General features: G+C 38.5%; 1 protein-coding gene and 1 long non-coding RNA gene across 2 annotated transcripts; one reads left to right on the plus strand and one right to left on the minus strand.

Annotated features, from left to right (window-relative positions):
- Window positions 1-2,107: 2,107 nt before the first annotated feature.
- Window positions 2,108-94,633, minus strand: LOC123870676 (atrial natriuretic peptide-converting enzyme). The gene is made up of 17 exons (XM_045914046.1): window positions 94,576-94,633; window positions 83,388-83,479; window positions 62,944-63,031; window positions 55,677-55,884; window positions 52,386-53,057; window positions 43,964-44,104; window positions 38,588-38,782; window positions 32,007-32,139; window positions 26,855-27,007; window positions 26,481-26,699; window positions 26,047-26,188; window positions 25,409-25,608; window positions 7,491-7,671; window positions 6,630-6,783; window positions 6,120-6,243; window positions 5,731-5,879; window positions 2,108-3,187 (listed from the first exon to the last, which is right to left on the minus strand). Exons 2-17 carry the CDS (start codon window positions 83,401-83,403, stop codon window positions 2,987-2,989), a joined length of 2,976 nt encoding a protein of 991 aa, XP_045770002.1. The 5' UTR covers window positions 83,404-83,479; window positions 94,576-94,633; the 3' UTR covers window positions 2,108-2,986.
- On the plus strand, window positions 78,839-99,193 carry LOC123870685. The gene is made up of 3 exons (XR_006797121.1): window positions 78,839-78,902; window positions 81,085-81,089; window positions 99,116-99,193. It is a non-coding gene; the product is annotated as an uncharacterized LOC123870685 (long non-coding RNA).
- The last annotated feature ends 44,986 nt before the right edge of the window (window positions 99,194-144,179 follow it).

Genomic DNA, 144,179 nt, shown 5'->3' on the forward strand with positions numbered 1-144,179 from the left:
CATCAAATAAAGGACCATCATTCACAACTTTTGTTAATAATGGGATGCAACTTGATAGATTGCCCGGTCAAATGTGCTCAATATACTCATACCATTCTAGTAATTTATGGCTGCGACAATGTAACAGCTTCAAGCAGTTCTTGCGCGACCATTCACTCATGACCACTGTCTGGCGACGTTTTTGACGTTAAGGTGTGGTCGTGGTCCGTCGGAATAGACACTTACCACGCGATCATCACGGGTGACATGTAAAAATATTTAGCCATTTCAGTTATTAGTAAATGCCTTTTTCTTTATACAATATAGAAATATTTATCGTTAGTAGAAGTTTTCTTTATTGTCACTAGTAGAATACAATTTATTGTCACTATGATATTACTAATTTATATTAGGTAATATAATTTATTGTCGTCATTTTCATATATTTTATTGTCACTAGTAGTTTTATTGTCGTAATCAATATTAATTTACTCGTATTTTTTATTGTCTCTATGCATTTCGGAATGCAACTTGCATCACAAGTATTTTCTAAAGGTATCCTTTCCAATCGCTCGCATACAGACGTAACCACTTGGGAACTAGGGGAGAGTGTGGATGAAAGAGCCAGTTTTGAATAGTGTAAAAAAAAACACACTTTTACTATATTATTTTCAAATGAAACTAGGTTTTCTTATAATCACTTTAATTGGCAATGTTATAAAATAAAAATAAAGAGGATAACAACGCTGATAATCTCTTATATAAATAGTTTAAAAAAAAAAGGAAATCGGCTCTTTCATAGCAGCAGGTCAATGAAAGAGCCACCATGTGTTATGAAAGAGCCGATACCTACTTTTGAGGTACTAAACGGTTTTTTATCAATTAAAATTATGTTAAGTATTTAAAATCAGATTAATACTAAGCTTACTTTAGTATTTCTATGAAAATCACAATTTTTAAACAGTCTCAGTAATAATTAAACATTGTCTTAATCAACAATTAAAACTTTTGAACTTTGTCTTAGTCAAAAATTAAATAATTAATAAAAATTTGTCTAAAAACATAAAATAGAGCCCTTTTTCGTATTCTTACTCTATAACTTATAAAATAAAAACAATATAAAAACAATTTAAAATTAAAAACATTTTTGGCAGAAGAAATTAATCACCCCTTTGAGGCCACACAATAACGCTAACGCTGTTCTATTTATGGACTGATTTCCAGCAAGCACTTCTTTTACAGCCTCTTCTATTGCAGCAGTTGTGGGCCTTACCCGTTTTTTAGCTGTTGACGCTTGCGAAGACATATCTTTTTATTCTGAAACATATATCATATAATAATGAAATAACTAAAATTAAAAATTTTGGACACCCCCGACCTCTATAAATATGACTGGTAGAGAATGCCATTAGGCATTAAGTCCGCCTTTTGTTTTTTTTTGTATTTTGTGCAATGAAGATTAAATAAATAAATAAATAAATTATAGCTAAGAACAATCCCTATCACATCAGTTATCAAACAAAAAAAAGAACCATCAGAATTAGTCCATTGGTTTAGGATCTACGTGGCCATAGACACACACACACACACACACACAGAGACAGACACACAGACACACACGTCAAACTTATAACATCCCTCTTTTTTCGTCGGGGGTTAATTAAAACTAAACGATGCAGATGTATTGAATGAGCCAGTTTTCGTGTCATGAAAGAGGCGGCTCTTTCAAAGCATAAATAACTGGCTCTTTCAAAACACGACGCTTTTAAAAATATAACTTCAAAAAAAAGGCACTATACCAGAACGCTGATCTGATATTATTTATGCAAAACAAGGGCAAATATATAGACGCCAATACTGTATATCAGTTTTGTCAACTTATGCAATACCCTTTTTGAAAAAAAAGATGAAAGAAACACAAAGAAACTTACTTTTTGGCTTCCGAATTTTCGTAACAGTCCTGTGAGGCCATTTGCTGTCGTAGAACTGTCAAATGTTTGTGGGTAACAGCTATCCAGTGTTGCCATTTAAGGAGTAAAATTAAACTTTGGTAGAATATCGATAAGTAATGGAAAATCACATCGGCTCTTTCAAAACCTGGCTCTTTCATGCACACTCTCCCCTACTCGTTAATTGACACATTTTACCATTTTACAGTTAAATATATGGAAGTTTCACGTTTCTTTAATTGAACTGTTTTTAGCTATTTATGTTTATTAAGTAGACTTCAAACAACTAGGGCCCTCGTTCACTTTTTCTAATGAGTCTTATAAAAAATATATAAATTTACTAACATATAAACGCAGGCGAAAAAATAAGTGCTTAACACATAGATAACTACTAAGTTCTTATCAAAATATTCAATAGAATAGAGCTCAATTTGGCATTCACAAAACTACATAATGACATAATACTAAAAGAGTGAAAAACTATCTAAAATCAAATAAATACCAGCGGGCTCTGATAATTTCCTTCTCTAAAGCCAGGACTAAAGCAGAAAATCGTTTTTTCCAATCATTCGATTTCCACCGACTTTTCCCTGGATTAACTCAATCAACACGGGTGGTTTTTGCGTCCGAATCCTCCAGTTAGGGGATGAATGTGTATCAAAATATAGCGAAGCGGGCCCCAGTGTTTTCTCCCCTAACTTACTAATGCGAGTGGTTACGTGAGTATTTGACCGTCCTACTGTTAAAACGCACGTAGCGCGGCACGCACGCGTTCCTACGACTAAGCATCGGCATCGTTTAAAGTGCAATCTGGCGTGTAATCCACGGCATGTAGCGTGGCACGTACGTGCACACGGCTGGCAGACGCGGGTTGCACTTCGTTGCGGCACATGAACGATGTGCTAGTTACCAGTGTCCAGCTGTCTTCAATTTGACACGAAATATATAGCATGTAGAATGGCATGTACGCGTAGGACACGCCGGCTACGCGCGGGCTACACGTCGTTGCCCGAAGTGCGTTGCGGCACATGGATGATGTGTTAGTAGTCAGTCCAGCCTCAGTCGGCGTCGGACTTGGCGTCTTCGTCGTTGTAGAGCGCGATCTGGTGTTCAATCCACGGCACGTAGCGCGGCACGTACGCGTACACGCCGGGCAGGCGCGGGTGCGCACACTTGATGCCCCACGATACGATGCCGCCCACGTACCAGCGCGACGAGTCGTCTGGATCTTTGCAGAGAAGAGGCCCGCCCGAGTCGCCCTAGAAAATAATTCACACACTTTTTGAGCGAGGAGCTAATACCCGGTATGCGTTGTAATATAATTGGCACGCCACGTAATATTGTAAATACAAATCTTACTAACTATATCAAAAACTTTATTGGAAGTCAAGTGAAAACTTTTCAGCGGAGTGGAAGCTTTTGATTCCTTGTATTAAGTACCTACCTAACTAAGTATCAATCCTTATCAATTTTCACTTGGTGGCATAACATCCTTGGCCTATGTCAACATGTTACTCAAAGTTCGCAGCAACACAATAACATTATTTATTTGTAAGTATTCGATACCAACTCAATACGTTTCCTTCCATGAATTTAAAAATAAAACGCTGCAAAAACTCGTACAATTCATCGAAATTACTATTGTATTGTGTAAAACTGTATATATCGAGCATTATTAGAGCCATGGAAGTTATTGCCTTCAACGGAAACTAGCAATATACGAGAACTCTCAAGCCTCGGCAAATACCTACTTAATCTTAAAATACAATTTTTCATCCCCCTGTTTGTTGGACGGACTTTTATTGTGTTTGAGATAGAGCGTACATCAGCGCGGGGCAGATTAAACCAGGAGTATTGAATTAAATTAATTATACATTACGAATATAGAAGGCCTTCTTCAAACAAAAATCGTGTTCTATGAAACTTTAAAAATTAAGTGTTAAGATACTGGACATTAATTAGTGACTCTGTGAGAGCTATTTGTGGAGTTTCTCTACGTGATCGAATCAAAAACGAGGGGATCCGTAGGCGAACCGGAGTAACTAAAATAGCACATAGTTTGAAAAACCGATAGATGTTAAACTGCAAGAGTTGCAAGAGGCATACAATTTTTAATACTAAAAATATTCGGTCGTATCAGGCACACTGAAGAAATTCTAATGTCAACATAGGCCAGTTGATACTAAAATGACCTCTGCCCACGCATTTTTACGGCGTGCCTGATGCTGTTGACGTCATTTGTATTTTTAACCCCCGACCCAAAAAGAGGGGTGTTATAAGTTTGACGTGTGTATCTGTTTATCTGCGTATCTGTCTGTGGCATCGTAGCGCCTAAACGAATGAACCGATTTTAATTTACTTTTTTTTGTTTGAAAGGTGGCTTGATCGAGAGTGTTCTTAGCTATAATCCAAAAAAATTGGTTGACCCGTTTAAAAGTTATCAGCTATTTTCTAGTTTTCTTGTAGAAAAGAAGGTTAGATAACCCTTAGGTTCATAATATTCAAGTGTCAATTGACAAATGTCAAGCTGTCAAGATGGACGTTGCCTAGATATACATAATTATTTATTTGAAAATGATTTGTCGGGGGTGTTGAAAATTTTTAATTTACACTTGTTAGTCTTAACAAATGGTCGCTACAGACTTTAGCGTTTCTTGCGTTTCGTGTGAGTTTTCCGACCATATTATATTATAAATGCGGTCACCATACTTACTAAAAATTCGTGTGCCAGTAGCAAGATACGATCGCTTTGGAGAAAACGTCAATCAACACTAAGATGATTTCTGCCCAAGCATTTTAATGGCGTACCTGATGCTGCTGACGACATTCGCACTTTTAGTCCTGAAAAATGTTATCTACAGACTAATGTTTTTTGAGCTTCATACTAGTTTTTCGTCCATGTGCGATCACCATAAAGTAAAGGAATAAAGTAATAATCCTTGTGTAGAAAATAAAATACGGACGAAGCGCTTTCTCAATATTTAAAGGGACCAGTGGTTTAACAATAGGTTCGCTGAGTTGGCAGAATGTTTCGAGAGGACCTCAATCCCTAGGGATTTTAATTTCAGTTACTAGTAGACCTGCCCCGGTTTTGCCCGGGTGGGCTTACCTATTTCGTAGATAATTGTGACAGTAATTATAACCATACTGTATTGAATTGCACTGAGAAATGTAGGTAAGTACTAAGTACCTACCTACCTACTATGTTTTTTACTAAACTTAAACCTGTTACTATTATGGAAGGATTGAAAATGTATGTAGGTATTATTTTATGTTGTAACAAGTGTAAATTAAAAATTTATAACACCCCCGACAAGTGAAGGTTACAGTAACTAGAAAAGAGCTGATAACTTTCAAACTGCTGAACCGATTTTCTTGGATTATAGCTAAGAACACTCTCGATCAAGCCACCTTTCAAACAAAAAAAAAACTAAATTAAAATCGGTTCATTAGTTTAGGAGCTACGATGCCACAGACAGATACACATACACACGTCAAACTTATAATACCCCTCTTTTTGGGTCGGGGGTTAAAAAGGAAAGATATTATTATAAAACTCCAGTTATACAAAGTTCATACAGTAATGATTGTACCTACTTTAAAAGTGACGACAAATTAGTGCGCTTGTGTGCGTGACACATACAAGTAGCTGCGCAGACTACTTACATAGAAACATTCGCGCGTATTTTAAGCACCTTTCGACAACTTCAAACACTGGTTGCAGAGGCCATGATTCAGCATTGGAGCTTATACTAATCATGAGACAGACAGATAGTGGGTGTAGGGAGGAGGAAGGTCTCACCTGACAAGCGTCTTTGCCGCCTTCAGGGTAGCCCGCACAGAGCATGCCTTCGGTGACATTGAGCTCGCGATGCTCGAGCCACTGGTTGCAGAGGTCACGGTTCAACACTGGCACTTCTACCTCATTCACCGCTGGTTCGTATTCTGACACTACAAAATATACATGTTAGTAAAGTTATCAGCTCCGTACGGACAAGGATTTCCTCACAGAATGAGAAGGATTTAGGTATGGTTTACTATGCTGGTCAAGTGCGAATTGGCAGACTTTACTACGCCTTTGAGAATCTTATGGAAAACTCTCAGGCATGCCGGTTTTCTCACGATGTTTTCCTTTGCCGTTAAATCAAGTGATATATTTTAATTTCTAAGCACAAAGAGAGGGTCACATACTGTCCTTGTCGTCTCGCTTGCCCCAGCCGATGACGGTGCAGATGGTGCCGGGCGCCAGCGCGCGCTCTGCGGGCGGCAGGCAAACTGGTGACAGCTGCTCGTGGTAGCGGACGCGGACTGCCAGCTGACCAGATAAAATATTGTAAATTCAACCTATAATGCCATCTTTACAACAGATCTTAAGGATCTTTTTGAATAACCGGTGCAGCAGCACGCTTGAAAGAATGAAAAGCATACCGCGCCGTCTTCACTTTGGCACATGTTTGCAGAAAATTATGCAAAGCCGAAAGATTTGCAACTTCCATTACTAACGCATCATTAAAGCCTGTCATTTTGATGCATCCAGCTCAATAAAATACGGGGTGGCTACTAGACATAAATGCAAAGACGCGGTAAACCAAATGCGATGTCTTACTATTGCTGCATCAACCAATCAGTAACGGGAAGGTAAAGGGCCTTAGTGTCGATTTTTGGTGTCGCGTACGATGTTAATTTTACTTGGTGACTTACTTGAAACAGTGCGATGTCGTTGTCGTGTGCGACGCCAACATTGTACAGTGGATGTGGCACCACTCGCCGCACCTTCACCTTCTGCCCGTAGTAGGCGTGCGAGCGACGTCGCGTGATGCCCAGCTGGATCGTCCAGCCGTTCACGTCTGAATGACTGAGGATACAGAAACCAATTAGCATGTTTTACTACACAATGAATGGGGTACCTAAACCACTTTCTAAGAATCTTGTGCACGTACACTATCCAATTATTTTTTAAGGACTCAGGTACCGTCAATTTGTAGCAAATTGTAGCACAAAATTTCCTGCCACATGCGTTTTTAAGCTTTACTTTTACCCGGGCATTATATATATTATGCTCATCACATTAGTAAAGTTTGATAGTTCTGTTCCTCTTCTTGCAGATATCTCTTATTTGGGTTTATTCAGGTTCATGGATACCCTGTATTATTTCAACCGTCTGGGATCCATTGTGATCGCCACCACTGTTATAGTTCATTGTCAAAACTTGTGGTCGCCAGAGACAGTGCAGCACTTTTTTGACTGGAACTAAAGTAGCTTCCTTTCAATAATCAATATCAATGATATCAATTAATTTAAAAATTCCTTGCGACTTGGTACTATCAAACACTAGCACTTCTCCTTTCAGCAAAGGTTGCCTGGTAGAGATTGCTCCAAGCAATAAGGCCGCCTTTGCACACAATTGTTTTTTCTGTTTTCTTCTTTCTGTGTTGTGATCCTTTACATGTGTGTTTGTGTGCAATAAAGTGTTCTATCTAATATCTATCTATCTAGCTTCCTCAGGGTGTACGATGTGTTTCCTTAGGTGGATGCTATATCTTTAAATTAATTTAGACTTACTTCCCCACGCAATGCGAGGCTGTGAGCACCCACTGGTCGGCGACGAGCACGCCCGCGCAGTAGAACACCTCCTCAGGGCCGCCGAGGATCGCTGCGAGGAACGGCCAGTCCCCGGGCGAGGCCTCCACCCCACCTACAATACGCTTGTTCGCGCCACCGATGGTACGCCGCTTGCCACATTCTGAAAATAATATCTCCAATTTACTTTGGAACTTTATAATTTCTAAATCACTGGTCTGGTCTGGTGGGAGGCTTCGGTCGTGGCTATTTACCTTCCTACCGGCAAAGTCGTGCCACCAAGTGATGTAGCGTTCCAGCATGATGCTGTGTAGACACCAAAGGGGTATATGGGTCTAATAAAAACTGCCATACTCCTTCCAGATTAGCCCGCTTCTATCTTAGATTGCATCATCACTTACCGCCTATTAAAAAAGATTTTGAATTACGAAAGTTTTTATCTAGTTCTTTGCGGTGATGCGTGAATTTTAATATACATACTTTACATAGATAAGATTTTTTCATTTAATAAAAAATCGTACTAAAATATTTAAGAAGTTAATCCATTTTATTCCTACATTCACAGTAACACTCGTTTACAAGAGGTACATTAGGCATTCGACAGTCAGACGACTTGAAACTTGAAAGGCTTTTACCAATGCCCGAAACAAAAAACATGGCTGACTCATTATGAGACGAAAAAATAATTGTTCGTTAAGTGAACTTCGCCAAAAGTATTCCACTCAAAGCCGGTCGCTAAAGCATAAATTAATCCTTGCGCTCTTAATCCGAGAGGTAGTGGATAGTAATTATTATTTTTTCTCTCGTCTGGCTTTACAAAGATTTGCCAATGTCAAGTTTGTAGTTATTTACAAGTTAGGGAAACTATATAAGTATGGACTTAGCCTGTGCCGACGCTCGTCGACACACGCACGGCGCCCCTTTAGAGCGCTTCCGAGTCAGTTTCACCACCAAAAAACACCAGTGAAACACAAAAACCGGCCACTTCTAACAAAAAAAACACTCCAAAAAGGCACAACACGCGCGGCAGCAAACGCTAACACAGACGAAGTCGGATAGTAATTATATAATGTTGATGGTGTGATTAAAGTTCGTACAAAATTACTTACCACGCGGCATTGTAACTCTATAAGGGGCAACTGTTATGTTAAAAGTACGTTTCACCTTTAAAATAAATCATATTTTTGACATGATATTTGACACATAAAGTAAAAATGGCGCGTGAGAAGTCGTTTTTAGGGTTCTATACCTCAAAAGGAAAAACGGAACCCTCATAGGATCACTTTGTTGTCTGTCTGTCTGTCTGTCCGTCCGTCCGTCCGTCCGTCCATCCGTCAGTAGCATGAGTAAGAGGCACTAGCTGTTCACATACATGAACTCGTAAACCTGATGATTACTTTAATTAAACAAATAAATAAAAAAGTCTCTTTAAATTTTTCCACCCGCTCTCGGCCTAACTAATCCTTGATCCTCCGCGGTTGAGTCAGCACATTGTTGCGAGGGCGAAAATTAAAATCATGCCGTAATAAGTTCTTTGTTCGTCTCACCTTGACGTGGCGGCCGGCGGGAACCAAATTGAAATTTAATCTAACCCCTTTTCTGGGTACAGTAAACAAAATATTGTATAATCCGATGGTACAAATTGAGTGGAGTAGCGGAAATACGATGTCCAAAATAATAAACTGAAAGGAAAAGTGTAAATTAAAAATATATAACACCCCCGACAAGTGAAGGTTACAGTAACTAGAAAAGAGCTCATAACTTTCAAACGGCTGAACCGATTTTCTTGGATTATAGCTAAGAACACTCTCGATCAAGCCACCTTTCAAACAAAAAAAAACCTAAAATAAAATCGGTTCATTACTTTAGGAGCCACGATGCCACAGACAGATACACAGATACACACGTCAAACTTATAACACCCCTCTTTTTGGGTCGGGGGTTAAAAAGTACGGCGGGTCACCTGCTTGCCATTCAATCTGCTCCAATCATTGTGACATTCTCAATTAATATTGTCATTAGATGAAGCCCGCGACTTCGTCCGCGTGGATTTAGTTTTTTAATTTGCAGTGCCAGAGGAACCGCCAATACGTAGATGGCCCTTAAGGTCCGCCTCCGCCCCTTGAATAACCCTATGTTGTAATCTAAGCAGTGCTTCGTTTTGGGCTTAAAGAATTTAATTAGTGCTTACTTCTACAACCTTCTAATCATCTATCTAAAGTCTATCATTCTGTTCTTGTTCCTATCATACATTCAATGGTTCTTATTTACTGTTATACCTGTGACGTCACCTGATGATGAAACATGAATTTATTCTTTCAACAGAAATTAACTTTGAACTGGGTAAGCCTGTTGCTTCCCATAAATAATTATGAAAGAAACATTACGTTGTTGCGGGCTGGAATAATGAAAGAAACTCATTACTTGCACCTGACGCGCATTACTGGGTATAATTAAAGTTTTACTCCCCGCGGCTGCCCGGGGCTGCAATAATTAAGAACAACTGATTGCGACGCACAAATCTCCCCCCCCCCCCCCCCCTCTTTTTTGTATTCCGTATCTCCAAAGAAAAAGGAACCCTTATACACCCTTATACACTTCGTTATCTGCCTTCCGTGAAGACCAGGGGAATCAAAACCTATCTAGGGTACTTCCCGTTACCTAGAAACATGTGGCAGGTATCAATGCCTTATAGCACAAGTAAAGGAAATAATCCGAACAATGTGAATTTGTGGTGGCGGTTTTTGTGCAGAGTTCACACACCTCATTAGGGTCTGCACTCTGCATACATAGTCGAAAGCCCACGGACTCGTATGAAACGATTTGCTTCCTCGTTTCTAATACGCACTACTAGAATACCTATGAAAGGCTTCCGTACCTCCCGCTAGCTATGATAGGTATTGGTACCTTTAAACGAAGAGTGAACAGGAGCAAAAAATCATTATGAAGAACTTCGAAAAGTTAGAAGTTGGTCCTCGGACCCCTCCAACTAGGAGGTCGGCGTGTACGTAGCAAATAATGTGATTAAAAAAAACCGGCCAAGTGTGAGTCAGAATCGCGCACTGAGGGTTCCGTACTCGGGTATTTTTTCCTACATTTTGCACGATATGCTATCAACAATTATTATACATAAAAATAAATAAAAATCTGTTTTAGGATGTACAGGTAAAGCCCTTTCATATCATACCCCACTTGGTTATATTCATCTTATTTTGAAAATTGAAACACATTTTTTTTTTAAATGATGTAACCACAAATTCACGGTTTTCATTTATTCTTGTACTTGTGCTATAAGACCTACCTACCTAACAAATTTCATGATTCTAGGTCAACAGGAAGTACCCTATAGGTTTCCTGACAGACAGACAGACAGACAGACAGACAGCAAAGTGATCCTAAAAGGGTTCCGTTTTTCCTTTTGAGGTACGGAACCCTAAAAAAATGACTAGGCGGCAGGTACAGCTCGGCATTGTGCCCTTGATCTAAACAAGCAAACGTTGAGTCAGCAAAATATCCACCTAACGCGATATGACAGTCCCTAGAGGTGGCGGCTTTCACCAGATTATTTTATTTAAGCCTAATTGTTTTTCAAGTTACCTTTCTATACCTAAACATTGTTTATTTGCTTGTGGTAAGATTATGAAAATTGCTGCTATTTGGGTTCCGTATCTCCGAAGAAAAAAAAGGAACTTTTATAGGATCACTTCGCCTTCGTTGTCTATCTGTCTGTCTGTCGTATCTGTCAAGTCGTATGTGGAGCCTCGATAGCTCAACGGTTGAGGAGCGGACTGAATTCCGAAAGGTCGGCGGTTCAAATCCCACCCGTTGCACTATTGTCGTACCCACTCCTGGCACAAGCTTTACGCTTAATTGGAGGGGAAAGGGGAGTATTAGTCATGATATTAGCATGGCTAATATTCTTTAAAAAAAAAAAAGACTTACACTTTAATAGTTAAAGTTTAAGGGCACAAGTAAAGGGAAATATCTGAAAACCATGAATTTGCAGTTAGGTACACCACAATTTATATAGGTATTGATTCCCTTGATGGGTCTTGACAAATAGACGGACAGATGACGAAGTAATCCTATAAGGGTTTTTTCTTTCTCTGGAAATATGGAACATTAAAAATACTAATAAGTAAGTATAAAATTTTACGGCTATACTCACGTATTTAGTCGATGTAAGCACGACTAGTTTCGAACCCATCAAAATGTTGGAAAATTACCCGAGTACGGAACCCTCAGTGCGCGAGTCTGACTCGCAGTTGGCCGGTTTTTCATCGCTCAGCTCGCTGCGCGTCACGGTTGGTTCGAAACTAGTCGGGTTTACATCGACTAAATACGTGAGTATAGCCTTAACAATTTATAGTAGTCATAGTCATAGTCATAGTCATGTAAAAGATTTCATGACAGGAAACGTGTGTTCCCACCACTAAACAAGTAGAGACAGTACTAGATCTATTGTGATTAAAGTTTAATTAAAGTTATAAATATTAATTAGTGGTTAAGTTGGAAATGTTGATATTAATTGCCGCGTCGCCCGGTCGACCACCTGAGTCAGATAATCCGTTTAATTACGTCGCTTACAACCGCATAGCTCCCAACATAGATATAGCTACTAGTTTACCTGGTAACTAGAATAAACATCGCGGATAAATATTATCTTAAGGCTGATATCGCCGGTTAGTAAACAAGTAATATTTTGCTACTTTTCAGGTGAGCTAGTTACGTTGGGGCGGCTGCAGGGGTGCGAAAGGAAACAGCAGTTCCTTATCCTAATTTTATTTCTAGAGATTTACATATTATAACCAACTACAGTAACTATTAACATAATAATATGAGCCTCAATAGCTCAACGGTTGAGGAGCGGACTGAATTCCGAAAGGTCGGCGGTTCAAACCCCGCCCGTTGCACTATTGTCGTACCTACTCCTAACACAGCTTTGCGCTTAGTTGGAGGGGAAAGGGGAATATTAGTCATGATTAGCATGGCTAATAATCTTTAAAAAAAAACTTAATTACTCCGCCAATTTGTGGCGGAGGCTTCTAAAGCTAATAATTCTCCGGATCTGTATCCGTGCTCTGTCCTCACGCATGGTGATCGCGCATTCTGGTGTCATTTTCCGCGGCGAACGCTAACCAGGCACGTCTGGCGTTGCGGCCTGACTATGCCTGCGTAACAAGTTGAAAAAGTTTTTATTTTGGCAAACTTTTAGTAAATAGGCAGCTTTTAGAAGCTGGCAAACTAAAAACCGGGAAAAATGATCTTTGATGACGTACCTAATCAGGTAATTATGGACAACTTTGATAGCTTATTACGTCTCGAATACGCGACACAATGGAACATTTTGTCTCATACTATACTTGGTTGTATTAGTGTAGCGGACACTGACGAGTCAGCATTTTGAAGTAACGTCGTGCGAGGCGTAGTTGCCCTAAGACCCCGTATCTGATTGTAACTTCCCAAATTGTTATTTGAATTGTGCTGAATTGTATACTTATTATTGTTCACTTTTCTTTGATTTCCTTCCTACCCTGGTAGAGAACACGGCGCTATCTAGCCTCTAGTACGGTTGGCAAAGACGTCTATAGGACACCACCACTCCGTACAATTAGCAACCTATTGATTAATACAATATCATGTTTTATGCGTGGCCGCTATTTTGGAGAAAAGAATCTCCAAAGCCCTTTTATTGCCATCGGAACCAGTACCAATGACTCTTCCAGTGTATTTATATCCACATAGATAAACAAAACTCAACAACGTTTACGAGTAAATACCTATCGATTGGATAATCGCGTCCACGTGCAGTCAATTCTATTATTCAATTTAAGGTGGCCTGGATAAAAACAATGTAATACTTACTACTGTGTGTTAATGGCCCTACATTGCCATGCACATAGTTTAAGCCATGATAGCCTAATGGTTAAAATGTCGGCTTCCTATTCGGGAGGTTAGGGATTCCATCCCGGGTACGTACTTATCGCAGTTTTTTTTAATTTATAGACTAGCGCTTGGTTGCAACCAGACTAGCTAGTGGCAAGTGATGATGCAGCCTAAGACAGAGTGCGCTTGTTTAGAAGATGCATATTCACTCTTGACTTAAATGTACCCATAGTAAAAGTGGACGGGAAAACTTGATTGGAGACCGCGTATAAGCAAGCGTAGTGTGGGACGCCCTCCAGCACATTGGACCGACGATATAAAGAGGTATGGTGGGAAGTGGCTGGATGAGGAAGGCTGAGGACCGTAGTGGCGCTCTTTAGGGAAGAAATTCAAATTAGAAAACGAAGATGCAAATTGCTTCGTACGTGTCAGTGAAATTCTGACAACGTATTCGAAAAGTTAGCTACGAAATGGGTCAGCTGATGACCTGTGAAAAGATAACAGACAAACACAACGGTTGGATAGATCTCAATATCTACAAAATAGGTATATTAATGTGTACATATACCTACCTGATTATTATCTTTCTTTTATTAAATTAAAAACAATTGAACAAATGCGAGTCGGACTCACACACGAAGGGTTCCGTGCCATCGAACAAGATTATAACACTATGTACCTACTTTTCTTTCATTTGCACGATGGCCATTTTGAAAAATTTATTTGTTGTTATAGTGACAATAGAAAATTTCAACTCTCTGCTTATTACATTTCATGAGATACAGCCTGCTGACAGACGGACGAACGAAAAGATTGACGGACAGCGGAGATTTCATAATAGGGTCCCGTTGGCGCAGGTTGGTTGAAGGGTAGGGTGGTTACGGAACCCTAAAAAAAGCTTAATAAAATTTTGCTCCTCTTGTTTATTTCGTCGACAAAGCTTTGTCATATAAAGTGTGTAAACATTGCCGTTATTTGTATTCGCCCAATCTTCCGAGTACCGTTTATGAATATTTAGATGTATTATTGCTTATAGCCCTCATGTTTCACTTCCTGACTTGATCTGGCTTCGCAAGGGTGCTCTTACTACAATATGATAACATTCTCAGACAGTTTTTTGCCTACTAAACATGCCTCAAGTAATATCGACCTGCTATTCGGGCAGTCAGGGATTCGATTCCGGGTATACACCTCTAACTTTGTAAAGATATGTGCGTTTAAAGCAATTTTAAACATCATTGCTTTAACGGTGAAGGAAAACATCGGAAGGAAACCTGTACACGTGAGAGTTCACCATAATATTCTCAAAGGTGGGTGGAGCCCATTCACACTTAGCTAACGTGTACTTAAGGTTGAAATCTATAGGACGCACTTTGATTTTGCTTAGACTTAAGTTTCAATTAAAACTAGACAGATTTATGCCAGCGGTATAACGCTGTCTCCTTTTAACAGTGTCTTAAGTCTAAGCAAAGTCAAAGTGACTACTATATATTTCAACGTTAGTATGGCTAAGCCCATCTCATTCTGAAAGCAGAATACGTGCTCAGGTAGTGAGCTCACGACATTTCATGATGACGATGATGAAACATGGGCGTAGCGCCTACTACTTCTAAGTTAGTAAAATAAAATTAATTAATAAACCCTCAAAACTTTATTAATAAGCGGACGTAATTACATTCTGACTGAGCTTTCTCGTCGAAAAATGTTACAAAGTTTGCCAATAAGTTAAATTCGGATAATACCGAGGTACGGGAGTTATGGCATCTACAGACTTGCCAACTTACCTACAACTCCTGGCCGAATCATATAACCTATGCGCGTTTAGTTTCAAGGATCTATAAACGATTTATAATTGTTAGGGATCTGTCTGTCTGTCTGTTTGTCTGTCTGTCCGTCTGTCTATCTGTCGTGTCTGTCAAAAAAACCTATTGGATACTTCTCGTTGACCTAGAATTATGAAATTTGGCAGATAGGTAGCTCTTATAGCGCAAGTAAAAGAGTAAATCCAAAAACCGTGAATTTGTCAACCGTGAAAATCATAGAAAAAAATTAAAACGTGATTTATTTTTCAAAGTAATATAACTATACCAAGTGGGTATCATACGAAAGGCCTTTATTTGTACATTCTAAAACAGATTTTATTTATTTTTAAGCATAATAGTTTTTGATTTATCGTGCAAAATGTCGAAAAAAATACCCGAGTACGGAACCCTCGGTGCGCGAATCTGACTCGCACTTGGCCGGTTTTTGTTTTATCTTGTACGATACCTCCTTCTCTTCTCTTCTTTTGTACGGAATCCTTCGTGTGCGAGTCCGACTCGCACTTGGCCGGTTTTTTCTATCGATGCTGGTGAAAAAACCGATAAAGTGAGTCATCCATTGATTTAAGCTAGAAGCAAACACATGAAATTCCATGCTCGCAGGCCGTGGTGGGCGTGACCTGCATGAATAAGTGCTCACTGTTTGCGACGGTGCGTTTACAGGCATGTCTGAATGAACTCACTCGGATCGGGGTCCCGGCTTAAAATCAGCGTTGTATGCTTTTGTGCATGTGTAAAAATACGGTATACAGCGTTATACTGAGCTGGAATCTTTTTTCGGGTTGTGCCGCACATGACACAGTTTATTCCGTTGCTTCTTCTGCTTGAAGTATTCTGGCTTTAATGCTCAAGGATGAAGTGCCACGACAACCCACCCTTGTGTATAAATTAGTGATGACGTGTAGCACAACATCTTACAAAAAAAAAAACGTTTTTTCTTTCTTTCCTACAAAATGTATAGTACGCAACAGGTTGAAATGGCAATCGGGGAGGGAACGCCCCGCAATCCCCGCCCGCCCCTGTGAGGGCGAGTGCGGGTGGCGGGCGGGTGTGCGGGGCGTCCCCCACCTCATACCCCGATAGTCATCTCAACACCAGCCCAGGTCCCTGGTCGACTCAAAACAATACTACTAGTTACATTGCTTGTTTAGTCGACTCGATATAGCAAGCCAACTTGCAGTTAAGTCTGTGAAAGCTTTAAATGAAGGGAGGCCGAGGTGTGTGAGGTAAATAGCGGAGAGGGAGGGGGCAGGTTAAACCTTGCATAATTTATCCGGTAATTGAAACGGCAAAATCTAATTAAGTTAGTCCTCAACTTTCTTGTAGAGTTGAATTAAAAACTATAAATTATTTTTTTCCATTTACACTTTCTATAGTTTTTATTCGCAGTTGGATCGAAGTTTCAGAAATAGTAATTTTGATTGTGTGATTTAGACCAAAACAAGATAGTAAGTGATAACAGTAAAGATTCAGCAGCCATCATTCAGTTTTTCTCCTGTAAAATTTTATTTCGTGCAATTAGCCACCTCCGCTATTATAATACAAGTTATTTTAATGGAATTTATATTAAGAGTTTTAAAGGCAAGTCTAAAATAATTCAAATATCCATGACATGCCTTCCGTGCATGCGAAGAGCTGTAAAATTAGATTAAAATACTAATGAAATTCTATGACAGGCCTCCAGCATTTAATATTGTTAATTTTCGCTCAAAATGCTCATTCCTTGTAGATTGATTTTCGCTTGTTAGATAATTTAAAATATGGAACATTCTTTGTGTACCTAACTACGACCTATCTAAAGTGTGAATGCATGCAGGCTAACATAAAATTATCGAAATCAAATTTTATTAATATTATTTAATTATTATAATATATTCTAACCCCCTTATAGGAATGGAGTTTCCGAAAACCGTTCCTTATTAAGTCAAAATTTCAAGTTTCTAACCCCAGTAGTTTAGGCTGCGCGTAGATTAATTAGTCAGAACAAGTATGGAAGACACATCTTTTATATTTATTTTATTTATTTTTTTCCAACAAATTACACGCGTAGAGGTAATTTCAAAGGCATAATGTCAACGAACTCTCCCATTTTTATAGGTTAAGAAAAATATCACGGTGAAAGTAATCCCTTAAACAAATACCCTTGGCTTGGAGCTTTGAATAAATTCATACCTACGAGCACCCTTCACGTTTGATGTTCCCGACAAGGTAAAGAAATTAATGGATAAAACTTTTTTTTCTAAGTAGATACATAAATTTTCAGGGCTAGTGTGTAGGTGTGTCTGTGTACTATATGAATTGGAGGTACTACGTCATCGCCTGATTCTCGGACGCAAGATCCTAGGACAGCCAGACCTTACTTTCTGAAAAACACACTGTAGTGTAAGTGAGTAGTAACAACGTTCAATGGCATACTCTAATAGTACTCTATCCCACACACTTTGTTTCTCAGAAAATAAGTAGGTAACGTATGGTAGCACTGAATCTTGGACCATTAATATTACCTTACTGACACAGAAGGATCAAACAATACGCAAAGACGTTTATATAAATAGCGACTCTGGTGCTGACGTAATAAAGTGGACTTCAGCTCGTCCTGTTATTTATTGTATAATCGAATTAAAATGTCTTCTTCTCTTTTCTTCTTTCTCTTGCACTTATCCCATTTCATTTTAAATCCAACTTAAATATTTCAATTAAAATTATATTTAATAGAACTTATTCAAAAGTATATCGCTTGAAAACAATTGGCCGGGAAAAGAATTAAGTAGGTATATACCAGCTCAGGTGGTTATTCTAAGTAACTGCTACTTATTTATTTAGATAGATACCTATTCATTCAGAACTTCTTAAAGTTTAGCTTTTTTGATGTGAGATACGAGTATACCTACCTACTATGTACCAAACCCATGACCCAACAGAAAAATAAAAGTAAGTATGTATCTACTTAGGTAAGTACCTAATAGAACAAAACTTAAGATTTTTTTTTAGCTAATTTAGTCCAATCGAATTTTACATTTATATTAAAATAATATTTTTTTTCAATTGAAATATAAGTAGGTACAATTTTTTTTCGCAAAAAATTCCTACACTAAAATGCCCTAAGTAATTAGACATTCCACTCAAACTTACGGCTTCTCTTAAGTAAGGGTCCATAAATATTGGGGGATGATGCAGCTAAACAAAAAGGGACTTTGCGTTCTGGAGTACAGAGTTCAGTTTTGCTTGTCGCGATGTTTCCATTACCTGTATTTATGGAGGAGTGATTTGATTTGATCGTCGCATCGGTCATGTGAGATCGTAATTTTTACGAGCGCAAATAAAATGTGACACAAAAATGTATAACACTTTTTATAGGAATTCCGCTTTGTAAATCATCATCATCATCATCATCATGATAAAACAGTGGGCTATGCCATGTCATCCCTTCATTCAGCTTCACCTACACTGAAGCTTCTGGCTTCGAGCTTTACAAAACAAGACAGGGTAAGATAGTCAAGACTGCGTGAAGTCGGTGTGCTCAGATTTCGTTCTGGGCTACATTTGACTCTTATGCATTACTAGATGACAGACAGACAAACATAATCGCACTTATATACGAAAATTTATATTTGGAGACATTTTTCATCCCTAACTTCATACCTACATTTCCCAATGTTGTTTAGGAATTGTATAGAATGCTAAAGCAATGTTATTGTTATCTAGGAATTCTATAGAATACCTAGGTAATAATAACGGATTATACAAATTGACTGTGACATATTTAATATGCTTGCGCATCCTTACTCTATAACAATAGACAATGGCGCCGATTCTGTTTCTAAACTAAATTTAGAGTATCTGTATTTTTTTCCTTTTAATAGTATTGATAAAGAAGTGCGAAAGATGAATTTTACATTTCAAGACAAGACTCTAAAATTTTAGTGCATACCTACTACAAATTTAAACAACAGGCTTGCGACTGGCAGCTATAGTCACAAGGTTCGATATCTATAAATTAAATTTAAAACTGTAAAACTGTCAAACGGTGTCCTTTTCATATTAGATTAGTAGGAAAAGGATGTGAATATTTTAAAATTTAGTTGTTCTCAGAATCAGTACCAATATCTAAACCCAAACAGATGCTAGTGTGGTGTACAGCAATATAATCGACAAATCCCCAACTCGGTGGAGGATTAGTGATGTATAGGAGGCTTTAGCGCGTAAGATGTGCGCTGCAGCCCGCGATAACAATGCGAGCTCTCGCCGACCTCAGGTGGACAATAAAAGATTACCTCACAATGCTTACGCCATAATTCTCCTCAGTGTACTGAGCCTTCGCTGTGAGTCCTTCACTGGCCACGACACAGATCGGATACGACTTTAACACCGATTAGTTTGGAAAACGATCACATAAAATGAAATTTTACAAGAAAATGCATTAAAAAGTGTTCAATACATATTGTGTACTTACTCAATTAAAAGATTCTATATTTAGAATGAGTGAGTTAAAACGTAAAACAAATCAGTTTAATGATAATTTCCAACAACAGCCCCCTATGTATATACGTACTATCAACGCACTAATATTTATTATTATTTAAAAAAAACATTTATTCAAAATAGGTACTATTGTGGACCTTTTGTTTGTCCGATTAGTTAGATTCGAAAGATGATATAGGAGTGATAACTAATTACGTGAACTTGAAACTAAAGCTACGAGGGTTCCAAACGCGCTCAATTATGTGAAGAGCCCACAACAAACACAGCCGTTTTCACCAGTTTTCACCAAAAAGAGAGTTAAAACAAAAAATATCGGAGTGTTCAAAAGTCCTCAATCGTAACAAGTAGGTATATAGCGCCGTCTTTAGAGTTTGGCAATTTATACCCTGTCAAAACCTAACCCTCGCGGGAATTTTAATAAAACCGTACATTAATCACGGTTAAATAGAAAACATTATGAGATGCTACTAGGTACCTACGGCACCTACGGTACAGGAATATTTTCCATACCTATTTGGCAAAATAGAGATGCGTTATTTCCTATTAAGATTCAATTCCGGATACGCACCTTTAACTTTTCAGAATATTGACATAATATGACGTAGATATGTCACAGATGTCCACCGAGTAGCTTGGATTTGGATCAGAGATCGGGTTAGTGCGTAAGCAATATCCGAATTCAGTCCGAGTTTTTTATATCCGTCACACTTCTCATTCTGAGAGAAGACAGTTGTGATGGTTATAATGACGAAGATAAGATACAAGTGTAAATTAAAAATTTATAACACCCCCGACAAGTGAAGGTTACAGTAACTAGAAAAGACCGAAAAAACCTGATAACTTTCAAACGGCTGAACTGATTTTCTTGGACTATTCCGCGCCTACGATCCAAAGTATCTGAGTTTTCCAAAACATCATTTTCAAATAAATAATTATGTATTTAGGCAACGTCCATCTTGACAGCTTGACATTTGTCAATCGACATTATATTATGAACCTAACGGTTATCTAACCTTCTTTTCTACTAGAAAACTAGAAAAGAGCTGATAACTCTTAAACGGCTGAACCATTTTTTTTGGATTATAGCTAAGAACACTCTCGATCAAGCCACCTTTCAAACAAAAAAAAGTACGTTAAAATCGGTTCATTCGTTTAGGCGCTACGATGCCACAGACAGATACACAGATACACAGATACACAGACACATAGATACATAGATACACAGATACACATGTCAAACTTATAACTCCCCTCTTTTTGGGTCGGGGGTTAAAAAGGTATGGCTCAAATAGATACCTTCTGATTTTAAAACTTATAAAAATAATGTGTAAGATATACTACCTCTAGACTTCGCCAAAACTCGGAAACTTCTACCAAGTATCCGCAACTTTGCTGGGTGTAAATTACTCGGGAGTTGTTAGGAACTTGTTAACAAGTTTTTTTGAAATGGCTACCTTAATTAGCAAGTTTTACGCCGCGAAATCTGGCCAATTTATTTGAATCTACTTAGGTATTCGTTCATTTCGTAAGTATATCTTATACGAAATGAAGGCACTAAGAGGTTCTTTTGCGGTAAGTAGGCCTCTACCGTTCGCCTCTTTTGTTTTCAGAGACTGCACAGCAACTAAATAGCATGATAGATAACCTACATCAAGCTAGTGTCAAAGTTGGATTAGAAATGAACCTCGACAAAACAAAAGTAATGACTAATTACCATAAATCACCCATTTTAGTCAATAACGTACCTCTCGAGTTTGTAGAATCTACCTGGGCAAACAGATCTCTTTTAACAATGAAAGAAATATAGAAGAAGTAGAGCGTAGAACAGCGATAACCTGGAATAAATACTGGGCTCATAAAGAACTATTCAAATCACAACTCCCATTGCCAGCCAAAAAAATAGTTATGGATTCTGAAATACTACCTTGCCTCACCTACGGTTGCCAAACTTGGACGTTTGATCACAAAACAAGAAACAAAATCCAGACTACCCAGAGAAAAATCGAAAGAAGCTATCTAGGCATAAAATTAAAAGATAAAGTAAAAAATGTGGTCATCCGCAAGAAAACAAAAGTCACCGACGCCTTAACTTTCGCACTACAAAGAAAATGGAAATGGGCAAGTCACGTGGCTAGATACGCCGACGACAGATGGACCACAAGGTCAGTTACATGGTCGGGACCAAGAGGCACTAGAGCGAGAGGCAGGCCATATGCCAGATGGGTAGACGAAATAGTCGCGACAGCGGGTCGAAGCTGGCTAGCCGCAGCTACGGACAGAGAGAGGTGGAATTCCTTGGAGGAGGCTTTTACCCAAAGGGGGTCCATACAATATAAGAACCCAGACACACACTACCAATGTTAATAATTTGTACTAACAAACTAACCATAATTTTAATTTGTAATATAATTACTAACTCACTAATCAATACTATTCTTAAGTTTATTATTATGGTATCAAAAAAAAAAGAAACTTGTATTTAATTTATTATTATTTTTTGTATGGAATTAAATAAAGCTTCGTTATTATTATTATTATTAGGCCTCTACCGCAATGCTTAAAAATTGAGATAAATACCTTATCAATTTTGATTTATAATAGATGAAAATTGTATTATTTATTTAATTGAAGTGGAAATCTCCTTGAAGCTAAGGTCAAACACAACCTACCATAAAAATAGTAGGTATAAACAGTCAGTCCTGAATTCTTATAATACTCTGGGATTGTATATTATACGGATGCACGTAGTCCGAATGCCGTGTAGAAATCATAAAGGAAAACCTTAATTAATATGTTTAATTAATTATGGTTTAATAAATTATTATTATTAATCCCCCTTCTATCTTATATATGCATCGTCACTTATCACCAAGTGAAATCACAGTCAAAGCTAACTTATGATCAAATAAAAAAAATAAGCTTAAATATATTATATCAATACTAACTAGTATATACTAGTATTATACTAGTTTATAACACGAATCTACGCGACTTCATCCGTGTAGACTTTACAAATTTGAAACCCCTATTTTAGCCATTTAAGGACAGAATTTTCAAAATCCTTTCTTAGCGGAGTTCTACGTCATTATAGTCATAATCAAAGGTCATAATCCGCTTGTCAAATCGGCCCGATTCGTTCAGTAGTTTGAGCTGTGCGTTCAGTCAGTCAGTCAGTCAGTCAATCAATAACTCTATTGAGATGATTTAGCTATGTCATATGATGAACTGTGATGGAAAACCTCTAGTTTTTGTCTAGAAAATTCCATTTCCCACCAGTTCTGCTATCATAATTGAGTTCAAGCATAGGTATACTGTAATATGAGAAGCTGATGTAAATTAACATATAAATAGGAAGCTTGTATCGCGAAGACGCGACGGTGGCAACATACACTTAGTTCAGGTTATATTAAATCATCTCTCCCGAACAAATAACCAATTTACTGTGAAAATTACATGGGAACTCTGTTACACAATTAGTTTTCTATACATTCTCGATGGCACTTAGATATGGGGGCAGTGATCTTTGGGCTCTTTATTAAAACAATCTAAATAAATATAGGTACCTAAATGGGCCTCAAAAAAAACTCAGAGTCACCTAACGGGTGATGGAGAGAGGTATGCTTGGAGTTTTTCTACGTGATCATATTAGGGATGTCTGTAAGAGAACCAGGGTTGCAAAGCTGAAGTGCCAATGGTCAGGGCAAATAGTTCAAAAAACCATAAACATTAGGTCCCAAGGTGCTAGAATAGCGACCTCGTACCGGAGAGCGAAACATTGAAAGATTACATTTATTTATTGTCTAAATTTTTTATGAAAGAAAAACATAGATTTCAACTGTATCCATTTTCCTTTATAATATAGACAAGGAATAATGCTGGATCGTCAAAATTGCCACGAAAGCTTGCTCTCATTACATACAATGTGGCTACGGCTCTAATGATAGGTATGTAATATCGGCATAGCTAAGTGCGCTATATCCCGCCTCAGTGGCTCGCTAACGCGGCGTAAGGAATGGTCTGCTAGCTTCCAATAGCAAATACCTACCGCATATTATAATCACTTGGGATTACAATACAGGTACAAACATATTACAGGCAGGCGCCCTGTACTGTTATTCTAGATTGCAAGCTACCATTAGCAGCATGGAAAAGCTGCATAACTTTTTTCTCTCATTTATTTACAACTAACTAATAGCTAACATCCGCGTGGATTCAGATATTGGAAATCCCGTGGAAACTCTTTGATTTTCCGGGATAAAAAGTAGCCTATATCACTCTTCAGGCCTTTAACTATATTCATCAGAAAATCACGTCGATCCGTTGCTCCGTTGCAACGTGATTGAAGGACAAAGCAACAAACAAACAGACGAACGCACGTTTCTACAGGCACGAAACGTTTTGCGTCTTCATTCCTCATACGCATGGCTAAGGTTTGGAATACTCTTCCGCGATCAGTGTTTCCTACCAATTACAATCCGGGTATCTTTAAAACAAGAGTGAATAGGCACCTTCTAGGTAAACGTGTCCCATCTTAGACCACATCATCACTTTCCATCAGGTGTGATTGTGGTCAAGCGCTTACCTATAGTGAATAAAAAAAAAAAGACACTCGCATTTATAATAAAGTGTAGTGATTTTCATAATAATCAATTATCAAAAAAAATTAATGAAACGATAGATATAAGAATAAAGCATTGTATTTAAATAGACTGAGACCTCGTTTTGTTTAGTCAGTTGAACATAATACATACACAGAGTTAAAAGTACAATTTCACGACTCATTTTACAAAAAATGTTATACACGCGGATGCTTGAAAAATCTCATCAGCCCTTTAAATAACTCTGCAAAACCCCCGCCCACAAAGAATGCGCACAATTTCAAACAAAACCGCATGTAAACAAACCGCTCTGCCTAGGTCGGTACTTGTACCTTCATAGCGGGTACATTCCCACGGGATTGGACGGGGAATGGGGATTGTAATAAAAAAGTACGGGCGGTCGTTGACCTGTCAACTTTTTGGAGTTGAAGTTTTTTCACCATATTATTATGATACAAAATACTCGTAAGTACGGTGTATTACAATAATAATGAATATCATAATATCCAATGTACATAATTATCAAAAAGTATTTAAAAATATATATGTATAAATTCAAAATATCGGAAGGTTTAACATGACGTCATAATGTTCCATGTTACATAAAAGTTAAAATGAATACCTACTGACTAAAGAATAATTTTATTCAAGTAATAATCTAAATCAGAGGAATTAATTATTATTTTTAAAATTATGAGGAACTAGATGATGCCCGTGACTTCGTCCGCGTGGATTAAGTTTTTTTTTTAAATCTTTGGAAACTCTGTTATCCGGGATAAAAAGTGGCCTATGCCAATTTCCGGGACGCAAGCTACCTCTATACCAAAATTTATATAAATCGGTTTAACGGACAAGTCTTTGAGAACCCCGTGAGATCTTCGGTTTTCCGGGGGAAAAGTAGCCTATTACCGTCCCCGCCATTTGAGATTTACTCTTATTTTCATCAAAATCGGTTAAACTGTTGGGCTGTGAAAAACTAGCAGACAGACAGACAGACAGACACAGTTTTGCATTTATAATATTAGTATGGATTTGGTCTGCCCATACAAAAAGAAACTTTACGAGACACACTGTGTAGGATAGGTAGGTACTCTATTATAGTCTGTGCACTTACCATAGTCGTTGCACACGAGGTGGACGCGCGAGGAGTCGTGGCGGCAGTCCTTGAGCTCGCGCAGTAGCCCGCCCTCGCTGCGCACGAAGGCGCGGTAGGACTGCGCCACGCCGTGCACGCGCTGCGCGTGCGGCGACCCCGCGTGCGTGCGACCCGCGCGCGCACCCGCGCCGCCCAGTGCGGCGCTGCGGTTCACCCAGCTGAATACAAGTTATTACAATCAGATCTATATTTGTAGAACTAAGTCAATCAACAAAGGAGGTTAAGCGCAAGAGAATTTAGGGTATTATTATCTCAGAGATTGTGCTCGAATTATACAAACTTTTTCCTATTAAGCATTTACAACCTATCGAAATAGAATCTACTATAATTGTTCATTGAAGTTCCAGCCACAAAAAAGTAGCCAAGCTGCCGAAGGATGTCATCCTTCGGGTAAGTACCTGCTGGCACGATGATGTCTGCGTGGATTTAGGTTTTCCCAAAAACCAGCGGATAGACAGATAGACACACTTTCGCATTTATAATATTAGTTTTAATCTACAGGTAAACTAGCTGCGACTTAGGCTACAAGCAACATCATTTTCTATCAGATCAAACAGCACAGTCTCTACAGTACAGAAGAAACATTGCAAACTCACGAGTATCCAAGCATGGAGCAGAGCTTGATAGCGGTGGAGTCATCTAGCGTGCTGATGCAGGCGGGGAACCAGGACTGGTTGCCGGCTCTGTACACCTGCAACTCCCCGCGACCCACGTCACCGTTGGCTTCACTCAACCGTACTGTGAACAAATTGAACTAGTTCAGTTAAGTTTTAATGAACTTGTGCCAAAAATATTAACACCGAATTAAGTTGGTGGCGATCATAATGGATTCAAGGAGATTGTAGGGATACAGGGAATCCCAGGAACTGCATAGCCCAAAATAAGAAAGAAGAAGAAACCAAAATTAATTGTCTGGCAACAGGCTGAGTGTACAGGAGCTCCCCCCCCCCCCACCCCTCTTTGCCTCTATTCTTTCTTTCTTCTTTAGTCTTTATTTCCGAAGAAGTAAAGAAGTACAAGATTGACTCACAGCAGTTCCTCTCGTCCTGTCCCCAAGGGCAGTCGATCTTGCCGTCACAGAGGTGCGCTTGCGAGATGCAGCGCTGGTTCCCGCAGTGGACGTCCCCGCTCCTCTTGCAGACCCTGCAGTTGAGCTCGTCGGAGCGGTCGGCGCAGTCCACGTGCCCGTCGCAGCGCCAGTCGTGGGGGATGCATCTGTTCATATCGCATTGGAAGCCAGTCGGACAAACTGTGGGGAGAAGTACAGACAATCAGTCAATTAATCAATCAATCAATCGTGCTTGCATCCACTGCTGGGCATAGGCCTCGCTAAGAGCGCCTTATAACTATACTTATAACTTTACTATCTATTTGCATTTCTACATTAGAAAATCCAAGTGGTACCTGGTTTAGCAGCTCTGAACCGTGCCTCTTTCACCTCTCGGTTGCCGAGGCACACGTCCGTGTCGGTGGACTCGGGGAAGATGTCACACTGCAGGTAGTCTGGCATGGCCAGACCAAACACCTCCAGGAAGAAGCCGCAGCGACGCATTGTCTCTGTTTGGAAGACATTTTATGTGAGAAATAAGGAACAGATACAAAAGGACCGTCATTTATGTCGGGGTTCTACAACCTGTTTTTAGATAGGCCAGCCCTTGCCTAGCACGTTCACTGCGTAAAAAATAACAGTGACTTTCAGCTGGTGCGGTGGCAGTCCAAAAAAGCCCCCACTTGACTTTCTTAATGTGCGTGGCAGGCCCTTTCGACCCGACAGCTCTGAGAGGTATTAAAGCTCTATTATCTTCGCCAACCCATAAAGTATATATATTTTTTTAATAGTTTTGAAATCGTGATGAATCATTTGACTTTACATTGACCTGGTGCCTGGATTCTCTAAACAGAAAATGAGAAATTAGCAATCGAAAATGTCAGGTCGATAAGGCCTGATCCCGCACCCAACTGTAATTTTTATAGTGATGGGATAGTGAAAGAAAATAAAATATCGAGTCATTAATTATATTTAATCTTATAAGCACTAAGCCAAACGTAGTAGATAATAAAAACAAAACAAAAATCTTTTTATATTACGTATTTAACGGGTTCTTACCACGATATTATTCGTAACCAAGTTATCATGGTGCTTGTAACAGGACCAAAACCATGAATATCGCTGTGAAAACCCGCTAAATAATTATATTATATTAATAAACAGTTACCTAATTGTAAAAATAATTGCAAAGTAACAAAACAAGTACAATAGTTATTTGTTCAACAAGATAGCAAAATTCATTTTTGCTTCGAGTGCCTAGTTTGAACCCCGAGCGGGCGAAGGATTCTATAATAGAATCACGAGCGTAGCAAGTGATTCTAAGTTAGAATCCTGAGTGTAGCGAGGGGTCCAAAGGCACAAGAAACAAAAAAATTTGCTATCGTGTGATACATATAACTTTTCACCTCAATAGCGAAAAAATACAAGATGTAAGGAAAATAATTATTTATTGAAACACTTGTAGTGATTCAAAAAAATCGAATCACGGAATTGTATTAAACAATTACGAACGACATCTACCGGTCGCGTAATACATTACTAGGACAAAGAATTTCTGACATTGACAGACTTCAACGTCAACACTGATTAACATTCAGTGCCATCTGTCGGAGAATAGTTTACATAGACTAATCAAACAATGACAGTTTTTCTAGAACATTCTTTAAAATAAAACTACTCATACAAATTAGCGACCTCTAACGACAGATAGCTTTCCATTTAAAAATAACTGTCAAGACTATTTAATTAATCATATACGCTAGCGACATCTGTCGATCAATAGTCTTTCATTCTGGAAACTTCCCCGACAAACTAATAACATTTCCTGTAGCCAGAACACTCGAGAATACACCTTATTTCCGCTAAATTTAATATAAATAAGCAATCCTCCTAGTTCAGGGACATTCCTGATTTCTATTACCTGCAATCACGACGCAGGAGTGAAGTGAAAGTAATAAATAAGTGTAGTGAATTCTGTGTAACCCTGGATTAAGGTTGGTAACTGTGATGTTATTAAATTATAAGTTTAGGCTAATTGTTTTGTACTCGTTTAACCTAACCCTTGCGATAGGATATTTACTAACAGAATCTGTAAACTCGTTCCATCACTTTTATATTATACGACCTGCACTTGGCTCAGACGACCCAAGGCTCATCTAAAGTTATGGAACGAGAGTTTGAGCAAATCATTTAAGATTGCCTCTCTCGATTCCAGGGTTCCTTCTACCAGGAAGCTCTAACAGTTACACTGAAGCTCTGCTATTAACCTGACTGCTACCCCACCGGCGAAGTGTCTACCAACTTCGTACCGTCTACCCAAGCCACGCTGCACACTGCTGTCGAGTAGCCTACGCACAAGCACTGAGCCGCCGCACCGCAGCGCCGCCCGAGCATCGTCGATTGTCCGACGCGTCTGCGAGACCTCTGCGAGCCCGTGTCTGCCCCCGGCGTCTGACCAAGGCCAGTTGTCTTCCTTCGGACAGTCAGCGTATCTTCATGCGTATGCGATTCTCAATTAACTACCCTGTGATTGTAGCGCGTTACCTACGGCCGCTCCCGACTGAGTTATCTATTATGTTTATTTAGTTCCACAATAAGACACAACCTATTTGTAAGATTGTTTGACTATAATTATAAGTATCAATCCGTCTTCGCGTTTTACTAAATTCCTACCTGTCGCACGAAGCGCGACACACTAAGAAATTTTTACATTCTTGTAAGTATATTACGTGTTTATATGATAAAACCAGTTTCTGAGTACCGTGTATTCACACCTTTAGCAAATTTCCAATCGTTAAATAATTCACAGGCTTTCAAGTATTTTTCACGTGACTTTTCCGGAAGAAAGTTTAATTCAGCGTTAGACACTGATTCCTTTAATAACTGATGGTGTTAAATTATCACTAGAATCACTCATATTATTATTATTTCTGAAATCAGGGTAATCATTTTTTTTTCTTTTGGGGAAAATTTCTTCATCACTTTCACTTTCGTCGTCGATAGTATTTTGATGTTTATAATTTGCTCGGATAATTTTATTTTCCAAAATTGTTTTGCTGGTGGATGGCTTCTTGGTTTGTTCTTGTTTTTGGAATATTTTTCTGTAAGTATATAATTTTAGGCTCTTTATAATCGTCTATATCGTTATCACTATTGCTGATTTCTAGCGATATTTTTTTTCACTATGCGCCATTTTAATAATCTGAACTTGCACAACACTAGTAGCGGCTCAACGCGTACGCATCTGCACAGTGCGGCAACAGGTCGCTACCGGTCACCCACCGAAACAGGCCCGCCCCCGCACTGAGGTAACTTTTTTAAAGTCCTGTGCGGCGGAGGTCGAAAAAGACCTGCCGCGTAAGTAAACTGCCTATATTACTACATTTCTTGTCACAATTCGAAAACTATATTTGTCTCTGTCGTGCTCGTAAAAATGCCCATAAAACGTGTCCCGCACAGGCGAGAAAGACCTGTTTTTTCCGTCCGCACAGTGATTTGGCACAGCACCAGGCCGATTGTGGGTGATTCGCAGTGAACGTGCTAGACAGGCGAACAGGCCTTGGGAACTATCAGTAGTGGCCTGCCGTCGCCAGTCCGATCCATTGCGAGCCGGTAAGCTTGAAACCGCGGCGCAAGCAGCTCATCGTGGCATGTACGGGCGCGTAGTTACTCGTTCACAGGCCACGCCAGGCCTACACACGCCATGGGAATCGACTACGGGAGTACATGGGAATCATGGGACGCCTACACACGGGCTACAACAGATTCCGACAAATAACTTCTTACTTAGACTGACTTATAAATAGACAGGGTCTCACCAGTCACCAACTGTGATGTGTCAAATAGGCTCGCACTGAGATATGAACAGTGAGCACAAGAACAACGCAGCTACTGAGTCGAAGATCTCCAGCAAATGATATTCACCTTGGCACAGACTCTTGCAGGGCCGCACCATGTGCCCCAGAGGCCCGCACTTGGGCACGAACAGCGAGCACAGGAACAGCGCGGTCAGCTCGTAGCAGCGCACGTCCAGCACTGCGTCGTAGATCTCCAGCAAATGATATTCACCTTGGCACAGACTCTTGCAGGGCCGCACCATGTGCCCCAGAGGCCCGCACTTGGGCACGAACAGCGAGCACAGGAACAGCGCGGTCAGCTCGTAGCAGCGCACGTCCACCACTGCGTCGTAGATCTCCAGCAAATGATATTCACCTTGGCACAGACTCTTGCAGGGCCGCACCATGTGCCCCAGAGGCCCGCACTTGGGCACGAACAGCGAGCACAGGAACAGCGCGGTCAGCTCTTAGCAGCGCACGTCCACCACTGCGTCGTAGATCTCCAGCAAATGATATTCACCTTGGCACAGACTCTTGCAGGGCCGCACCATGTGCCCCAGAGGCCCGCACTTGGGCACGAACAGCGAGCACAGGAACAGCGCGGTCAGCTCGTAGCAGCGCACGTCCACCACTGCGTCGTAGATCTCCAGCAAATGATATTCACCTTGGCACAGACTCTTGCAGGGCCGCACCATGTGCCCCAGAGGCCCGCACTTGGGCACGAACAGCGAGCACAGGAACAGCGCGGTCAGCTCGTAGCAGCGCACGTCCACCACTGCATCGTAGATCTCCAGCAAATGATATTCACCTTGGCACAGACTCTTGCAGGGCCGCACCATGTGCCCCAGAGGCCCGCACTTGGGCACGAACAGCGAGCACAGGAACAGCGCGGTCAGCTCGTAGCAGCGCACGTCCACCACTGCGTCGTAGATCTCCAGCAAATGATATTCACCTTGGCACAGACTCTTGCAGGGCCGCACCATGTGCCCCAGAGGCCCGCACTTGGGCACGAACAGCGAGCACAGGAACAGCGCGGTCAGCTCGTAGCAGCGCACGTCCACCACTGCGTCGTAGATCTCCAGCAAATGATATTCACCTTGGCACAGACTCTTGCAGGGCCGCACCATGTGCCCCAGAGGCCCGCACTTGGGCACGAACAGCGAGCACAGGAACAGCGCGGTCAGCTCGTAGCAGCGCACGTCCACCACTGCGTCGTAGATCTCCAGCAAATGATATTCACCTTGGCACAGACTCTTGCAGGGCCGCACCATGTGCCCCAGAGGCCCGCACTTGGGCACGAACAGCGAGCACAGGAACAGCGCGGTCAGCTCGTAGCAGCGGACGTCCACCACTGCGTCGTAGATCTCCAGCAAATGATATTCACCTTGGCACAGACTCTTGCAGGGCCGCACCATGTGCCCCAGAGGCCCGCACTTGGGCACGAACAGCGAGCACAGGAACAGCGCGGTCAGCTCGTAGCAGCGGACGTCCACCACTGCGTCGTAGATCTCCAGCAAATGATATTCACCTTGGCACAGACTCTTGCAGGGCCGCACCATGTGCCCCAGAGGCCCGCACTTGGGCACGAACAGCGAGCACAGGAACAGCGCGGTCAGCTCGTAGCAGCGCACGTCCACCACTGCGTCGTAGATCTCCAGCAAATGATATTCACCTTGGCACAGACTCTTGCAGGGCCGCACCATGTGCCCCAGAGGCCCGCACTTGGGCACGAACAGCGAGCACAGGAACAGCGCGGTCAGCTCGTAGCAGCGCACGTCCACCACTGCGTCGTAGATCTCCAGGTCCTGACCAACAGAACTACCATCTTTACCGCAAAAATAACAATAAGTATAGAAATGATAAAGGTATGTAAGTTTATCTTAGGGGGCAGTATGTTAAACAAAGTTGAATTATGAATCATACCAGAAAAGTTACCCAGTAAAGTTGAAATTGTTTCAAACTATTTAATATTACCATGTACCGTTACTCAAAATAGTGGCAAAACACAAAACTCGTGAAACATCCCCGGAAAAGGTCTATACTTAAAATTTGAAACTTCATAACATCCGTTTCAAACCATGTACGAGTATGATGTGTCGATACAATGACAGGCGATCAATAAAGGTGACCCAAAATACCTTGCAGTTTAACCTGAAATTCATAAATCGTGACCTCACCGTGGCAGGTGTAATCACTATCCATATTATTAATGCGAAGAATGTCATTTTGTTTGTTAGTTTGTATCTTTGCCGTTCAAACACGTCGCAATGAAGAAACTGATCGATGTGGTTTTTTGCATGGGTAATGGTTTTAAGTCGTTAGCTTACCAACATACATATGTATATCGTCAGTATATAGTTGGTATCTTTCAGGGATAATATCTGGAACGAGAAAATTCGCAGAAGGACGAAAGCGACCGACATTGCTCAAAGGATTAGCAAGCTGAAATGAAAATGGGCAGGTCATGTCTGCCATAGAACCGACGACGGCCGATGGGGCTGATAGGCGCAATGTAGGACGATCAAAGACCTGGAGAGTGACATACACTACTTTTTATTGCGAAAAATCAAAGAGTTTCAATGGAGTTTTTAACCTAAATGCATCGCGGACTCAGTCGCGGGCACCAGCTAGTTTGATGACATCAGGTACTAATTTTAATCAAAATTATTTACGGAAACCCCATCGATGAGAGGTCGAAAAGCCAAGGATTAAGCTTTAAATAAATTTAATAGAATGAAAACGCGCCAAGCAACTTTTTCAACATGGATACAACTCTAGTTGAGTTGAATGAAGTAAAAAGAATACTTAAAATTTGCAAAACTATGCACAAAGGATTTCAGAGCAAATTTTAAAAAGAAACAGTTTAATTTTTAAACTTTTCAACTAAAAAACTTTGTGTTTTTAGATGAAAAGTTAAAAAGTTAAATTGCCGTAGTAATTGTGATAAACTGCAGAGATCAGGAGTTTATCCGTCCGTCCTGTCGGTTGACAGTTCTATTAGGATAATCCCAGTAGTAGATTGTAAAATGCCAAGTCTGAACTATTTCCTGAAATCATCCCAAAATGGTCAGTTGAATTTGAATACTCACGTAGTCACTTGTTAGACTGTCTGAAAAGAGGAGTGTAATGTTTTTAGGCTTCATGTAATATGTATGTGTGTAATATGTATGTGAGTTTCTTTATTCTACCTGTTCTTCTAAATGATTGAAGCTTGAACGGATTTGGGTATAATATATGGGGTACCGTTAGAATCTTTACATCATCCTAAATAACACTGGTTATAAATTTTTCAAAACAAATTGATTGTAGCGGATTGCGCCATTTTTCAACTGTGATTTTTTTTTACTTTTTAATGCTTTTCAGTTCATTTTTGGCGAGGCAGTCGTGTTTTAATAACTATGCTACACAACTTTAAAACTCTTATTATTTCTTTTTAAAATGACTGACACACAGACACACGACCAGACGAACAGACAGACAGAAGGAATGGAAAAAACTATAAGAGTTCCTTATTAGTACGGGACACTATAAATCATAAATCCACGTGGACAGTGGAAAATATCTAATAATAGCCACCCGTGCGAATGCAATAAAATAACACAAAAAGCTTTTAGACACTAAACAAATAATATGAAGAGAGAAGTATAATTTGCCTTGTGAACTCAACTCTCCATAACTTCATAAACATGTTTCACTTTAAACATTCGGAAAATGTTGGGAAATCGTACTCTTAGGGCGCGTTTATTTAATACAAACTTTTTCACGGTATAGCTACTTAGCGGTCGCCGATGGGCGTGTCTACGGTCCGCGCTGTAAAAGCTAAATAAGCTCTATTTATTTAGCAACTTCATTTTTTTAAATATATTTTTTTAATTAAATTTTTAATATATGTATAATTATGTTATCGAGAACAAAATAATCGTAGAACCACATGTTTAACACTGCGTCGCACATTCTGGTGGGTTCCCAACAAGTCACACCAAAACGAGTAACAGTGTGACTTGTTGGGGAATTTTTCGAAAATGTTCTCCCAACGAGTCACACCCACAGCTACAGTATGATTCGTTTACTATCACCCATCATTACAACGAAGAAACTTTACACGTATATTTTAGCTAATATACTTAATAATATACTACAATTTACAATAAAATAAATAATAATATCAAAAGCAAAAGCAAATAACACATTAACATTCTTCACATCACTGTGTAGGAAAATAATAACTTCACCATATGAAAACGATTTAAAATTAGCAATCATACGTACGTTTTACGGTACGCGCGTTTTTGGCTGGAAAAAACTCGTTTCACATAAACGCGCCCTTAGGTTTTTTGAAGCGTTTAATATGTAACACGTGTAGTGTTATTTACTAAGCGATCCGTTTAGCGTGTGTGCACTTTATAAAACGTGCTTTTAACGTACAATGTTAGCAGCCTGCCGGTAGGGGAAACATTGTTGAGAGAGAATTTTGTCACCAACGGCAAGAGTGCAGTAGAGTAAGGAAACTTTAGGTATTGATCTTGAATCGACATCTATCAAAAAAATTAGGGTAAAGGCAGAGTGAACTAGGGAACTCTTTGCTTGACCACAATCACACCTGATGGAAAATGATGATGTGGCCTAAGATGGGACGCGTTTACCTAGGAGATGCCTAATCACTCTTGTTTTAAAGATTATTTGATCCTAAATCGACGATATGTCAAATATTAGGCTATGGTGACGTAAAATCAAAGAAAAATAGAGCTACTTTAGGGCTACCCACGTCAAATGTACTAGAATTCGACGCCTACCCACTGGCAGGCATCAAATTCTAGACATAGGCATAGAGATAGTATAAGTGCTAGGCTTGGATGAATTAATCACTAGGACTGACATGAAATCAAAGATACGTACAGTACATTTGTGGACTGCTGGTGTGGTTTATTGAGAGTGGAGACATGTGTAAGTGTATCCAGGTAGGGCACACATAATGACATATGGAACGGAACAAATTAAAAGTCACATAGCGCAATATGGAGCAAGCTATGCTGGGTATCACTCTCAGGGGTAAAATTTGGAACGAGGTAATTCCCAGATGAACGGAAGCGATCGACATAACTTAATGAATTAGCAAGCTGAAAAGCAATGGGCAGGTCATCACTTACCACCAGGTGAGATTACAGTCGAGGACTAACTTTCATCTGAATTAATATAAAATATCTGTCGTAGAATCGACAGCCGCTGGAGCAAACTGAAGTGGTAACTGTTAAGTAACTTCCAACTTTGTCCGCTACTATCTCCACTTACCACCAGGTGAAACCACAGTCCATGGCTAACTTGTAATGGAATAAATAAAAGCGAAGGTTTAGGTGAGTTTAGAGTTTCGAGCAACAATCCTAATATTCAATACTTTTGCAATTATTATGGAAATGAGACGGGCTCGAATTCTTAGACAGGTTTTACAAATAGCTTGATTTGTTTGCGAGGGGGCGACCTTGCAGCGTCTTATTCGGCACGGTAGATATTACTTACTTCGCAGTGAAGGCAATTTGTTTTGCTACAGTGACTGGGTACCTATTACTTGGAATAGTTGGAATGTAAGGAAATGGTCGGCTTTGCAGTCAGCAGGCCACAAGGTAGAGTAATTGCAAAAATTTTAATGCTTATGTATTGCTTTACAAAGTGTATTTATTACCTACATTTTGTTTTTAAAAATAAAAGAAAAATTACTGAGTCTTGCCGGTGGTAAACTTTGTGGTATTATTAGCGAGGTCCCGGGTTCGATACCCAATAGGGGTGTGGAATTTTATAATTTCTAAATCTCTGGTCTGGTCTGATGGGAGGTTTCGGCCGTGGCTAGTTACACCCTACCGGCAAAGCCGTGCCGCCAAGCGATTTAGCGTTCCGGTACGACGCCGTGTAGAAACCAAAGGGGTGTGTATGGGTTTATTAAAAACTGCCGTGCCCCTTGCAGGTTAGCCCGCTTCCATGTTAGACTGCATCATATCACTTACCACCAGGTGAGATTGCAGTCAAGGGCCAACGTATCTGAATAAAAAAAGCCTATTTCCAGCGGTGTACACATACAGGCTGCTAAATTGAATTGGAAGCAAAAAAATGTAGAGAAGAAAATATTCTCTACTGTTTCTACAACACTATGCAACCATAGAATTTTCCCAAGGTCGTATAACATTAACCCATAATACCTACCTACTATCTATCGTTACATCGGACAGACAATACGACGGGCCTAATGGGGCATAAGACAACATTTCGGTGATTTCAACATCGCCCGCGACATGGCGGCCGGTAATTACGCTCGGCTGAATCAATCACTGTCACTTTGTCGGCGCATTGTCGGCGTGCTGTCGGCGTGTGCCCGACACAAAGGCCGCGTCTTGCCTGTCGCGGCAACAAAGGGTTGTATATTGGCATCCGACGTAAGGAAATTAATTCCTGTAATGAACACGCGGGGATGAATTGCGTTGCAGATAGTGAGGTAACTTAGGAGGATGTATACTGCGCGACAGGTTGAGATGGCAACCGGGGTGGGGACGCCCCGCCTTATACCCAGATTGCCATCTCAACCTGTCTACCTACTATAGTTAATATTCTATCCAGATAGCAATTTAACTGATTTGTCAACATTTGTGTTTTTTTTTATTGTGATACAAGTTAGCCCTTGACTGCGATCTCACCTGATGGTAAGTGATGATGTAGTCTAAGATGGAAGTGGGCAAACTTGGAAGGAGTAAAGGGGTTTCATTAAACCCGTAAGTACCCCTGATAGATTTCTACGCGGTATCGCACCGGAACGTTAAATCGCTTGGCGGTACGACTTTGCTGGTAGGGTGGTCACTCGCCTCCCATCAGACCAGACCAGAGAAAAATTTGAAACTAAATTTCCAAATTGCCCCCGCTGAAAATCGAACCCGGGACTCCCACTCATAAGACCACAACGCTCATCACTGCACTGTACCAGGAAGGTCGTCGCTTATTTAGTTTTTACCCTAAAGAACGCATAATATTATCTCTAACTTTTCAGAGTATGTGCGTTTTAAGCAATTAAATATCATTAGCTCTAACCGTGAAGGAAAACATCGTGCCCAAACCTGTATATCTGAGAGTTCATACTAAAACCATCATAATCCAAACTTCATAGTCAATCATCGTTCCTCCCTGTGTTGGGAACAATACGCAGCAAAACTTTCAGCTTTTATAAAATAACGAAGGTCTGGTACGCGCTGCCTCTCTCTATTATCACGCCTGGCCAGTTTCAGATTCCGAATCAGTGTCAGTTAGCAAAATTTAATGGACAGATAATTAATTGACGGCCAGATCGGTGACTTGAAGGGCTTCTCAATTAGTGTGTATCGCGGCTTGGTGGACGGGGCGCCTAATCCCTCTGCGCCGCGGCGGGGCACGGACCCCTAGCTTCGTGTTGCGCACTTGCTTGTCTACTGGAAGTATCTACAGGTTTCTTCCATTCCGAGCAAGATGAGTCGACACATCTCTATTATGTTTAGCTTTCTATTTTTCTATACATATAAGAAGTATACCTATGCAGAAGTTTAAGTCCTAAATAGTTTAGAAAGAAGTGGTTTTCGATTACCTCCCTGGCGCATGTTGAGTGCTGTGGTCTTATAAGTGGAAGATCCCGGGTTCGATTCCAAGCAGGGGCAATTTGGGAATTTATATTTTCTAAATTGTCTGAGTTCTGGTCTGGTGGGAGACTTCGGTCGTGACTAGTTACCATTCCACCGACAAAGCCGTGCCGCCAAGCGATTTAGCGGTACGATACCGTTAGAAACCGATCAGGGGTATACTACCATACGTCTTCTAAGTTAGCCCGCTTACTTACCCTCATCACTTCCCATCAGGTGAGATCGTTGACAATGGCTAACTTGTATCAGAAAAAGTTTCTTAGTAGTTACGCATCTCTGTGTCCGAATTAGTTGGGGAAGACGGTGAAGTTGCAGGAGCCACGGTGTTGGTGGCAGAACTTGACGATGACGGACGCATACATGCCCGGTATCATAAAAGACGAGCAATTTAAGAAATTTGTCATATCGAAGTCTTAAATATAGAAAATACATACCATCTTGGGAAACGATAGCCTCTACAAATTATAAGAAAAATAGAACAGAGTCCCAAAAAAAGTGAAGTCCCTCAAGCTACTCGACACTGGCAAAGTGCATTGTGCTGGTCTGGCACTACAAAAAGCCGCCAAACAAGAAAAGAAAAAAAAAGATATAGTGGGTTGTTTCTCACCAGTTGTGCGTCCCTCTGTCCGAAGTGGCCGATGTAGTTGGGGAAGACGGTGAAGTTGTAGGAGACGCGGTGCTGGTGGCAGAACTTGACGATGACGGGCAGGCACACGCCGGGCGCAGGGTTACGCGCGCCGGGCGGCTCGGTCGGCGCCGGCCACGTCACTATGGACGACCGGTTCACCACTTGCGATACGTACTGGACAGGACAAAAACATACTTAAGCGGTGGTCCACATCTGGGTGCAATAGCATAGCATAGTGACACAGGGTTGGAAGACCCGCAATAGGACCCAACAAATTGCTGAAAGGCCGGCAACGCATTGGCGGTTCCTCTTGTACTGCAAATGTTCATGGGCGGTGATAATCACTTAACATCAGGTGACCCATCTGCTCATTTGCTCGCTATTTCTTTTTAAAAAAAGTTGAAGATATGATATTAAACGAGTCGCAGCGAGTCGTTGGTTTCTAGCAGCGAGGCGCAAGTCTGTGACATGTGGAAGTCCTTACAAGAGACCCAAGTCCAGCTGTGGACGCCTATCAGTTAATAATGACGATGATGACGATTACATAAAAACCTACCCAAAATATACCTATTAATATAATTCTTCGTACTAAGTAGAAACAACAAGGTAAATTCAATATTAATACGCGTCGACTAATCGGTCCATTAGTGAGGAGTTCCATAAAAGGAGTCCACAATAGGCGCCATTAGCGACTAACTAAACAATTAAGCCTTTTCCCACACGTGCCGGCGAATAACGAATATGAAATGGACAGGAATAAAATTCATTATCATCTACCCATCGCCAGCTCACTACTGCCCCCAACGTCCCAAAAAGAAAGCCGACGAGACGCGACAAATTAACTATAACTAGCCTATCCCCCCTTTGTGATCATAATTATATGTAACAAGTGTAAATTAAAATTTATTTAACACCCCCGACAAGTGAAGGTTACAGTAACTAGAAAAGAGCTGATAACTTTCAAACGGCTGAACAGATTTTCTTAACCACCTTACAAACAAAACAAACTAGATTAGAATCGGTTCATTAGTTTAGGAGCTACGATGCCACAGGCAGATACACACGTCAAACTTATAACACCCCTCTTTTTGGGTCGGGGGTTAAAAAGTGACTTCCGCGTCCCAATAACTAACGTAAGCGCGACTAAAATAGACACAACCTCCAAGGCCCGGCCAGTAGGTAGTGTGGCAAGTAGGCGCTCGGGAAAATTAACTTTTTCACGTCACTACATTCCCCTACGAGATTACCTCCGAAATGCCTGGACCGGTGATTAAAGTGCGGGCCTTTGTTCGATAAACTATTATATAGTACGCGACAGGTCGAGATGGCAATCAGGGTGGGGACGCACACCCACACAGCCCCCGTGCTAGCAAAGTGCGGGTTAGCGTGGGTGACGTGCGGATGTACAGCGCGTCCCCCTGCCTCACACCCCGTTTGCCATCTCGACCTGTCGTGTACTATACTTAGGTTACCAAAAAACTCATATTTTACGTCGGTGAGCATATATTCAAAAAAAAATAATTGTACCTACCTGCCTATATTCTGTTGTGGTTTGTATGTGTTTTTTCTGTACTAATTTTGTGGTATACCATAAAAATATATTCTTTAATTCATTCATATTCATTTTGAGAGTGAGTGGTAACTAGTCCCCATATCTAAAGATCCAAGTCATTCAAATAGCAGCCCTATAACTAGGTATATACTATCACATACAACAATCAATTTCTAACTGGCCAGCAAATAAAAGGTTTATGTTCGTCACACCCTGCGATCGTTAAGTAAAACTACCTAAGGGGTCTCGCAAACTTGGGGATTTGATTATTACTATCCGATTTTATTTTTTTTAAAACGACTAAGCACTCAATTTGTTCATTGATTGTCCAAGCAACACTTACTTAGGGTTTGAACCGTACTACCGAACTTCGATTAAAAAAAAATTTTAGTTTGACAGGGGGACTCGTAAGATTTTTTTAACCCCCATCCCAAAAAGAGGGATGTTATGACTTTGACATGTGTATCTGTGTATCTGTCTGTGGCATCGTAGCTCCTAAACTAATGAACCGAATTTAATTTAGTTTTTTATTTGAAAGGTGGCTTGATCGAGAGTCTTCTTAGCTATAATCCAAGAAAATAGGTTTAGCCGTTTGAAAGTTATTAGGTCTTTTCTAGTTTTCTTATAGAGGTTTTTGTGTCGGGGGTTTTTTAAATTTTAAATGTGACAAATTGTACTTTTAATATGAAAGCTTATATACCCAGGACTGAGAATACAACAACGCTCCTTCCCAACAAACAAACCGCAGCGAGACTCGCAAGCGTGTCTAATTTCCAGTCGAAACGTTTGAGAGCTTAACAAAACATCTGAAATTACCGCGCGTCGCTCGCTTTGTAAAAGTTGTCGCGACAACAACGACAACACAACAATGAGTGAAACACCGCAATTATCAAGTACTCACTTTGTTTTAAGCCAAATGAATTTGTACATCTTTTCAGAAAAAAATTAAAAATTAATATTATTTTCATAAAGCTCGCGAATTCATTCTAAACCAATGATATTATACCATAGACATGTTACGTTCACTTTAACTAGCTCTGATGCCCGCGACTTCGTCCGCGTGTGAGAACTCTTTTATTTTCCGAGATAAAATGTAGCTAAGTCACTCCTAGATCCAATCCAGCACAAAATCACTTCGATCCATTAAGTTGTAATATGGTTGAAGTACAAACCAACAAATAACCGCACTTTCACATCACACTAATATTATAAAGGCGAAAGTTTGTGTATATGTGTGTGTGTATGTTTGTTACTCATTCACACAAAAACTACTTAACAGGTTTGGCTGAAATTTGAAATGGAGATAGATAATATCCTGGATTAGCACATAGGCTACGTTTTACCCGGAAAATCAAATAGTTCCTACGGGATTTCGAAAAACCTATATCCACGCGGGCGAAGTTGCGGGCATCGGCTAGGTTATAATATTGGTAGTGATGTCGTATAAAATTCGTGTTCAGTAAGACAGAAAATAAAAAACGCATGCGATTAGAAGAAATACCGCTCTACAAATGTGACTCAAGTGTCGTAGTTTTAAAATTAGAGGGCTCTCTCCGTCACTCGTTTCCACTCGTTTCATACAATCGTAGTTCCAATTTCATTTGAATATTAAGCAACCTAAGTCCATGAAATTTTGCAGATATATTCTAGAAACTAATATCTATGTCTGTGGTTTTCCAGATTTCTGTTAAAATATTCGATTTCAAAGTTACGCGGTCTTAAAATTTTCATACAAATCTTGGAGCCCCTGTAATTTTAAAACTACATATTTTTAGAAAAATCTAAAACACCACAGACACAGATATTAGTTTCTAGAATATGTCTGCAAAATTTCATGGACTTTGGTTGCTTAATATTCAAATGAAATTGGAACTACGATTGTATGAAACGAGTGGAAACGAGTGACGGAGAGAGCCCTGTTAATTAATACGCATGTAACGTAAGTACTATTTCTTTTTTACACGACGTATATCATTGGTCTATACCTTCTTTCTTAAGGTACCTAAATGAATGTTAACTAAAAAGAATCCATCAGAATCTAATTTATTCATGATTAATAGCTCAGATATTAAATCTAAGGCATTTACCTTTAGATCAAAGAAAATAATTAACTTGCCAGTTTTTAATATTACTTTTACAGATTTTATTATACTGCATAGCGAACAGCGATAACAGGTTCTATAAACAGTTGTGCTAAATTTTTTATTCATATCTCTAATAGTTTCTTTTTAAAATGTTTGAGATATACAGACAGGCGGACTAGACGAAAGTATGAAGGCGGAATCAATTAAATTTTCGGACGCGGCGGGCGGACGCGGCTGGCGGACGCGGCTGGCGGACGCGGCTGACGGACGCGGCTGACGGACGCGGCTGACCGCCGTGACGTATCTGGATAATAAAATTAACCCTGAATTGTGTAAACTATAGGACGTAAGTCACGGACGTTGCCTTGAACGTTCGGACGTACGATAGACATCTCGCAAACCGCGTCCCAAACGACTGTGCACACCTGTCTGTCGCGGCTATTAGCTGATGCTTACGGACGCGTCCCGTAGTTTGTTTCGTGCTTTACTAGCGCTGGACGATAGAGCAGGGGATAAAGGTGTCACAATAATATTATAAAGGCGAAAGTTTGTTTCTATGTTTGTATGTATGTGGGCATGTGTGTATGTTACTCTTTCATACAAAACGCGCTGCATCTTAAGCTGCATCGTCACTTGCTAGCAGATCTAATTGCAGCCAAGCGGTAGTCTATAAATTAAAAAAAAGTCGATGGTCTTTTATTGAAAAACAAACTGTCCCAACTTTATTTCCATTACAATCGTATTCAGGAGTGGGAAAAGTTCTAAAATTCTTTGTACAGTATTATTTAGAGGCGCGCCGAAGTAATTGTTTGAAACAGCTTTCTGAAATTAAAAAGGCATTGTTCCCACTTCCCAGTCGCTGCGGTGGAGCAGTGTCCTTAGCATGAGGTTGCACATTCGACAACGTTAATAGATTTCTAGTACTAAAACACGAAGTACCGATTTCACCAATGTCGAGTGACGTTTAATCGAGGAGTTTTGTGTTGAAAAAAACTCTCTTACATTGGCCCTTAACCGATAGTGTGCTCCAAATAAATGTACTTAGTTTGGTAGGTACCTACTTATTTGTTTGAATATTAAACAAGTAAGTTTTAAAAACAAACATAATGTCTAGGTATCTGTATTGTTCTAGATTTCTTTAAAAATGTTCAGTTTTAAAACAAAGTTCTGCTTGATGTAAATGTTTATGAATAATTTCTAATATTCAAAACAAAGCACTCATTTTAATTTGGCGGTACGTTGATTCGATACTCGAAATATGTTAGCGTTTTTGAGATGTGCAAACTCGTACTAAGTACATTAAGTGAATGCTGGACAAATTGTTGGTCGGACGAATATTTCTGCGGCTTCTTTAGGTACGTTTTTGTACGATTTACTTTTGTTCTTTTATAAATGTACTTTTTTTTTAACAGTCGCCTTTGAATACGCAATGGTTTAGCCATCACAAGGCACTAAATGTGCTGAGCTCGTAGAAGCTCGGGTTGTAGAAAAAGAGAGTGGATTGTGGTCAAACAACTCCTTAGACCACTCCCCATTAAAAAGGCGATAGAAAAAGCTAAAGCAGGTTACTTCTCTTCGGTACTCCAGAGTTTCCAACGAACTAGTTAGTTTGGGATTACCAGGTTTGTTCTTTGCTATCACCAATGCCGCTTGTGCTGGCCTCTCATAGCTGGACAACTCGGAGTGACTTCAGGAGAAGATGCAGAGTATACAGCGTACCTGCACGGCGGGGTTGGCACGGAAGTACGCGAAGAGCGCGCCGGTGATGGCCAACAGCGCCACTGCGTTGAGCGCCAGCTGCATCAGGCGGAACTTGTGCGCCGAGCCGTCTGTGCTGGCGCCGCGCATGTCTCGGAGCATCTGCCGAACAACACACAATTATTTATTTTATACTTATAAAATGACCCATCCTGATCTATCAACGCACAACGTAAAAGGCTGCAGTTAGTTTGAAATTTTGATAGTAGGTTCCTTTTATAAGGAAACACCTACTAAAAAGGCGTTTTTAGAAATTCTACCCCTAAAGAGGTTAAATAGGGGCGAAAATTTGTTCGAAAGTCCGTCATTTTTCATATTATACGTATGAAAATTGGTAAAATATGTTTAAAATAAATAGGCATCTTTTGGGTTAACGTGTCCAATCTTAGGCCACATCATCACTTTCCGTCAGGTGTGATCGTGGTCAAGCTCTTGCCTGGTAAAAAAAAAAGTAATACCTAATGCATTCTGAACCAGTGCGTGGTGAGTCCCAGGCATAGCGTAAGACTAATATTAGTTACAGCATAAAATATAACAAAATTTTCAATTTAATTTGAATTTTGAGTACTCATCCAAGGTTTGTAACTATTTCGCTAAAAAGAGAGTGGTGCGTTTATAACTTTACAAAATAAATTCATGGGAGGATGACGTCGAATTTTATGATCATTTATTACCGCCAAAAGCCCTCATTGCCATAAATTCAATTTTATGACCTCAAAGTATTTGCTTTATAGGTAAAACCGATATTATCTAATAGTAGGGAATTTATTTAAACGTGAATTTCTATACCTACATACTTGGACCTACATATTAATATTATTGGTATTAATGGATAATAGGCCCTTATCTAAAGAGAATTCCTCATCTTGGAAAGAAGTTATAATTTAAGTTTTTTACAGAATTTCGATTTATTTTAATGTTTTTTCTTTTCTAAACCATTCCCCCAGAATTCTTTATCCTTTACAAATGTCAGCCCAAAGATATTTAGGTAGGTATATTATTTTAAACCTCTTTGTGTCAGCCACAATAATAGTAATTACGTTTTAGTGCTAACCACCCCAGGGAGCTCGATTTCAGACTAGACTAGACTTAATTTCAGATATGTGATCTACATGTTGGCATTCATTAGAATCTAGTCAATTCAGCAGCTGCAGCCCAAGCACGACATGATATTATGTCACATAATCTTTTTTTTTCTTCTTCAACAAATCGTTGTCGCACTATTTGGAACCGGGCATTAAAATTGGCATTTTATACTCTGCCAGACACCCTTAACTTTGAAATTTCAAGGGTTTCTGGCAGGGGGTTGCCAGCTGCCACGACAGTAAGTGTCTGGCAATGCATGACGTGATTTCTAATGCTAATTCTATTCCGAAGATAAAATAGGAAAAAATTAGACTTTACAATTAAACGTAAATTTTTAAATTAAAAACAATTTTTTACACCTTTATTACCTATTATCTCCCAAAGCCACCATGATCCAAACTTCATAGTCGCTGATCGTTCCTCCTCTCTATATTGGGGACAATGCGCAGAGAAACATTCAGCTTTTATAAAGTAACGAAAGTCTGGCACGTGCTAGCTCTTAGTCCATGGGTTTTTCATTCCATACAATACAGTATTTGTTGAGTCTTAGTTTTCATGTTTTCAGTTAGTTTTCAGTTTTATATTCCACCCTAACTATGGGATATTTAAAATTCTGTGCGTGCCAACTTTATACCGCTGAGGCTTCGTTCGAGTGTTTCTACAAAGAAAAACAATTAAACTCCGAAACTACTGTACTACAAGACCAACACAAATTCTCTTTCAGCACAAAATAAATACTTTTAAAACTGTTCTCAGCTGTTTATAGCTCGTTGTGTGTATTTAGCCTAAAACAACAGTGTACGTGCACGGCGGGGAGATTTCGTCTGAGCCACCGCACGGCACGGTTTTCGGTCACGACACACGACACACAACACACGACACACTTGCACACGACATGACGTTCGTACATTTTCCCACGATTAACGATTCCGGCAGCACTTGCGTCTTGTAGTCCGAGTAAACGAGTATGCAAACACATGGGTGCCCGGTGCAACCGCCTGTTGTGCCAGATCCTTTTTTCTACGCACATGCAAACTGTGGAATCAACTCCATTCGACGGTGATCCCACTACATTACAACGCGAGGTTGTTCAAGAGGCGGACCAACAGATTTCTTAAGGCCGGCAACGCATTGGCGGTTCCTCTTGTGCTGCAAATATTCGTGGACGGCGGTAATCACTTAACATCAGGTGACCCGCCTTCTCATTTGCTCACTATTTTTAAAATATTAAATACGGTATTTGCAGCATATAGTCTACTCTTTCGCATGCTCATCATGTGTCCCGAATTTAGCGCTGCCAACTTTTTGCATGCAAGTAATACTAAAGGTTTTTAAGGTTTCGTAATTGGTTATCACTATTACATCATTAGCTTACAAATCTAACAATTTACAATCTAAAATGTATAATGGTATCTATTTGAATAAATGATATAACTTTGTTTTTGAGTAATGAATTCATCAACTTCTAAGAAAAAGATAGAAAGTGACGTTCATTGTCTGTAAGTTCATTCTTATTTGATCTGTACAGCCACTATAATATCGTCACCTTAACAAACTCGTAACAACATAGCGGGACCGAAGACATAGCCAAAAAGTCGTCCGAGAAACGTGCATCGTGCTGTGTGGTATCTTTGAATGAGTAAACGAGCCATAGAAACACTCGTAGGTACTTGTATATGTTGCTCGCAGTTGGCACGGCATTTACCGTGCCGTGTGGTGGATCGTGCAAAACCGCCCTAAGCGGTCCGCAATCTTCCTCAGCGTAAACAGTCATTTTACCTTGTCGTTTCCTTGGTATACAACTCTTATCACCTGAATCATAAGGTCGATTTTGCAAAGGAAATGCTAAACCTATGTTTGGTTTAGCGGTACGCAGAACGTTGATTAGACGCGGTCTGAGTAGAAATGAGGTCGACCAGAATGAATAAGAATTGAATTCTTTAGTAAAACTTTTTTTTTAGTTGATTATAGACTGGATCGACGGGTTTGTCGTGATTGAAAGTAACTTTTTTCAAGGATAAGTAATAATTTTTTACGATATTGGTTTTATTTTTCAGCGAAAATATATATTCAGTGCTTAGCTACTTTAGTTACCAAATCTAAATTATTATAGTCTCGAAAAATATTTAATGATATTTTTGTCAGTGGCCATACAATCTTTTCAGGGTTCCGTAACCGAAGGGTGCCAAGTGCCTATTACTAGGATTTCACTGTCCGTCCGTCCGTCTGTCTGTCAGTGGGCTGTATCTCGTGGACCGTAACAGATAGATAGTGGAAATTTTCACAGAATGCGTATTTCTTTTGCCGCTATGGCAAACAAATAATAAAAGATTCAAAATGGCTGCCACGAAATTTAAAATAAATTAAAAAGTGTTATTTCTTTTACGATGGTACGGAACTTTTTGTGTGCGAGTCCGATCCCCACTTGACCGATCTTTTTAAGTATAACTTCTTTAGGTGCACCTCCCGCTATAATATACTTAGAATAGGTATGCATGGAGAGTGACGAGAGACCGGAACACGTACTGTTTAAATGCAGTGGTGTATGTGGCCAACGAGAAGCTTACATTGGCTCCCCAGCAACACTTTCTGAAGTCCTCGCGGACCTGGGTGGGCGGTGGCTGGCTTATATTCTGAAGTAAGGTCGGCTGCCTGATGTTATCTGGTAGAGATTGCACCAGTGGTCTCACACAATATTACGTGTGAATGCGAAAAAGAAGCCAGGACAAAAGAAAAAGAAGAGTTGCAGCCATATAGACGTCAGGCGAGTTTTGCGTCATTTTGCGTCATCATTCTTCATACGCATGGCTAAGGTTTGGAATACTCTTCCGCGATCTATGTTTCCATTACAATCCGGGTTTTAATAGGCATCTTCTAGGTAAACGCGTCCCATCTTAGGCCACATCATCACTTTCCACTTTCCATCAGGCGTGATTGTGGTCAAGCGCTTGCCTTAGTGAATTTAAAAAAATGGTTTTAGTTCAAAGTCAATCATCCACACAAGGTTAGAACACACAAATAATACTGACACTATCTGATAAAGTACCTACGGAACGTGGAATGGTGGATGATTGTGGGCTGGAAAATGAATTGCCAAAGAGCAATTTTGTCATTGTGTACGCCTGCAGGAATTTAATGGCAAAGTTTAACATTTGCGGTATTTATTACTTAAGTTACAGGGGCGATCATTTTGATGCATTGCTTAAAACCAAAAAAAAAAAACATAGGACCGTGTGGCATCCCGTATACGCTTGTATTGTAACATACTTCACTATAATAATATTATTTTAAAATTAGAGAATTGGTTTTTAGTGATCAACAGTGTGATATAGTTACTAAGCCCCTAAAAAAGGGAAGATTAAAATATTTTTAATAGATATTGCAAACATTAAATTTATAATCATGAAAATATTCCCTTTGTTAAGTCGTTTGAGAGCTTTTTACGGTTAGTAATCTTGAAAAGAGCAAAGGTTTCCCGGCGACAGGTGATAGCTTCAAAGCAACTGCAGTGAAGCAGCGTGGAACGATCGACCGATGTTCTTTGTGTAGGTAGATACGAACTAAGTACTGTCTATTTACGTAATATAAATGAGATACAAGAGTTTTCATCTTTATCGAAACTACTATCATAAAACTGTAATATTTTTATTTTCTACTTCAGTACATATTTCATGAAAACCGCCAAGCCAATAATTGAAATGAATCTTACGTAGTCAGAAAGGGCAAACTCTTATTGAGGGTCCTGTACCTCAAAAGGAAAAACAGAACTTTTATAGGATCACTTTGTTGTCTGTCTGTCTGTCCGTCTGTCTATCTGTCGGTCTGTCCATCTGTCTGTCGTGGTTGTCAAGAAAACCTATAGGTCCCGTTGACCTACAATCATAAAATTTGGCAGGTAGGTAGGTCTTAGAACTTAAGTAAGGGGAAATATCCTAAAACCGTGAATTTGTGGTTATTTTCAATTTTAAAAGTAAGAGAACTATACCAAGGGGGGTATTACATGAAAAAACTTTACCTGAAGATTCAAAAACTGATTTTTATTTATTTTAATGCATAATAGTTTTTGATTTATTGTGCAAAATGTAGTAAAAAATACCCAAATACAGAATCCTCGGTGTGCGAGTCTGACTCTCACTTGGTTGGTTTTTTATAAGTATAAAAACCGATTGAATAGAATTCAAGATATAGTTTTAATCAGTACTCATGTTATAAATGCAGAATTGTGTTTATTTACTATTTGTTTGTTTTTTAATCAAAAGAGCAAGGAAATGATTTTATATTTGTGTGGTTATAATTAAATCGTGCGTATAATTATAGTAACCTGGTGACAAAGACTGCTTTTGTCCCAGAAAGTTAAAAAGTACCCACGAGATTTTAAAAACCTAAATCCATGTGAACGAATTCATGAGCATCCGCTATGCGAATATAAAATTCCGAAGCAGTCAATGAAAAGATATCAATATTTTTAATGTTTAAATATCTCTGAAACAATCCAGCATCTATTAAGAATGTCGTAAGCATCGTAAGACGCTCCTGCTAAGTCATCCCATTTCAATAAGGTCAGGCCTTTGAAGGCTAATTGAATGCTTTTCCTTTTAGTAAGTTTCTTAAAGCTGAAAGATAATAATTGCTGCTTGAAATGTTGCTTCTGATCTTTAGAAAATACTTGATTTTACGATAAGAGAAAATGTTATTAACAACAAAATTAATGTACAAAAATAATTGTTTTCAATACTTTTATTTTATTTATGTAAGCATTTTATTGTCAAGTTCTATATGTCGCCTGTAATAATGTAATAGCAATGTTTTTAAGCTACAGGCACAATTCAAACTTAATTTTTTGTGATGTAATGTTTAAATAACCAATATTATTTACGTATTGGTATAAGTATTTTCGTTTGTACAAATATTTTTTCCACTGTATACCAATATTTTTAATACTTTTATGTATACAATGAAATTGTTACCAATATTCTGTAACAGTATTCCAGATATCAAAATAAAAGCTATTATTCTCGTGGCACGTGTCGAAAGTGTTATTTTTATTCACAATATTTACTTTACCAAATGACATCTGGCGTTTCGGCCTTTTAATAATAAAATTGAAACCGACTATGAAGTCCATTAAAACATCCGATAAATCCACATTTTCAATTTCGTTCTGTTTGAAATCGCGGCTTGCGATCAAATTAAGTGCAATTCACAGGAAGCGCTTTCGAGTGTAAAATAAAATGTTTTGATTGGTTTAAATAATGAGAGGAAGCGATAAGTGATTGTCTATGCGTGTGTTTAAGTAATTGTTTAAGCGTGTGCTTACAGCATCCACTTAAATGATTAGACTAAAACCAGCTACTTGAATGATTCTTCTTCATTATAAAGCCAGCGATTAATATTTATCTATCTCACATTGTGTAGACTACATCTATATCTATATACGTCGATATACGACTACGTCTATATTTATATTACATGCCTACAGTAATTGTGTGATTTTAAAGGACTTGGTGAATATATATGTAAATAAAAATCTATTGTCACATGTAAATTTCACCTGTGTGAAGCCAAAGCGTGTCACCAGTTTATAATAAAAATGTCATTGATAGCATCAAATCATGATGTGTATAAATATCATATATATCATATCTTTAATTAATAAGTAAAAGTAGGTCTACAGCAATTACTAATTTTTATCTTCTCTCATAATTTGATATTTCATAGTTACCCTTTTAAAACCACAAGTAGACTGAATATTATGTTGAATCTAGAATATAATATTATCCATGTATCAATTTTATACGAATAATATTTTTTCACTTGTGACTTAGGCCATGCATCATGCCTACCACGTTTAGCCCAGCGTGGCGCTAAATATCGCACTATATTTTAATTGCGCTGCGCTGTGCTGCGTGTGACAGTAAATTTTACGGCGGATTTCAGGAGCACTTTGCTCTCACTGCAAATGGTTGTTCGGTAAATGTTTCTGTAAATGTTTTTCCTAATATTATTATACGCTATACCAACAGACAAGAACCAACCCAAGAGACAGGAACAGAAATCAGGGTCGACAGCAAAGGTATTGGGAAGACAAGATGAATCTGACATCTAGTCCATTCTGGATAAAGGTAAGTATTGGCTAGAGTTGGCGCAGGCTACGAGGCACTAAGAGTTGAGAGATTTTCTATGTTACAAATTGATGTACTAAACCATTGTGGATTATGCAATAAAAGCTCATTCATTTATTATACGCTACTAGTGACCACTGGCGGCTATCTTCAGTGAAAATATGAATCCATTTTATTCCACGTTCCGTCGGAATTTCAAAAAATTCTACCTACCTGATTCTTTGTCTACATCCTGAAAAAAGGGAACCTCTGTACAAAATTTCAGCTTTCTGTGTCCAAGATTTTGAGTTGGGTAGGTGTTAATGCCCTAGTAACTTAAGTAATTTTTTATATTTTGTTGTTTGTGTTGTTATTTTCAATTTTAGTTTTCTTTTTTTCTTTTCTTTTCAATCAACACATATAGTTGGCATCATTTAATAATTCGAGTGGTATATGTATTGCGGAAGGATGCAGCTCATTCATGCATACCTACAAGTTGATAGATATGCGATCACTTTTATTCCATTTTCCAGATATCCAGTTCCACCGGCGGCGCACGTGTATTGGGAAACTGGAAAACCAGTTCTGCATATAAAAGTTTTATGAATCGCCGGACGCATTAAAAGTTTTTCTCGGAAATTATTAGGTTCTGAGCGAAATCATGAGTAGCATTGAAGTTTAATATCCCAACTATATCATATTTTAATTTGTTTTTGTGTTTCTTTAATGTGTTATTGTCTCTTTTTAGGGTCCCATATCCGAAGAGTGCTGACGGGGTCCAGCTGTCACTAAGCCTCTAGTTAAAGAGTAGAAATTTTCACAGAGTATCCTATTTCTATTGCCGCTATAACAACAAAGAATAAAAACCCAAGATGGTGAATTTGGCCACCATGCAAAATATCTTGTACGATAGTATGCGAGGGTACGCATTGTATGCGAGCCTGACTTTTCAAGACATTTCTTGACTTCATAAGTGGTTCGATGAGTAGAAAAACATCGAAAAAATCTCTTTGGGGGGTTATACATCATAAATTGTTCATGTACATCATCGTTGCTGTAAATTACTAATTGTAAATAAAATATAAATACTTAAAACCTGCGGACTTTCATATTTTTAACTCGATGTGAAATGTAATTATAAAACGTGCTTTTGCATAAATTTACCTCGCGCATATCATATTATATAAAGGACTTACCCTATGATGTAGTGACATGTTGCTTCCATTTTGAAACCTCACAATGGTCTGCAAGGACGCTGGCGTAGACATACTTTTAGTTATGGACGAGTTTCCTGACTCTTTCTCCTGCTGCTCTTTCAGTAGCAACCCTCGAGCTATCTTAGCATTCAGACTTTTGTTCACATGCTGATGGGGTAGCAATGGAGCTTCCATTGTCTTTGTGGTATACGACGGGGAGGATGTTTGGCTAAAGGAGTCTGAAGACACGTTGGAGTCTTGTCTAACACTGATGTTTGATCCCGAACTAGGGGATCGTTTCATTTGGTTATTTTGCGGTAATGGAGTTGGAGAGAATGGAGACGTTGCTGTGTCAGGTACTTTTTGTGTGGGACGTCTTGAAACGGGTGGTTGGGGATTTCTGTTACAGTCTAATTTTGAGGGAGCTATATTTGGAATTGGGTTATGTGTTAAGGGTGGCGGGATGTGTTTCTTTTTATTGCCGTTTGGATCTGTCGTCACCGGAGTAGGAAGTGGTCTTGGGGGAGTTGGTGGGGGAACTCTTCGCGGTGGTTGTGGTGAGGAGCGGCGTGGAGGTGCCGGCGGGGGAACTGGTAGTGGTGTCACCACTGGTGCTGTTCTTTGAGGTACTGGCGGCGGCTGTGGTGGCGTTTGAATTTGTGGTGGAGGGAGCTGCAACAATGAAAAGAAAATGTTAATTACAAGTACATTTTAAAGTAGTTTAGAAAAGGCCCTCTAAATACGAAAATATTTTATTAAATCCAAAATTTTTATATTTATAAACAAATTACTATGCCATAAATAAATTGAAACAATGTTGTGAAGTCATCAAATTTCAAAAGTAAACATAGGTATATGTTCATCCATCACGCAGGTATAAATAAACGAAACATCCAGGTTAAATTGAAAAACGATCCCCTTGTTAGTAGGTACAATTATCGTGTGCACGATGCCTATAAAATATGGGTTGATGTTGGTTAAATCGGCTTAATAATTTCATACCGTAATAAAATATTCAATTAGTTTGATAAAAGGAAAATAATATTTGAGTTTCCAAATTTCAATAAAACGTACTTCAGAAAACAATTTGGGAATTTAATATACACGTCGGTTATATTGATTACACCCTCGAGACGACGGGAGTTAAACAAACATTGTTGTGCAAACAATTGGGCCTATTCTTTATAATTACGCCCATGGCGGCTCATCGATCCATCAAACTTTTACGTCTTAAGAACTCTATACCTTGCGAAGAGCTTGTCAAATATTTATTACTTAAAGCTAGAGTTTCCTTTCGAAGCGTTGCCGCTGTATAGTGGCCGCAAAGTATAGATTGCTATCAAAAAGGCATTATCTATAGAAACAAGACGGCATGGTGTCTTGGAGAGTGGGATTTGGTACTGTAACGTCAGATGACAACTTGGACCAAATAACACCTGGATGGAGTGAAAAGTGAATGCGTTTTTATTATTTTGTATGAAAAATATGTAACTTGAATTTTATCACTCGAAAATGGGTACCGAGTAATGTGCACAGCGGTCAAAGCCATGATAGGTATTAGTTAGGTATTTAACCTAGGCAGGTCATGAAAAATTCGGTATTCATCTATTTGAATAGTACAATCCAATCAATCCATCAGCCTGTATGCATCCACTGCTGGATATAGGCCTTTCCAAGAGCGCGCCACCAAAGTCGGTCCTCCGCCTTCCTCATCCACCCGCTCCCCGCCACCTTCTTCAGGTCATCGGTCCAGCGGGATGAAGGTCGTCCCACACTGCGCTTACTGAGCAACTTGAACAGTAAGCAGTGCTTTTATGCTTCTATGACCTGCATGTCATAGCAGAATCGCTTTTGTAGGAAACCCTTGATTACAAGTAATCTTCCAAAATATTCGCTACATTTTAAAAAACCCGGGTGGGTCTGGAGAAATGGTGAAGCAAATACGCCATTGCTTACAAAAGCTTGTACTTTTTTTGGCTCACATAATTCAACAGACCTCGTTATTATCTTTTAGAATAACAAAATTTCTACAGCGCCTGTTACTTTAAAACCATGTTAAAATAATTATAAACATTGCTATTTTATTCCTACAGGTAGCAAAAGAGATTCCAATTTAGTGCTTGGTGTTCCAATAGCAATTTTACTTTCTGAAAGTGGTAAAAATACTGTAGTTTCATTTATCTAACAAAATAGATAATAAGCCATACTAGCCATATAGGTGTGAAAGTGTTTGTCTATCTATATTCTGTCTGCTAGCTTTTCACAGCCCATCATTATAATTGATTTTAACGTTTGATACAAAGATAGCTTGGACCCCAGGAACGGATATTATTCTGAATAACGAGTTCCCGCGGGAATTTAAAGAAACCTTAATCCACGTGGACAAAATCGCGGGCATCATCTGTGTAAATTATAATCGAAAAGCTTGTATATATTTTTAAAATTTGACAACAACTAGAATATATTTTCTTATTACGTTAATGGACTAGTAAGGTAAAAAAATCTTTGACTTAACAGTTCACTCATTCTTAACTCAATTCATGTCTGTAACGAGATAGGAAAACACAATACAAAGAAATTCAAAGGGCTCGGGTTATAAAGCTAAGGAATAGAAAAAAGGGATTTGTTTGTCTAACTTAATTCTTCAAATTGAATCGAGATAATACCGAGAAATTCTATAGAAATTCAACTCATAGAAATGTAAAAATATTATGTTATTTATTCCATTGTTTGTTCTTTGATACATCATCATAAAATATTTCTATTGATGATATTATACAACTTTTTCTTAAAACTACTGATAAGGTACTTCGTAACTCCCATACTTGTTAAACTTATACAATCAGCACAGCTTACGATACTTAGGGAACTTATAACAAAACTTTGAGGCTTTGACGTTACTGGCAGACGTCAAATGTGACCTACATTTCACGCTAGTTAGCCTAGCGTTGAAACGATTATTTTTCTTTGATTTCACCTCACTTATACCAGAGTTCACGACAATTATTAGGGAACTAGAAAAAAAATGTCGAAGCATCAACGTCACTGGCAGGAGTCAAATGTTACCAATATTTGACGCTAGGCAGACAATGAAACGACTATTTTTCTTTGATTTTACGTCACCCATACCTTAATATTTGACATATCGTCGATTTAGAATCGAGCTGAGAATTTCCTCACTCTAGTTCATTCTGCCATCAGCAATAAAATTATTGAAAAAACCTTGAGTCCAAGTACAAGTTTGACGTTCTAATTCATATATGGCGGCAATATTTTCTGCTGATCCTTTACCTTATTAATAATTGTCCTGGGTGGAGCGAACCTCGACGGAGGGCAGTAGGGCAGCGCGTCTGAGGGGCAGTACACGAAGCCTGAAGTCCGTGGTTGGGCGGGCGCACAGGCTGCTGTGGAATGTCTTCGGGGGGTTCCCGCACTGGGTCGAAGCAGTTCCATGAGCTTCTCACCCGGAGTCACTGCCAGGCTACCGGCACGTCCATACCTGCAACATTTATATGCCTTAGTTGCTATCCCTAGGGTTTGATGTAAATTCTCCGTTCTACTGGGTTTTGCTTATTTTACAACGGTATGGACTCTAATTCGCTAGACCAAAAATCATAAGGTGATGGGTAGATAAAGAAGGTGGACATCACACTAAGAAAATTAAGAAAGAACATTAGGACAGATCACATCCGTTAAGAAAGGATTTTTGAAAATTCAGCTCCTAAGGGGGTGAAACAGGGGTTTGAAATTTGTGTTGTCCACACGGATGAAGTCGCAGGCATAAGCTAGTCAAAATATAATAATAAACAAATTCGGTTTAAGTACCGGTAACACGCTAAGATGACATAGGAGAAAATATAATTAACGATCCCATTTCCAAGAGCACATTGTTTTGGTAATTAAAAGGTACAATACAAGCAACCTTCGTTCAGGTCCCATCAAGCCCTTATAGAAGGGCTCACCATTAGATGCCTTTCACTGTTGACAGCTAATTATTGCCGTTGATTGCTTGCTTACATTTACCTTAACTATCGCCTCGTTAGTCTAGTGGTTAGCATGTTTGACTGCAAATGATGAGCCCTTGGGTTTAATTCCCAGGTAAGGTCAAAATGGGTATCGGGTTTTTCTGTTAAGAAATTCTCAGTCCAAGTTCGGAGTTAGGAAGTTAGCAGTGTTTCCTCTCTGTGCCTTGGAGAGCATGTAAAGTCGTCAGTACGCCTGATGTCTGTCCAGTCGTGTTAGATTTCCGCCCCACCGGGCTATGAGAGTGAGGGAATAATGAGTGTACCTGTCCTTGTGCACACACTTGTGCATTATAATATCTCCCGCATAGTTGACTAGTTTCCGTGAAAATTATCCATTTTAAAACATTTTTATTAAGATTTTTCTCTAAGTCTCCGTTACCTAATTAATTATAGACTAAGTTTCGAATCACGACTATCAATAAACAAAATTATATTAAGGGATAAGATACACTCAATTAAGAGATGTAACATCGAGTAACATTATTATAGTCTCTATTGAATAAATCTAGGCTTGGTCTTAATCAAGTTATTTCTACCAATAATAAATGAATGTGTATAAGAAATCTATGTGTGTATCATTTGAATTTGTCTTCATCATTTATTATCAAAGAGGCCCAAGGAGATGCGAGGAAGGAACAAAATTGATTAATAAAGTGTCAGTGTGTACCACTCCGTCACCCCTCACCCCTCGTGTGACGAGCGAACAAAACACGAATAAAGATAAAATCTTAATTTGTCAAGTGTCATTTCTAACCACCATAAAAGAAGCAATCTACATATTATAATTGTTACTCACATTTTTTGTAATTATTTTACTACTAGCCGATGCCCGCGACTTCGCCCGCGTGGATTTAGGTTTTTTGAAATCCCGTGGGAACTCTTTGATTTTCCGGGATAAAAATTGCCTATGTGCTAATCCAGGATATTATCTATCTCCATTCCAAATTTCAGCCAAATCCGTCCAGTAGTTTTTGCGTGAAGGAGTAACAAACATACACACACACACACACACACACACACACACACACACACACACACATACAAACTTTCACCTTTATAATATTAGTGTGATTGAATGATGCCTGCTAAGCTACCACTCAAAATTAATATTATTATTGTTTTTTATACTCAATAAAGCATCCTGCCCAAATAAAATAGCAAATTGTGAATGTAAAAACTGCTCTTAAATTAATACAGACACTTAAATAGCGGTTCCAAAAAATATTACAGTATTAATTATTATAAATTATCATAAATTCACCTCTAACGATTGCGTGGGATTGACCCACAATATAATATCTTTCTGCTATAATACATACAAAAGAACAAATGATAAAATTCAGGGTAAATATTTCCTTAATTTTAAAAATCTCATTTGCACGTAGAGCAAGCTAATAAGATAAGATCGTCCTTTATAATCATAAAAGCACCTTTGTGAAAAATTAATTAGAGAGCGTGCAAAGCATTTTATTTTGCGAAAAAAAGCTACATTTTCAGGGTTCCATACCTCAATAAGAAAAACGGAACCCTTATAGGATCACTTTGTTGTCTGTCTGTCCGTCTGTCGTGTCTGTCATAAAACTTGTAGGGTACTACCCGTTGACCTAGAATCATGAAATTTGGTGAGTATGTAGGTCTTATAGTACTAGTAAACTAGTGTTTTGCTCGGTGCGCGAGCTGCTAAAGCAGCTCTCGTGACGTGGTTAGGTTGATAAGTATTAAAACGAATTTATTTATTAAGATACGCAATTCACTCCGCAATACTTATAAAACGACACCTATATCAATTTTTTTCTTAAAAAGTGCACGCCCGCCATCTTGGATTTCAAAATAAATGTCGTTATCAAAATCAGCACCCTGGAAAACTCTGAAAACGACATCCATATCATTTTTTGTAAAAACGGGGTAGTTGAGGTTAATAAAGTAGGGTGCGTGGGTGCGCGGACCACTAAAGTGGTCCGCGAGCATGCAGAGTTTGTTCCACCGAGTAGACCTTCGGACCCTGATCATCTTTTGCCAAGAAACCACTCTTCCATCTTTTATAGCCTCCGAGATAGACACCGACGAAATTTGTACGGCGGCCATCTTGTTTTTCCAAAATTTTCCACTTTTTCTATTAATCGTTTACTACATTCTTCAAAGATTGCGAGTTTCAACGAAATCGGTTGGAAAACAAAAGAGTTGCAAAAATCATATAGGCCGCCATCTTGTTTTTCTGAAATGTCATAATTTTTCCCTACTCATATCGCGCACCATAACATATCTCCCCTACATTATCGTATCGTTATCCGTCTCTTTCTAGGAGAATGAGACATTCAATATTCGCCATACAAAATGTATGTAAAAATAAATTCCGCCATTTTGAATTTTTTTTCTATTTATCGAGTAGACCTTCGGACCCTGATCATCTCTTGCCAAGAAACCACACTTCCATCTTTTATACCCTCCGAGCTGGACACCGGCGAAATTTGTATGGCGGCCATCTTTTCTTCGCCATTTTGAATTTTTTTTCAGCTTTTTGGCAATTGGATGACGTCATGAATGACATTTGCTCGAGCACCCCCCACCTATCTTCAATACCTTAAGCGGGCCCTCCACCCGTCTCCGAAACCCTCAATCATCAGCTCTCTCCATAATTTTGGCTTACTAAGTTTTTGTTCTCTATACGATACCATCAGTGAAAAAAAAATTTTTCATACAAAATTTTACAGGAGTTTCTTAGTTGGAAATCTCGAAAATCTCCCCAAAAGTGGCAACACCGATTGCATATCTCCATACTGCCAGCCGAGATACACAATCCATTCATACATATTGGCTTTCCAAAATGTTGCCAACTGCCTCAAAAACGTGATCAAAATTTCGAAAAATTAAAAAAAATACAAAATGGCTGCCAACTCGTTTCACAGAAAGATTTTACACGGTTTCATAATTTTCCTATTAACTACAGGATATACCGCTCCCGATGACGTTTCAATCTCTCCTCTCCCTCGCACCCACGCGAAAGGGGATACCGTGAAAAAGACCGTGTCGAAAATCACTTTTTCTTTGATAAATTCCAGTGTTGCCAGTCTCCGGCAACAAAAATACCCAAATGTCATTTGTACGAGCAAAACACGTAATCGCTCATACTCGGATTTTGCGAAAAGTCCGTATTTCGATTTTTTACAATTTCCCGAAAATCTTGAAATTTCCCTAAAAATGGGGTAATTTTTTTCCTCCAATCTATACCTCAAGCCTATACGTACAATCGCTTCATAGAAACCGAATCGCTCCGATGTTGCCAACTTTGAGATATTTGAGTTTTAAAATTGCGTTTTTTCGTACCTCGAACAAAACGGCCGCCATGACAGCCGCCATCTTGAATTTTTAAAAACCACTCCCGTTCTGTCAAAATTAAGGATAATCGTGGGCGAAACACGAAGAAATAATTATCCTCGACTACCCCGTTTCGGATCTGTGGCGCCGCGGTTCGGGGTCGAAAAATCAAAATTTTGAAAACGCTACGGCTCGGCCGCCATCTTGATTTTCAGATTTTTTCTACATTTTTCATTAATCGTTTCCTACTTTCTTCAAAGTTTGCAAAATTCAACGAAATCGGTTGGAAAACAATGGAGCTGCAAAAATCACGTCGGCCGCCATCTTGTTTTTCTGAAATGTCATAATTTTTCCCCAGAGGGTTCCCGAAACCGAACACAACTCCCCCACATCACTATATCATTTTCCGTCTCCTTCTAGGAGAACAATTATGTCAATGAGTGAGTGAGTCAGTGAGTGGTAATCGAGCTATATATAGTATAATGGAAAAATCTGAAAACGGTGAATTAGTGGTTACATCACACAAAAAAAATTAAAATGAGTTCATGAACAAATAATTATTTTCAATTTCCAACGTTATCTAACTATACGAAGTGGGGTATCATATGAAAAGGCTTATCTGTGTATTCCAAAACAGATATTTATTTATTTTTATGCATAATTGTTTTTGATTTATCGTGCAAAATGTCGGAAAAAATACCGAGAACCCTCGGTGCGTAAGCCTGACTCGCACTTGGCTGGTTTTTTTATGACAAGTAAACCATGATTGCGATTTGACCTATTGGTATTGGATTTGGTAGCAAGAGGCGATGCGACTAGAAGTGGGCTGATATATAGTACTAGTGAATGGTTAGAATATGACATTCTAACAATTTTTTCACAGATTCTGACCTTGGTAAGCTGCTAGAATGGCTTTGCACAAGAAAATACCACGTTGGTAGACCCTCACTAGATGGGTAGGTGATATCAAATGAGTCGCAGCGAGTCACTGGATCTAGGTGGCGTGTAGAAATCTAAGCTAATAATATGTCTAGCAATGGGCATGTATCGGGTTACAACGATAATACGGACTTCCTTTTTAAAGACAATACTCGTCTTTAAATAGAAACGATACAAAAAATAAATATTTTTTATTCAATCAAACTTTTACAAGTATCTTTGAATCGTTAAATGCATCTACCACTGGTTCGGAATGCCTTTTCTACCACGAAGAATCAACAAGAAACTCGGTGGTTGCTCTTTTCAAAGATTTGATATAATATTGCCCATTATGCCATGTATAAGAGTAGGTAATTGAAGTCCCGCGCATTGCTGGAGCGAGCTGCAGGTCAAATCCAGACTCTTTTATCATTTACATAATCTTCAATTATACAATAAGCTTATCTCAGAAGCATTATAATTTTACTAGATTTTTTAAACTTATGTAAAGGCAAGTTCAAAATTTATTTTATTATTATTAAAGATTATTCTCATTCCCACAAATAACTTTGGACCTTCCTGAGGCAGAGCGTAGGAGTCGCAAGTCTATTATGGTGTCTAGTTCTCAGACATCGTATTTATAGCTGGAGTAGTAGGTACTTGAGAAGTAATACCTGATTAAACACCTGTATAAATGTGAAGATTTAAACTTTATGGCAACAGCACTATAAAAGCACTAATTTGTCACATAACGGGGTAATTTGCGATGATTAATTAGCAAACTAGCGTGCGAAATGTTGTTAAGATATTAAGTTTCAAGCAACTGTAAGTTAACGGTGCATATTGCTGCTGTGTTTTATGATACGATAAACTATGGAGCAGCCTTAACTACGTCTAGCATCATCATCATCAACGCATCATTAGCCCACTACCTAAGCATGCGTCTCCTCTCAGATTGAGAAAGGTTTAAGTCATAGTCCACCATGGGAGTCTAAGGCAAATTAGCAGACTAAACACACCTTTGAGAACATTATGGACAATTCTCAAGCATGCAGGTTTCCATACGATATTTTCCTTCACCGTTAAAGCTAGTGATACTCGTATTTCAGCTCTTGAAAACAATATAAAAATACTCTTCACGTATGAAACTGATTCTGACTCTGAGGATATTAATCCTCTTTACGTCTTAGCCAAAGATATGTTATTGTTACATAATCGTCACAAATAAGGAGATGTAATAAAAAAACCGGCCAAGTGCGAGTCAGACTTGCGCACTGGGGGTTCCGTGCTCGGGTATTTTTTCTAACATTTTGCACGATAAATCAAAAACTATTATATTCGCATAAAAATAAATAAAAATCTGTTTTAGAATGTACAGCTAAAGCCCTTTCATATGATACCCCACTTGGTATAGTTATCTTACTTTGCAAATTGAAACACATTTTTTTACATGATATTATAACCACAAATTCGCGCTTTTCAGATCTATTCCTGTATTTTGTACTATAAGACCTACCTACCTACCTGCCAAATTTCATAATTCTACGTCAACGGGAAGTATCCTTTAGGTTTCTTGACAGACACGGTGGACAGACAACAAAGTGATCCTATAAGGGTTCCGTTTTTCCTTTTGAAGTACGGAACCCTAAAAAACTCTCTATCGCTATAAAAATCGCTCTCACTGCTTGCGATCTGGGATTCCATACTTATATTATGATCCGACTGCGGAAACGCCCAAAATAATACTGCAAAGCTGTGCGCAGGAAAAACCACAGAATTTTATCTGTGGAAAAAGTCTATGGAATTGAAGATCAAGAGATCCAAAATTTGTTATGACAATATAATCAATAGCAGCACTAGCCTTGAGGTATCTCTTTGTTCCCGGTACAATATTCCCGTAGAACAGATTATTGGCCCGTTTGTTTGTCTAACGACTATTATTGCCTCAAGTATCTATGATTGACGATAGCAATATTTGGAAAGCCACAAATAGTTACAAATACTTCTATTGTAGGTATTAGTTTTTAGTTAGATCTGAGCAATTTTAGAAAATACAATGATACAATTTTAAATAGCCGGGAAAAATGAGTTTTTAAGTTGGGTCGACATTAGTAGGATAATGCGTACAAAATAAGTTCTCACGCGCCATTTTAACTTTGTGTCATCTGTCATGTCTAAAGTACGGGCAGACGGACAAACGGACATATGGACAGACGGACCGACGGACTATAAAGTGATCCTATAACGCTTCCTCTTTTTCTTTTGAGGTATGGAACCCTAAAAAAAGAATATTTTCTCACCGGCCTCTGACTGAATCTGCGTCGTCATCGCCGACGGCTTCTGGTTGTAGATGCATCCCGCTTTGCGCCCAAGTCACTGTGAGCCAGTCTGTAACAATAATAATGGGTTCATTTTAATTCCTCTGGTTTGTTTACCTTTTAAGTAAACCAGAACCAGTTTACTTACAAGGTAAACACTCGTTTATCTTTTAAGTAAACTTTTCTTGATGAAAAGCGTAAGAAGCGAGCTTATAGCGAGAATAAGCGAGAATATACGTATCGTACGGTCGTATAAGCGGCTTATACGACCTTATTACCGCGTACCGATAATGAACTCATGATAGGAGTGAAAAGCCTCAATCCAGAAGGTCTAAAGCGCCTGGCACATCGCGTCACTTACGCTTTTCTCCGAGAAGGTTTCTTCGATTTATTTATCTTTCAAGTAGGTAAGTAAGTAAAGTAAGGAAAAATAAAGTGAATATGACATCTATTCTGTTGTTTATGTTTTGGCGTCCATCAAGAAATGCTAGTAAAAAGAGTAATACAAATTATATTGTTGGTGATTCTGCTCTACACCATCTCTTAACTTGTACCTACGTGAGCGGTGTCTGTGTGCTCGACCGTAGCAATAGGATAATTTCCTAATTTTTTAGGGTTCCGTACCTCAAAAGGAAAAACGGAACCCTTACAGGATCACTTTGCTGTCTATCTGTCTGTCTGTCCGTCCGTCGTGTCTATCAAGAAAACCTAAATAGGGTACTTTTCGTTGACCTAGAATCATGAAATTCGGCAGGTAGGTAGGTCTTATAGCACAAGTAAAGGAATAAATCCGAAAACTGTGAATTTGTGGTTACATCATTAAAAAAAATTAAAATGTGTTTAAATTTTCAAAGTAAGATACTCGTAACTATACCAAGTGGGGTATCATATGAAAAGCTTTGCCTATATATTTTTAAACAGATTTTTATTTATTTTTTAGCGTAATAGTTTTTGATTTCGCGTGCAAAATGTCGAAAATAATACCAGAGTACGGAACCCTCGGTGCGCGAGTCCGACTCGCACTTGGCCGATTTTTTTCTAAGGTAATTGATAAAATAAAAGAGTGCAAGTATGGTAATAAGTTATAATTTTCAAAATAAAGTATGTAATTCCAAAATAGTAAATTGGTTAAATTGGTGGGGAAAGTTTGTGAATCAATTATAAGCTACACCTGGAATCTGACAGTTGGTGACTCTAAAAATGTCCCGCTATTAAAAGTTTAGATAGCATCGGAGTTTCCAACTCAACTTGTGAACGCTCGCATCTCATTTTGTGATATAAAGAGAATATTATAATGAGAATCCTACAAATATTATAAACGCGAAAGTTTGTATGTATGGATGGAAGTATGTCTAGTCTGGTGGGAGGCTTCGGCCGTGGCTTGCTATTATCCTACCGGTAGGTACGATGCCACGTAGATACTGAAGGGTACAGCTTTAATGAATCTTCCATACCACTTCCAAGTTAACCCGCTTTCATCTTAAGCTGCATCATCACTTACCACCAGGTGAGATGGTAGTCAAGGGCTAACAGAATAAAACGCTTAGTAGTGCTCGAATCTTCATGCAAAATGTAGCTACTTATATTAAAACTCATCGCTATTTATGACTAGTGCTCTAACCTTTGTGGGTCCCATAGGGATTTGCATCCTTACTAGAAGCAAGATCGATTCACATGGTAAAAATAGATCGTGAGAAAATACCTTTTCCTTGAGAATACCTACCATTAATCTCAATCAGTGAATGCAGGTGAAAACAACTCTAAGTTAAGGAAGGTATTTTTAGGACAATTTCCTTGAGCTATAAAGATTTGTGTGTTTTACTAGGTTACTTATATTAACCTGTTGTACGGTCGGTCTCAGAATTCGAGTAGCAATTCCGCGAAACGATTGCATTCAGTTGCTAAACAACTTACGGCCTTTGACTATACCCTGCATAAACTTACCTAGTGGCAACCAACCACCAGCTAGACGCCAGCCTCCTATGCAGGTAGTCGAGGGTTCGATCCCATTTCGTCGGTCCTTAAGCTATTAAATATCACTTGCTTTAACGGAGAGGAAACCTGCATGCCCGAGAGTTCTCCATAATGGTCTCAAAATTATGTGAAGTCTTCTCATCCGCACCAGCGTAGTGGACGGTGGCCAAACCCATTCTCATTCTGAGAGCAAACCCGTACTCAGTAGTGAACCGACGATGATGATGATATATTGGTTGCCTCTTTCTCTACAAAATCTAAAAAGAAATCTGTAGGACATCTAAAGTGACCGACATATCCCAAAGAATTAACAAGCTAAAGGGGCAGCAAGGAGACCCTGTCTGCCGTAGCCTACAAAATACTTATCCGACGGAATGTCATATCTACAACCCTTCATAATAATTACATGTTTAAACGACCATATACCTGATGTAATTCAAAATGAAGTTCGTTAAATAATGGGGCTTGATCCTCATAAATAACCCATAGTAGGTACACGGGGCCTCGATCACCGCCGGGATATAATGCGGTGAACTAAAACGTTTCAACCTGCTAAATGTAGCGGATGGGGCAATTTAGACGATATCGCGATATCACGACGACATTAAATAGGATATTACTCTCATATCACTAGTGATTTAGGCGCATAATTTCCACGTGCGAGAAATTGTCATAGTCCTTCCTGCAGTAAATTAACTATAAGCTGTAAAGTCCGTTGGAAAAGCAATTTATAAAGTACTAGCCGATGCCCGCGACTTCGCCCGCGTGAATTTAGGTTTTTTGAAATTTCGTGGGAACTCTTTGATTTTCCGGGATAAAAAGTAGCCTATGTGCTAATCCAGGATATTATCTATCTCCATTCTGAATTTCAGCCAAATCCGTCCAGTGGTTTTTGTGTGAAGGAGTAACAAACATACACACACACACACACACACACACACACATACACACACACACATACAAACTTTCGCCTTTATAATATTAGTGTGATATAATGTGACTCAATAGCTCAACGGTTATAGGAGTGGACTGAGATCCGAAAGGTCAGCGGTTCAAACCCCATCCGTTGCACTATTGTCGTACCTACTCCTAGCACAAGCTTTACGCTTAGTTGGAGGAGTAAGGGGAATATTAGTCATGATTAAAACGGCTAATATTCTTTTAAAAAATTAATAATAATATGATTAGCTTATGCCCTCGACTTGGTGCGCGTGGACTACTATTTCAGACCCCTATTTCACTATTGCACTTAAAGACCTGAGGGTGAGATAGGCTGGAAAATCAAAGAGTTCTCACGGGATATTTAAAAACCTAAATCCACGCGAACAAAGTCGCGGGCATCAGCTATATAATAATAAGTAGTTTGAAAAGCAAGACTCTTTATCCTTTGGAAACCCCAATCCGTCTGTGACTTGCAATAGGTAAGCATCGCTAGGCACTCCTAGATAACACGTATCCATTAATATTCTTTGGGTCCATTAGGGTGAACTAGTATTTGGTCATAAGAATATGGATTATATTTTAGAACTTATACGTTCAAATCTGTTCAGGCATATATATCTATGGTAGTAAGAAATTTACTACATACATGAATCCTGAAAACATCATACTCCTTTTTTTACAGTCGTGTAACTAATTTAAAATTCCTCCCTTGTCGTAATTTCAGTTTTACGACTACCTTCGTCCAACATGCTGACGCCAATAAAAACTTTGGCACTATTGTTACAAAGTTGCAAAGACAAATTGCGAAATTAATAAAATTAAGAGGATCGTCTAGTTGTAAATTTTCAAACAAAAAGCGATAACGTTTTTCTCCTCGTAAATGTTCCAATCTTCATAATTTTTAAAAAATGTTGTGGATGTGGTGCAGAAATATGCTCGCACGTTTTAATTTAAAAAAAAATATATATATATATATTGCTTACGTTAAAAGTGACTAGGGTTTAAATATCCTTATTTTTGAAGCAAGAAATATTAAAATTAAAATATTAAAAGGATGCAACGTATGAGCCTAGATTAAGATGTACTGAATATAAATAATGAGACCAAAATTGTCTAATTTTTTATACGTTTGGGGTGAAAAACGTTATCACCCGAAACAATACGGCAACGAAACGGCATTCCGAACCGGTGGTTAAAGTTTATTTGAATAAAAATCTATTCCATTCTATTCTATTCTAATATTTCAAGAATAAAATGTAGGCAAATGCTTACCGGACTATGAAAAATATTTGCAAAAATTGACAACTAGACTATCCTCTTAATATCGGGACTGTCCGTCAAGCGGGCGAGCGTGGTCCCCGTCGACCCTTGTCAAACAGCATAGGTCCGCCGTGAGAGTTTTGCATAATTTAATCATATCCGACGTGAATACGCAAAAAGATTGTAAATAACCCGGACTAACCCTTTTCCCTTGAACATTTCTTACGACTCTCATATTATTCCAGTCGCATTCCGGCCCAGTGATTTAATCCATACATTTCTCTACATAGTCCTACTAATATTATAAACGCGAAAGTTTGTAATCTATGGATGGATGTATAGATGTTTTTTACTCTAACACGCAAAAACTACTGGACGGATTTAGATGAAATTTGGAATGTAAATAGATTATATCCTGGATTAACATATAGGCTACTTTTTATCCCGGAAAATCAATGAGTTCCCAAGGGATTTTTAAAAACGTATCAACATCATACAATAAAGTCGCGTACCATTCGTCTGTCTACGCGCTTACATCTTTTAAAGTACCTACACAACAAATTTTAACGCGATTTTCATTAATATGAAGAGTGATTCAAAAGAAAAATACGACGTAAGTATAGTTTTATTAATTTATAGCCTAGCACTTGGCTGCAATCATACTTGATGGCAAGTGATGATGGAGTAGTCTAAGATGGAGCGATTATGTATATGCAGGGCATACAGCATTTAGCTGAGTTGGAATCTTTTTTTCTGGTTTTGCTACATATGACACACCTAACCAAAGATATAGGTAGATATAGGTAGGATAACCAAACCTGTAGGTATAACTAGTAGGCACAACGTTAAAAAGCAAAAGTTTTTTTCCTTTCTTTCTTTAAAATCAAACAATCTGCACTGATTCCTACTTTTGATAAGTGATTTGATTTTGACTTTATACCTGCGCGGCAAGTGGAATAATATGAAACGGAAGGTATTCGATGTAAATACGCAAAAAGATTGCAAATAGCCCGAACTAACCCTTCACCCTACATATTTCTCTCTGAACTAAGTTTTGCTGATCTCGTTGTGAATATTGAACAGGTTTCAGTGAAATGTTACGTTTGAATATCTACTCGTATACCTATCTACTTATTGAAGTATGAAATTTTATTTATCAGAAAAGGTAATGGGTAAAACATTATTTATTTACATTTTGAAAATCTTTTCCGCGTTCCACGTATTTGGGCTCTCTGTTAAAAATGAAGAATTATATATTTCGAGATTTTAGGGGAATTCCGTCCCTTCAACAATTTTCAAAAAAATCTGCCTTGGCGCGTCCGTTTGTAGATAACAAATAAATAGACGAAGAATAATATTGCTCTAATATTACTTTCTATATAGATAGACTAAATTTTACTTTGACTGAAATATAATATTTGTAGATAACGGCGTCTGCTACTGAAACAAAAGAATGTGCCTAATTCATTTTTGTCTAAACCAGATGGTTCTAAACGAAGATAAGACAATATGCGAAGATTCGCATTATTGCCTTTCTAATGAAACCAGTTTTTGGCAATCGGTTGGATGGTCTCAAGGCTTATAGGACATCCGACATAACTAGGCAGAAATGTTTTATGTGTTTTATATATAGAAAAGAAGATAATATTTTAATGTCCAACCGTTTAGAGAGAGAAGTTTGAAAGCAGTGTTTATTTCATGACAATGTAGTATCTCGCGATCTCCGCAGCTGCCTTCCCCAGAGATTTCGTTGGAACTTTTCCAAATATGGTTTTGATATGCGGAAAATTGTTAAAAATGCCCGAAAATACCGATTAAAATATCTTAAATACATCTATATTTTTATCAAATCGTAGACATGACTTGGCCGATACTTTCCTTAACATTTTTCTCATCGGCGCACTACTGAGCATAGGTCTTTTCTCAAAAAGAAAAGGCTATGGCATAAACTCTTCTCATTCTCTGACTCCGTGTGGATTGGCAGAATTCACACACCTTTGAGAACATTATGGAGGTCAAACAACAGGCGTGCTGGTTTCCTTACCATGATTTCGGTAACCATTATAAAGCAAATGATATTTAATAGCTTTAAACGCACATAACTCCGAAAACTTCGAGGTGCGTGCCCGGCATCAAACCTCAGGCCCCCTGAATAGGAAACCGACGTGCGACGTCTTAACCTTTATCGTTTATAATAAATAGCTAGGTTTATTTTTTACTTTTAGCAAATCAATTAATCAATCATTTATTTGCTCTAAATGCAGGTTAACCAAGGTATACAATGATTCATTTAATTTTGGCTAATATTAAATACATTGCAAACTTTATTACATAGTCGAGAATAAAATTTTTTTTTTTTTTTTATCATAACTTAGCCGATATTTTTCTTAACTTTTTAATACAAGTAGCGTATTAAAATGGCTCTACAAATTAATATTGTTAACAACTTCACTACCAGCGAGCTCCGACGGTGTTCTTTATTAGACTAATCCCATTCTACTGCAGCTCAGAATTGGAGCAATTATTATCTAATAAATCTATTAAGCGGTGATAACCTAGTGGTTATGAAATGTCCTATTCAAGTGGTCAAGGGTTCGACCCTCCTGACTTTTGGACCTATGTGCGTTATACGTAACCAGGTGATGTCCGCGTGGATTTAGGTTTTTAAAATCCCATGGGAACTCTGCTTTTCCGGGATAAAAAGTTGCTTATATCAATTTATCATGTTCCTTTTGTACTAAATTTCATATAAATCTGTTCAACGCATGGGCCTTTAAATTCATTGATAATTTTCCGGGATAAAATTAGCCCATGTCCGTCCTCGGGATGTAAACTAACTTTATACTCATCAAAATCGGTCGAACTGTTGGGCCGTGAGAAGCAAGCAGACAGACAGACACACTTTCGCATTTATAATATTAAGTATGGATTAAATATCACTCATTTTAACGATGAACTAAAACATTGCGTTACGTACATATTATACTTTAACCATGAAAACACTCTTTATTAACCCCCGACCCAAAAAGAGGGGTGTTATAAGTTTGACGTGTGTATCTGTGTATCTGTCTGTGGCACCGTAGCGCCTAAACGAATGAACCGATTTTAATTTAGTTTTTTTTTGTTTGAAAGGTGGCTTGATCGAGAGTGTTCTTAGCTATAATCCAAAAAAATTGGTTCAGCCGTTTAAGAGTTATCAGCTCTTTTCTAGTTTTCTTGTATAAAAGAAGGTTAGATAACCGTTAGGTTCATAATATTCAAGTGTCAATTGACAAATGTCAAGCTGTCAAGATGGACGTTGCCTAGATATACATAATTATTTATTTGAAAATGATTTGTCGGGGGTGTTGAAAATTTTTAATTTACACTTGTTGATTTTATTTTGAACATGCTTATTTCGATTTGAAAATATCACTTGCTGTAACGACAAGTGTACCTAAATTAAAAATGTATAACACCCCCGACTAGTGAAGGTTACAGTAACTAAAAAAGAGCTGATAACTTTCAAACGGCTGAACCGATTTTCTTGGATTATAGCTAAGAACACTCGATCAAGCCACCTTTCAAACAAAAAGACAAAATTTAAATCGGTTTATTAGTTTAGGAGCTACGATGCCACAGACAGCTACACAGATACACACGTCAAACTTATAACACCCCTCTTTTTGGGTCGGGGGTTAGTAAACACAATAAAAAATCTGCTCTATCAAATTAATAGACACAAAGTAATCTCTATAAGAGCTAAAGTACCCACCTCAGTTTATAATTGGTCCCTCGATCTACAACTATTCTTGGAAAAGGATGGAAAGCTCTTAGGCAAGAAGTTTTCCTCGCGGTATTTTCCTTTACTAACCCCCGACCCAAATATAGGGGTGTAATAAGTTTGACGTGTGTATCTGTGTATCTGTCTTTGGCATCGTAGCGCCTAAACTAATGAACCGATTTTTTTTTTGTTTGAAAGGTGGCTTGATCGAGATTGTTCTTAGCTATAATCCAAGAAAATCGGTTTAGCCGTTTGAAAGTTATCAGTTCTTTTCTAGTTACTGTAACTTTCACTTGTCGGGGGTGTTATAAATTTTTAATTTACACTTGTCGTTACAGCAAGTGATATTTTCAAATCAAAATAAGTATGTTCAAAATAAAATCAATAAAAAGGGCTTTTTTGGAAAAAATTTAAAGATTTGGGGAACTTTTAGAAGAAAAACGAACAGGCTACCTAGATGTCTGAACAAAGCATGTTTATTCAAAGACATTATATTAATCACTGGGAAACATAATCCAAAATAATATACGGGTGAGGATTCAAAGGATTCAAGGAAAATACGGCATCCGATTTAACAACATGATAATACCACAGTATAACAAACATACAATCGCTGTAAATAACCGGAATAAAAACATCAGGGCCTATTTCTCAGTGGCCAAATAATGACGTATATTCATTTACAGATTTCTAATACAAAAACTGCGAAAATTTCAAATTTATTCTCCAATTAAACATAATTTGTTGATTTAGAAACAAGCCCCAAAACAAGTTATAATCCGGTGTTTGACTAGTCAAATCAGTATAAGTTTATTAAGCGCCAAAACACTTATTTAGTTTAAGGCCGATTCACACCAAGCACGTACACGTGACACGTGCGTAGTGACGCGCGTAGATCCCTAACACACCGGGTTACGCATACATCTACGTTTTACGCAAGCGGTGTGCCATGTTTCATACAGTTCTATACAGCCTGTGTGAACGAGCTATTAATCGATAATGTAAAATGGTACTGTAGTGGTACATGCTAACCACTGATGTCGGACTCCTACCGATAACTCCACCGTTGACGGCGGACAGACAGCTTCTCGTTACTCCGCCAGCGAGAGTCCACTGAAGCAGATCCACCACTAGGATGCTAGTGTCCCCAAACACCGTTAGAGACATGGTTATCTTCGGCCTAAGCTAATCTAACTGTATGATTCCTAAACTGTGACAATGGGCGATTACTGGCGCTGACACATCGCGAAGATTACAAACAATTAATGCGCAGACTCGCTAACGAGATGATCTTACCATACGACATAATATATGTACTTGTTAATTGTACATTACACGGGTAAACATGTAGCAAGTATAATGATAATGTGAAAGGTACTTGTCGAAAGGGTGCATAAGGTGCTTTATTTTATTTTTAATTCGGTTGAATTTTTTGTGGCCTTCTTTCCGGACCTGACGCGTTTGGAACTCTCGAAGCCTTAGTTTATTTACCGCTATTGCCTCACTTTTTTTAATTAAACTATTGAAATTAGTATGTAGGTATACCTGGGACACACTATCCAGCTAGGTAGCTCCAATTTCGAGAAAGAGGTTAGCGACTGAATCCAACTTGGCTGGGCAGCATTCGGGAAGCTTCGAAATGTCTTCTCGTCTAAAAATGAAGGAAGAACCAGCTCGGAAAGTTCTTGTGCACACTCTCCGCAATATATCCTGTAGAGTACCGATAGATAGGCAACTTTGCGCTGATATTCCAAATGGTGACTGAATAGGCATCTTCTAGGCAAGCACACTCCATTTGAGACTGCATCATCACTTACCACCAGGTCTGATTGCAGCCAAGCGCTAGTCTATAAATTAAAAATTAAAGAGAGAAGCCCAATTTTCATTCCCAAGATTTGCGTTGGAAGATAGAATTGAAGGCAAAAGGGATCAAGTCACCAAAAACGCAAATAGTTGGACGATATAAGGAGGTGGCCAGGACTTATAGTTATCCGAAGTTAAAAGAGGCGGCTTTGGTTGGAAAGCTTTCGATGATGATGATGAATATCTACTCGATGCTCTGAATTCCCTGAAGTAATAGACAAAGTTTAAGGAACCATACCTAAGTAGACATTGAGTAGGTATGTACTAAGAACATTCTCGATGCCCCAAGTCCCGTCGCTTAGTTCCACAAGTACATTCAACATGAATGTTTAAGTTTGCGAACTGACGCAATTAAGACAGATCCGAGTTCTGCTTGTTTGCGAATCTGTGACTCTCAGTCTGGGTACATAGTGTCCTCACAGCTTAGCGAGCTTACAGTTTAGAAACGGACGTTATTGACGATGAAATGTAACTGTACTCTATCCACGGAGAGAAGTTAGTAAAGGGATCTCTTTGTTACGTTATCTCATACAAATATCAAAGACGAAAACTCAGTGGCTAGCCAATCACAAGTATTTAAAAAAATCATTAAAAAATTTCAAGGGCATGCGCACGATGGAGGATGGGACTTCAGAGCATTTTAATCAATTTAATTTAATATTTATCCAATCTAAATAAGGTATATTTTTCAATGTTGTTTTTAGGATCCTCAAATTTCTTGCGCGGTATAAGAGATTTTGTTTATCGCATTACGAACGATAACGATGACTGATCGCGCTTGACAAAAATTATGACTGATAGAAAGAGATAATAATGCATATTCTAGGCAAGAATCAGCCTTGCCTAAAAGGTAGGTGGGTACCTACTCAAGTTATAACGTCACCTCTAGATTTCTAGGGTCTGCTTCTGAACTGTGTGATCGTTAAACTGTGGTATTTCAGACCTGGTTTGAGACAGTTTGCTCTTTAGTACCTATATTGAAAATTTACTCTTACAATTAAAAATTATGCGGTTGTAAGCGTTTGCAAACGTTAACAAATTAACTTTTCAATATCTAACTTCAGTTTTACCCGGCTGCGTTTGTTGTGGGCTTTTCTCAAACCTGGGAGCGATTGGAACACTCATAGCTTTAGCTTTAAGTTTACGTAATTAATTATCACCCCTATCTTACAATTCTAATAATTCTGACCATCAAAAGGAGTATAATAGTGCCTACTTTGAATCAATGATTTGAGTTTGAATTTATACCTTTAGATTTCTGTTTAATCGCTTTGTAATAGGTGCGTGCATCTTTGGTGGTAGAGCTACGGTTCTTTCTTAAAGCTTAGAAAAAATTCATTAGAGACAATTTCAAGACTAAAGTTACTCGAAAACATACACTTAAAGCATTATCCACACCTGTGCGACCAAAACGACTACGAAGCAGGAACGTCAGCCGCACGGTTGTTGCCTCCCTCGTGGGCATTTGTATTAATGGCGCTATGTACGGTTGGCCTCAGAATTCGAGTAGCAAATTTCGCGAAACTATTGCATCAAAAAACTGTCACACTTAAACTTATAAACACGCTACACACCTAACACATGTGCATAACTGTGCCACGTGAATGCGATTAATAAGGTGTTAAACAACTTATGGCTTTTACATCTACGCGACCACTACACCTGCACGAATAGATTCGCGTCGTGGACGCTGCCGCATCGCATCCCTGCGTTCATGATACACAGGTGTGGTCGTAGCTTAAGATTGCAAAAATATAATAATTATATCCAGAAAAGTCGCACTTAATACAAATTCCTTTGAATAAAGCTTAGTAAAAATACTATATTCCTAATTAGCGGGGCAGAGTGTCGGCGATAAAACTAAGCCTGTTATCACTCGCCTACACACCGCCTTCTAGTCTACGGCTTATTAGAGACGTGAAAGCTGTACACCTAGGTGTAGAAGATGAACCATTTCACAGATAAGTAGCATGTGAAAAATCACGTGAATAGCGTTTTTTTTTTTTTTTTTTCTTTAAATCTGGCTTTACTCTGATTAGTCAATGTCAAGTTTGTGATATTTTCAAGTTATTGAATTTATACAAGTATGTACTCCGTCTGCGCCGGCGCCCGCCAACATACGCGCGGCGTCCCTTTGGAGCGCTTCCCAGTCAGTTCCACCACCAAAAAACACCAACTAACACAAAAACCAGCCACTCTTAACAAAAAAAAAACACTCCAAACAAGCACAGCACGCGCGCCAGCAAACGCCATCACAGACGAAGTCCAGCGTTTTCATATGTAACATTTGCTATCTTACTTAAATGACCTGTGAATATTCACGAAGCAAAATCTTACAATGTTTGAAACATTAAAGGCTGATGACAAACTGCGTACAGGTCACACGTGCGTAGTGACGCGCGTAAACTCCTCACACAGTGGGTTACGCATGCGTCCACGCTTTACGCAAGCGGTGTACCATGTTTCATACAGTTCCATACATTACTACGCAATGGTACGCGCTACGTCTACGCTTACGCACCGCTTACGCAGCCAGTGTGAACAAGCTATTAAGCCTACTTTATTGTACCGCTCGCGGACGGTCAATGACCCGTGATGAAGAGCGTATGAGCTAGAACACTCGCATATCTGCGTGTGTAAAAACATTTAGTTTAATTAGCAATAAATAAATAATTATTTATTAATGATCGTCACGAAAAGTGAATTTTTCCAATTACAATAAGTGCAAAAATTGACTTTCTGTGAAAACCAACAGGTAAAATGTCAGCGCTAATAATTGATCTTGATCGTAATCCTAGTTAATTCCATGTAGGAAATGATTATGTAATGCGAAAATTAAAAAATCACTTTCCATGAAAAATAACAAATAAAATCGAAGAGTTTCCACAGGACTTTTAAAACCTAAATCCACGCGTGCAGGCATCATCTAAGCTATCTTCTAATATTTCAACGTACAATTTTTAAATACCTATATTTACACAGTAAAAAAATTTCATTCGATATGAAAGTCAATAAGATTATCTCAGCTCATTTTTTCCTTGAGTTATTTTTATTCATCGTATCCGCCTTAAAAAATTTCTCGTGACGTCATACAACACGCGAAAAAGGATGAAGCCAATGACATTTCATTTACTTAAAAAAAACCGGTTAGGGGCGAGCCAGACTCGTACACAGAGGGTTCCGTAAAAAACATTATAATTATTTTTTGTGATGTAATCACAAATTTATTGTTTTCTTTCTTTTTTCCTTTACTTGAGCACTGATAGTTATTACTGTTCTTTCATGATTCTAAGTCAACGGGAGGTACGCTATAGGTTTTGATTCCCTTTTCTTGACCACCGCAACAGACAGCTAGACAACGAGGTGATCTATGACGTATAACGTCACGTTTATACCACTTTATACTATGAAATTAGTTGCACGACACTAGTTTCATCTAAAAATTGCGTTGAGCGCGAAACTATTTTAGTGTCGTGAAAGTAATGCATGCATTACGAAATTAGACATTTAAAATTTTTTCAATTTTTATTCAATTAGATTTGGATTTTTGGATTTGTATTTACAAAGTCTAAATGAATAAAAATATTTTGAATTTGTATGTACACGTGAGTTACGTTAGGGCGGCTGCAGGGGGTGCGAAAGGAAACAGCAGTTCCTTATCCTACTTTTATAACTAAAAATTTACATACTATAAACTAACTATAACATAAAATAATCCTAATTGCTCCGCCGATTTGTGACGGAGGCTTCTACAGCTAATTGTGATGTGTGTATCCGTGCCCAGTCCTCGCGCATGGCAATCGTCAATTTCGCCGCGTCAGGCGTCAGGTTATGCGTCGACTGTGGGAACGGTTAGCAGGCACGTCTAGCGTTGCGGCCTGACTATGCCTGCGTAACACGTGCAATCGCTTATGAAATTAATGTCATGAAACTAATATCATGCCACTAAATGTGTAATTTGTAATGCGTCCTTTTTGCCTTTTGAGGTACGGAACCCTAAATATGTATTCAAGGCTGTTAATTTTGGCTAATTCACTGGCTTAACAACAAATAGGATTCCAACAAGATTACAACGATGCTAGCGGAAGCCTCGCGGCACCGAAGCCCTATTGTTATAGAATACAGCGCGTCTGATCTGATAAGCTATCTAAAGCCACTAGAGTTTCAAACGCTCTCTCTTCTGAGAAAAAAACCCTCAAAACAAACTCAGTCGGGTATCCTCCTTGTTATTAAAAATAATAAGGGCATGTTTCACAACCGCCAAATAAACTTATAAGCGTATATCATCTTTGATTTAAGAGTAATTTAGCACATTACCGCCTTTTTTGGCAAAGCGGGTCAGATTATGCGCGTTTACCTTTGACCATTTGGCAGTTTTTGTATTGGAAACGTCAAAATGTCAAATTTATTCGTCGGATGAAATTTAGTTGGCGGTTGTGAAACAGGCCCTTATTAAATAATAATAAATGAATAATAGGTTCGTTTTAATACAACAGCCTTTTCCTACGATACAGTAATCGTGATTTTATGCTGAATTTCTGTAGAGTGGAACGAGAGCTATATAAGTAAGGAGTAACCTATGGACTGATGAAATTTTAAGAAAAATACAAATCAATGAGTTGTTATAGATATATTGAATACTTAACAGAATTACTGCGATTACATTTCACCCCTAGCGTATGCCCGCGACTTTATCCGCGCGGACCAGCACCAAACCGCTATTCTACTCGCTTAGAAATTGAATTTTCAAAAATCCCTTCTTAGAGGATGTCTATACGAAATAATAGTTATGAGCATGCCAAACAGCCCAATTCGGCTAGTAAGTATAGTACGCGACAGGTTGAGACTTGAGATGGCAATCGGGGTATGAGGCGGGGGGACGCCTCGTACACCCGCACGTCACCCACACTCACCTGCATAGTGCGTGGCGTAGCCATCTCAACCTGTCGCGTATAGTGCGTTCAGTGTTCGGCTGTAAACAACAAACTACCTCGCACGAGTTCAACTCGAGCACGGCTCAAAGTGCCTAACCGATGTTTGTGCGGTCAGGGCGGAAACGGAGCGCGCTCTGTCGCATGCATTGCATGTTTGTGCTTCCCACACTACGCTCCGCAACTTGTTATACGCTGGTTGCACTTGGATCCTGCTGTCTGACATGCTCCCCGTATTTAAGTAGACTTTACTTTCACAGAATTAGTATTCTGTATTAATTCTATCCATGACTGTTCAGCATTTAAACAACCGTAAGTGATATCACTACTCCTAGGTATTATATCTTTTTTTCTTAATTATTGATTATTGCATTATTACCATATTTTAAAAAAATGTTTACAAAAATAAAAAAAACCTATAAGGTACTTCCCGTTGACCTATAACACTAGAATCATGAAATTTGACTGGTAAGTAGGTAGGTATTGTAACACAAGTCAGGGAAAAATGTATACAGCGATGTTAATGTAAATCCATGTCTTTGTTCGTTTAATAGTTTGTGAATGGTTCGTGCAAAATGTCGAAAAAAACCCGAGTACGGGAATCATACTTAGGTGCGCGAGTCTGAATCGCACTTGTCCGGTTTTTTTGACGTAGTTGCATTTCCAATAGGGGCTTGCCGTATAATTTGATTCGTAACTGACTAGCGCGCTATGTAAATGGACGAGTCTGCAAAATTCAGTGTCCTGTGTTCTGGGGATTACTTAGTTGTATTGGTTGTGACAACTGGACAGTACAGCTTTTGGGCGTCGGGTGTAAATGTCTGAATACACGAAACTATAGTCACTGAAATATACATGAATCAGGAATCACGAGTCGAGTGACGCACCTTTGTAAGTACCTAATGATTGTTACGGCTATACGCACGTAGTCAGTCGACGTAAGCCCGACTAGTTTCGATCCCATCCGGGGTCCGTTTGTCTGTCTGTCTGTCTGTCAAGAAACCTATATAACCGTTTACCTAGAATCATGAAATTTGGTAGGTATTATAGCACAAGTACAAGAATAAATCTGAAAACCGCGAATTTATGTTTACATCATTTAAAAAAAATGTGTTTCAATTTTCAAAATAAAATAACTATATCAAGTGGGGTATCATATGAAAGGGCTTTACCTGCGCATCCTAAAACAGATTTTTATTTATTTTTATGTATAATAGTTTTTGATTTATCGTGCAAAATGATGGAAAAAATACCCGAGTACGGAGTACGGAGTACCCGAGTGCGCGAGTCTGACTCGCACTTGGCCGGTTTTTATACGGGCCAAGCTCGCTGCGCGTCGTAGTTGAGAGTAAAGCCTATGTTAGTTAGTGTGGTTCTTCTTCGGATCTCCTCATTTCTGATTTGATCACAAAGAAACTCCAACCAAAGCCATCTCCAAAGCCCGCTGGATGATTCTGATCTTTGTAGAAATCCAAATAGAGTAAGACGTAGTGGTGATTATGAATGCCCATTTAATTACAAGGACTCCATTAGACGTCGCAGACACCAGTTTTTCTCTTTTCCCAAAAACAAAGCAACAAAAGCGTCTACAGTCCAAATCTGACTCATCCTCGAAGCTTTCATTAAACTGATTAATTTCATTACGAACGACTGGTGCATTCAGTTACTTTGTTAGATACACCCATTCAGCTCTAGCTTTTACTATGTTGTTTTATTTGACTAATAGTGGTTCATGTTAAAAGTGAGTTATCTAGAGGATTATAATAGTAGGGGCGGAACTTTGAAATAGCAACGAGAGATTAGGTCAAAAATAAATAAATCTCTATTTTGTGGATTCAATTCCCATCGGCAGTGTTACTACAAGGGGTTATTCAAGGGGTGGACCAACAAATTCGTGAAAGGCCGGTCACGCATCGCCTTTGGTGCTGCAAATGTTCATGGGCGGTGGTAATCACTTAACATCAGGTGGCCCGCTTGCTTGATTTCTCGCTATTTTATTATTAAAAAAAAAAATTGGGATCTGTCTCTTGTTGGTTTGGGGGTTATGCAGGGCACTTCAGACCCTGTATCTCTTTGACCGTTGCCGATCTAATGTGATCACCACCGTTTTAGAGCTCTCATCCAATACTAATTTCTGCTAATAAGCCAGCCAGAAGCTTGGGATAAAAACGACACAGTTATCATCATCAAAACCGGCTCACAGCAACTAAAGACGGGTGGTCTCTCAAAATAAGAAGGGTTTGACCATAGTCTACCACGCTGACCAAGTGTGGATTGGCAGACTTCACACACCTTTGAGAAAATTATGGAGAACTCTGAGATATGTAGATTCCCTCACGATGTCCTTCACCGTTAAAGCAAGTGATATTTAATCGCTTAAGCTCCGAAGAGTAAGACGTGCGTGCCCGGGATCGAACCTCCGACCCGCCCAAATAGGAAGCATTCTTTCACTACATCAAATAAGAAAATACCTGTTGGTTTCATACAAAACATTTCGTGTGAAAACGAAATGATAAAGTATAGTAGAAGCTTACACATTCCAGTCTGATGCGCTGATTCGATCCGACAGGCTTTATTAAATCGGTTCGATTCGTTATTAAATGGATTCGATTCGATTCATCGCGAGCCGGCTGATGTTTAATGATTGCGAATAATCGTGTAACGTATTGAAGCAGTATTCACTCCATTTACGTTTTCAACTTTTGATTTTTAAAATTTATATCTGACAGCTGTTATGAATTAAACTAGCTAATGGCCACAGCTTCGTCTGCGTGGATCGCATAAATTTTAAACCCCTTCTTTTTTCCATTGGGGGTTGAATTACCGTAGTTTGAACAGCAACCTGTGATAACCCAGACCCCCGGATAGGAGTCCAACATCTGAACCACTAAGATTTATTTTTAAATAAAAAATAGTGAGCAAACGAGCAGGCGGATCACTTGATGTTAAGTGATAAGAGTGAGTAAGATGTTGAATATCTCCACTTTTTCCCACTTTTTTAAAATTTTCGGATACATAATGCAAATATTATGTAGATACTGCAAAGCGCAAAGTCGTGGTGGGTAGTTTTCTTCTAAAGACTAAACCTAGTAAACATAAAACATTTCTAGTTTAAAATGAAAAGACCTGTGCCTGGGCTATTTTATGGGATTAATAATGCAACGTCATAAAGTAAGATGGCGGCGTTCTAACAACGCCGTAAGTTACAGCTGTAATGTAGCTTGATCTCTTTCTTTTTCACTGAAATTCTAAAGGGTATCTTCCACTTGTGAAACTTAAGAGGAGTTTATTCGCAGTGCGTTCCAAACAAACGTAGTTTGGCTCAAAAAGTTTGGACAAGATCTAAGGCTGAGATCTAAAGAGCGCACTTTGACTTTGCTCAGACTTAAGACATTGTTAAAACGAGACAGCGTTATACCGCTGGCATAAATCTGTCTCGTTTTAACTGAAATTTAAGTCTAAGCATAGTCAAAGTGCGCTCTATGGATTTCAACCTAAGCCCAGAACAAAGAATATAGTATTATACTGGGCCAGTGTATTGGCGGAAACGATCTATAGGACATGTCCGTAAGACGAGGTTGACAGCCGGACAGAAAGGTATACACATAGTTTTGGGACGCGTCCTGCAAGATATCGACGTCCGAGCACTCAAGGTTATTAGTCTTAGATCTGCTAATATCTGTTTTTACCCGACTGCGGCAAAGCCAAAAGGAAGGGTTAGATTTTAGCAGTTCCACCGTATCGCCTAAATTACCGGGACAAATGATGAATTAGGTGTCAATCGATTCGTCGTAAAAGTCCGCGTGACATAAGCTACATTTTATAGGAAAAAAATTAACTTAACGGATATTAGGTACATGATTAAAAGTAGGGGTCTACCCAATTTTTTTTTTCTATTGTACCGATTGCGGTGTCAAATGAAAGAGGAAAAAATTCTGAGTTCATAGTATAAATATACTACAACATTAAATATATACAAAGCGACAGAAAAATAATTTTACTATAATATTTCAGCGTTTATTAAGACGATCGCAGTTGGGTTTTAGTTTTCAACTTTATTTGATATAACTTATTTTTATTTAAATGATACATGATATTAGAATAGATTACAGCAGGGTTGTCTGGCAAAATGGTGACCTCTGTGACGCAGTGGTAAGCGCTGTGGTCTTATTAGTGGGAGCTCCCAGGTTCGATTCCTGGCAGGGGTATGGAATTTTATAATTTCTAAATTATCTGCTCTGGCCTGGTGAGAGGCTTCGGACGTGGACCACTCTACTGGCAAAAGCCGTGCCGTTAAGTTAACGTTCCGGTACGATGCCGTGTAGATACGAGTACCAAAAGAGTATGGGTTTAATGAATACTGCCATACCCAGGTTAGCCTGCTTCCATCTTAGACTGCTTCATCACTTACCACCAGGTGAGATTGCAGTCAAGGGCTAACTAGTATCTGAATTTTTAAAAAAACTATCGGATGTCCGAGCGTTCGAGGTTACGTCCGCTACTTACGTCCAATAGTTTGTAGCATACATTTTAGTATCAATATAGCTCACCGTGACCTATAATAATTTGTTTTCGCCTTATTACATTGCCACTTGTTTTGTAAAAAAACACCTGTGATTTTAGCTTCAGCAAAAATAGACTACATAAAAGGTCGTATAGATAATGAACGTGAACCTTTACGTTTAATCCCGTAGTCTCTAACAACAGAGGCTGCTATGCTCAAATTACTTTTCCCCGACGTGCATACTTCTCCCATATTAACCGGGGCAACAAACTCGTTATGTAACGCGTATATACAGGGTGTTTCAGTTTGTAGAATAAAGAAATCTTATATTACAAGTAATTTAAAAGGTTTTCAAACAAAAACCCGACTGTTGTTTGCATTGCATGTATAAGTCCGTGCGCCGCGCCGCAACTCGCGTTCGCCATCTGCATTAGTGCGAGTGATACATCCGTAGTCCGGACGCAGTATACAAGCGCGTGGAACAATACCTGCGCGAGCTCGCACTCGCATGGGTCAGAGATAACTATAAATATGTATCAGGAAAAACGATGCGATTCGTATCAAATACGAGTACGATGAGCGAAAACGTTTCGTGTGAGTGTTGTACCTTCTCGAATCAAACAATCCGTTGGTTACAACATAGTATTCCGGTCACATTCCCTTTGAACGGATTTGCATACCTTGTAGGTATATCAATCTCACCGAAATGTGCAGAATGCGACGTTATAGAGGATGTTTATCATGTTTTAGGTAATAGAATGTGTCTAAGCGTAATAGTAGTAGCCGTAACAGTCTATTCTTATAATGGAAATTACCAAATGAATTGAATAATTTAACATTAACTTTAGAAATAAGTTATTAAGATCCCGGATTTGATCCCCCATCAGTGACGGGCAGTGGCAATTTGAGAATTTATAATTCCTAAACTTCGTTAGTCTGGTGGTCTGGAAGGCACATGACAAAAAAGTGCAAAATACGGCGATTTGGGAACTACTCGTTTGTATCCTTTGGTACAATATACAATAGATTTTATTTTTTTGTATATAAGTTAAAAAGTAAAACGTAGGAAAGTTCTCAAGGTGTGGATGTGTAAAGTTTGGTAAAATAAATGAATTGACTAAATCTGTAACTTTCGTACTATACTATCGTAAGGAAAACCCATCCTGTATATAGAGTTAAGTTGACGTACCTTTGAAGGAGGCCATCTTGCCTCGATGCTCTCATCTATCGCGGAGGGTCGCTCGTATTACTCGTGCATGAGCATCGCATTTACGCGATCACCTGCGACAAAAGACAATATACACTTTAATCCGACAGTCTGTTCTACAAACAGGTTAAAGTTAAACAGCATAACCCAAATACTACACGTGAAATGCCGATAGAAAGCGATAGATAAGTAATTATGGTAAAATTATTTTTCTGTCGCTTGGTGCATTTAAACACTACTATATCTATGATTATGAACTCAAAATATTTTTCTCTTTCACACAATATCTCACTCGATACAAAAGCAAACAAGTGTAAATTAAAAATTTATAACACCCCCGACGATCTAAAGTATTTGAGTTTTCCAAAATATCATTTTCAAATAAATAATTATGTATGTAGGCAACGTCCATCTTGACAGCTTGACATTTGTCTATTGACATAATATTAAGAACCTAACGGTTATCTAACCTTCTTTTCTACAAGAAAACTAGAAAAGAGCTCATAACTCTTAAACGGCTGAACCAATTTTTTTAGATTATAGCTAAGAACACTCTCGATCAAGCCACCTTTCAAACAAAAAAAACTAAATTAAATTCGGTTCATTCGTTTAGGCGCTACGATGCCACAGACAGATACACAGATACACAGATACACAGACACACAGATACACAGATACACACGTCAAACTTATAACACCCCTCTTTTTGGGTCGGGGGTTAAAAAAAACATTTTTGGAGACACGTAACACCCGTCAGGTCAATTTTTTTAGTTTAAAATGTAACCTATGACACCCGGATTATAATAGCGAATTGATTGATAAGTACCTCAATCATCAAAATCGCCCCAGTCATTTGGGCGCTACGGTGGAACATACTGATACATACATACATAGACTGCTAAAATCATAACCCTTCCTTTTGGCTTTGGGGTAGTCGGATAAAAACAGGAACAAGTAATTTGAAAGTTTTTAAAAACCCCGATGGCGACACTGCATATTATCTGCGGGGTGAGTCGCTAACTCAGTGATCATCACTAACACTGGAATTCATTATCAATATAGGGGCTTCTTTAGGGGACCATTCAAATAGCATGTGTCATATTCAACCTTAATGGATTACTTTTAATCCCGGAAACTCAAAGAGTCCCCACGGGATTTTAAAACCTAAATCCACGCTGACGATGTCGCGGGCGTCAGCTAGTAAAATAATATTGTATACCTGAGTGTGTTTACTTTTAAAATATTTATTAGTTTCACTACGTTTGTGTATAATTAGACATTTAAGGCGCTTTAGTGATTGATGGAGGTCTGAATCCCTATGTGTTTTTGTGTTATAATATTTTTTGTTCAGTAAAATATTTACCATTGACAAAAGAGTTCATTATCTTAGGCCCGCTGCTCCAGATGAAGCTTCTCGTTAGAAGAAGGGCGAAACTTTTGATCTTTGTCCATGAAAAGTATGTCATAATTCATGTTTATAAAGACTATTTCAGCGTGGAATTGTGAGCTTTTGTGATGTAGACTATTCGAAGTATGCAGCTGCCACGATTAGCCAGCTTAGATGGTATTAAAGCATTGTTTGAGTTGCTAAATGGGAGCTTAGATTGAAATTTAATAGCTATTTTATAACCCGCCGACGTTGAAGCCAAAGGAAGTGATTTTTCATTTCATTTATTTTCATTTCAATAAGATTGGACAAAAAACATTTTTTGTTCAGAACTGACTTTAAATAAATACATGTTTTAAACATATTTTGTAACCCCACCTATAGGTATATCTGTTCTGACTGACTGGCTGATTTATCAATGTACGGCCTAAAGCGCTTGGGCTAAAAAACTAGTCGAGCTTTGTATGAACTTTATTTCATTAGTACTTACGAGATATAAAATGACCTAGGGATAAAACTTTCTAGAAATGATATAAATATTAGCGTTCCTGGAAATAAAATTCTACCTAACGGCCGGTTCACACATGTCTCTGTTTTACTGTTCCGTTTTATCATGTACGTTTTTTTTTCGTCGATGGCGTATATAGTTAGTTGTATGAGTGACTTCACACATGGCACAGTATTTTGTATACAGTAAAAAATATCGTTCCGTAAAAAAATGGCATTCCGTTTTGTCATCGAATACGTAGAATTTTAACGGATAGATCCTCGTAGAATAGCGGCGGTATACTGCGAGTTCAAATTCAAATTCAAATTATTTTTATTCAATTAAACTTTTACAAGTGCTTTTGAATCGTCAAAATAATCTACCACTGGTTCGGAATGCTGTTCCTACCGAGTTTTCTGTTCACACATCGCATCCAGTAATGACGGATCCGTTGAACGTTATACGGTGCCTATGTGTGAACACAGCATAAATTTATGACGTATCCGTTAAAAACGTACCAGTAAAACGGACTCCCATGTGTGAACGGGCCGTAATACCTATTTTTGTAGAAGTACGGCTTAGCTACGAAGGACGTTCGTAGAACCTCGTAGCCTCGTAGCCTCGTAGACTGTTGCTACAGGTGCCTTAACGAGGAGCTAATTAACGTTTTATTTCCCTAATTAATCACATTTTTATGTTTTTCTATTAAAATACAAAAGTATTATTGCAATAAAATTTCTGTGGTTCTTCGACACGTTTGACCTACCTACTATGAATTACCTACTATGTTTTTGCTTTTCCATCTTTAAAATATTCAAATGTACCATAATAAATATTAGTTTCCCAAAGCCATAAAATGAAATTTAAACCTAGTACGGAACCCCACATACAAATACGTAATTAAATAAAAATAGTAATGTAAATACGAGAAATAAAAATAGACATGTAATGCCCGCTTCTAGGCTAAAACTTAGTAATAAATTTATTGGAAATTGTGTGTGTGTGTTTTTACAATAAGCTCCCCAAAGACATATTGGAGATGTCTCTCAACAAGTTCAAAGTTTTTATTAAACGTAAACATATTGAAAAATCCTACTACAATATAAGGATAGTTAAATAAGAAAGCTTGGGGTGAGTTAACAGCTTTGTTAGTTCTAATGTTTGTAGTGATTTTGTGAAGTGGTGATAATAAAAAACATACCCAGCTGAGTTTGTTGTGGGCTCTTCTCAGACCTGGCCGCGTTTGGAACCCTCGTAGCTTTAGTTTTGAGCTAACGAAATTAATTAACATCACTGTATCATCTGACTAATCTGACAATTCTGACAATCACAAGTGTAAATTAAAAATTTATAACACCCCCGACAAGTGAAGGTTACAGTAACAAGAAAAGAGCTGATAACTTTCAAACGGCTGAACCGATTTTCTTGGATTATAGCTAAGAACACTCTCGATCAAGCCACCTTTCAAACAAAAAAACTAAATTAAAATCGGTTCATTAGTTTAGGAGCTACGATGCCACAGACAGATACACAGATACACAGTTACACACGTCAAACTTATAACACCCCTCTGTTTGGGTCGGGGGTTAAAAAGGAGTACAATACTGTGAATACACTACTTTGAATAAATGATTTGACTTTATACCACTTACGGCTACTTCGAAACGAGAATTCTTGGATTCAGTGCATAAAGAGCTTTGCGCTGTATTATAGTATCTATAGTATATGGAGGTACGATTTACTTCGTAATCCGTAACTCTCTCGAGAAAATTACGCGGAATTGCGGAATTACGCGGCTCTACGCACAAATTACGCGGAATTGCGGAATTACGCGGCTCTACGCACAAATTGGTCAGCGATAAATCAGTTTTACGATCCAGAGGCTGCGACACAGCCAGGTGGACCAGTGTGATTAGTATGAGTTCATACATCTCGATAGCGATGATAGATTTCAAAGATTGAAATTATAACGTTAAAATAAAATTAACTTCAAGTCCCTTGTTTAATGTTTATGTCCGTTTATTGTACAGTCAATACCCTATTTTGAATTAAAATATAAATCGGTAGTACTCAATAATCAGTATTCTTGTGGCAGGCTTTGACTGGCTAGTTACCACCCTACCGACAAAGCTTTGCCGTCAAACGTTTTCGTGTTCTGGTACAATGGTGCGTAGAAACCGATAAAGGGTATGGGTGAAACAAAACTAACATATCCCTTGCAAGATAGTCCGCTTCCATTTTAGACTGCATCATCACTGACCACCAGGTGAAATCGCAGTTCAATTGTACAGAAATTGAAAAAAAAAAAGTTTAAATTGTTATTTAATGAATATGAGCATGCTCTAGCCAGAACTAGAGGTGCCAGCCAATGCTCGCTCATATAATCATGCATTGGCCATCAATAGATACGTCACACCTCTATTCGCTGAGATTCTACTCTATTTGTGACCCGTCGCCGTACATCGACTCCAGTTGCCAGCACTCAGCGCGCTCAGTATTCGCTGAGCAAAATGTTGATGTTTAACAAACATTTTGGTTCGTTTCGATACTCGAGAAATCTATCAACTTTATCGAGACATGCGAACTCGTCCTAAGAGTGCAGAATACCGTGACCGTTAACGAGTGCTCGAACAAATATGTTTGTGTTTCGGACACACGATATTTATTGTATTTTATTGAGTTTATTGGGCACACAATTTGTCTGATTTATTGGCAATTGCTAGAATGTTTTATAATTCAATGACAAAATATTAGTCTTTGACTGCGATTTTAACTTGGATGAATGTTTTATAATATCTCTATGGATTTTAGTCTCTATGGATTTGACCCTTGATGCTTATTCACTCTTGCCAATAAAGGCCAAGGACCTCAAGGAGAGGTCATCCAATGGTGGGATTACGCAGCTTTACGCACAAATTGGTCGCCAATAAATCAGTTTTACGATCTGGCGGCCGCGGCGCTGCTGGCCTGCCAGGTGGACCGCCTGTACCAGCGATACAAATGTACTACTAGATGGGGCGCTTCAGGACTCCAACGATCAAATCATGGCTGACAATGTAGGGCAACACACAAATTCAACCTCTCTACAGCGTATTCGCCGCCGAAGACGGGGTTTCTAACCTCGCCCGGACGTAGTCTCACGCCACGGCCTCCGAGGCGTACGGACTAATCAAGTCCAACTAACCCATCCATCTCGTCGTCATCCTAAGCTGTGGTCCAAGCCTTATAGGAGGTGTCCTTTGGAAGACGTTGCTCTCTGACCTCTCCGATTATTTCTTCTTGTTACTTTGAAGCGCCTCATCTAGTGAAACATATCGCTGGATTGCTCCAACAAATATATTTGTGTTTCGGACACGCGATATTTATTGTATTTTATTGAATTTATTGGACAGTTAATTTGTCTTGTTTATTGGCAACGGCGGTTTATTTCTTTGGCAAAGATATTTTAAAACAAGAGAATCATTTGCTCAGAGATTTCGTCACAATAACATACAAACAAATTGCAAATCATTATTATCATGTTCAACTCATGACAGGCCCATAGTGCCGTCGGAATGAGAGGGGCTGAAGCCATAGTCAGCCACGCTGGCCAAATATAAATTTAGCAGACTTCACACACCTTTACAAGATACAAGATACAAGATTTTTATTTGCAGAAACATTTTTTGTTTACAGTTAGGTGTTATTAAATACATTGTAGAAATGTTTCTTTGAGAACATTACGGAGAACTCTCAGGCATGGAGGTTTCCTCACGAAGTTTTCCTTCACCGTTAAAATAAGTGATATTTAATTTCTTAAATACACATAACTCTCACATCATGACTGTAATATACAAACAAATACTAGGAAACTATTAAATATTCTTTGTTTTACTAAGATTCCCTAAAATCATCCTATCATATCTCAACGAGACGCTGAATTATCCTTGCTTTATGAGTAAGCCTCAAAAGGATCTCAGAAATCCTTTTAGGCAAAGACGTCTCAGTGGAGTCGGAATCATTTTTGCCGAATTTAAAGAGAAATGTTACTTCAGACTTACGACCACTTTTATCATTAATTTGGTTTTTAGGTATCTTTTTATCGCGAGTACTAAAGTTAAAAAAACTGGTCAAGTAAGAGTCGGGCCTCACTCTTTAAAGGTTCTATGCGGAACTATGAATAACATATTTTGGGTGTAGGATGAAATATTTCAGAGCCATCGCAACGAATCGTGAAAGAAGAACCCAAAAAATGTTCGTTTTTTACCCGGAAAATCCTTCATTCTCTCTGACGCGTGCATGAGAGTCGACAGAACAAAGGTACTGCTACAATTACCTATTGTAGGTACTGGACTGCCTCGGGGAGAAAACGCGGTATCATACAGTTTAGAATAGACTTAGAAACCCTATATTGTAGATGATGCGCGCGCCTCGTCGTCACGTTGTCTACATCGTAATGTTGTTAACGTTAACGTCAATGCCCAACAACGTCATAATTATCGCGATAATCAACGGTTTAAATTGAGTGGCCACACTTGAACGGCGAACGTCTAATGGCAAATGAATTGGGGTTAAAAAATCGTATAACGCCAAACGGCATTGTGGATGCCTTTGTAGTTTGTACGGTGATCGTGGCTACATCTACGTTTGACAAAAAACGCCGCTGAACATCGTGTTGTTAGCCGTTAATGTGGCCGAGACATTAGACGTAAGACGTCTGTCTGATATTCGGGGGGTTCGATCCCGGGCACGCACCTCTTTCCGGAGTTATGTGCGTTTTAAGCAAATAAATATTTATATCACTTGCTTTAACGGTGAAGGAAAACATCGTGAGGAAACTACATCCCTGAGAGATGTGGGTTGCCACACTTGGCCAGCGTGATGGACTATAGCCCAACCCTTCTCATTCTGAGAGGAGACCCTTACTCAGTACTGGACCAGCGATGAGTTGATGGCGATGCTGAGGTCTTCAATATACAGAAATCATCCAGTTACAGTTTTGTTATAATTATAGGTTTATTTCTGTATCCAGGAACTAAGGCCTGCTTGTTAGAATCAATTAGGTAAAATGAAAATTTACAGATACGTTCTGGAAATGTCGTTTCATTCTGATTTGAATAAAAGTGAATGAAATTTTGTAGACAGATTTTAGGAATCTATATAATAAATACTAATATCTGTGGCTGTGGTTTTCCATTTTTTTTTCATTTCATTTCATTTATTTATTTGCTTTCATGTACGTAGGTACATTAATTTATGGTGGAAGCTTAAAGCTAAATAAACATTAAGCCCTGTCGGGGCAGCGCAAATACTTTGACTTTGATTCCTCAATATTCAAATTAGAATAAAACTACGTTTGTATGGAGCTAGTGGCGGAAGGTCAGTTAAATTAGACCTTGAATGAGACGCATAAACGTATAGGAGTTTGCAGTTTTCAAATTAAAATAACATTTTGCATCAGTTTTCAAACTATGATTAGGTTTACTTAATGACTAAAACATAAACATTGTTAGAGTTAGTAGTCATTGAAGTTAATATAACTAGATAGATACCAATAGGCAACTACCTACGAGTATATCTCGCTCCCTCACACTTACGCATTGATCTGTTCGTATGAGAGGAACAGGACGTAGTTTAACCCCTAAAATAGGTCAAGTTCGGGAGACATCTGGAGGATACATTAATCTCCTTAACTTTGACAATAAATTGACTCCTAACGACTCCGATTTTACTTTCGTTAAGTGTTTAACAATTTATTAATACCCCTTCTGCGGTGTTCCCATTAGATTACAACATGGGGAATATTTAATGGGCGGTGCAAAAATATCCTGAAAGGCCGTTAACTACCACCAACGCATTGGCGGTTCCTCTGGTACTGCAAATGTTTATGGGTAGTGGTAATTACTTAACATCAGGTGACCCACCTGCGCGTGCTAATTTGCTCGAAATTTTTATTAAAAAAAATATCATGACCTTTGTAGGTAAAGTTAAGGTTTTAGTAACTGCTTCGTTGATCCAGTTGGTGGTTCAATCTGTTGCGTATCATGAGATTCTAGGATCAAATCCCGGGACAGACCAAAAAAAATTACATTCAGGATCAAACCGAGAGCTTTCTCACTCTATTCACTCTGATTATGGCCTGTATGCCATAATTAGTATTATATAAAATACTTCTCAAAGCAACATCCTACCATAACACAATCATAATTGGTTGTTAGCGTACCTTTCTCCCCCCATCTTCGTAATAAAGCAATTATATCGCGAGACGCGACGAGACACGGCGGCAAACTTGCGGCAAATTGCGATTTTATTGGACAAGTTTTATTGGTTTTTCTACGGACAACCCGCAAAGTTCACGGCGCAGTTAGGTTAAGACTATTATTAATGTGCGCTCAACTGATTTGAATAGATTGGATTTTATCAGTCCACGATTATCTTAAGTTGCACTCAAGTTTTATTCTACTTATCGTGGAACACGGAACGCCCTTCTGTTTTTCGTTTTCCCCACCAATTACATTAATGGGACCTACAAAAGAAGAGTAAAGAGGCATCTTCTGGCAAACGTGCTTCTCCTTAGGCTGCATCATCGCCTACTTGTACTTTGGTATGATAAAATACCATATTTTTGATATTCGACCCTTATAAGGGTTAAGTACGGGATGATTTTTTTTTAATAACCAAATAGAGAGCAAACGAGCAGGCGGGTCACCCGATGTTAAGTGATTACTGCCGCCCATAAACATTTGCAGCACCACAGGTACCGCCGATGCGTTGCCGACCCTTCAGGAATTTGTTGGTCCGCCCCTTGAATAACTCTACGTTGTTAGTTTGCATAAAAAACCGTCATTTAAGGTACATCTCTGAAAATTGGTATTTGAGCTTTTGGTTAAAAATGAAGAAATATGTAATTCAGGATTATCAAAAATTCCACCCCGAAAAAGATGAAAGTTTGTAGTAAAGTCCCTCATTTCTCAAGCTATATGAAAATTGATATTTGCGCTTTCGGGCAAATGAAGAAGTAGGTACGTGACAGGTCAAGATGGCACGTCACCCGCGCTATCCCGCACTGGAATAGCGTAGGGGTTGTGCGGGTGTGCGGGCCGGGCCGCCCCACCTCTATTGCAAGCGAAGCTGGGGTGGGTCAGCTAGTAAGTTATAAGTTCGTCGAGGATACAATATTGTGTTTTAAATACGTAACAAAAGGATAAAGCCGACTTCCTCCTCCACAGACCACTCAAAGCAGCTTAAAGGTAAAAGCCTACTTTGATAAGAAGCTTTCGAGTTTCTCTTCAAAAAGTTTACCTTCCTCATCTTTATTATTTTTCATTATAAATATCATGATTTCTATAGAGAAATAAGCTTGAACGTTTACGGGGTGGGCTCAAGTAAGTACATATATTCCACTGTTTTCATCGAAATCGATTCATTAGTTTAGGAGCTACGATGCCACAGACAGATACACAGATACACACGTCAAACTTATAACACCCCTCTTTTTTGGTTGGGGGTTCAAAAATAGCGAGCAAACGAGCAGGCAGGTCACCTGATGTTAAGTGATTATCAACGCCCATGAACATTTGTAGCACCAAAGGAACCGCCGATGCGTTGCCGGCCTTTCAGGAATTTATTGGTCCGCCCCTTGAATAACCCCATGTTGCAATATAGTGGCCACACCGACGATGGGAGTTGATTCCACAGTTTGCATGAGCTTGGAAAAAAGGATCTGGCACAGCGGGTGGTCGAAGTGCACCAGGCACCCAGGTGGTGAGAGTGAAATTACTTGCAGTGGCTTGTGGTACGGCTGTCAAGCAGCTCTTCAGATCAGTGATATCATCATCATCATCATCATCGCATGCCTTCTTCGCGATGAAATATGGCGTTCATCATACGAAAAGCTTCTCTATCTATTTAAGACACCTCTTTTACTTCGGTTATCTAAACCCTTTCCAGCCCTGATAACGTCCAACCATTGCGATCTGGAGCCCTTTTGCCCTTCATTTATTCCTTCCAACACAAATCTTGGGAATGAGAATCTCCGTCTGTCTGTCTGTCAGTGGGCTGTGTAACTCACGAACCGTAATAGGAACAGAGTTGAAATTTTCACAATATGTTTTTATTGCCACTATAACAACAAATATAAAAACTAAGATGGCGAATTCCAAAATGGCCGCCATGCAAATTTAAAAAATTAAATGTACATAGTTTTATACCTTAAACAATGGTGCAGAACCCTTTGATTGCGAGTCGGGTGATCGGGTGGCATAGGAATAAATTCATACTACGAGCCTGTATGGCCAAAGTTCCGACATAAATATAGGCAAACTTATTCTGGCGTGGGCTCTTTGTAGAATCTTAACGAACCAAATACCTACCTATAAAAGGCTGTAATCTTTTTCACGTGTAAAATAAGTAGGTAGGTACCTACACGCTTATAATATAAACACCAAAACAACACAGTTTATTTCCTATGTTATAAAATATCATAATATACTGCATGCTAACAATTTTTTTCTCATTTATTTTTATTTTATTTTACAAATAATTTATTGTATTAATTATTGCTTTATTATTGTTAGTATTTTATATTTAAGAATTTGATAACTGCGTGGAGTTCTAAATTTTGGTGTTTCTTTGAGAAAAAGATATCGACTCGTCGAAAAATGCTGTAGTACCTCAAGGAACACTACAACAGCTGCGATTTTCAGTCAACCCTTGTAAAAATATTTAGTGTAAAGATGTTTATTGTATAAACTTACCCGTAAGTAAGAAAAAATTAACAAATTAATGACAATAATAAACAAGAATATTATAATAACATCACGTTTTATTTAACCGCTCTAAGAGAAAAGGCCAAATTAATTATTATAATAAACAAAAATGTATAGCACATTTTATGTAAAAAATAATTTTAATCTCGATTTTCCGCATAAGATTCCGGTTTGCTTGGAGAATTTAAGGTGTCGACTTAGCAAAAAAAGGTCGTAGCACCTCAAGAAACACTACAACGTCAGCAATTTTCAGGCAACCATTGCAAAAATGGTTTAATTTCATTGACGTGTATTGTATAAAACTTACTCGTAAGTGGGAAAAAATCACCAAATTAATAATAATAAACAAAAACATAATAACATCACATTTTGTTGAAAAATAATTTTAATCTAGGCTTCGTTTCCGCACAAAATTGTGGTTTTCTTGTAGAAAAGGTATTGACTCAGCGAAAAAAGCCGTAGTACCTCTAGAAACACTACAACGGCGGCGATTTTCAGTCAGTTTTTTTAGTAAACGGTTTACGTTCGACTTGTGTCGTATAAACTTACCCGTGAGTGGGTCGTGTGGTGCACGAACTCGGACCGCTCGCAGCGGGCGCGCCGCGCGCCGGGCGCCGCCGCTGTGCCAGACGTCCGCAGGCTCGCGCGTAGGCGGCCGTCTGACGCGCCCCCCAGCCTCGGCCGGCTAGGCGGGCGGCACAGCCAACTGATCGCGTAGCCGTAGCTTCGCTTAGGCCAAGGACGAATCTGCGAAGGGTTGCAGTTGAATACGATCGTGTCCCTGTGCCCAGCAACAATGAACGAGACGGAAAAGTCAAAGTCAAAATCATTTATTCAAAGTAGGTACAATTGTACTAATTTTGATGGTCGGAATTGTTTGTGTAGGATATAGTGGTGATAATTAATTACGTTACTCAAAACTAAAGTGAAACCCGGGATTTGTCAGTTTGTGTCGGTAGGAGTCCGACAAAACCACCGCGTATCCATGAGGATTTCCCCACGTTAAAAAAAAGACCAAGGACAAATCTGTCGGATAATCGCTAATGTATCGAATGAAAATGATAGTGTCAAGAGAGCCGTCCGTGCGTCTACGAAATTCACGCTTGATAAAAGGAATGATTTTTCTAGAACCAAAACGTTCTGAAGTGGAGACCACGAGTACCTACTAGTAAGCGTAGTGTCCCATATCTCCACATGGTATACAAGATAACAAGAAACAGCACTAAAACCAGACTCCTACTTGCAAACTTCCGATAGGTGGCGATAGATATACTAAAGTTGTTTTTCTGTCGCTCGGTGTACTTTAACTATATTTATTTTATATTTATGAACTCAGAATTTTTTCCTCTTTCATTTGATAACCCATTCGATACAAGAGCAAAAAAATTTTGAAGACACCTCAAATAGATTGACACCTCATTCATCAAAATCGGTTCAGTAGTTTAGATACTACGGTGGGACACAAAAATACAAACTTACATACATAAGAATGGCAGTGAAGAGAGCCTTCCGTGCGTCTACGACATTTATCACTTGATAAAATAGAATGATTTCTCCAAAGCCAGGAGATACTAGAGTGATTTCCTCATGCCAGAGGTCTCCACCTCTGGCATGAGGAAATCACTACCCATAATATCTCCACATAGTCTGTATATATAAAAGCAAAAACTGACTGACTGACTGATCTATCAACGCACAGTTCAAACTACTGGACAGATCGGGTTGTAATCTGGCATGCAGATAGCTGTTATGACGTGGACATCTGCTAAGAAAGGATTTTTGAAAATTTTACCTAGGTATAAGGGGGTCAAATAGGGATTTGAATTTTTTTTAGTCCACGCGAATTTGCGGGCATTTAAGCTAATGCAAATATGCATATAAATATGCATACCTATTACATAGCATAAAAATAACCTTCAAGCTATAATATACTAGAGGTGGATGGTAGGCTTTAGCGAGCTCGCGGGTTTTATCGGGCACGTAGAGCTCGACTGGGGCCCTTCCACTCCAATGAAGATGACAAGAATTCGCTTTACATTGATTGTTTTATACGACCACGTACACACTGGACCGTAAAAAATAATCGATGTATAGTGAAACTCAATTTATAAATTCTCTTTTTTGGTTGGTAGAATACGAAATGTTTTCTTTTCTTAATTATGTTGCGATGGTTGTAAATGAGCGAAATCTTTTCTACTTTAATGTTTTTTTTTCGTTTCTGTAGATGGTATCTACCAGTGAATTAGATGTTGCTTTAATGGCTAATTAAAAGTGTCGGTTGGTTAATATTGTACGGTTGCTTGGGGATGTAATTTAATAATTGTTTACAGGTTGGACAAGCATTTTCTATACAAACTTTCACACGCCACGGTCTTGCGCCGCCCGAATTTTGATGTCATCCGTCCACCTAGTGGGGGGAGGGTCTTCCAATGTTGTGCTTTCCAGTAGAGTTTGCCATTCTGGAACCTGGGGACCCAAACGTCTATCGGTTTATTGAACTATGTGCCCTCCCATCGCCACTTCAGCTATGGATCTCCAAGCTACGAAATGATCGTAATTTCCTCCGTGGAAATGTATGGAAAACCCCGTCTTAAGACTAAGGTTTTGTCATTTCTATCTTTTTTCTGTATGTTTCTGTATTTTTAACCGACTTCCAAAAAAGGAGGAGGTTCTCAATTCGTCGGAATCTTTTTTTTTTTTTTTTTATGTATGTTCCCCGATTACTCAAAGACCCCTGGACCGATTTGGAAATTTTTTTTTTTGTTTGAAAGGGTATACTGTGCAGGTGGTCCCATATAAATTTGGTGAAGATCTGATGAATATCTTCGGAGATGGAGAACAGAACTCCTCAATAGATAGGAGCAAATTGCTCGCGATCAGTGCAATAGCTTAGTAAACAGTAGGGTTTTAACTGGGCATAGCATATTATAGTACAGTGGGGCCACTAAAAATTGTGAAAAAAAAATTTTCAAAAGAAAAATAAAACCGACTTCAAAAACCACAAACACTTAAAAGTAAAAAATAACTTTTATTTAGCTACACATGTAATGTACCTAGGTATGAAGTCGGGCGAGCTTCACTCTTGGATTTCTAATTTTGTTTTAATATGCTCGCTCGACTTCATACCTAGGTACATTACATGTGTAGCTAAATAAAAGTTATTTTTTACTTTTAAGTGTTTGTGGTTTTTGAAGTCGGTTTTATTTTTCTTTTGAAAATTTTTTGTACTGTATATTGTGTACTGTGTTGCATTATGGTCCTAAATAAAAGGATATTTATTATTTTATATATTTAATTATCACGTAGAAATACTCCAAGCATAGCTCCCTCTATCGCCCAGTGAGTGACTCTGAGCCTTGACATACGACTAACGACTATCGATAAGCATTATTTTGCCGTTTGGTACAACGTCGATGTTAGGTACTGTAGATTAGTCATGGATGTACTATGTGGTAAATAATATTTTTTATTAACCCCCGACTCAAAAAACAAAAGAGCTGATAACTTTCAAACGGCTGAACCAATTTTCTTGGATTATAGCTAAGAACACTCTTGATCAAGCCGGCTTTCAAACAAAAAAAAACTAAATTAAAATCGTTTCATTAGTTTAGGAGCTACGATGCCACAGACAGATACACAGACACACAGATACACACGTCAAACTTATAACACCCCTCATTTTGGGTGACAAACCACGACTGTCTTGAGAACATCATGTACAACTCTCAGGCATGCAGAGTACAAGTATAAATCTTTATGATACTATGTACGTGAGAATATAAGTCGTGTTTGTTGGCATGTACACAGAGCAACTCATAGTTATGTATACAAAAGAGGTACAAAATCGTGAAAGCGTGGAATCGAAAAGGAATCGATCGAGCTCGAGCCGCGCCGCTTCCGACGCTTCCTGTCGCGAATACTACTCCGTTATGTAACTAAACGCCGCAAATAAATATTTACTGACTATCTTAAATATAAAAGGAGAAACTGACTGTACTGATACAGCGCAGCGACCGCGCTGGCTGGCTATATTATACTTATTATAATATCTATGTACAGTGTACTCTGATTTTAATTGTTAGTTTTTTTTTTTTGAAGTAAAATTCCTAACGTTTCAATCCTAACATTGTTACTACTATTTGTATACATTATCGATAATAATTCATTTAATTCGTTTGTTACTACATAGCACATTTTGAAATTTTGTTTTTTATTTTTCTCCACTATGAAGGAAAGTATGTACTTGCATTGCCTATCACACTATAATATTATAAAGGCGAAAGTTTGTATGTGTGTGTGTGTGTATGTTTGTTACTCCTTCACGCAAAAACCACTGGACGGATTTGGCTGAAATTCGGAATGAAGATAGATAATATCCTGGATTACATAGGCTACTTTTTATCCCGGAAAATCAAAGAGTTCCCACGGGATTTCGAAAAACCTAAATCCACGCGGACGAAGTCGCGGGCGTCAGCTAGTATAAAATAATTGCACGTTATTGCATGGCAAATTTGGTGACACTAAAACGAATATTTGTATTACCTTTGTCAACCTACATTTAGATCAAATAAATAAATGAAATGAAATGATTGAAATACAGGCCTGTAAAATTTGGCGGTTTTATCGCTACCTAGCGATCTTTTCCGGGCAACCAAAGTAGCGCAAAGGACATAGCTTTAGAATATTAGCGGTTGGTGGTATAGATGATATCTATATTGTACAATATAGACTTATAATACCAATTAGTTTCTACGTGGCATCATACCGAAGAGATAAATTGCTTGACTTGTTAATCACGAGTAGGTCTCGTAACCAATACTTACCAATGTAAATGTGTACCTATCTCAATACGCAACATTCTAAACGTGTCTTGTAAACTCAGAGATGGCATATTACTGGAGAAGCAATATTATGGACGTAAACGAAAAAAAAAGCACTTCTACCAGCTGACAAAAACGTAAGCTGTGTAGGCATGAACAAATAATTAGTATTTTCAATTTCCAAAGCAAGATAACTATACCACGTGAGGTATCATAACATGAAAAAGTACATTCTAAAACAGATTTTTATTTGTGTTTAAGCATTATAGTTTTTGATTTATCGTACAAAATGTCGAATAAAATACCCGAGTACGGGACACTCGGTGTACGAGTCTGACTCGCACTTGGCTGGTTTTTTTTGTAAATAAAAATAGTGAGGTAATGAGTAAGCGGGTCACCTGATGTTAAGTGATAACCGCCGCCCATGCACATGTGTAGCACCAGAGGAGCCGCCAATGCGTTGCCGGCCTTTCAAGAATTTGACGAATGATGCAGTAACGATGATCTCCAGGTTAATGGACCCAATAGCCACAAGTATTACGCCATTCGGGGGGTGAAAAGGGAGGGTCTGGCTTTCCAGCTTAGAGCTGGGACACTGGGATGCTTTGCGGCTGGTTAGAGCTGGAGTGTGGTCGCTAGTCAGGCTAATTCGGGATAGAACCCAGCACGAAGCAGACATGACATATCTTCGAGATTATGCCGAGTGGTATACATAGTCACCAGAACTGGAAATATCAAAGCCTCGTTTGAAAATCCGCAGGGTACACCACAGGCAGGTGAGGTTGACTTTGGTCACTTAGATGGAATTTGTACCACTTACACCCCATATTTTTTTGTTAGCCGAAGACATATTACTCGTTCTAGTAGGCTGACATCTCAAGCAAGCATCTGTAGCAACAGACACATCCCAGCAGTGTCAACGGATGCTGGAGTGGAGCGGACTGGAAGAAACAATCCATGAGTACACCGCGGGTTGTATGGTCGGCTTCAGAATTCTAAGAACGATTCCGCGAAACTTTGCATCAAAAACATGTCGCACTTATAATCTTTCTTAACGCACATGCATAACCGTAATACGCGAATATGATCATTAAGGTGCTACACGACTTACGGCTTTTAACTGTACAAGGCGTATTGCTCGCTCTAGTAGTTGGCATCTCTCCGGTTGTTTACCTGTAGCTACAGACACGTGCCTGCGTCGCCGGGCGCCGGAGTGGAGTGGACTGGAAGAGATAATCCACGAGTACACCGCAGGGTTGTACGTTATTACATTTGAACCGGTTACCACATACGCATCCCTATTCCCCAGTATATACAATATAAGTTGAGTATAGATACAATCAATAATCTATACTAAAAGCAGTTATAGCTTAGTGGTTAAGACGAACTTACGTTGACTTAACGTTAACTTTTCGAAGTTATGTGCGCTCCAAGCAATTGGATATCACTTGCTTTAACGATGAAGGAAAATATCGTGAGGAAAAATTCAATTTAGAACAGAGGTGGCTTGCATCCCGGAGATGGATACTACTTTTATTCCGGAAAATTAAAGAGTTCCCACGAGATTTTTAACTAAAATACTTTTGCAGACGAAGTCGCGGGCATCATCTAGTGCACTACCCTCGTCCATGGTTCCGTATCTATTGTGTGATCGTGTTGTCTCCGTTGCTATTAGCCACCATGGCCGAAATTCGGTGAGGACCACAGTAATGGCTGCACTTATTTGTACCTCAAGTCATGTCAAATCTTATGTATTGAATGTCAGTCTCAACCGCGACGCGAAGCAAGCCGAGTCCCTATGAAAAAGAACCCCGGATAGGTTCGAAACTAGTCGGGCTTACACCGACTAAATACGTGAGTATAGCTGGTACATTCTATTCTTAAAATGGAAATCACTCACGATAGTTTAAACATTCAGTCAACTCATGTATTCAAATTAGGTACTTTTGTACTCTTTCTGATATCAAATGCTGAATTTACAATACAATGATGTAGTGGTTATAATAAATAATCAATTATGTAAACTTAAAACTAAAGCTACGAGGTTTCCAAACCCACTCACTTTAGGGAAGAGCCTACGAGCTCTGATTTAAACAAAAACTATGAGGTTATACTAGTTCACTCTGGTATAACTTTGTCATAACATAAATAGACAAAAATTTGAACTGCCCGAGCCCCAATAATGTACAGCAGAAAGGCGTCAAAACAACAACAAAGCCACACCTACATACTACGCTGCTACGAGCGGGCTACGAGCTACGCCGTAGTAACGCCCACGCTACTCGACTGCGGCACACTGTGGCATATAAATGGTGTAAGTTGTAACTGGCTAGCCTCTGATTCGGTGTTGCTCCATACTATTAATTCTTTTTTTTACTCTAATATAAGTTAGCCCATGACTGTGATCTCACCTGGTGGTAAGTGAATAACTGCTGAAGTGAGTCTAAGATGGAAGCGGGCTAACTTCCGCCAAACTTGACGACTAGACATTTTTTGATGCCAACTTTCCTGCGTTTCGTATTTCTAGGTCAACGGGAAGTAGTGTGTAGGTTTTGATTCCCTTGACTGGTCTTGACGGACACGACAGACAGACAACCAAACTGACAGACAGACAACAATATGATACAGGTTCCTTTTTATCTAGATACGGAACTCTAAAAAGGAATTTCTTTTTAATGCCCTGTCTACTTTGCCGTTGTAGGGTGTTTTTGTGCGCCTTATAGATGACATGATACACTCATACCTAACGGCAGACGAATCGATACAAATATTTGTCAGATCTGTTTCACACACACGTACACACAGCTACAAAATCTATATTATTGTAAAAAGTGCTTGATATCATATGAGATACACATATAATTATAAAATAAATCCATTATGCCCAAAACCTTCGATTTGGATACTTAGCTGTGACGTTCTCTTTATAAAGCTCGCTTAATTATTTGGTATTTTCAAACAGCTACTGCTAATTAATAAATACTTCTAAGAAAACAGAATCAAAATTTCGTAATCATGAGAGCGAGAGAGAGAGAGAGATTTAGCCTTATTTTTGCATTAAGTCTAAAATGTAAAAGTTACTATTTTATCTGTACCGCCTGTTGATTACACATAAATGAATTAAATGAAAAATGAAATGATTACATTATTTCATTTTCATTTTATTCATTTTACAAGTTAAAGATTGTTACTAGATATATCTTCGCGAACACATGTAACCCGCTACAGTAAAGAGTCAGAGATTAGCGAATTCAAACATACAGACGTAAGAGGGTGACTTTTTAACCCCCGACCCAAAAATAAGGTGTTATAAGTTTGACGTGTGTATCTGTGTATCTGTCTGTGGCATCGTAGCTCTTAAACTAATGAACCGATTTTAATTTAGTTTTTTTTTTTTGTTTGAAAGGTGGCTTAATCGAGAGTGTTCTTAGCTATAATCCAAGAAAATCGGTTCAGACGTTTGAAAGTTATCAGCTCTTTTCTAGTTATTGTAACCTTCACTTGTCGGGGGTATTATAGTTTTTTTATTTACACTTGTTTGTAATAGTATATTAAAATAGTAAGTTTTCCTACATAGATCGGATAACACACTTTATAGCCCAGCATTGTAAATCCGCCCCCAAAACATCAATACATCAGTCTTAAAATTCGAGCAGAAAGAATACACCCCAAGATAACATTTGTACTTTGAAGTGTCCAGTCGTAAAAGGGTGAGTTGACCTTTGAGCGGAGTCGCCTCTCTATCGATTGACTTGTCCCGGCTTTAGAGAGGTAGTTTTTAGTACTTATAATATTATGGACTCTCCAAGAGACACTCTGTGAACTGACATTCACTATGCCTACATCTTAGTTATTTATTATGGAGATAACATCGCATATTGTTTTGTAACTCACAATAGAGTGATAGCCTTGTAACCTCTGAATTCTTCTAAATCGCTTTCGCCGGTAGGGTAGAAACTAGCCACGGCCAAAGCCTCCCACCAGACCACACCAGAAATTTATAAAATCATAAAATTTTAAGTTCCTGCCGGGAATCGAACCCGGGATCTTTCACTAATAAGGCCACAGCACTTACCACTAAGTCAGGGAGGTCGTCAAAGAAACCTAGATGCCCACTCACTCTTACCTGGAAGTTAAGTACCCAAGTTATATCTAAGTAGCCTACGAAGGCTTAAATGGCATTGCACACTAGCGTTTCGTATCAGAAACATCGAATTGAAATATTTCGTCAAACTAAACAAAGTGATAAAATCCCCGTATCGCTAAAAGCTAACCTCTCCCCGTACCCCGCCACCCTATTCTCCCCCCTCCCTCTAGGAGATAAATCTCGAAACGTGTCTCTCAATCAGTCATCACACCTTTATCTCACCAACAAACTCAAATATTTGCAATGCGCCATCATACCTAGAAACTTTTCCAAGTAAACACATTCTTGCAAACATATTTCTCACTCATCGTCAAACTAAAATCAACTTAATCAATAACGAAATAAGGTCACATCAGCTGCAAATGTAACATGTATCATCGTTAACGTCGGGTACTAGTTGGTTCCAACAAATTAGACTGGATAAACTCAATTTGTTAAATCAATGTAATTATAGGTTTATTCGTTCGAAGGACTAGTCATTGTTCTTTGGAAATGTACTTTGTTTTGTGGTTATTTTAGAACAAGTTAGGTACAAACATCGATGGTATAAAATTTATTTTCCATCATATTTGTATCAAAAATCGAATAAAATGGCAAAACAATACTTTTAACGAATGATCAATTCCATGGAAGTATTTTTCCAACGGGTAGGTACTAACAACGGCATAAAAATCTACATTTTCTGCTAGTTTTTCTCGGTAGTCTATAATAGTGCAATTCAAAAGCACTTTTTGTACTTTCTATGCTATCCCATTTATAATATTTCGGGTTAATTTGTTAGCTTTATTAAAAATCCTTGAAAAAACTAGTTTGCCACCAAAATGCTTTTTAAAAACAATTACACAAACAATCTCAACTGCTCCGTAAGACGAAATTCATTGCAGCAGTTGGTCCGTATTTTCTCAAACTTTTCCTCTGTCCATATTTTTTGAAACTTCAAAGTTCCATGGCGACGAACGAATGGTTCGCGAAACTATCCGCAAGTTTGTGCAGTTTCATTGGAACTTAATTAATGCGGGTTTTACTTTTTTATTGCTGTTTTGGTCGCTTTGATAGTTCTAATAAGTGATTTTGTGAGGTGAGGATAGTAAAAAAGTGGTGATAATAAAAGGCAATCGGGGTAGGGATAAGTTGAAGCATCATAATCTCTACCATATGCCCGCGATTTCGTCCACGTGGATTACACAAATTTCAAATCCCTATTTTACCCCTTTAGGGGTTGAATTTTCAAAATCCCTAAGCAGATGTCTATAGTCATAATAGCTATCTGGGGAGACCTATGCTCAGTAGTGTGGTTAGTCATAACTAATGAATACTTAGACTAGAATTTATTACTTCCTAAATCTATGTAAAAATGTTATAATATATTATTTTGTATTCATGACTGTATTACCTATTGCATGCTGTAAGGTAGATATTGGCAGAACCTAATAATTTTATTAAGATCTGTATACTAACGAAAATTCGCATTAAAAATAATTGAATTGAACGTAACAACTCCCGCTAGGAAAGGAATTTAAGAAATCCCACATAAGTAAAGCCGGGGTGGATCAACTAGCAAAAAATAAAAGTATCGGTAGTCCGTGTATCAGTATAATCTCACAATTAGTGGCGCCTCTGGCAAGGGTAAGCCGCCCTAATGGACCGCTCCCCTCCAGCCCGCTCCGCTCCGTGCTACTTAATATTGAAATATTATTTTAAAATTACTGAGCGCTTTCTAGATTATCTTATAAAATATTCCACTACGTTTTCTTTCTTTTACATTTAAAATTTTACTTTACTTGAATAATAAACATAATATGTAATTTGGCGACTTCCCTATAGTATAATGTATGCATGCATGCTAAGAGCTGCTACGCACTCATCTGATTTAAATCCAAGGAAATACAAAAAACTCGGACTGAACTCGGATATTGCTTACGATCTAATCCGATCTCTGATGCAAATCCAAGCTAATCAAAGGGCATCTTTGACTCTACGTCATATATTAGATTTGAATCCGAGGCACAACAAGCAACAAGCTATGTAACAATACTATCCGTACTCTGCGAAAAAGTACAAGTAACGTACAGAAAATGCATCGAAGTGGGGTGTATAAACTAGTGTAACTCAAAGTAGGGGTCGCGATTCTCGGGGCGCCGGCTAAGCCGCTCTAATGGACTCGAACCCTCGCCCCGCGCGCCCGCCCGCCTCTTATGCCGTTGTTATACGACGCTGGATTTCCTATTGCTATGCGATACACTTAGACAAAGGCTACTTGATACTTTATGCATTACTTCAACTACGTGGACCTACTACCTAATACGAAGAGCTACAGCGAAAAAACATTAAGTAGGTACAAGAATAAAACTTCTAAACTATTTCTTCTACTATGCAAAAGAAATATTACAACCAAAATTTGTTATTTTTATAACAAGTTGCAATTAAAAAACATGACTTTCGTGCCAAAAGCGAACTAAAAAGTTTAAAAAAACATTAGGAAATGGCGCCATACAGCCGCCATATTGAATGTTTTTCAAAAAAATTATAGCTAATAGTCTCACTTGGGACGATGCAAGGATTCTAACGATACTACATACATCCAAATCTAGTTAGGCATTTAGAAGTTATGGTGGAATAAGTAACTCACATACATACATACATGAAACCTGAAAAAATTACACTTATTTTTGAGGCAGGCATAAAATACTAATATTATAAATGTGAAAATGTGTTAGTTTGTTTATTTGTTTGTCCTTCCTTCACAACTAAGCAACCAATCGAATAGATTTTTGGCATAGAGATAGTTGAAAGGAAGGAGAGTAGCATAGGCTACTTTTTATGCCGGAAAATCAATGAGTAACCAATGAAAAAATCTAAAGCCAAGTGAACTAAGTCGTGGGCATCAGCTATTGTGTGTAATTTGTTTTTTTTTTTAATGGAGGTTTAAGTTATGATGGTGCGACCAAGGTGGTTCCTAGTTCTATATGCCACTCTATAACATCATCATCAGCCTGTGGACGTCCACTGTTGGACATAGGCCTTCCCTATAGAGCGCCACCACACCCGGTCCTCAGTCTTCCTCATCCAGCCACTTCCCGCCAGCCGCTTTATATCGTCGGTCCATCGTGCTGGAGGGCGTCCCACACTACGTTTGCTTAAACGCGGTCTCCACTCAAGGACTTTCCGGCTCCATCGGCCATCGCCTCTACGACAGGCATGGCCTGCCCACTGCCACTTCAGCTTGCTAATAGTTTGGGCTATGTCAGTGACCTTGGTTCTCCTCTACTTGGTTCACTCTATAACGTCGTATTTTTTTTTTCATTTGAAAGATTAATTTATACATGGTGAAGATAGTACCTATCTACGAGTAGATTGAGATGAAGTTTACATCTCTACAGCGGACAAAACGGAATTTAAATACATATCATAGGTATGCAGGTATGCTGCACAATATAAACTACAGTAAAGATCGACATATCTTATTTTCGTTGACAAAGGAAACTATTGAATAGTTTAGAACTTTCGTGTCCCAATAATGCAGCTTTCCACAGCTAGGGTGACCTACCTACGGCCTAGAATTAGAGATTTTCTCAGTTGAATATATGAACAACTAGCTGATGCCCGCGACTTCGTCTGCGTGGATTTTGTTTAAACTCCCGTGGGAACTCATTGATTTTCCGAGATAAAAGTAGCCTGTGGTGCCATCCGGCCTTTCAACTATATCTATACCAAAAATCAAATCGATTAGTTACTTAGTTATGGCATGGAGTAAGGTCAAACAAACAAAATACACTTTCGCATAGATAGACAATATAGACTCACAAGCAACTTTATTCACTACTAGCCGATGCCCGCGACTTCGCCCGCGTGGATTTAGGTTTTTCGAAATCCCGTGGGAACTCTTTGATTTTCCGGAATAAAAAGTAGCCTATGTGCTAATCCAGGACATTATCTATCTCCATTCCAAATTTCAGCCAAATCCGTCTAGTAGTTTTTGCGTGAAGGAGTAACAAACATACACACACACACACACACACACATACAAACTTTCGCTTTTATAATATTAGTGTGATATACTCAATAACGCAGCTTATAGTACAACATTTTTTGGATTCTCTAATAAACAAGGAACCTTTGTATTTTCATCCAGTCCATCTATCCGTCTGCCTGTCTGTCAATCCTTCAAGTAGTTTGAGATGTGCTTTGATAGAGCAGTCAGTCAGTCCGTAAATATAATAAATCCGAAATTGTGCAACATAATGGTGTTCCTACACGCAGCGGGTTCTCACGACCCGGTCGTTTAATGGAGTTTACATTGTCTCCAGTTCGGAAATGCTCGTGATCCGAAATGTATATCACACGATATTATTCAAGTTAAGACAAGTTTTAGGTTGTGTGTCTAGTAAAGTGGTGCCTGGTGGTAGTAGCCTGATATATAAAACTTCTGTCTCCTACTGAAAGGAATCGGAATTTGGTCCCACACCTCTTTTCTGAGTTACGTGCAATTTAAGTAATTAAATATTACTTGCTTCAAGCACTGTTCATGACAGTTACTGAACTGGGAACAAACTTGTGACAATTTGAAGGCGACTTTCAGTGGGCTACAGGTAGTAGCGTGCAGGCCATAGAAACACTGCCTACCCCAGAATTTGACAGACCCTAGAAGAAGTAACTCAACGTTCATTCTTTTTTTTATTCACTATAGGCAAGCGCTTGACCACAATCACACCTGATGGAAAGTGATGATGTGGTCTAAGATGGGACGCGTTTACTTAGAAGGTGCGTATTCACTCTTGTTTTAAAGATACCCGGATTGTGACGGTTCTTCATTATGACCTACTCGTAATAGTAAAAATATACCTTACTAATGCCTTCCATGACTCAAACCTATGCACGCCGCGGGCTACAGGCGAATCACCCCGCTGGTTGCAGTGGTAGCTATCTCTTATCACTAGGGTTGAACAAACTCGTTATTAAATTCCGTTTCGAAGACTATAAAATCCTGCACTAGGATTCAGCACTTCGTCAGACACTAGCGATTAAAACTTCTTCGCAATATCGTCTCAACTATTTGCTTTGTTCCATCGTAAAATCTTTAATACTACAACTTTAGTATGAGAACGAACCGGACTTAAGCAATAATAAAGTTATTGGCTCTTTATTACCTAGAGAAATGGATTTTCTATAGTTTTGACTCTCTACTGTCTAGAGAACCTCTTTTCTACTATTGGACGCACCTATAACTTTTTTAATTTTAATAACAAAAGTGAATAGGCATCTTCTAGTTAAACGCGTCCTATGGGCACAACATCACTTCCCATCCAGTGTGAATGTGATCAAGCGCTTGTCTATAATGGATTAAAAAAATGTAAATTTGCACGCCTGAGAGTCCTTCATAATGTTTTCCAAAGTGTGTGAAATTTGCCCATCCGCACTGAGCCAGCGTGGAAGACTATCACTTGATCAAGCGATAGGTTTCCACTATATATATTCCATTCAATTCCATTCCATCAGACTGTATGCGTCCACTGCTGGACATAGGCCTTTCCAAGAGCGTGTTATTAAACACGGTCCCCCGCCTTCCTCATCCACCCGCTCCCCGCCACCTTCTTCAGATCATGGGTCTAGCGGGCTGGAGGTCGTCTATATATATAAGAACATAATATTAGAACCAGATAGTATATTCATTCATTCATTCATAGAATAGATAGAATATATTATATAGCATTATTTGGCCATACTTTACTGTAACAAGTGTAAATTAAAAATTTATAACACCCCCGACCAGTGAAGGTTACAGTAACTAGAAAAGAGCTGATAACTTTCAAACTGTTGAACCGATTTTCTAGGATCATAGCTAAGAACACTCTCAATCAAGCCACCTTTCAAACAAAAAAAAAGCTACGATGCCACAGACAGATACACAGATACACACGTCAAACTTATAGCACCCCTCTTTTTGGGTCGAGGGTTAAAAATCCACAGATATTCGGCTAAAACCGGTGGTATCCCTAGTAACTATGCACCAAACAGCAGCAATAAGTTTAACGTGTGATAAGCAGGTAAGTTTTCCAGGAACTAACCTTAGCGAGATTTGCTTAAGTCTTGCATTCATCATCTTCCGCTTATTAAAACTTGAACCGCTCTAGCAAAGCCGAGATATTCGTATCAGGAGTTTAGGTAACTACACACTAACAACTCAACTTTATGTTAACTACGTGTTCAAGATATTCAAACAGTAAGCTAGTCATAGATGGGATAAAGCATCGAGAAAAAGGCCCACTGCTTTTTTTTACGAGCAATCTTAGCAAAAAGAGATAGCGCATGCTTTTCTTCCGATTTAGGTATTTTCTTTTTCGAGATAACAGTTGTCTATTTCTGTCCCCGGAATATAAGCTATCTCTCTATCGAATTTCAGCAAAAACCTAAACCCACGCGAAGTCTCGGTCATCACCTGTGCGGGTGTTCTTGGTGGCTCGTAGGATGATGCCGCGTTGTCATTTTTGCAAAAGAGAAATGATTACGATCGTCACACTGTAGCTGTCCAAATACCATAATCAACGCCAATTAGTAAGGATGCCTATGTTAACTTTAGCTCATTTCTTTTTTTAAGAATTGCAAAATGAAACAGATTTTACATAAAAGTTTTACCAACCGCCTCTCTATCCTCTACGTGTATCTCTTTACCACGAGTAGAGTCGGCTTCATAGCTGTAGACAAACTTTGTAGGTAGGTACATGTGTGTGTTAACTTTTAAACACCCGTGTATCTTGGAAACTGTTACTTTAATCCTAATCTGATAAACAGGTGCAGCGTATATACCCACTTACATTCAATAAGACGACAACCTTGATGTTTGTGGACGAGCTGGCTTTACAGTCGTAGCATATCTTAGCATAGTAAGCATTCGACTGCAGGTGACGAGGTCCTGGAATCGATTCTCGGGACAGTCCAAAAAAACAAATCGTCAGGTAGGTATTGGATTTTTTGTTACGAAATCCTCGATACCTATGTACTAGCACGGCGTTAGAAAGTTTGTGCCTCGGAGAGCACGTAAAGCCTTCGGTACTGCGCCTTATCTCTCTCCGGTTGTGTCGGATTTTCGTCCCATCTGGCATGAGAGTGAAGGAATAGGGAGTGAATTTGTGTAACGCACACATCGCTCGACCACTACTGAACACAGGTCTCCTCTTAAATGACAAGGACCTGCCTGCTAATCCACACTTGGCCAGTGTGGTGGACTATGCTACTTACTTAGTTGAAATCTTTATTCTAATACTCAATCCGTGCATAAAACAAATCGCGGGAAATTATCGTACATGAAAGTGAAAAAGGATTATACGAACAGGTACCTGTAGATAAAGGTACATGGGACGCAATAGTAGTTTTTCTCTTTTTCAAGCAATGGTAAGCCAATTGGAAATCGATGGCCGTTGGACCGTTTAAACAGAACGCTGCAGATTGTGAAGTCTATGTATGTTTATTGGCTTTGCTCGAGCAGTGCTTTGTTACAAAGCGACTGTTGCAAAAAATTCCTGCTTTATTCCTACCTAGTAACTTAGGTGAACATGATACCCTAATGGTTAAGACGGGTTCCGAACAAGCAGTCCATTCTAGACTTCAGAGAACATTATGGAAACTTCTCAGACATACAGGTTTCCTCACGATATTTTCCTTCACGTTAAAACAGCTTTAAACGCACATAGTTAAGTTTTTTAGGGTTCCATATCTCAAAAGGAAAAACGGAACCCTTATAGAATCACTTTGTTCTCTGTCTGTCTGACTGTCGATCGAATCCTGATCGAACCCCGGACCTAGCGAATAGGAGGCCACTCTTACTGCTTACAAGTAGATTACCACATTTGACTTTATATTACATTGAATAATAACGCTGTTCCGGTTATACTACCTTTATGTTGCAACGTCGGTCAATACACGTTCCTTTACACATTCCCACCATACATCTCCGCTCGACCGTGTGTTTGTGCAGTCGGCATCGGATCCTCTCTTATTTGTTTGTGATCCGAGCTCCGTCCGCGAAGACACGACCCGTTCTGTCTTACAATACTAGTCGTTTTTAACCGACTTCGTAAAAAGGAGGAGGTTCTCAATTCGTCGGAATCTTTTTTTTTTTTATTGTTTGTTCCCCGATTACTTTAAGACACCTAGACTGATTTGGTTTTTTTTTTTTTTGAAAGGGTATACTTGGCAGATGGTCCCATTTAAATTTGGTGAAGATCTGATGAATATCTTCGGAGATGGAGAACAGAACTCCTCAATGGATAACAGTAAATTGCTCGCGATCAGTGTAATAGCTTAGTAAACAGTAGGGTTTTAACTGGGCATAGCATATTATAGTGCAGTGGGCCACTAAAAAGAAAAATAAAACCGACTTCAAAAACCATAAACACTAAAAAATGAAAATATTTTTTTTTACTTTTTAGTGTTTATGGTTTTTGAAGTCGGTTTTATTTTTCTTTTGAAAATTTTTTTACTCGTTTTATACTAGCTAAGCTCGACATACGTTGCAATGTCTATTTAGTTTTTGTAATTGTTTGCACGACACGCCCGCCTCTTCGTCATCGTTCATTAATAGACGTGGTCCACTGCTGGACAAAAGTGTCTCTTTATACACCTTATCAATCAACTTGGGAAATCTTGTCTATTTACTTGTGGGCGCATTCCACAAAACGTGATTCTCCGTAACGTCGCATAATCTGCACATTTCGGCGAGAGCCAAATTACAAGGCAGGTAAATAATCCAGGAACTCTGAATAAGGTCAAAAGTATAATTGTAAATAATTTGTTTCAATATTTCTGGTAAAAACTCGTTAGTTTATGAGAGATGGATTGAATTCTCTTTAACAATGTATTGGATTACAGAAACGTACTGCGAACATTTAAGAGGAGTTTAACAACAACTAAAATTTGTGTCTATTAGTTTCAAGGTTACACGAGCTCAACGATTTACCTATCACACTTTAATATTATAAAGGCGAAAGTTTGTATGTGTGTGTGTGTGTGTGTGTGTGTGTGTGTGTGTGTGTGTGTGTGTGTTTGTTACTCCTTCACGCTAAAACTACTGGACGGATTGGGCTGAAATTTAGAATGGCGATAGATTATACTCTGGATTAGCACATAGGCTACTTTTTATCCCGGAAAATCAAAGAGTTCCCACGGGATTTTTAAAAAACTACATCCACGCGAATGAAGTCGCGGGCATCAGCTAGTTACTGATAAATCTTAAACGTCTCTATACTTCAAGAACTCAGCATAAAACAACGTCTTTTGGCGTTAGTACAGAATCGCACACTAAAGTATACTTCGGACATTTATCCCCCGGCGTGAGAGTGACTCCATTGAGCGTCTTGTAGTGCAGCAGGACGAGGTGGAGGGTAGCAGAGGGCGAGAAAGGTCGCATGCGCGATTGACAGATCAAATTAAATCCGCTGTGGCGAATGCTTGTGAAGCACATTTGGACCCCAAAAACGTCACTTCGTGTTGGCCACGACCGTTGCGCTCTGCCAAGAGTGTTACGATGAAGAAAAAGAATTTTGTAAATTATTGTAACTTTCAAACTAAATGTTTTTACACACACAGGTGAGTGTGTAAATTTTATCCAATTTGATTGGTTAATATTCAAAATATGAGAACCAATCCACGTCTGTATGGAGAGTGCTGAGGACCGCACTAAGGAAACTTCTCTTTATGTAAGTCTCATCAGGAGCGGGTCATTTAAATTCAAGGGACATAATTCTCCTCGCCTCTCCTCAAGGCCGGTAACAGGAAGCCGGTACAAATTGCTGAAGTGGACTAAACGTTAAGCACTTGCGTGGACGATGCTGAATAATTCGTTATGATCAACCCGTCGCCGAACCACTACTGAGAACGGATCTCCTCTCAGAATGAAGTTTAGCCCACGTGGATGAAGTCCCGGGCGTCAGCTAATCCATACTTCCATCCATACTAATATTATAAATGTGAAAGTGTGTCTGTCTGTCTGCCTGCCTGCCAGCTTTTCGCAGCAGTTTAACTGATTCTGACAAAAGGTACAGGCTTAACTTACATCCCTGACGGACATAGGCTACTTTTTATCCCGGAAAATCAAAGTGTTCCCACGGGATTCCTAAAGAGTAAGACCCATCCGCTTAACCGATTTGCTTACTAGTGCGAAAAGGGCACAATCCTATCGCTGACGCTTATGATTTGGGGCGAAAAATGTGGAAAAACTCCATGTCCTTGACCTGTTTCGACCTGGTCGGGTACTGGGAGACCGTTGTCACTCTACACTAGGTAGGTACATTTCCAGCGGTTGTAGTTAGGTACTAGTTTTTCTCAAGAATTTTTCGTAGAATTGAGTAAATATACTCTAAAGGTTAGCCAAGTATTTCAATAACCCTTAATTTGATCTAAGTACAACATAATATAAAAAAAGAATTGTTAAATAAATGTAGTAACATGAACAAAATAATTATCATTCCCTATCTAGAATGATCCTTATTGTTTTTAGGGTTCCATACCTTAAAAGGAAAAACGGATCACTTTATTGGCTGTCTGTCTGCCTGCCTGTCAGTCCGTCTGACCGTCTGCCTGTCTGTCGTGTCTGTCAAGAAAACCTACAGAGTACTTTCCGTGACCTAGAATCACGAAATTAGACAGGTAGGTTTTATAGCACAAGTAAAGGAAAAAATCTGAAAACCATTTACATCACAAAAAAAAAATTAAAATGTGTTCATGAACAAATAATTAATATTATCAATTTTCAAAGTAAAATACTAAGTAGGGTATCATATGAAAGGATTTGACGTGTAAATTCTAAAACAGATTTTTATTTACTTTTATGCATAATATTATAGTTTTCGATTTCTCAAACGAAATGTCGGAAAAAATAGCCGAGTACGGAACCCTCGGTTCGCGAGTCTCACTCGAACTTGGCCGGATCTTTACATTTTAGAACTGAGGCATCGATCTCTATGAAGCGTAGAAGCAAGAACTAATAGCGATAATATTATTTCTAAGTAGCACGTCCTCGCAAGTAAGTTAGTTGGAGTAAGTATCGGCAGTAAATGAAAGTCCTGGAGAGTTTTCTCGCCCGGGGCACGTATTGATTCCCATACTCCTAATTGCGCTAGGACGCGGTCCCAACTTCCAAGTTTACTCAATCTCTGCTCGTGTTTTTATTGATAAAGCTTTTTTCACACTGTATCCGATTTAAATCAGATTCAAATCCGAGAAAAGTCACATCTAGGAAACTCGGATATAATGCAGTCAGTATTATTGGCGCCATTCCACGCGGACATGATCTGTATAGTAATTAGATAAGGCTAGCTAGGATAGCTTTAAGTTTTATTATAATATTTTCAATCTAAAAAAACCTATTATATTGTATCCTAAAATATACTACATATTTATCAAACAAATACGACCAAACCGTGTGTGGTGGCGCGCGCTTGGGAAGGCCTATGCCCAGCTGTGGATGCATCCAGGCTGATTGATTGACTCGCGCAACTACGCCATCCATAAGGAATATCGTCGACACTGGAGCTCTCCCTGCCTGAACACTTTCAGCTGTACTAGCAGCTTTAATTAGACGTGTCTTACCTTATACATACCAATACCTGAATAATGACAATAATGTATTCGTGGCGCGATAGAGTCGAGTGGGCCATTATACGGTGTCGTTTGGGTGGCGGCTTATTCCCTTTGATGGATGCCGCCATTAGAGCCGGCGACAGCTCAAGCGGGCTCGCTCCACTCCACTCCACTTCACGCCTCACATTTACATCACATGGATCCGAGACATGGTCGCTAACTATGGGCCTCATAAGAAAGCTCAAATTCACTCAGCGGCTGATGGAAAGAGCTATGCTTGGAGTTGATCAAATCAGAAATGAGAAGATTCGTAAAAGAACCAGAGTAAGCGACTTAGCTCAACGGGTTGCGAAGATGAAGTGACAATGAGCAGGTTACATAGGTCGAACAACCGATAGAGGTTGGAGTTCCAAGGTGCTAGAATATCGTCCTCACACCGGAAAGCAGGGAGCCGCTGGATTGCGGCGGCGCAAGACTGTGGCGTGTGGAAGCCCCTACAAGAGACCTACGATTATGTGCAGCAGTGCATGTCGATCAGTTTACAATGATCATCTTAGGAATAGTAACTGTAACCGAAGGGTAAAACTTTTGTTAGTGAAACTTTTTTTCTCTACTCATCATAAGCATGCGCTTGACACCAGATTGTGTGATTGTGGTCACATCATCACTTTCCATCTGGAAAGTGATAATGTGGCCTAAGATGGGACGCGTTTACCTAGAAGATGCCTATTCACTCTTGTTTTAAAAATACCCGAATTATAATTGGTAGGAAACACAGATCGCGGAAGGGTATTCCAAACCTTAGGCCTTCATTCCTCATAGTACATAAGTATTATGTATGAGGAATGATGACGCAAAACGTTTCGTGCGTGTAGATGGAATGTCGACGACATAAGGATGGAGACTCACCAAACGTCTTGCAGTTCGGTGGTAAAATTAAGCCTCGATAGCTCAACGGTTGAGGAGCGGACTCAATTCCGTAAGGTCGGCGGTTTAAACCCCACCCGTTGCACTATTGTCGTACCCACTCCTGGCACAAGCTTTACGCTTAATTGGAGGGGAAAGGGGAGTATTACTCATGATTAGCATGGCTAATATTCTTTTTTTATAAAAAAAAAGTGTGAAGGGGGACAAGATCGAAAAATTCCTGTGCACACTCTCCGAAACTTACTGAAATACAGAACATTTTCGCTAAGCACGCACGGCCAGGTGCTTGAGTCAGCGTAATTCACAATCTCCGCACAAACTCCTCGCAGTAAAATCTTAAGCCAAAATAATGCTCGCCGCCGACATAGACGCAAAATAACAACTTTCAAACGGTATCCCGAGTCCCTAACCAAGGTCTTAAATAACTACTATTCTGTATTTTTTAACCCCCGACCCAAAAAGAGAGGTGTTATAAGTTTGACGTGGTATCTGTGTATCTGTGTATCTGTCTTTGGCATCGTAGCGCCTAAACGAATGAACCTATTTTAATTTAGTTTTTTTTTGTTTGAAAGGTGGCTTGATCGAGAGTGTTCTTAGCTATCATCCAAGAAAATCGGTTCAGCCCTTTGAAAGTTATCAGCTTTTTTCTAGTTACTGTAACTTCACTTGTCGGGGGTTTTATAAATTTTTAATTTACACTTGTTAAGAAAGAATTCAATAAAATTTACTAACATCGCTTATCATCCTATCATGGCTAATATTCCCCTTTCTTCTCCACCTAAGCGAAAAGCTTATGATAGGAGTAGATACGACAATAGTGCAACGGATGGGGTTTTAACCGCCGACCTTTCCGATTTCAGTCCGCCTCTATAAGGTGCATGACACGGGTCTGCCCGCGAAATTCAAATTTAATTAGGGTTTTCGCAATTTGTAAATAAATACGACAAAGTATTATAGGCTAATGGCATTCTAATTCCGACAGTGGCAGTATCATCTTCACAGGATTACATAAAAATCTTTACTCCGAAAAGTTGGAGGTGTGTGCTCATTAAGAAGATTTTTGAGTTCGTTGTTAACAGGAAAGTTCGTATTTTTGCGTCTCCAGTTTTTCCATAGCACTCGTAGATTGCACCAATAGTAGTGGTGCCAAGCAAAGTCTTTCCACTCCTGAAGACAAATAGGGGCCATTTTTATTTTCTTATGCAAATGGGAATGGCAGAGCCGCGGTTAATATCGCGACGACCGCGCCCGCGTGCCCGAGATACCGCAGCTTATTTGACAGCCCTTCGCAAAGATACCGAAGCTTTTACTTTAACTAAATATTTGTCTTGCGAGAGTGTATTTAAATTTTTTAACACGTGTTGAACCTAAAAACCCGGCCAAGCGCGAGTCAGATTCGCGCACCGAGGGTTCCGTACTCAAACCTGGACGACAGTAGTATTGAACGACTGAAAACAGCCCAAATAGACACAATGACGACCCAAAACCGAACAACTTGGAGAAATATGGTTAGGAGAGCAGACCCCAATTAACATGGGAAAATGCTAGGTCAATATATATTTATTATTATTATATATTATATTATCAATCAAAAACTATCATTCTTAATAACTCAAAATTTAAACAACCCCCGACACAAAAACCTCTCTAAGAAAACTAGAAAAGAGCTGATAACTTTCAAACGGCTAAACCGATTTTCTTCGATTATAGCTAAGAACACTCTCGATCAAGCCACCTTTCAAACAAAAAAAAAACTAAATTAAAATCGCTTAATACGTTTAGGAGCTACGATGCTACAAGACAGATACACAGATACACCATCAAACTTATAACACCCCAAAAATTTAAAAGCTTTTGGAAAGGCATATGTCCAGCAGTGGACGCATACAGGCTGATGGAATGGACTTTTCATGCGCACCGACGATACACAGTTACATACTTCGTAATTTGCACGATTAACATAATATGACGACTTGGTTTATACAATAGGTAATAATCCCGTTTAGATATTAGCGGTATTACGTAGTAATCAGAGAACTAGAATTGGGTGTATAATAACAAGCTATTGTGGGATTTCCTTGTAATCTAAATTTCCTCTCTTCTCCGTAATCCGTTCAGTTCGTTTGCCGTAGTTTCAACGATATTACAACAGCTTCAAAAATAAGACTAGATTAACACTACATGTTTGGTGGTAATGATAATAAGTAATCGTGTAAGAAAAACGTATTAATCGTTGTCGTATTGGGTAGCAAATTCTGCCCCGTGATTGGCTGTGAAAAAATGGTAAAAGCGAATCAACCAATCAAAGGGCAGAATTCGCTTTCGATTACGATAACGATGAATAAGTTTTTCTTACACAATTAGCGGGGCTATGACAAGTAACAGTTTGGAAATACATTCAGGTACCTATTATTATTTACTAGCTGATGCCGCGAGTATGTATTTGTTTAAACTTAGATTAATATTATAATAATAATTTTGTTTAACGCTGTAGAATTACAATTAAATAAATAAAAATAAATTCTTCTTGGATATTTCTTTTTATTTCATAAAAATAAAAGTTGAAATGATTTTGTATCGAAGTTAATATCTTCGGGCCCGTTTAAAAGCTTTGGCTTATATGCTTAGTCCGGTGAAATTAAATTTTGAACATGGCCGGCCAATATTCCGAGCACCGCATCGCCAACATATTAAAACTTCATTCTTAGCATATTTTATTAAACTGTACTTTGAGATAACAGAAATCCTTCATATTTTACGTCTACTGTTTAATTTATAGCTCTGCTCTAAGTTGTTATGTTCGAGTGCGAGTCGGATTTGCACACGAAGGGTTCCGTTGCAACGTACAAAATATATCACTATGTATATATTTTTTAACTCCCGACCCAGAAAGAGAGGTGTTATAAATTTGACGTGTGTATCTGTCTGTGGCATCGTAGCTCCTAAACTAATGAACCGATTTTAATTTAGTTTTTTTTTTTTGTTTGAAAGGTGGCTTGATGGAGAGTGTTCTTAGCTATAATCCAAGAGAATCGGTTCAGCCGTTTGAAAGTAATCAGCTCTTTTCTAGTTACTGTAACCTTCACTTGTCGGGGGTGTTATAAATTTTTAATTTACACTTGTTAGTTTTTATTATACTTTTTTATTTGCATGTTTACACGGTAATAGAAACAGACACTTTGAAAATCTCAACTCTACCTATTACGATTCATGAAATACAGCCCGCTGACAGATAGATAAACGGACGGACGGACAGACGGGCGGGCAGCGTAGGCTTAGTAATAGTAGGGTCCAGTTTGCACCCTTTAGGTACGGAACCTTAAAAAGCGATGCAAACAAACTTTTGAATGCCTATGCCTAGAGCATTGATATAAATGACCTAGAGATATGTTTTGCCTATTGTTAAAAATTACAAACAATAAAACAGTCAAATATAATTAATTATGTTATTACATTTGAATACTAAAAAATCATAAAATTATTCATTTGACCTTAAAATTGTTATTTTTGTTATATCCAGTGCCACAAAACCCATAGTCGGTTTCACTGGGACACTGCTTATTGATTTGTAAAAGTAAAAAATAAACACGTCTGAGAACGCAGTAGGAATAATATAAAAGAAAATACTAGTTCACAAGTTGTAGAGTGAAAAGTAGAGTTAGTACTGTCAGAAAAAAGACTCATGATTCGTCTCAATAATATTGAATAATGTTTTTTTACTTTTGAAGAAAAGCAATACTGTTAACTAAATAGACTTGACCTTGATTCGAAATGAGATAAATAAAAGTTTAAAAATGATTTTTACTAGCGTGATTATATCTTTTACAATATAATATAAGTTATAACTGTTACAAAATAATAACGGTAATTAATATACTGCATAATATGTTAGTAAAAGAGTACGCCAAGTACAGTAGCTGGCAGAAAATATTGAAAATTGACGTTTAGAAAGAGATTTCGGCTTCCTAGAACGTTGTCTCTGTCATTCATAGGTAGGTACCTATGTGACGTTTTCAACAGAGACAACGCTCTACAAAAACCGCTATCTCTTTCTACAGGTCGATGTACAATATTTCCTGCCGTGTACCGTATGCCATTTCAAAAAAAAACTCAACACAACATTTTAATTTTTATGCTGACCGTAGATGCCTAACACGGTTTGTAGACAGCAATCGATCCGTATTGTCACATCGTTACATTGCACGGGGTCGCGAACGAACGACGTGTTGCAATGTAACATACCAACCTCTGTACTGTACAATTTATACATTCTTCTGTATGTAAGTATATGTATTTTGCACATCTAGCGAATATCTAATAATTTTTTCATCTCACTCGCTCGGAAAGGACTCTTTTACCGTTTGAAATCTGTGTGGAAAGTAGTATTTTGCTCGCTAGCTTGCAAAGTACGAGCTGAAAGAACGTGACCAACTGTTGTCGATGATTGGCGTACTTCCATACTATCTTTTTTCTTTCTATTAAAAATACCACCTAATGAAACGTTCAGAAACGCGGTTCATCCTTACAATCTTTACCTTCTTGAAGAACCTCCTTCACGGTTTGACTCGCGCCCTAATAGAAACTTCTTAATGAAGAAACCTCCACGATACTGGCGCCTCTAGTATCAATCATTCTAGCATTTTCCTAGCTGTAGTGAGATAAAAAGTTGTGTGTTATGCAATTTTTTTTTGAGCCTTTTCAATTTGCTCAAGATTCAATTTTTGAACCTTAGAATCCTTCACTTGCTCGGAATTCAATACAAACTCTAGCGACAAAATAACATCTTTGTAGCCTTGTATAACAAATAACTATTATAATACTAGTAGAGGTTTTCCAATGCATAAAAATAATAAATAATACTTACATTTCATTTACCAAATTATACGTATAAATTGGCACCGTGCGGCAGATGTACAAACCGCACTTGTGCTATTATATCGTCCGCTTGGAACACAGCAGATACAAAATATCCGACCGCAATACAATATGGCACGATGTACCCATTCCGTACCTATATGAGAATCTAATGCTGGTTAGGGAGACCATGCGTTTCATTTTCAAGGCAAGAAGTATACATTTTATCTTAGGTCGGTACAATCAACGACCTTAAGTCGTTTAGCACCTTAATACACATATCTATGCTTAATACCTAATCATATTCGCGTGACATGGTTATGCACAAGCGTTAGGTTAGGAAAAAGGTCATAAGTGTGACAGGTTTTTGATGCAATAGTTTCGCGGAATTGCTACTCGAATTCTGAGGCCGACCGTACCTGCTGTAGGCTAGAACAGTTAAATACGAATGACAGAAAATCTTGATGACCTCTCTCGCACAGTGGTGAGCGCTGTGTCTTGTAAATCTTAGACTGCATCATCACTTACCACTAGGTGAGATCGCAGTCGAGGGCTTACTTGTATTGGAATAAAAATAAAGTATTGGTTTATGTCACTATTCTATCTGCATTGGTAAGGGTCTTGACCCCTTTCCTCTAATAAAAGTATGTCGGAATTTGGCCCCTCAAAGTCAATAATTTATCTAAAGAATTATCAACTTGAGTTACATTCCTTACTCGATTCAGTCGTTTGATATGTTTTATTGCAATTCTCATCATATTAGGTATAATGAATGTCTTCCAAAAAATGTTTGATTATCACACTAATATTATAAAGGCGAAAGTTTGTGTGTATGTATGTATGTCTTTATGTGTGTGTGTGTATGTTTGATACTCCTTCACGCAAAAACTACTGAACGGATTTAGCTGAAATTTAGAATGGAGATAGATTATATCCTGGATTAGCACATAGGCTACTTTTTATCCTGAAAAATTCAAGAGGGATTTTTAAAAAACCTGTATCCACGCGAACGAAGTCGTGGGCAACAGCTTAGTAAAAAAGGCGGCTGCTAGTCGTCTGGTTGTGGCCATGTAATGGGCAAGGTCGATCTTTAGTCCTATCCTTATCAGGCCTATTAAGAAATAGGGCTGAAGATGGGTCCATCGTGGTGGCACTACAAGTGAGGCGCGGCGTGTTGCGCCGAGCAAGCAGGGAATGTTCCGTGGCCTACGACGCGGCACGATATTTGCATCACACGAGAATACGAAACAAACTCATTTCGGACAAGTCTCTGCTTTTTAATCGACTTCAAAAAAATGAGGAGGTGAGGAGATCCTCTATTATAATTGTATATTTTTATGTATGTTTGTTACGCGATTACTACGCCAAATATGAAACGATTTACAAAATTTTTGTTCGGTATGTTATATTTTCAAGGTGGTGCTATTTCAGCTTGGTGAGGATCTGATGTATATCTTCGGAGACAGAGAACAGAACTCCTTAATGGATAAGAGTAAATTGCTCGCGATCGGTGTAATAGCTTAGTTAACAGTAGGTTTTTAACTAGGCATAACATATTTTAGTACAAGTGAGGCCACTAAAAATTGTGAAATAAATAATTTACAAAAAAAAATCGACTTCAATAACCACAAACACTAAAAGTAAAAAATAATTTAATTTAATACTAATATATTATGTATACTTTGTGTATACAAGAGTTAAATTAAAATAGTTCTATAACAATTAACAACATTTTTTGGAGTCGGTGCCAATGCAGAGTCACAAACAATATGAAGAGTAGAAGGTTCGTGCGGCTAATTGTGAAATAATCCATACTTCCATACTTAATATTATAAATGCGAAAGTGTGTCTGTCCGTCTGTCTGTCTGCTACGTTTTCACGGCCCAACCGCTGAACTGATATTAATGAAATTTAGTACAGTCATGGGATACATCCCGGGGAAAAACATAGGCTACTTTTTATCCCGGGAGATCAAAGAGTTCCTGCAGGATTTTAAAAAACCGAATTCCAGGCGGGCGAAACCGCGGGCATCCTCTAGTAATTAATAAAACAGTTGTTATCTTTCTGGTACGGAACCCTTAAAACAAAAAACATTTAAAACTAACTCATCCTAAGTTTCATAGTTCCAGGTAACGAATCAGAAATCGATGCTATGCATAGAATGTTAGAAATGAAAGCTCCCAAGTTAAATTGGCTAAATTAACGAGAAACGCCGGGAATGCATTCGATTTCCCAACGCCAACACCGACCCGACGTCCAATCCCCAACGCCGCGCCAACGCCCAACGCCCATCGCCGACGCCCGAGCCTCTATCAAACTATTCGAGCATTATTAAAGACGACAATCTGTTCTAATGACGTTAGATCAATTTAAACCGATTGAGCTGGAAACTTAGGAACGTCATAGATTTTGCAATATTCGAATATGAACGGAGTGAGTTAAATTCCATATGGAGCGTCATGGATCTATTATAAGCCTGAACGCTTACTGACTGTTTTCGCCTGAGCGATTACTTCTTTTCAGCACACCTTTATCGGTTGAAATTTTTATGAATAGTTCTTCATCATGATCAAGCCATCGCCATCCCACTACTGAGAACGGGTCTCCTCCAGAGTGAAGAAGAAGGATAGGTAACCTACTTAACTTTACACTATCATAAGAATATCACTCATGAAACAAAATCACCGAATTCGATAAAGACATGTTTGATTCCAACACGTCTAAATTAATGTTCTTTAGTTTAGTTTAAGATTTTTTTAGTTTAGAGACTTGAGAATTGAAATCTATAGAGTATACTTTGACTTAAGTTTCAGTTAAAACGAAACAGATTTATGCCAGCGCTAGCGCTGTCTCGTTTTAACAGTGTCTTAAGTCTGAGCGAAGTCAATGTACGCTCTATAGATTACCGCCTTAGAATTATTACAGAAGTACTTAGCCACATTATAATCTGTTTTGATTCCCAAATCACACTAATATTATAAAGGAGAAAGTTTGTATGTGCGTGTGTGTGTGTGTGTGTGTGTGTGTGTGTGTGTGTGTGTGTGTATGTTTGTTACTCCTTCACACAAAAACTACTGGACGGATTTGGCTGAAATTTAGAATGGATATAGATTATGCCCTGGATTAGCACATAGGCTACTTTTTATCCCGGAAAATCAAAGAGTTCCCACGGGATTTTAAAAAAACCTACATCCACGCGAACGAAGTCGCGGGCATCAGCTAGTATTATATAGCATGGACATCTGATTTTAAGCAACTCACGCTTCTATCTAAGGACATGGATTCTTGGTTGTTCGAATGGAGATTAGAGAATTTCGTAGTTACTAATAGAGTAGATTGAGCTGTCTTAGACGCTATGGCTACTAGACAGGCTTCATACTCATTGATAGAAGCCAGTGTGCATCCAACCTAAGAGAGTTCTTCGGAATTCAACCCCAGACTAAGTGCCTGGCATAAGTTAATAGCAATTAGAATTTGAAGATACCTATAAACTGCTTGCTATTAATTATTTGCAGGCGCTTAGTTTAATTAAGTAAGGCACATCATTTTGGCTTCTTTTAAATATAATCTCTACTAATCCTCCTTTCAGGTATTAGCATTTCATGCGGTCAAAATCCAACTATTATTATAAAATGTGAAAATGTGTCTGTCTATTTATCTGTTTGACTTCCCATTTTTTACGGCTCAAACACTGAACCAATTTAAATGAAAGATACAGAGAAATCTGGCATTTTGAAGACGGAACAGGATACTTTTTATCACGGAAAATCAACGTTCATGGCACTTAAAAAAAACTTTAATCCATGTAAACTAGAACAGTTATACCATCTAATATAAATATGTGAAAGGTAAAGATCGGGCTGAGGTTTGGCATGCAGCTAGTTTAAAATGATAAAAATATTTTTTTAAATTTCAAATCGTAAGGGGGTAAAATAAGGGTTTAAAACTTGTGTAGTCTACGTGGATGAAGTCGCAGACATAAACTAGTTCATCAAAAAGATTACTAATTTAAATCATAGGATATTTCAATGAAATATTTAGGTAATTTATTTATTTTCACGTAGAATAGATCACGTCCTCAGCAATAAGTATAACGACGGAGGGCCGTTTCATTACTGTAATCTTCAAAACTCAAGCTGAAAAATAAAGGTATAAAGTGACCCTATCATTCCATCTCTCCTTCAGTTCAAGGATCGACGGTAAAACGTTAACGTTCAATTAACAGATCGGTAAACACTTAATGAAAGCTATAATTTCAAATCGATTTAACTTGAGTCTGATTTATCTGATTTCACGTAATGCGAGCGAGTGAAAGTGAATATTTTTTTAATTCAAGTTGGAAACTGCCCCCTTGGGGGAGTCGACAGTCAATTAAGATGTCCTCAGATATCTATAGTTGGAGAGCTAGCGAACGAGTCCTCAATCTTTCTTAATCCTTTTAAAATTGCGTTTTAATGTCACAGGGTATCTTTTATATAACTTGGAAGGTTGCATGAGATTTCATACTAATAATTCAGAAAATCATTTGTTTGCAACTTTTAACCAATGAACAAAAAAACATAGAAATATTTCTTACACACCACTATAGCGTAACGATATCTCTACCATGGTGGGCAGCGCATAATGAATATAATATAATCTACCATCTTCTTCTTTCTTCTTCTTTCTTAGCCTTTGTTAATCCATTGTTGGACATAGGCCTCCTCACGTGCACGCCATTCCTCTCGGTGTTGTGCGAGCCTCCTCCAAGTCTTTCCCGCCAGCTTGGTAATGTCGTCTGACCAACGGGAGGGCTGTCTTCCAACGTTCCTCCTTCCGGTGCGTGGCCTCCATTCCAGCAGCAAACGAGTCCATCGCTCGTCTGTAGTCCTACAGACATGCCCTGCCCATCTCCATTTCAACCTGGACACTTTCAAAACAATATCAGTTAGTCTCGTTCTTTTCCTGATTGTGGCGTTTGGCACACGGTCAATGAGCGATATACCCAGCATGGCCCGCTCCATTGCTCGCTGTGCCACTTGCAGTTTGGATGTTATTTGTTTTGTAAGTGTCCACGTTTCCGAACCGTAGGTCATGACTGGCAGCACACATTGCTCGAACATACGCCGCTTGAGATAGATGGGGATCTTCTTATTCTTTAGGACGTCGGATAGTTTGCTGAAGGCAGCCCACCCGAGTTGGATTCGGCGTTCCACCTCTCTCATTTGGCTTTGCTTATCCAGGGTCAGTACCCGACCCAAGTAGACGTACTCGTTTACCTTGTCAATCTGCTGACCCTGGATAGATATATGGTCTATATCTGTGTTCCGACACATGAATTTTGTTTTTCCTATATTCATTCTTAGTCCAATAGCAGCAGAAGCATTTTGTAGCTGTTCGAGCATTGTGCGCAGTTCTTCCGGTTGTTTGGCGAAGAGTACGATGTCATCAGCGAAACGAAGATGTGATAGCATTTTTCCATTAATGTTCACTCCGTTTTCAGACCAGTCAATTAATTTAAAAACGTCTTCTAAAGCGGCAGTAAACAATTTTGGGGATATAGTGTCACCCTGTCGAATTCCTCGTTGAATGCTGATTAGCTCAGAGAGTTCATGAAGCCTCACTTGAATTGTGGCACCCCTGTATATTTCCCTTAGCACTTCCACATATCTGTTGTCAATCAAACATCTTTTTAGTGAGTGAAATATTGCCCAGTGCTCAACGGAGTCAAATGCTTTTTCAAATCTAATAATTTTACTAATCTAACAATTTTAATAATCTACCATACGCTTCTTTAATTCGGTCAAAAGTGCAACAGCCAATATAAAACAATTATCATAAATCTTTTACGATTAAGGGCAATTTATTTGGTTGAAAATTATAATTATTATACTTTGGAATATTCATTATCTAACTCTCAGTCTAACCATTACGCCAACCAAAACACTTAGTGGAAAAACTTTCACAATTTATTTCGAATTAAAAACGTTACCTTTTTCCTGATGGACAAATGAGTTATTCGACCTTCACTTCAAAGTAAGACCTTCGCTTTGATTCTCGTTTTCCACGTTTATTTTAAATTTACTCAGTTTCGTCCTTGTTGACTTTTGAAGGGATTAATAAATGTAACTTTTGATTACATAGCCCCATCATGGAATAATTGGCCTTGCTGCCACCTAAAGAATGTAGTACAAGTTAGTTCTTGGATGCAATTTCACCTGGTGATAAGTGATGATACAGACTAAGATGGAAGTAAACAAACTTGGTAGGAGTATTGCAGTTTTATTAAACCCCCCCCCCCCCCCCCCTATAGATTACCTGTTACTGCCCAACCTGCAGGGTACCAAAACGCTAAATCATTTAGTGCCGCGACTTTGCCGGTAGAGCTGTGACAGCCATGTCGTAGTCTAGTCTCTCACTAGACCAGACCAGACCAGAGAGAATTTAGAAACAAAAAAATCCCAAATCGGCTGTACAGGGTATAGCTGAACCCGAGACGTCCCATTATAAGACCACAGTGCCTACCACTGCTTCAGGGAGCTTGTCAAAAATTAAGAAATTCTCTTTTGCAAAAGAGAATTTCATTCGTTTTTCATTTTTCATTCTGAAAAGCGTAACTTTGAAAAAATGAAATTTTTTTGGCACCCCCTGCATGTTAATGAACTGGTTAACATAAAAGTTGAAACCACATATTGGTTTCACACAATCCTTTCAATAATTCCCATACCGAACGACCAGGAATCGATTTGAAAAAATGCGAATCATTTTCACGGGTTACTTTTCACTTGTGTTACACAACCGACATGTAGTATGATAAAAAATTGATGCAACTGAGTTTTATATGAAAAAAATTACTAGCATGGTGACCACCAAGCGCGGTAGCCTCGTGATGCTTTGTTTTATCCAGTGACGTGATTTATGTAGATTATATAATATAATGTATAATTGTGTATAATTATTGTCAGCTTGCCTAGAGTGCGGGACAAACACTTGCCTCGCTATGGAGTGTTCATTTGCAGCATTACTACATATTTTAGTTTGAACCCAGCTAATTACTATACTATTACTACTAATTACTATACCATACTCCTCATTAGACTACTTAGAGCCTTGATAGCTCAACGGTTGAGAAGCGGATTGAATTCCGAAAGGTCGGCGGTTCCAACCTTACCCGTTGCACTATTGTCGTACCCACTCCTGGCACAAGCTTTACGCTTATTGGAGGGGAAATTGGAGTATTAGTCATGATTAGCATGGCTAACATTCTTTAAAAAAAATCGCTTAACTTAGATGTTGATGTTCGTGAAACTACCTACACAAATTGTTATCAAAAGTGGCCACAAAAATTGTGGACAGATGCCTCTGTGACTAGCCATGTAGTTGCTGCTTAGCAAAAAAAAATTCAAAAGAAAAATAAAACCAACTTCAAAAACCACAAACACTAAAAAGTAAAAAATAGTAATTTTTGTTTAGCTACACGTGTAATGTACCTAGGTATGAAGTCGAGCGAGCATAATAAAACAAAATTAGGAATCCAAGTGTGAAGCTCGAGCCTCTTTTTTTGAAGTCGGTTAAAAATTTACCTCCATAAAAACATCTTAAACGTATGTAGTCAATCAACCAGTAAGTAGTACCTACAATTATATAGCTAAATATTATATTTTATGCTCTATTTTAATCAGATTATACTAGACAGTTAATCCAGCTTATTATTAGTCAGTCACGATAGTCATAAATGCAAACTAGATACTTTTCAACATGACAAAAAGTCTCCAGTACAATGTTGCGTTTATTTTATCGTAGTTTTATTATTGCAACATGTGGATGAATGAGGGCCGCAACGTGACGTATGATGGATCACCATGGCTGCCGATGATTGTGATATTGGCATCATATGAGCACACATTGGTTGCCTTCAGTTCCAATTTTCCATAGGTAAAGAAAGTGTTATATAGATCGTGCAAGTTTTGCATCCAATTGCTCATAACTCAAATGAAGTTAAAATGTAATAAATTCTCTTATACTGCTGATACAGGGTTGATGGATCATAAATTGGACACTTGAACTAAGTAAAACACTTTTCCTTGCACTAAATGTATGGCTATCTAATTAATACTTTGTCAAATGCAAGTAATTAGTTAGCAGGCTTTTGGGCGTCAAGTATTAAGTGTAAAAAGTTCATACTTGTTCTTTTATCACTTTATAACGTGTCTGTTAACACGCTGATTTTACTAATCCCTTGCACTTATCACCTACATTTGATACTTAACAAAACATAAATAAGGTACATAACAGCGTAGAAGATAATAGTTGACTGGTAGGTGAGATTACAATACAGATATCCTACGACTGTTTAAAAATACCCTTATACCAATCCTGCCCATTTTACACTTAATCCTATTATAATATTTTACACTGGAATTCCCGAAGAATATAGTAATTTTATTATGGGAGGTGATTCATCATACGCCGTGTCATGACATAACAAAAGCCTATCTCGTTTATAAAAGAGATCGTTAAATAGAAAATACTATAGGCAAACCCTTTTGTATTTAATGTTTAAACTATAAATTTTAACGCAAATACATTGATATACAAAGCACTTAAAATTCTTTAAACATAGGAATTTTTAAAACAAATCTTACCAATCCATTCAAATACCATAGCAAATTAAAAACAGTATCTCGGCTTCTAATATTTATTTATTCTGTATCTTGTGCTTGCTATTTAATTTTGTCAGGCGCGTATTAACGCCAACTCAGGGAGGCTAGAATAATTTACTATTCTTAATTATTATCAGATGTGGTGGAAATAGTTTACCAAAACAACACTATCAGCTATGGCTCTGAGGCTTCATTTGTACAGTGTCCTATGCCTAATGTAACAGTTAGATTTTTTTCTGCCTTCTTTCTATTCAAGAATGAAATTTATAAATAATCAACCCTATCTATAGTCTGTTGATAAGCTTCTTAGCAACATTATTATATATCAAAAATAGTAATGTAACTTGGACAAATAACAACTTATCAAGAGATAATGAATAATTTCATTAATAATTTCAATTGTTAGACTTATTAATCACATTTGTTTTAATTTGCCCGTTTTCTAACGACCCTATGGTTTTCTGTAAGTTCAGAGTACCTATAACAGCTGAAAACTGCACAGTTTAAAAGATATCTTGGGTTTTCTATATCAATTAAGTTTCTCAGTGAAGGTATTCTACATCGTAAGCCTTTGTTAGGAGTTGGGCCGAGCTTAAAGTTAGTAGAACAAATATCTTGTTCAGGTATTGACTTTGTGTTTTGTAGTGGGGTAAAAGTCTATATAAATGTATAGAGGCCACCTCTACCCTTTACCCTTGATACAAAATTTTATACGGATATAGTATATCGACGCAGTGATCTACTGGACCTAAACCAGCTAATAAAGCCAGCTTATATAAGTTCATGCTTTATGCTGTATAAATATACGTAAAATAACGATACCTACTACTTGCCCGGTCATCATAAAGTTTATAGATTTTTTTATAAACTAATCAAAAAGATACTTTTGCGTTTTAATATTTTGGGTTTTGTTTGGGTATTTGGGTTCGGGTTGAGTTACATGAACTTAACTGTACTTTATTGAATTAATATATATACAATGAGTACCTTTAAATCTAAATTGCCTTATATACTAAGATTTTCATGAAAACCTTATCGTTGAATTATTATCTTCAAATCCCAAACAGATCATAAAGCATTATCCACCACAGACCATCAATATCGCCTTCCAACTGCCATAAATTACTTTAAACTATCTCGGCGCAGATGCGCTATACGACATTATTTATCTTAAATCGTCGTACATGCTTCCATAAGTCACACTGTCTATCAACTAAAGCAGATTCCACCCATATTTCGATATCTCTAAAGCCTGAAATTCTGTGAAGGAATAAGGTAGTGTTGGGCGGCGTACTGGTCGTTATAAAAACCGCTCAGTGGATAGCCCTTAGCTTCTTTGTAGTGTCCAACGACTTCTTGTGGCTATACAGATCGTAAAAGGGACAGTAGTTTAGAGAGATATCACACTTGCCGATTGTTTATAACCAAACTAGCTGACGCCCGCGACTTCGTCCGCGTGGATTTAGGTTTTTCGAAATCCCGTGGGAACTCTTTGATTTTCCGGGATAAAAAGTAGCCTATGTGCTAATCCAGGATATTATCTATCTACATTCTGAATTTCAGCCAAATCCGTTCAGTGGTTTTTGCGTGAAGGAGTAACAAACATACACACACACACACACACACACACACATACAAACTTTCGCCTTTATAATATTAGTGTGATGCCTGTAAAGCTTTTATAGAAATATAGAGTTGCTTAACATTGCCGCACATTTTAAACAGTCACAGATAATATTTGAAATCACACTAATATTATAAAGGCAAAAGTTTCTGTGTATCTATGTATCTGTGTATCTGTCTGTGGCATTTTTTTTTGTTTGAAAGGTGGCTTGATCTTGAGTGTTCTTAGCTATAATCCATGAAAATCCGCTCAGCCGTGTGAAAGTTATCAGCTCTTTTCCAGTTACTATAACCTTCACTTGTCAGGGGTGTTATAAATTTTTAATTTACACTTATTACTATCATACAATTTTTAAAGTGAAACGAGTTAGTGTAGCTCCTACGAACTAATATTATTTTTGTAGCTAGTGTGCAAGTTCCATATGAGGCCTGAATATGCCATTTTACACCGACCGCCCTGCTCAATAGCCATGTTATTGCCCAAGTTTTCTATAAGAAAAATAATGACGCAGCCATTTCACGCGTTATATATTTTTGTGCCTATTAAAATGAAATCATTTTTGGTGATATTATCAACTAGTAATCAAGAATTTGATGCCTTTGTACAAATGATACAGGTTTTAATAGAATCAGCTCTCTTAATAGAGACATCTTTAATGTATATAGTATTTCCAAATGACAAAAATTAGATAGGCGTAGAAAAGAAGTACCTACATAATTATTACGAAAATAAATTTTTCCCTTATTTTGCTGTAAATTCGAGATAAGTACACTTATATAATTTACGAAGCATAATTAGATAGGTAAATTTAACTCAAACTCTCAAGTATAAGAGCTCTTAGATATTTATTTAATATTACGTATTTCATCAGAAAAATTAGTCTAGGTAATTTTTTTATAATTTTTATAGTATCCAAGGATTCCAAGGAGTTACATTTGAAGGAAATCTGAGAAGTGAAAATTGTTTTTTAAAAGTGCTCCTCATGACTAATTGATCGTTCAACTTTTTGTATTTCCAATAATTATTTTAAATTAAAGTAGGCTACCTTCTTCCATAATATGATTGCTAAGAAGCCATGAAGACTCATCTTCTTGAATGTACTAGCTATGCATTAAAGTATCGAGGCAGTCCAAACATTACTCTGGAGATGTTATTATAAAGACTCGGAAAGCATTTACAAATTTTTGGGCACACTCAATTCACAGATTACACTTATAAAAGCTCTTTTTGACCTTAAACATTTCCTCAAACACGTACGAAACGATTTGCTTCCTCTTTCCTAATTCGAACCGCTAGGATATGGAACGCCCTCCGGCGTCAGTTTTCCCTTCCACCTATAATATGGGTACCTTCAAGTCAAGAGTGAATAGGCAACTTCTAGGCAAGCGTGCCCCATCTTAGGCTAAATCATCACTTGCCAGCAGTCTGATTGTAGCCAAGCGTTAATCTATAAATTAATAAAAAAGGTTATATTACTTGAGTCGGTAGTTTTGAGTTTCGCCGCATCGACACTAGGTGCGTGTTTTACGTAGGCCTAGTTCCACGATATATTACGCTGAACTGTGGTCCTATTAACAAGGAAATTGTATTAATGCTCGCCACTGACTTACGTTACAATGCTTTGTTATACTTCCAACACTAAGAGATTTTGAGTAAATAGAAAACATAAAGTTTTTAACTTCATCACTTGCTGGCAGGTCTGATTGCAGCCAAGCGCTAGTCTATATAATTTAAAAAAAAAAAATTTGATACAACTAGCAACTCTGCGAAGAAAAATAGGTATTTACTCTCCACCAACGCTCTCTCTATATTTATCATAATAATATCTTTCAAGTCCGCTGTAACAACAGAATCAAAGTAAGTGAACTAACATGGCCATGTTGTATACTATATTATGCCTTTACATAGTTTTTTGTATTTCAATTTTTAGGAGCCACTTCAGACGCTCTGGTGCTTTCAGATATTAATAAGGTACCCCTAGTGTTGGTAGAAATAATTCTGTATTATTTATTATATTATTATGCTTTTATAATAAGGTAAGTACCGTCTTGTTTACTTTGTAAACAATGGTGTCGCTTGTAACTTTGAAGTGTTACTTTTGTTCACCGCTTGTAGCTATAGAAAATAAGAAACATTTTTTGCAATAAATCAATAAGACTAAGAACTACTGGACGATTCATTAATGATTTATTTAACTAGTCCACCATTTATTTAATGAGAACTTATTTAACTTTAAATCCTTTTTTATTGCTCCTAAAATTCAAATTACAGCATTATTTATAATTTATAATCCTAATCCTACTAAATATTATAAATGTGCAAGTGTGGATGTTTGGATGTTTGTTACTCAATGAGTCGACTTCATGAGTCATCCCAAAAATGATGAAGCAAAATTATTATGAATCCGTGATTATCAAGTTTGGATCATGGTAGCACTCCCAAAGAGTGGTAACTGGTAATCACACTATCACACTAATATTATAAAAGTGAAAGTATGTGTGTATGTGTGTATGTTTGTTACTCCTTCACGCAAAAATTACTGGACAGATTTGGCTGAAATTTGAAATAGAGATAGATTATACCCTAGAATAACACATAAACTACTTTTTATCCCGGAAAATCAAAGAGTTCCCGCGGGATTTTGAAGAACGTAAATCCACGCGGACGAAGTCGCGGGCATCACCTAGTAACGTATATTTTCCAAAATTTAATTTAAGCGCCTAAAAAATTAAGGAAGTAAAACATGAGTTATAACCAATGCTATTATTTCATACTAGGCGCTATCTTAAAGGTGGTTTTGGTTTTAGTACGTAATAATATGTGGATTGTACTGCCTTAATAACAGTATTGAAGCACGTTATAATATGTACTTAATACTTTTATGTTTAGTAACTTACTTTCAGACATAGCCAATTTCCATTTCAATGTAGGTATACAATCGGTAAATAAGCAAAATAAAGTGCGTCCCGTGACCTTGATAGGGTCTGAGAATGTTTGCCTTGTGAAATTGAGTAACAGTAGGTATCTAAAGGGGACCTGTGTCTATATACCTACGTAGAGCTTGTCTATTTTGAAATGACGCGCCCCACTACATAATTTTGTTGACTTAGATGTGTGAATTGCCGTGGTGGGGCGCATCATTTCAAAATAGACAAGCTCAACTGAGCTATGAAGTAATAGCATTACTTTTATATTAATGGACTAAGAACCAGCGCGTATAAAGTCTAATTTTTTATAGGTTGACGCTAGATTTTTACACCTTTACTAGATGATGCCCGCGCTTTCGTCCGCACGGATCGTTTTTCGAAATCCCGTGGGAATTTTTTGATTTTCCGGGATAAAAAGTAACCTATGTGCTAATCCTGGATATTATCTATCTCCATTCCAAATTTCAGCCAAATCCGTCCAGTAATTTTTGCGTGAAGGAGTAACAAACATACACACATATACACATACTTTCACTTTTATAATATTAGTGTGATAATGTGATTACCAGTTACCGCTCTTTGGGAGTGCTACTATGATCCAAACTTGATAATCATGGATTCATAATCATTTTGCTTCATCATTTTTGGGATGACTCATGAAGTCTTACTCTTATCTAGTGAACCTAAAATCAATGACCTACCCAGTTAAACAGTAGACTAGCGACAGATAAATAGTAACAAGTTAAAGTAACAGGAGCTGTTGGTAATAAAGACACGCCAAATCCGACGCCTATGGACACCGGCGCTCTTTGTGGATATAAAAACAGCGATTTGTAGCTAGAGATACTCAAGTTAAATTTTTCACTTGTTTACTATTTCAATGTAAACTAATGCCTTTCCAGCTCAGTTTTCCCCTCCACTTTTAATATGGTTACCTTCAAGTCAAGAGTGAATAGGCCTCTTCTAGGCTAGCGCTCTCCATCTTAGGCTGCATCATCACTTGCTAGCAGGTCTGATTGCAGCCAAGCGCTAGCCTATAGAAAAACGGGTCTGTCTGAGCCCTTTTATGGGCCTACGATTAAATTTATATGTTTTCTGAGATAACGGTGTAGTGTAGAGGATGATAGTTGACGTAAAGTTGAGTCAGCGCCCCATTCTGTCAAAATACTGGAAGAAGTGATCGGGGAACCAGGGAATATAAGCTTTGTTTGTCGTCCCTTATATTTTTACTGACCCTACTACCCTACGTGACAGTGGACGACACAGCAACAAAACGCTGCGCCTATGGCCTGCTCTCCGGGCTGTCGCAAGCGGTTTGATTCCGCTCAATGCGAGCTCCGTCGTCCCTTACATTTTTACTGACCCTACTTACCCTATGTGACAGTGGACGTCACAGCAACAAACCGCTGCTGCTATGGCCCGCGCTCCGGTCTGTCGCAAGCGGTTTCATTCCGCTCACGTGCGAGCTCCGTCGTCCCTTATATTTTTATTGACCGCCTCAGCTTGGCGGAATGGCCCGGTGGAAAACACGCCTTAATGTCGAGCATTCAACGACCTCTTAAAACTCTTGACTTTCAGCTGAAAGGTACGGCCGGGGAGTGGAATAGGTATTGAAAAATTCTGTTACTAGTCTAGCTGGAGTTGCAAATCTGAAGTGGGAATGGACGCAGCATATTACTACCCATATTAAGTATACCTAAATGTGAAAAAGTGTGTTTGTTGGTTTATTGGTTTGTCCTTCAATCACGTCGCAACGGTGCAAATGGGTCGACGGTGTATGGATGGGTATAGTAGGTAAACATGACAATATGTATATGCTTCATTTTATCTCGGAAAATCAAAAAGCTCCCACGTGATTTTTAAACATCTTAATTCAAGCGGACCAAGTGGCGAGCATCAACTAGTAAGTATAATATACATAGTTTGCATCGCTGATTAGTGATTACCGTCAAAAGAGTTGGAATGGCGACTCGGCATCGGAAAATGTTATGGTCATGGACCCTCTAAGAAAGATAGAAAGAAAAAAAACTTTTTTATCACCACCTTTGAGATCACAGATCAACTCATCACCGAACCACTACTGAGCACCAGGTCTCCTCTCGGAGTGAGAAGAGCAAAGGTTAATTTCAATGCCTTTGAAACAAACATTTATGTATAAGTCGGGTAGGGAGTTAAAAATTATTTCGCCATGAAGCCTACTTGAAGTTCCTACTCTACAAAGTAGATACAATAATATATTACAGCTCGTTTGAATCTACCCGTAATTATTGGAAACGGCGGCCGACCTACTTATTCGTAAATAACCAAGGGCATAGGAAATTGACAATTATATTGGAACTCAATACAAACGTAGGTATATTGTTGATCGCGATGGCACGTGTAAAAAATAAAAACCAAAATTTTTCTTGATATTTATGTAGGTATCAGTATTTATTTCGAGGATAAGTATTTTAGAGCTGTTAAAGTTTGGACTTTGGAGTCGCAGTGGGTGTAAGACCGCAGCCGTTCACTTTACAGATTACAGTTCTTTGTTTGAAGGAAAATGCAAATAGAATTGCATAAAACTGCAAGCATTGGCGTTGAATCGCTAACTGGCAGCGGGACAGTTCCACTTAAACACAATATACCACTATGCCATAACCCACTAGCGCGGCACGTCGCGTCTGCACTCTGTAGACCGCACGCGTTTTTTAGGCTAAGCGTTCGCTGAGACGCAGGCGACGTAGTTCACAGCAGTACAGGGCGGAGCAGATTTTGTAGTTCTGAGAGCTGCAATGCTACGGCGCAGGTACGTGCGACGCAGACGCATCTGTGCTGCTATGCGCCGCGTTGTAGAGCCGGCACTGATTTCTGCGCGATGCGTGCACGTCAACTCAGAAACTTCTATTCTTTGTACTAACTAGAACGAGCGTATGTCTTTTTAGTGTTTGTGGTTTATGAAGTCGGTTTTATTTATTTTTGACCCACTCAGCTGGGTCGCAGTACGCTCGTGTCCTATGTCTCCCTCGACTGCCCTGTCCTGCAAAATCTGTAATGTGCTATGCTACGCTAATTGCTTCTCAGCATGTGCTTAGATTTACGAGGCGCGACAAGACGCGGCAAAGAAACAGTCAGTAGTACTGATTTTCTTGGCAATAAAATTCAATACCTACTACATATTATTTTATTTTCTCCAATTGTGATAAGAAAAGGATAGACAAACTTAATTTAATTTGAAACTGTCAAATCTCGTGACTTTATGTGTCAGTCTTGACCATTACTGTTAAAATTTGTGGAGTAACGGTTCACAGCACGCTGACAGACAGACGGACGGTTGAACGGACGGATGGGCAGCGGAGGCTTAGTAATAGGGTCCCGTTGGCATTCTTCGGGTATGGAATATGGAACCCTAAAAACGCGCGCGACGACCTGCGCCAGACCGCGCCAGTGGGCCATGACACTAAAGTAGGAATTATTGCGCCATCTCTCACGCTCTCCTTGAACTTTGGACGTGGACAAATAAAATTGCTTTAGTTTGCTATCGCTTAGCAATCAATCATGAATTTCTTACTTACAACCGAAAAATATAATCAATCCTATTTAAGAATCTATTGATATACGGTCTACCTAGATTTTTGCTCCGTTTGCCGTGGAGACCCTAGGGTCATGGAGTTTTAGTGCTAAAAAGAATTTACAATAATTGCAAAATTTTCGCGGTACGATTATTATAGCGCAACGCAGTCAACATATCCAAAGTTCAACGTATCAGTCTAGGTCTGCCTAGGAATCGCGCCCGGGGCGCCTTACCGGTTCACTTGCTGCCAGTGCCGACACTTGAAATGTATTTTCATTTCAAAACCTACTGATATGTATTAAAAAATTATTTAGTCCTTGAAGAGTACCTAGGTAAAAACACTATCATAAAAACCTGCAGTAAAACCCGTAAAACTTACTCGTACATTTTCTTACAAGAATAAATTAAAAATTTATAACACCCCCGACAAGTGAAGGTTACAGTAACTAGAAAAGAGCAGATAACTTTCAAACAGCTGAACCGATTTTCTTAGATTATAGCTAAGAATACTCTCGATCAAGCCACCTTTCAAACAAAAAAAAACTAAATTAAAATCGGTTAATTAGTTTAGGAGCACGATGCCACAGACAGATACACAGATACACACGTCAAACTTATAACACCCCTCTTTTTGGGTCGGGGGTTAAAAATAATAATAGATAGGTATAGGTAGGCATCACCTTGTACTGTAGGTAGGTACATTTTGTAAAAATCCACTCCGAGATATCAGTATTTTCGTGTGCATCGAAATCCCTCGATACCTTTAAAGGTCGCACGTGTTTCTGAGATGGGTATATCTATACTTACTTACATTTCAAATCGCTAGACTTCGATACAGCAAATCAATAGTAAACGTTTTTTATTGCAATCAACTTTTACTAAGTGCTTTCGAATCGTTTCTAATTTACCTATTATACTAGGGTTTTCCTACCGAGAATAACCAGCAAGAAACTTATCGATTGCTATTTCAAGAAACCTCAATGCTAATTTGTATTACCTAAGTATTTTAGGCTAGGTATACTATACATATTTTGTAATTGCAGATAATTTTTGATTTTTTGACTGCGTTGACCTAGACGCTTGATTTTTTATAACTCCTAGGGATTATAGACATAAGTATTAAATATTGATTTCAACCCTCCACGTGTCCCTGAGTAAAAGGCTCCTACAGTCTGACGGATGGACGGACGGATGGACAAGGAAGTGATACTATATAGGGTTCCATTTTCTTTTAGAGGTATGAAATAGACATCTACATAGCAAGTAGGTAGATATAGTACCTATCAGGTTCAATTGAATCATTTATGCCAGTCAGAGCAAATACCATTGCTATTTCCTCTGACTGGCATGAAAAACTGCAGCTAAAATAGTCTACAAAAACCGGCCAAGTGCAAGTCAGGATTCGCGCACTGAGGGTTCCGTTCTCGGGTATTTTTCCGACATTTTGCACGATAAATCAAAAGCTATTACCTATGCATAAAAAAGGATAAAAATCTGTTTTAGACTGTACAGGTAAAACACTTTTATATGATACCGTTTCGTCTACGAGCTAGAGACCTGTGACACGCAGACAGACAGACACACAGACAGATAGTAGAGCTATATTAATAGGGTTCCGTTTTTTACCCTTTGGGTATGGAACCCTAAAACGTGTAGAAACGAGCAATATCAAGATGTACGGCTGGGAGGGAGCCCCAGAGGTTGCGGGTGTCAATATAATTGAGATGGGCGATACGAGGCGGGCGACCACATTTCTCACGTTACTGGTTAGAGGAAACGTTTTCCCGACCGAAAATGTTGCACTCGATTTTGGAGTTCCTTTGGAGTATTTTACAATTGTACCTACCATATATTTTTAACTTCACCTACCTCGGCTTCGCTTTAAAGGTTTTTCAAATTAGAAAGGGAGTGCAATTTCTAAAAATCCTGAGACAACTAAGTATTTATTTATTTTAAAGAGAAAGCTCACTATCAATTTTCATGTAAAATTTCATACAGATTTTATCCCCTATTTAACTTACTTCGGCGTGGAATTTCCAATTCATTAGTAAGTGCCTACTACCTACGTTTTTTGAACTTATTGTCTTTCAGGTTTCAAACCCTAGCGCTTTTCCTCTGTGCTAGCGCTACGAATAATACTTAATTGGTATACATTAAATAGTTATTCGTAGCCCTAGGCCGGCTGTGCGTTGCGATATCAGCGCACAGGCACAAGCGGCAAGCAAGAATCTAGATCTTATTCTATCAATGATATATCCTCAACGAGCATGGGTTTCCTCTAATAATGAGAAGGGTTTGGTCATACTCTAACATCCTGGCCACAATCGGATTGGCAGACTTCATAATATGGAGAACTCTCAGGCATGCAGATGTTTTCCTTCACCGTTAAAGGAAGTGATATTTAATTAAACTTCAGTAGTGGACATCTATCGGTTGAAAATCGAAATATTTCAATTACTTATTTGAATTCGATATTCAGAATTTCCTGCTTACACGAAAAGTACTTCATATTTTTCGATGAAATCATTTAATTTTCGTCGACGTAAAAAAACAAGTAAGTAAGGTAAGCGCAGCTTACGAGTTTTTACGCGAAAAATTCCCGATCTACTTATCAATTCCCATCGGGAGTTATTACATTCTGATCACATTGATATACTAAACTCAAAATATCAAGGATATCATAGTCCGAACAGAAGGTATCGAAATAAAATTGTTGTTTATTGTTCGACAACTTACATACATGGCACATATTATCTCTATGCAAGTTGAAACCGCACCAGTTAGACCCAAATATCAGTAAAATATCAAATGGCGTTCAGGCTAAAAAAGATTCCAATGAATTGAGAACCTCCTCCTTTTTTGAAGTCGGTTGAAAATGCTTACCTGTTTCCTGAAAACCTAAAAAAGCAGTGTATCTTTTCAGGGTCCCAAGGGTGTCAACGAGACCCTATTTCAATCAATAGGGCCATAATTGAAAAAAAATGCTGATTTGACTAGTCGTCAAACACCGGATTACGATTAATTAATCCAAGTTTTCGGGAATCGACCTACAGTTCTCAGGCACACTCTACGAAATATTTCAATCTTTGGTGGTATTACATCAATGTCTCATCATATCTTTATTCAAATCGCTCCTCCGTTGAAATGATCCGGCCCTGCTCTATTATCAAGAGAAAATCTCTCCGACGGAAAATAGAGACGGTTGGGATCGGATAGCACTTACTTTCATAGAGAATATAGAAGATATATATAAGATAGATAGAGATAGAAAAAAATCAAGTTATTTATGGTTGTACTTTTTGTCCCGAAAAGTCAAAAAAAAATCCCATGGGATTTTTCAAAACCGAAATCCACACAGGCGATGTTTTCCTAGTATATTTAAATAATATGTCTTTCTAAAAGTGCACATTTCATACCCTGTAGATTGGTTCGAAAGCTAAACTTCCCGGACAGTATTACACAGCTGTCCAGACTCATTAAGTTTGATTTTGGAATAATGTCTGTTCCTCATACAATGATAAGTTTGAATTTGGAATAATCTTTCTTCCTGAATATATTTTTTTAATGGAAACTCTACAACTCTATTGAATTGCGCTTTCAGCGCTCAGAACACAGCATGGTTATCCGTATCTGATGTTTACAGCGCTGCATTTGGAGCAAAAAATAGATTTTTTTGTCTTCATATTAAAAGTCGCGAACTGACTGTTTATTTGTGACTAGATAAAATGAGTTCATGTGGTATGGTATTTGATTTCACACCTCCTTATTTGAGAGCGGAGGCCACTAATAATAATTAGCAAAAAATATATATTTTTAATTAATTTACTTGTTTCATTTATTAAGAAAAGCACTAGGTAGGTATACATCCCTCGACCAGAAGTGCTTTTCTGGCCTCGTGTTATAGACGTCCTCGCCAAGGCTCGGCCGTCTAACTCACACTAGACCCGAAAACGCTTGCCGGTCTCGTGCAGTAATGTAATTATTTCTTTTTTTATAAAATGAAATTTCCTCCATCCATCTAATTAAGCATAAGACGTGATACTAGTCATTAGGTAAATACGTACCTGCCTACATTCTACAGAATACAGTGAGCACATTACGATGCGCCCCTAATGAGGTCTTATTCTTATACGTGCTAGGTAGGCTAGTATTTATAATATGCATATTTTGTTATGCAAGAGTCTGGAGTGAAATAACACTGATGTTTATATAATAAACTATCGTTTTCCCGTGACTTCGAACGCTTCGATTTAGGTTTATACTTGGAATTTCTCCAAAGCATTTATCTTGTGGGAATATAATTATTGTTAGAAAGAACTTAGTATGCAAAGTCAAAGTCAATAAAACAGCTGCTGTACCTAGACCACGTCCAGTACAAAATATACAAGCCATGACGCTTTAAACTGTACGACTCATACGTACTCTTTGGTACGACTTTGTGTCGTCACATCAGAATGGGAACGCGCCCTAAGGTATTCATCTTCAAAGCAAACATCCCCCGCTCCGTGGCTTACGAACCAATTTGTAAGCAGTCATTAAATTTTAAAAGAAATAAAATTATCGTAAACAACCTTTTGCGAAAAATTTCCCAGAATTTATTTACGTGTTTACTACTTAATAATTTCAATTAGGTACAAGGTTTCAATAATCCTTGCAGCTAAAGTTCAACCGACTTAAATACGGCCTTGGGCCTTGGCTCTTAGAACCTAATTCAAAAACAAGTCTTTTGAATTAATAACTGCATAGGTTTTTTTCAGCGCTTTTTAGTAGAACAGTGCTTTCCAAAACGTTGGTAGTCTTGATATTATAATATCAACGGTTGTAATGAATGACGGTTTACCTACTAATTCGCCGAGCAACTGCCGAGTTTCTTGCTGGTTCTTCTCTGTAGGAAAGGCATTCCGAACCAGTGGTAGATGCTTTTGACGATTCAAAAAAACTTGTAAAATTGAAAAAAAAAACTTTATTTTGAATTTTGAATTATATTACGGAATACATTCAAGATTTATTTACCTACAAAAACGTATCTTTCAGGAGAGCATTTTTAAGGCAAAACTGGATATTTGTACAGTCATTAGGTTATTAGCTTTAACTTTTACTGTAACATTTAATCAAAATTAAAAATTATGTATCTACGCTTGGGTTGAAAAACTTCGGGGCTTTATAGATTATAATTTTAAATACTTTATCTACAACTTTAACGATCCCTTTTCCCAATAATCTTCGGATGGCTATGACATAATATTTTATGCATTAATTCGGCGGCACGCAGCGCTTAACTTTTTTAATAAAGAAAATCCCCTGGCCTTACCGGTCGCCGCCCGCTCCAAGCCTAGGGAGAGGGTGGAGTGAGATTGATAGCGAGGTTCTTACAATGCCTCTTCATAGGGGCTTCTATATAGTGTCAGCGTATGCTAACACGCAGACGATGTAGCTCAAAGCAGTGCAGGGCAACCTCCACTTCCCATGGCCTCACCAACCTTTCGGACCGGTTATATGGGCCGAATCGTGGGAGTACCCCCGGTACCTGTTCTAGTCGTGGTTCCCGGGGATGCTTTCTTGACTCCTTACAAGGTTATTTATCTCTGAACTTGTCCTTATGAGTCTTTCTCCCCTTTCTGGTGCAGACGTAAGTACACAAAAAAGCAGATACCCGCGAGCTTGAATATTGAGATTTGCGAATAAACCGTGAAAGAAAACCCAAAAAATGTTCGTGACGTAGACATCCGCTAAGGAAGTATTTTTGAGAATTCAAACCCTAAGGGGGTAAAAAGGGTTTATTTGTGTAGATAACGTAGACTTAATAGTTGCTATCCTTCGAGCCGCCCGAATACAAGCTAATAAAATATAGCAATCAGTTTGTTAGTGAATACCGACTTGTTGGTAACTCGTGACTTGTGAAAACGAAAACGCCAAAGAAGTTTTATTTTCACCCCTCGTAAAGTTTTTTGCAAGCATTATTATTATTTTGTCGATAACTTTTTAGCTTTATTTACTTGGACATGCGGTTGAAATTGAACTAATGCAAACAAATCACGGTGGAAACGCACTGAACGAGGGACACGCTAGCCAAAGTAATTAAAAAAGTTTGGTTTGGTATCGAAAAAGATGGCGCGCCGCAACGCTAACTGGGTAGAGTTGAGAAGGGCTTCACTCTAGGCCCTGCAAAGCCCTGGGGCTTCACAGGACACACATGGACGAATAAAAGAGGGCGGACTACTTACTTGTTGCTAAGAAAGGATTAAAGCACTGCAATGGTGGTGCAAGTAATATATTGTGTGATTGTAGGGTACCAGAGTTTGAGGTTGAACATGTCTGTTCAATTCGCAGAACGGGCGTTAATGCCTACACTCTAAGCAGCTTAAATTAAACACTGCACTAGAAAGCGTAGGATTTTTCTACTCGTCGCTATAGTGCCTCTGAGGCACTTAACGTTATAACTTATGTTTTGGAAACAAAACGGTCAAGTTATGCAATACGTAGGTATGTACACTTATAGGTAAAGGTAGTTAGGTAGGTTCGTAGGTGAGTGGGCTGTAGGTATAATGAATTTATTCAACGATAGGCGCCATAAAGGCGAAATAAATCATAACAAAACGTTATGTTTCCATCCCGCCGGGCCCAGCGAATGTTTACTGCGGGCTTAATTTTTCTTTTACGGCCATTGCTAACGGTTTTCGGTGAAAAAGACGTTTCGCCGAATAAACTTATTTATTCGAGCGGTACCATTCGATATAAACTTCTAAATTGGATTTCGCTATAAAAATAAAGTCTACCTAAGGGTCAGGAAACACACAATGCATCGACTTTCTTGTAGTCACCAAGATAATTTAATATACAGGTAGGTACCTCTAGGTATTTCTCGTAGCAGAGATAATTTATTTATTTGTAATAATATTATCAGTATTCTCTGCCCTTAGGTAAACTTATTAGGCGTGGAACAAACAAAAACACTTTCATGAAAGCATGTAGTTAACATTTTTATTCAATTTCAGGTAGGTATGTTATAATAAATTATTGTCATTGATGTTACCTACCTGTGAAGCTCTAACTTCTATCATTTACCCCTAATAAGGGTCGCTTCG

The sequence above is a fragment of the Maniola jurtina genome, chromosome 2 (genome assembly GCF_905333055.1).
Source record: "Maniola jurtina chromosome 2, ilManJurt1.1, whole genome shotgun sequence".
NCBI classification, from domain to species: Eukaryota; Metazoa; Arthropoda; class Insecta; order Lepidoptera; family Nymphalidae; genus Maniola; species Maniola jurtina.

What these genes read in the sequence shown, in the direction of transcription:
- LOC123870676 (XM_045914046.1), bottom strand. An exon ending in CTGCAAGAGTCTGTGCCAAG is followed by an intron (nt 27,008 to 32,006) that starts GTGAATATCATT and finishes TCTTCCAAACAG; the next exon opens with AGACAATGCGTCGCTGCGGC. An exon ending in ACGACATCGCACTGTTTCAA is followed by an intron (nt 6,244 to 6,629) that starts GTAAGTCACCAA and finishes TTATCTGGTCAG; the next exon opens with CTGGCAGTCCGCGTCCGCTA.